Below are 144,179 nucleotides of genomic sequence, written 5' to 3'. Positions count from 1 at the left end.
ACATTAATTTTTGTATATTGTATATTTTCATAATTGTAAGTGACATTGAGATCTAGATGGTAGAAAGTGGGATATATATATAAACCATGGTCAGAGATAATGGGAGCTGTAGTCCACCAACATCTGAAAGGCAACAGATTCCACACCACTGCATTAGACTCTCCTGGCCACTGGGCAGGAAGGAATATAAGAGGACATTCAAGCCCAGTTAAGCCAGTTAAGCTATGCCTAAGTAATATGGTCTTCCTGAACTTTGGAATGTTCTTGCATTCTTTGGTTGTTCTTTGTTGGCTTGTTCTTCAGCCCTTGCAGTGCCTCTCTGACTTATGGCTTTCTCAATGCTGATCCCTTGGTACAACTTCTGGCTCCTGGGTCATCTCAGGCTGATTCCTATGATCAACCTGACACTGGGCTGATCTCACTAATGCTGGCATTACAACCAATTTCATTGCCAAATGTGGTAGGCTGAATAGTTACCTTTCCAATCCACAAAACATTTTTAACTACATCAGAAGAGAATTCTGAAATAACTAGCTAGTGATTCCAGTTAAAAGAGAACAATATGAAGTCCAGCATTTCAGGCATTAATGTACACAGAGAGCAAAGCAAATGGAATCTTAGTGAAATCTAATAATAAGTCCTAAGGGATAGTTGTTCATTATATGTAAAACAGTGTTCTTCAGTAAGTGAATTTCTCAGTCCCAAGAGAAAAGGCAAGCATGGAAATACAATTAGTAGATCTGAGACAACTTTCAAAAAGAGCCATTAAAAATGCCAGAGTGCATGATTCAGGATGCAATCATTAAGAAATTGGTTATGTTACTTCCATTAGTCTTGGATTGCGGAAAGCTTTCAGAAAAAGCTAGTAGGCGCAATCAGAGAAAGTTAAGTTCATTTTATTAGACTTACATTCTCTCATATATAGCTTGATCCCTGCAAAGAGACCAGCAGACCAAATCAAATACAATTTGAAAAAGTTGTCATAAGGATGAAAAGTCATCAGAGGATTGGATTGCTGGGTCATCAGTATACGTTCGCCCAGGCACTTTCCCACCCCAACTCATTCCCCCAGGCAGGTTCCCAAACCCCTCCCTACTCATTATCATGGGCCCCAAAGAGAACCCTGGTGAGGTTGGGAGACTGGAAAAAGGGGTACAGACATTGGGGAGTTCATTGCCAGCACTGATGATGGAAATGAGGGGGTTACAGGGGGGTGTCTCCAGAAGCCTTAAACCGGCTGTTAAAGTTGATGAGGAAGGTTCAGACAGCCTTTCCTCATTGGATTTGGCTGCTGGGAACTTTCTGCTGGCATCAAGGCCAGGAACAACGGTTGAACAGATAAGCCCTAACAAACACTTTGGAATGTCTCTGGCAGTGGAAAATGAAAGTAATTCAGCAGAGGCACAGGTTGACATGTGTCCCCCTCCCCACATCATAGCCACTGACTTGCAGCTCATGCTAGAAATAAACTGAATGAAGTCATAGTGTCAAGCGACTGTCCTTTTTCCTGAATATATAGAAATAGCATTGTTTGTATCTGCTGTTGTAACAACTCATCTGCTGTTGTTTCCAATATCTAGTATCCCTGTACCTGCTTGAATCCTGGTTTAGGCCTAGCATGAGATGCTTGATCCCTGTTCTGATTTCTGGAATAAAGCTTTATGCAGAAAAAAACCCAGTCTCTGAGTCCTGAGTCTGCTTCTGTGGTTGGAAGCAAGGTCACTCATTTCCCTAAGCATTTCCCCAACCCCTCCCTCTTTCCTCCGCCCCCCCACTAATTCCCCCAGGCACTTTCCCAACATCCCCTGCTCATTTCCCCAGGAACTTTCCCAACCCCCCACTCACTTCCCAGGCACTTTCCCAACCCCCCAGTTACTTTCCAACCCCCACTCACTCTCCAGGGACTTTCCAGCCCCCCCCACTGTATTTTTATATTTATTTTTGTTGAGATGTGAAAACTGCTTAGAGATTTCTGCTGAAATACTCATACAAGTTAAGTGAATACAAAATTAAATTAAAAACTTCTATTTTCCTTGACTAGTGAAAAATAACACTTCTCAGTATTATATTTGCAGCAGCCCGTTGTTGCTAATTGCCCTCGCTATTTCAGAGCTCACTAATAAATACACAAGTTTGACGTTTGCTTACTTTGGGCCCAGAGTCAGTCCATCTGTACATGGATGCTAGCAGTGCATGCCAACATTGCAATTCAGATGAAGTAGCTAGGTCAAGAAAATGTCTTTGTGTAAAGCCAATTCTGTACAGGATTCCCATACGTTCATAAAAAGTCAACTGGGGAAAGCCTGGAATTTGTTTTAGCGAATCAATGACGCTAAATGCAAACTAAACTTTCATACACTCTCTTGTAAGAAGTGAGGGGTTTTGTTTTTTAAAAAAATGCTCAGATAGCTAAAACATTAGATCATTCAGTAGGAAAAAGAAACCACGGTTTCCATCAAGATTCTGTCTCACCCACCACCAAAGATAATAAGCAGAGAGGCTGGAAGGGGGAGACAGCATCTTATTAATTTGGAAATTGAGTTCCCAGAATGGCACTGAGTAGTTATGCTACACAGAATGTCATAGGCAGATCTTAGCAGTCATGAGGAGATGATGAATTGCACCCCTGTGAATACAGTAAGGCACAAACTAGATCTTACGAAGTGCTGTGTCAGCCCAAGGGCTCACTCTCTTTTTTTTCTTTTAGTTTAACCACCCTGACATAACCTAGTGATTAGAAACCAAGATTTGGAGCAAGTAGTACATCTACCTTGGGCATGTCATCAAACTAGCATCCTCATGATGAATCCTCCCCCTTCCCTCATAACATCCTGAAGCACATCTCCACATTGCAAGCTTTACCTTCCCCACCAGCATCAGCCAATGATGTAATGTCTCCTCTGCTTCTGCCCAAAACTAGTTTCAACACATCACTCAACAGGAGCAGATCTTTGGATAGCAGCACCTAAATTTCAGCTAATAAATCTTTGCCTCCAAAAGTGTTGGAATGTGGGATCTCTTTCGTTTGGTCTCTATAGTGAGTTCAGCTTAAAAGCCACTGTAAAATGAACCAAGGTCTTTGTGGTTAGAAATCAAAGTAATATATTTGGGGACAAACAAAACAGGAGTCAGTGGGCAGGGGGGATGCATTCAAATAAAACTGTATGCGGGTAAGAGGGGATGATAAAGAACATATTTGCTCTACTATGGGCAGCTGATTCTCTGATCTTTTCCTTTGATCTTAACTTTGAAAAATAGTACACTGTATTCTGCCTTATGCTTTTTCTGCTAACAAGTATTTTAAGGAAAACAATGACCCTTACTCATATACCAAAAAACCTTCCAAGTTTTGAAGAAACTTCTGTTGTTGAGTTGTATAGTTCCAGTTAATAGTAGTGATTGGTGCTGGAACTGGAACAGCTTTACTCTTTACATTTTTAGGTATGCACAGAAGTTGTTTTAAGTGTCCACATAAAAAGCAAAGTGTGAATATGAAAAATTGTGTGTCATATGGGAACACTTGGCTCGTTGTTGCCGTTTGACTGTAGTAGCGGATTCAAGTTTGCCATAAAAATTATTGTTAGTTACATTAATGCAGCATATTTCTGTCATTTTCTCCCTCCAATTTTTAATATTTTATTTATTTATGTTTATATTTATATTTGATTGGACAAGTTGAATGTGAACTAGGTCCTTTTTGAAATGAACTTTCCAAGCTTTAACGGCCAACCAAACCTTGATTGACAGAGACCGTGGCGCATATGAGGTGAGGCCTATTTTAGCCTGGAAAGGGGATGCACTAGGTCTCACCTCAAATCATAGCAGAAAGAGATATAGCCACCTCACTGCTTCTGAGGCTTTTTTCTTTTCTTTTCTTACAATCCTAATCCAATATATGACTCAGATCTCACTGTATGGTAATTAGCACAAGTAGAACTCTAGGATCTACTATAATTACAGAATAGTCCAGATGTTTGGGTATAGGGTGTTGCAAAGGAGTAGTGAAATAAAAATGTGTGGTGTTGTTTTTACTCAGACCTTGTATAGGTGGTGCTTTCAGGGACTAGATAAGGATACTTTCTGTTCACTGGTCTATTTGCCTTTCCAGTATACAAATTCCATGTACAAAAGCCAACTGAACTGGTAGTTGAATCTTAGTTCAATGCTGTCAATAGGACAGTGACTTTCACCACAACTGTAGGGAGCAGGCTAGATACAGGGGCCTGGGGCAGGTCATATAACATTAGAAGCTCGGTTAACATCTTGGCACTACTAACTGCCCCTCACGGTGGTAGGGCCAACCTTGAAAATGATTGATTGAAACAGACAAACAACCAGGGCTACAGTGTGAACAGTGAAGCAGCCAAAATGAAATGTATTTAAAATGAATTTAAGTCTGTCTGCAAAGGGAAATGCTTTGTCATGGCTACATCAAGTGACTTATAAATGGGCAGCCTCCCCCACCTGTGGTATTGGAGTTCTCCACCCTTGCCATAATGTAAGGTTCAGTAAACTGTACTGGATGCAAGCTATATACAAGTGAACATGACATGAACATGTCCCCTTTGCACAAGTCAGTAAATAAGCCATGAAAGGTTTTGCATAGTGTGACATCTGGACTTGAGATTGTGGCTTGTTTTGCCCAAACAAACCATGACTGCTAAGCCAAAAACAAATGTGGATTCATTTTGAAATGGTTTTTTTTTCAGGTTGCAAAAAAAATGTAAATAAAAAGTTATATTCTTGAATGCCTAGAAAATTTAGCTTCAAGCCCTTAGAATCTTTATAGTCTGAAAATATAGCATGTCTCAATTCATCTTAAAAACCATTATGTTGCTCTTTTTAAAATTTGACTTTAGAATCTATCGAAGGTTCCTGAATGACCGTTCTGGAGATTGGCGTTGTCTAATTAGCCACCATGCTGCGCTGCAAGCATCTCCCAATTGCTGTGACAAATTGTCTCAGTTCCTCCCTGCAGAAGGCCCCCCTCTGGGGACAAGTGGGTGTTTCGATTGTCAGCTTAGTTCTTGGTCTCCCACTGCAGCTTCCAGCTAGACTGCCAATTAGTTCCAGTTGTGAGAAGGGCTTGTGTTTTATGGACCAGCTAGCACTAGCCTCCAGAAGAGCAGCTGTCTTCCTTTTACTGAAAAATTGTATTTCTGTCATGAAGTGAATTTGGGGGGGGGCAGGGAGGAAGAACAGCTTCTAGGCTTTTCCCAGCTATGCCCCACCTGCTGTGCTAGATGAATTTAAAGTTATATTGACACAGGAAAGCATAATATAAAACTTTTTAATGAGAGCAGCATCAATTTTCCTGTGTAAATGAGATATGTGGGATTGCATTGTGCAGAGCACAAAAAAATGGCTGCATTCACATGTAATGCTAAGCCATAAGGCAGCAGTGGGAATCTCCAGCAGAGGTCCTAATTTGGCTATCAAAGATGTTTTTCTCAAGCCACGCCCACCTGTCATATATTATGCCATATCGGGTATGGAGCAAGTAAAGATTCAGCTGCCTTAAAATGCACTCCGATTGTTTCTTGGCAAACGGGGCTTGTATCTGGCACTTTGGAAATCTGGTGCTAAATGCAAGCTCCACTGAGATTGGTTCCACTCAGGAGCTCACATCAGGAACTCCCATATAGAGCCAATTACTGCTGAAAGTGGGGCTGCTGCAATCCCTGGTTCCTTTGCCTGCATTGGGTGTAGTTGTCCAGGGTCTCAGGGGGTCTTAGACCCTTGCTTTTTGGGGAACAGGGTTCCAATGCCTTCAGTGTCCTTTCCTGCTGATTGGAGCCACTCAGAGTGAAAGGAGGCGAATCAGCCACTGAGAAGACTCTTATCAGTAGTGAACACACTCCCATTAGTATGGCAACCAAGAAAGAAAACTCAGCTCAGCAAATGATGTACCTTACCTTACAGCACCTTAGTACATTTGCCCATGTATGTGCACAGAATATAGTACATCTAACTGAAGAGCAACACATGGAGGTCTGCATTGATTGTTGCAATGCATCACTAAGTGCTCCAACAAAGAAAGAGACGGAAGCTCATTTTATTGTATAAAATAAGGGGAGAGGCTGTGAGGGGGCATGGTATGACTTTCATGAAGGGACCTTGCACTTCTGAATTTGCACTACAGTACTGGTAAAGGGAAATGCTTCCTTTGTGCAGCTTAAAATCAGTCTGCAGAGAAAAGGAATGCTTCTCCTTTGCAGTCCAGCTTGAATTTAACTTAAATGGGCAGCCTCACCCCTGTTGTATTGGAGTTCCCCACCCTTGCCATAGTGTAAGCTTCAGTAAACTATACTGGATGCAAGCTATATACAAGTGAACATGACATGAACATGTCCCCTTTGTCAGTAAATAAACCATGTCAGTAAATAAACCATGAAAGGTTTTGCATAATGTGACTTCTGAACTTGGGATTGTGACTTGTTTTGCCCAAACAAACCATGACTGCTAAGCCAAAAACAGACCATGTTTAAGACTGGCTACTGATCATGGCTTGTTAAAGCAAAACAAACCACAATCCCAGGTTTAGACATCCAGCTGAGGTAAACCCTTTGTGGTTTGTCTATTCATAAACATGAAAGAATCAATGGAACAGGAACACTCAAGCTGCATGCATCAGCATGCAGCTCATACACAGTACTGCATACTAAACCATAGTTCATGGCTCAATATTATGTACAAACAGAGCTAAAGAAATATTACCGTTGGCCTGTAACTGATGGCTGATGGTTTTGGGGAAATAATAAAATGCTCTCTTTAGTGTATCAGGAACATTGAAAGCTGCCTTCTACCAAGTCACACCATTGATTTGTCTCGCTCAATGTTGTCTACACTAACTAGCAGCAGCTGTTCATTGTTTTAAACAGGATTCTTTCCCAGTCATACCATAATGCCAGGGATTGAATTTGGAACCTTTTGCATGCAAAACATGTGCTCTACCACTGAGCTAAGGACCTTCCCCATCAGAAATAATTTGTATCTTCATACACACCACACATTTAAAGCACATGACTTCCCTCAAAGAATAATGGAAACTGTAGTTTACCCCTCAGAGAGCTACAGTTCCCAACATCCTGAACAATCTACAGTTCCCAGGATTTCTTGTGGGAAGTCATGTGCTTTAGATGTGCTTTAAATGTATGGTATGTACGTAACCCTGACTTTCCATGTGCATTATGCTCTCCTTCTTTCTTTTTAAATGACATTTGAACAGTATTTCCATCTCAAGAGGCTCCTTCCACGTGTATTGCTGCAGCTGATATTGGTGAATTCAGGAGGGAAAAAAGTAAACATTTCTACTGAAAACGAGTGACATTAGATCAATGGAACTTTTTTTATTCCTTCAATAGGGAATGATAAAAAAAGCAGGACAGTTTAAAGACATTTCACTCAGAGTCATTAGCAATTCAGCACTGTGAAATTGCATTGAAATCAGACAGAGCAACCAATTCATCCATTATTCATGTGCACAAGGTGAAGTGGTGGTTGGCTTGACAGATGACTGTGCACCAGCACCACTCAATCCTATACGTTATTCTCTTGACTTATGTGGACATAAGCATATGCTAGAGATATTTAGCATATATATTTAGCCTTCTAGTTTAAAATCAGAGATCCTCTAGTCTGGGGGAATCACATCAGCAATTCAAAATAGGGGATTAACATCCACTGGTCAGATATAGGAGCAATGAGGAGGGCAATTAGGAACCAGAGTGTTATGAACATAAGAATTGCTTTGCCTTCTATTAACTTGAAAGCATAACAGCCAATTGTAAACATGTTTACTCAGTAGTAAAGCCCTCAGATTTCAATGGGACATTTACTCAAGTAAGTGTACAAGTATCCCAAGTAAGTATGAGGTCCATTCAGTCTTCATTGGGGCCGAATTTCTAGTAAATTATGAGGTAGTAGGAGAATGAAACAGCCCAAAACATTTGGCCACCTGAGGTGAAGGACAAAATGGCACCAAAATTCCATATTGTGAAACTGACTGGACTGGCAGTTGAATCTTACTTCAACTCTGGTAAAGGGCAGCATCCTCCACCATACCTATATTTCTTTGTATACTGTATTCAGCATCTGAGGTCCTGCTTCAGATGTCCTTACCAACCTAAATACAATGGGAGTCTACCAGGAATCAGACCATTTTTGATGGTGGCACTAATGCTATAGAATGCCTTCACCAGGAAGGTTCTTCTAGCTTCAACACCATATACTTTGAGGTCACGTGCCAGGTAAAAATGGCTTTTCTGAAAGGCTTTTGGTTCTGGCTGAGGCTCATTTCAGCTGCAGCATTGCTTGTTATTATTTGTTTATCTTTGTCTCTGTAATGCTATTTTTTGTGAAATATTTTATTTTGCATGATTTTGTAATAATTATATGTTTCAGTTCCATAATTCATCTATTATGATTCAACAAACTGAGCAGCACACCCTACTCATCATTTTTACTATACACTTTGAATATTTTTAGTTATGGTGCACTTCTGCTATTATTCCTTTGATAGTTGATATTATATTTTAAAAAAATATCTAATTGTATCTGCATTTATATCTTTATATTTCTGTCTAGCGAGAGAGAGTTTATATTGGGCAAATATCATTAAATGATATTTTAACAATGTTATCTCCTTAAAAAAATTGGTGGGAAGAATTTTATATTAAATGGAAAGATTATACAATAGTAATACCACTAGTGTATAATATGCCTGTTTGACCTTTGAGCTTGGATAGAGATGTGGCTAGAACCAAAGTCTTTCTTTTCCTTTTCCATTTTTGGTCTGAATAAAAAGTTTCTTCATTTCTTATTTTATTTTAAACATTTGTATCCCAACTTTCTTTATTAAATACATTGCAAGCAATTTACAACTACAATTTAAACCAAAATAAACCTATAGTGGAAGATGGGAGGAAAAAAGGATATGGCTGGCTAGCTGGCAACCTGAACAGAAATACTGCACACCGCAAAATTTTGTTGCAGGTTCCACTTGTCCATTCTATTTCATAAGCTTCTTCCAGCAAAAAAAAAAAAAAAAAAGTATGACAGTTTTGGAATTATGGAAAACTCTTTTCTGGCAAAGATTCACCACGGTCTTTTTGGCATTTAAGACCAGATTGATAAACTGGATTCACAAACTGACCCTGGTGATTTTACATTAGGATTTTATAATGAATCAGTCATTCATCACGATTTGTTGTGGTCTTATTTATAGCTTGTCATTCTGTAATATTCACATCACCTTGGGGAATTAATTTCACCTCTAATCCACAGCCCAGCAGTACTCTGCATGATATATTGTATGCTTTCAATCTATAACAGGTTTCAAATTTGATACGAGACCAACCACACAGAAGCCTTTAGGGAGTGTTGGAACATTATCTTGTGCAGCAGGCTATGGAGCAAAAATAAGCAACAAAGTATATGGTCTGAAAATTCAGTAAAGACAGCAATCTGCAGGAATCTGTGTAACATCTGGTGTCCCTGGGTGGGAGCTGAAAGAAACAGTTATGAATTGGATAGAAGAAGAAAAACAAACGCAATTTTGGGGACTGATCTTCAGGACTTGCAATCTTGTGTGTTTGTGTGTATTTTCTTTCCTTTGCTGTGTATGTAGATGTTAACAGGTATTATAGAAACAACACAATACTCAACACTCAAAAGTTTCCTCAATACTCTAAAATCCAAAGGGAAGTAACCATACAAAGGCCATTTTGAGGTGCCCTATTGCTTAGGGTATAGCACAGTGGGGAGGAGAGCCTGGCTGGGAGTCCAGTCAGTGAGTTCAAATCCCCGCTCGTGTCTCCTGGATGTAAAGGGCCAGCTGAAGATCACCCCTACAGTGAGTGGCTAAGGGGTTAGGTGCCCTGCAAGCTGCATAGTCCCAAGGAGCCCAGTTGACCCCCAGCTGGCAGTTGCAGACTGGCTTGTGCAGCTGCACAAGGGGCTGGCTTGTGCAGCTGTGGCAAGCTGAGCAGGCCCAAGCCAGCTGGGGAGGACTATCCTCAGAGGGAGGCAATGGTAAACCCCCTCTGAATACCGCTTACCATGAAAACCCTATTGATAGCGTAGCCGTAAGTCGGGATCGACTTGAAGGCAGTTCATTTCCATTTCCATTGCTTAGGAAAGTTGGGAGTGCAAATCAGTAATTAGCATACTACTTGTACTTTGTTAAGTAGTACCGGTGAAATGTATAAGGGGGGGGGAATCACTGATTACACCTGCTTCCCACAGTGGCCAACCTCACAGTTCAGAGCTACTAACAGCTGTCTTGTCAGGATTTGTCTCCAATATGTTAACTATCATCAAACCCATGATGACATTTGGGCCCTCAGTGAAGAAAATGCCTGCTTCTCATGGGTGTGATGTTAATGAAAAATAAAGATTGGAGCTTTTCCCACAGCTGCTAGGTGTGCTTGTCAGCAGTAACCTGAAACTGTATCTGCAAACCCTGACCCTCCAAAGAACAAAACAAAAACAAATAAAAGAGATGCAAAGTTGACATCATAAACACCCTTGCTGGTTTAGTAAAGATCAATCTAGTCCAGCGTCCTGTTTCCCACAGGTGCCATAGTGCCAGAATATATGGAAAATAATTATTGCAGGATGCAAAAAGCCCTGTGTATTTTGACCAATGCTTTCTTCAGGGGCCCTGGAAAGATAACAAAGCATCATCCTTCACTGTCACGTGGGTGGAAACAAAACTAAAAAATATTGAATTACAATTAGGACTATACTACTTTAGAAAAGAAGAAAAAGAAACAGCTAAATAAAATTAACCTGCCTTTGGTGCCACCCTCTCTCTTTCTCCCGCAGTGGCCAACCAACCAGATGCAGTGCTGAAACAGTTCCCTGGCATGTGCTATATAAATGCAAAGTATTATTTTGTTTTTATATATGAAATTGCTTTGTATCATTTTTGTTGCTGATGTTTTTATTAAGTCGCTTTGAGATGTTTCATGGTAAGTGATTCAGAAATGAAAGGAAATAAAGAAATAAAGTAAAACAAATTATTAAAGAATAAAATAAGTGGGTCTGTAAGCACCCTGAGAGCTCCAGTTATGCACAAGAAGGCTTCACATTCATTGCACCTGAGTCCTGATTCAGAAGGTATATTTGCATCATGAGAAGTGCAGCAACAGACAACATGGTGCCCTCCAGATATTCTTGGACTACAACTCCCATCAACCCTAGTCAGCATAGCCAGTGCCCAGGGATTATGAGAGATGTAGTCCAACAACTTCTGGATGGCACCATTGGCTGCCACTGATCTATGGAGTTCAGTTCATGCGGATTAGCTCAGTGTGTGCAAAGAAGAATCCACATAGGTGTGATTATATGGCTCCTAATTCCTACACCATTGTCACTCTATCCTAAGGATGGGGAATCTCAAGTCCAGGGGCCAAATGTGGGCCTCTCTATCTGGCCCTCAGAACTTTCTCCATGACACACCCTCACTGGTCCCACTTTGCCCCTGACTGTTTTGCGTGGCTGAGATGGAACTCTGATAATACCTGTTGCTTGTCCGGGTGGAGGCTAGAGGGGTGTGCAAGTGTGTATGGAAACTACCTTACTGTCCAAAGGTAAAATTTACATTCATTTCTCCACCCAGTTTTACCTCTAGCCCTGCCCAGCACTGCCATGTAGCCATGTACGCAGAAGGGAATATGGCCCTCAGGCTGAAAATATGCCTTGAGGGCTGGTAGCACAGGTGTGGGAAGTAGGCATCTCATGCTGTCAAATTGTTTAGTTCTTCTTTAGGTAAATTACCAAAGGAATGTGGGCCATGCAGGAGTGTCTCCCATGCCAGAAGAGTAATGTTTAATCCAGTTCTGAAAATGTGCAAGCTCTGATATGATATGGACCTCTCATTTTGGAGTCTCTCACATCAGCGTGATCATAAACTGGCAGAATGCATCCCCAAGTTAAGACTGTCAACCCTTTGACAATTATTTGGCTATTAGAGAGATACAAGCAATCCCTCATGTGCATTCAGAAGTGGTGTAGCTATGTTTGAATGAGGGCTCTACCACAGAAATATCTGTTCACTTGAATTAGCATGGAGTCAGAATTCCAAGGGAGTTTGTGATGTATACGGGTTATCCCTGGATATAAACGATATCGGAAGGACAGGGAAGGACGTATTGGTGGTGGAGTCGCTCCATACGTGAAAGAAGGCATTGAATCCAGCAAGCTGGAAACCCCCAAAGAGGTGGACTCCTCCACAGAATCATTGTGGGTGGTGATACCATGCCCCAGGAGGGATTTAATACTGGGAACGATCTATCGTCCCCCTGATCAAAATGCTCAGGGAGACCTGGAGATGAGATATGAAATTGAGGAAGCATCCAAACTAGGAAATGTGGTAGTAATGGGTGACTTCAACTACCCGGACATAGACTGGCTGCATATGTGTTCCAGTCATGACAAAGAAGCAAAATTTCTAGATATTCTAAATAACTGTTCCCTAGACCAGTTGGTCATGGAACCGACCAGAGGGATGGCAACCCTGGACTTAATCCTCAGTGGGGACCGGGACCTGGTGCGAGATGTAAGTGTTGTTGAACCAATTGGGAGCAGTGACCATAGTGCTATTAAATTAAACATACATGTAACTTGCCAATTGCCTAGAAAATCCAACACGGTCACATTTGACCTCAAAAGAGGAAACTTCACAAAAATGAGGGGATTGGTAAAAAGAAAGCTGAAAAACAAAGTCCAGAGGGTCACATCATTCAAAAATGCTTGGAAGTTGTTTAAAAACACTATATTAGAAGTGCAACTGGAGTGCATACCGCAGATCAGAAAAGGTACCACCAGGGCCAAGAAGATCCCAGCATGGTTAACGAGCAAAGTCAAGGAAGCTCTTAGAGGCAAAAAGTCTTCCTTCAGAAAATGGAAGTCTTGTCCGAATGAAGAAAATAAAAAAGAACACAAACTCTGGCAAAAGAAATGCAAGACAATAAGGGATGCTAAAAAAGAATTTGAGGAGCACATTGCTAAGAACATAAAAACCAACAACAAAATATTCTATAAATACATTCAAAGCAGGAGACCATCTAGGGAGGCGATTGGACCCTTGGATGATAGTCAAAGGTGTACTAAAGAACAATAAGGAGATTGCAGAGAAGCTAAATGAATTCTTTGCGTCTGTCTTCACAGTGGAAGATATAGGGCAGATCCCTGAACCTGAACTAACATTTGCAGGAAGGGATTCTGAGGAACTGAGACAAATAGTGGTAACGAGAGAGGAAGTTCTAAGCTTAATGGACAATATAAAAACTGACAAATCACCGGGCCCAGATGGCATCCACCCGAGAGTTCTCAAAGAACTCAAATGTGAAATTGCTGATCTGCTAACTAAAATACGTTGTCATGAACCTGTATATGTTCATGAGTTATTAAAAACCATAAAGGAAACATCTTGGTTCAAGTAAAGAACTCTGGGAGTAAGGTTAAAAAAAGACAGGCCTCTGTTAGAATAACCTTTAGGTTTCAGTTTCCAGCTGAAGACGGTTAAGACAAAGCCTAAACACGAAACACCTGGCTATCTGTGCTGATTAACAAGTGCCTGGTACTCAAGGTCATTCTTGGCCCGTGAAGTTTGAAACATCGGTTGGGAGGGGGGCCTGGAAGGCGCAAAAGAGTGAGAAACATCTAGAAGGGGTTACATCTAGGGTTGCCATATTGCCCGGTTAGCCGGGTTTTACCCAGATTCTTTGCATGCCACCCGGCACCTGGCTAGCCCCTTAGGTGGCCCGGATTCTCACCTTTAATTTAAAAAAAGAATTAAGTTTCTAGGTGGTCCGGTTCTCGAGATATACATAAAAACCTCAGCTGCCCCCCCGACTGTTAAATCTTTCTTTAAACAGTACTGTATACAGTACTATAGCACTTCATAGCTTTAACCCCGCCCATTCAGCATTGCAGCCAATCAGTGAAGCCAGAATTGTTTCAGTTTCATTGACCTGAGGCAGTGACTAGAAAACAAAATGGTGGTCCCCCCCCTCGTTTATCTGAAAATCTCATAAATTGGGTAAGTATATACATTTCAGTTTCTTTTCCTCTTGTGTGCAGGAGTCAGATCTTGGGCAGTGTTTTGAAAACCTTCCCAATACTTGCTTTTTGTAAAAGCAATGCTAATCCCATATGTTGCTTATCACTTGAGGTTGCATTTCTGTCTCTGTTTGAGTAGGCCCCACTGAATACACGGGGACTTGCTTCTGAATAAATAAACCTAGGATTGCACTATAAATACCTTTACAGTTTGTGTAAATAATAAATATATTTGATAGTCATGCTTATATAAATATTTCTTCATTTATCATATTTTTGGTTTTTGGTTAGGAATCTTGACTGGTTGTGAGATGCTTAGTTTTCTGCCTTACTCATAGGAATCTTGTGGTTGGTATGGTATTACATTTAGGAAAGTGATACTGCCTTTTGTGTTGTTTTTTTCCTATTTGCATTTCACTTATCTTTAACCTAACTCCGTTACAGCCATAGAAGCAACAGCAGCATATGCAAGATCATTAACTCCCGTTAGTGATAAGAGCAAGAATTTATAATTATTATTTTAATTAAAACAAGAGGCTTATCAATACTTTGAAGAGGACCAGATATTTATTTTCTTTCTGAACCCAGGACTGGGTCTTTCATGATGCCTGGTTGGGGGGGGGAGCAGGAGAGTAGTCGATAAGACAGACATCCTGGCATTGGTAATCTAATTAGCAAGGTATGTGTGGGGTCGTTGCACACTTCCAGGTCCAGTTTCATTTTGAGTATGGAGGTAGAACCTGCGTAGATGTGGTTGATCAAAGGGAGAAGAAATTTTGAGTTAAGCAAACCTCTGCTTTTATAAAACCTAAGGAACATACAGATACTTTGAATGTCTGAGTGCCTGCACCAGTGGAATACTGGAGGAACTTGTAAAACTTGCTGCAACAGTATTTAGAACTGAGCATGTGGTGTGAAAGACTCCTTTTCCTGACATTTTGGCTTCTTGTTTTTCTCCACCCACCACATCTCTGAAATATATCGTATATGTAATGGTTAACCATACTAAAAATGTAAATAAATTTATTTAGGTCAATGACCAACAAAGGTTAACCATACTGCTGCCCTGACTTACTTTATGTTTGTTGTTATTTTGTGTTTTTATTATGTTTTTATATTGATTGTGTATTTTTATTGTTTTTATTATATTTGTAAGCTGTGCTGAGCTCTGTTTTTAACAGCAGAAGGGCAGGATATAAATCCTCTTAATCAATCAATAAATACTCCATAGTGTTGGAAACTAGAGTCTAGGCATTTAAGGCTGAAAATGTTGTTTTTTAAAAAAAGATTTCTCACATCTTTCCCCAGTTTTTGGCGGTAATTCCTAGGCACAAAAACAAAACAACTGGACAATTCAAATATTAATATGCAAATAATATGCATAATATGCAAATAATATGCAAATAATTTACATAATATGCAAATTAGCCTGCCCGGATTTGTGGAACTGGAATATGGCAACCCTAGTTACATCAGACATTTTCTGATTGGTTCCTAAATCTTGGACCATTAGAATTCTTTCCCTTAAGTATAGGGCTGGAGACCCATAGCTTTTGTTCTCTGCTGCCTTGGTTCCAGAGTTCCATTCTTTTCTGTTTTATGGTCCCAGGGTTGCCTATGGGAGGTAACCTATGCCTGGTTCCATTGCTTTGTGGTTAACATCATTCCCTCTTAGGAGAGAGGCCACTTCAACCATCTACCTCATGTGTAAGTATTAGGTTAGAAAAGGTTGTTATTTTCCTGTTGTGTGTATGAACTCTCTTGTATGTACCTAAACCCCTGTTTGGGTGTATGGACTTAAAGGATTACTTGCTGCTACATATATTGATGTGCACTTATCTATTTTAATAAAGCTACTTCTATTTAACCTGGTGTGTTCATTGAGAGAAAGGGTGGTTTTGAATTCAGCACCTTGACCATTCTCAGTCACGCAACTACCAAAGAGGGAAAAAGAAGTTAAAAGCTTAAATTCTATTTTGTGGGTTTTACCAGAGGTTTCCTGACAAGGAGTGTAAGTTTGGCTCTTGTCTTTTTGGACCTTGGTTTACCTAGTGTCTGGGCTCAGAGATCCCCTGACTCTGAGTGGTACCAGTAAAAGGGGTGGTGGCAGCCTACTATTCTACCTTGCAGGGTTGGCGTTGGACACACAGCCTTGGCAAGGGTGAATTGGTATATTTTGGTTCCAGATCAATTGCCCTAAGGGTGGGAATTGGGTCTGATGCATGATCCTTGAGCCTTGACGGCGGGGATTCATGACATATGTAACTTGTCCCTCAGGTCCTCCTCCATGCCTGAGGACTGGAAAGTGGCAAATGTAACGCCAATCTTCAAAAAGGGATCCAGAGGGGATCCTGGAAATTACAGGCCAGTTAGCTTAACTTCTGTCCCTGGAAAACTGGTAGAAAGTATTATTAAAGCTAGATTAACTAAGCACATAGAAGAACAAGCCTTGCTGAAGGAGAGCCAGCATGGCTTCTGCAAGGGAAAGTCCTGTCTCAGTAACCTATTAGAATTCTTTGAGAGTGTCAACAAGCATATAGATAGAGGTGATCCAGTGGACATAGTGTACTTAGGCTTTCAAAAAGCGTTTGACAAGGTACCTCACCAAAGACTTCTGAGGAAGCTTAGCAGTCATGGAATAAGAGGAGAGGTCCTCTTGTGGATAAGGAATTGGTTAAGAAGCAGAAAGTAGAGAGTAGGAATAATAATAATAATAATAATAAATTTTATTTCTAAGTCGTCTATCTGGCCATATGAACGGCCACTCTAGGCGACGTACAAAAGAATAAAATAACATATAAATACAAATGAACAACAGCTCTACATAATCAAAACCCACCCACATCTTTACAGAATAAAATGAGATTACCCAAAAGTCTCATAGGCCCGCCAAAACAGCCAGGTCTTCAATTCTCGGCGGAAACCTGCCAGGGAGGAGGCATGGCGGATGTCATAGGGCAGAGAATTCCAGAGGGTGGGGGCCACAATCGAAAATGCCCTCTCTGTGGTCCACACCAGCCTAGCTGTTTTAACTGGCGGGACCGAGAGAAGGTCTTGTGAGGCTGATCTCATCAGGCGGCATATTTGATGATGCTGGAAGAGCTCCTTTAGATAAACTGGACCGAAACCGTGTAGGGCTTTAAAGGTTAATACCAACACCTTGAACTGGGCCCGGTAAACAACTGGTAGCCAGTGCAGATCTTCTAGCACTGGAGTAATATGATCACAGTGGCGGCTGTTCTTAATCAAGCGTGCCGCCGCATTCTGAACCAGCTGTAGTTTCCGAACCGTCTTCAAGGGTAACCCAACGTAGAGTGCATTACAGTAGTCTAAGCGAGAGGAGACCAGGGCATGTACCACCCGTGGGAGCAGATGGACAGGAAGGTAGGGTCGCAGCCTCTGTATCAGATGTAATTGATACCAAGCTGCCCGGCTCACTGCCAAAACCTGAGCCTCCATGGACAGCTGGGAGTCAAGAATGACCCCGAGGCTGCGAACCTGGTCCTTCAGGGGCAATCTTACCCCATTCAACACCAGGTCAATATCTCCCAACCTTCTCTTATCTCCCACAAGCAGTACCTCGGTCTTGTCAGGGTTCAGTTTCAGCCTATTGCCTCCCATCCATTCACTTACGGACTCCAGGCACTTGGAAATGGTATCCACAGCCAACTCTGGTGAGGACTTAAATGAGAGATAGAGCTGAGTGTCATCCGCATATTGGTGGCACTGCAACCCAAATCTCCTGATGATGGCCCCCAGCGGCTTTACATAGATGTTAAATAGCATGGGAGAGAGGATAGAACCCTGTGGCACACCACAATTGAGAGGCCAAGGGTCTGAAACCTCATCTCCCAATGCCACCCGTTGGTGCCTGTCCGAGAGATAGGAACGGAACCACCGTAAAACAGTGCCCCCTATTCCCATTCCCTCCAGGCGATCCAGGAGGATACCATGGTCAACGGTATCGAAAGCCGCTGAGAGATCCAGGAGGATGAGGAATGCATGTTCTCCTCTATCCAACGCCCTCCTCAAATCATCCACCAGAGCGACCAAGGCTGTTTCAGTTCCATGTCCAGTCCTGAAGCCCGATTGGAATGGATCTAAATAATCTGCTTCCTCCAAGTGTGTCTGTAGCTGTTTGGCCACCACTCGCTCGATCACCTTGCCCAAGAATGGTAAATTGGAAACTGGTGAAAGTTGTTCAACTCTTGGGGATCCAAGGAGGGCTTTTTCAGGATGGGTTTTATTACCGCCTCCTTGAGGGCTGATGGCATTGCTCCCTCTTCCAAGGAAGCATTCACCACTGCCATGATCCCTTCACTCAGTTTCTCTTTACAGCTCATAATGAGCCATGTGGGGCAAGGATCCATCAAACAAGTGGTCGGCCTCACAGTAGAGAGCACCTTGTCCACTTCCTCAGAGGGAAGAGGCTGAAACCAATCCCACCGGACTGGAAAGCAACTGGTCGACTCTGGCCCACTTCCTGTATCCACGGCATATGGAATCGTGCTCTTCAGGCGCTCTATTTTATCAGCAAAGTGCTTAGCAAACACTTAGCAAACAGACAGTTCTCCCAATGGAGCTGTAGAAAGTGGAGTCCCTCAAGGATCGGTATTGGGACCTATACTTTTCAACTTGTTCATTAATGACCTAGAATTAGGAGTGAGCAGTGAAGTGGCCAAGTTTGCTGAAGACACTAAATTGTTCAGGGTTGTTAAAACAAAAAGGGATTGCAAAGAGCTCCAAAAAGACCAAACTGAGTGAACGGGCAGAAAAATGGCAAATGCAATTCAATATAAACAAGTGTAAAATTATGCATATTGGAGCAAAAAATCTGAAGTTCACATATACGCTCATGGGGTCTGAACTGGCGGTGACCGACCAGGAGAGAGACCTCGGGGTTGTAGTGGACAGCACGATGAAAATGTCGACCCAGTGTGCAGCAGCTGTGAAAAAGGCAAATTCCATGCTAGGGATAATTGAAAATAAAACAGTCAATATCATAATGCTGTTGTATAAATCTATGGTGTGGCCGCATTTGGAATACTGTGTACAGTTCTGGTCGCCTCATCTCAAAAATGATATTATAGAGTTGGAAAAGGTTCAGAAGAGGGCAACCAGAATGATCAAGGGGATGGAGCGACTCCCTTATGAGGAAAGGTTGCTTTTTAGTTTAGAGAAAAGGCGGGTCAGAGGAGACATGATAGAAGTGTATAAAATTATGCATGGCATTGAGAAAGTGGATAGAGAAAAGTTCTTCTCCCTCTCTCATAATACTAGAACTCGTGGACATTCAAAGAAGCTGAATGTTCAAGATTCAGGACAAACAAAAGGAAGTACTTCTTTACTCAGCGCATAGTTAAACTATGGAATTTGCTCCCACAAGATGCAGTAATGGCCACCAGCTTGGATGGCTTTAAAAGAAGATTAGACAAATTCATGGAGGACAGGGCTATCAATGGCTACTAGCCATGATGGCTGTGCTGTGCCACCCTAGTCAGAGGCAGCATGCTTCTGAAAACCAGTTGCCGGAAGCCTCAGGAGGGGAGAGTGTTCTTGCACTCGGGTCCTGCTTGCGGGCTTCCCCCAGGCACTGTGTTGGCCACTGTGAGAACAGGATGCTGGACTAGATGGGCCACTGGCCTGATCCAGCAGGCTCTTCTTATGTTCTTATGTATACGAATAAAATGTAGGTTAATATGTGATTACTATGTGAATTCTTATTCAGATGAAGGTATAATCAGTGTTTTCCCAGATTTCCAAAACTGCAAAATAATATTAAATGGTCCAATAATTAAGAAAAGGGTTTATATTATTGTACAGTAACCCTTGCTGGAGGATATGATCAATAAGTAAAATATCTTTTCTAACTGAAAAAATTATAACTGAAACATATGCTCCTGCCTTGAGAAATTAGAGCTGTTCAGTTTAGCATTAAATTATATCCAAGAACTTACTGAGTCTCACTTATATTAATTATTCACCTGAGTGATACCTATGCAAACTTCTAGATTCATGTCCCCAGTGTGACCATTAACATTCTGAAACAGGCCAGTCTGCCTGAAGAACTGGAAGCCTTTTTTATTCCAAGGTGTGACAAAGCCCTCTTTAGGAATTCAAAAGAAATATGGAAGCTTAAAGTGGTCTTGGAGTATACACACAAGCCATGCCCCCAAAGTTCCTATGCGCATCGGCTCCACTTCAAATCTTCACAGATTTTGCACAAAGGTCTGAAATGGGATTCTAACTGCAATCCGTTGGATACAGTTAGAATGCTCTCCATGATCTGGATCTCTGTACAATTGGAGTTCCCATCAGAAGGGAGGATTCATCTGCATTCATCTGAACACTTGCAGAATCTCCCTGCAGACCTTCAAGCTAAATATGCAAAGGTTGAGAGAAGAGGGGTCAGAGCTGACATACATCTCCTGTGTGCCCCCTACACAGTTTGAGCTATCACATATTACTATAGCCAGCGTGGATTTTTCACATTCCACAATGTTAAATGTTAAATTGAAAACACCCCCCATGCCATTCTGATGCTTCCCATAAGCTCATTTCAAAATAAAACCTTACAAAACTTATAGTCCTGAACTCAGAAACGCTTGCTTAACAACCCTGTCCATTTTCATGGCAATAAACAAAACAGAAATCAAAGTCTAATAACCGAGAAAAAACACCCAGACCCCTTTTGGACTTTTTTCTCTGAGAGTTCTCATAATCTGTTGAAATTCATTAAAAATCAGCCATGTTCACAGAGTACCTGCAATCCTGTTACTGACCTTGCCCCATATGCTGACTTTCATCTTCTGCAGTTTAAAGTTTTTAAAAAATGCCTGGCTGATTTTTAATTAATTTAAGAAATTTTGCATTGAACTGAATGATAGTGTTGGGCATGCTCAGTAAGAACCAACTGTCAGTGTTCTAAAAGCCAGACTCACAGCTGCTGGGCTTGCCTAATCAGGGGGCCACATCCACACCAGACTTTGATTTCACATGAGACAGTCATGGCTTCCCTCAGAGAATCCTGGGAAGTGTAGTCTGTGAAAGGTGCTGAGAGGAGACTGTTATTCTCCTGACAGAGGTCCAGTGGCCAGACTTATTTAACAGTCAGCCGCTCTGATTGAAGGTCTGTGAGGGTAACAGGGCATCTCCTAGCAACTCTCAGCACCTTTCACTAACTACACTTCCCAGGATTCTTTGAGAGAAGCCATGACTGTCCAAAGTGAAATACAGTAAAGGCCTGGTGTGGATGTGGCCAGGGACAGCTTTGGTTTAAATTTGGCTGGAAGGCTACATGTGCCTGCTGTAGAATAAAAAGGTGGGGAAACTGCTGAAAAGCAATGATACTGTTCACAATGTTTTCCTTTTGGAAAGGTAAGGGGCTTCTCCTCTGCCCAGTGCCCACCCACCCAATCCCCTCCCCCTCCTCCTACCTTCCCTACCCCTCCCCTGGGTCAGTGTTGGACTACAACCTGGGAGACCAGGATTCGCATCCCCATACAGCCATGAAGCTCACTGGGTGGCCTTGGGCCAGTCACTGCCTCTCAGCCTTAGAGGAAGGCAATGGTAAAACCACCTCTGAATACCGTTTATCATGAAAACCCTATTCATAGGGGCGCCATAAGTCAGGATTTACTTGAAGGCACTCCATTCCCATTTTCAAACATGATTGCACAGAAATAAATCCCATTGAACTCAAAAAGTATGCAACTGATCAAACCCACCCTCCCTTCTCCTCCCTCCTATCCCCTCCCTCTTGCCCCTGTCATCCCCTCCCCTCCAGTCCCCTTTTTCCCCGTTCCCATGGTCATTTACCTATCTTAAGCATGATTGCACAGGAGTAAATACCAGTGAACTCAATAAGCATGCAAATGTTCAAACCTGCCCTACCCCACTCCTTCCTTTGCTCCTCCCCCTCCTTCCCCCTCCCACTCCTTCTGCTCCCTTCTCTCCTCCCTTTCTCCTTCCCTCTCTTCTCCCCTCCCCCTGCTCCTCCCCCATGGTCAGTTTTACTTATCCTAATCATGATTACATAGGAATTCCATTGAAATCAGTAAACATGCAAATGATTAGATTCCTCCTCCCCTCCCCTTTTCTTTCTTCCTTCTTCCCTGTCCACTCCAGCCATCCCTCCCTCCCCCCTGGTCAGTTTTACCTTTCCTAAGCATGATTGCATGGGAGTAAATCCCACTGAACTCAATAAACATGCAAATGAGTTTCAGGCATGGTTTTGGCACGGAAACAGCCTTGGTCGCCCTGTATGATGACCTTTGTTGGGAGAGAGACAGGGGGAGTGTGACTCTGTTGATTCTCCTTGATCTCTCAGTGACTTTCAATACCATCGACCGTGGTATCCTTCTGGGGAGACTAGCTGAGTTGGTAGTGGGAGGTACTGCATTACGGTGGTCCCACTCCTACTTGGCAGGTTGCCTCCAGAAGGTGGTGCTTGGGGAACATTACTCGGCACCCTGGAGTCTCCAGTATGGGGTTCCACAGGGGTCAGTTCTGTCCCCCATGCTGTTCAACATCTACATGAAACCGTTGGGTGTGGTCATCTGGAGCTTTGGAGTGCGTTGCCATCAGTATGCTGATGACACGCAGCTCTATTTCTCCTTTTCATCTTCTTCAGGTGAGGCTGTCAATGTGCTGAACTGGTGCCTGGCTGCAACAATGGACTGGATGAGGGCTAATAAACTGAGGCTCAATCCAGACAAGACTGAGATGCTGCTAGTGGGTGGTTCTTCTGACCGGATGGTGGATGTCCAACCTGTCCTGGATGGGGTTGCACTCCCCCTGAAGGAGCAGGTTTGTAGCTTGGGGGTTCTCCTAGAACCATCTCTGTCACTTGAGGCTCAGGTAGCCTCAGTGGCATGGAATGCCTTCTACCAGTTTCGGTTGGTGGCTCAACTACATCCCTATCTGGACAGGGATAACCTGGCTTCAGTTGTCCATGCTCTAGTAACCTCCAAATTAGATTACTGCAATGCACTTTACATGGGGCTGCCTTTGAAGATGGTTCAGAAACTTCAGCTTGTGCAAAATGCAGCGGCCAGATTGGTAACAGGGACCAGACGGTCCGAACATTTTTATTTGTAAGACTTACATTTAAATTTTAGCCTCTCTCATTATTATTATTATTATTATTATTATTATTATTATTATTATTATTATTATTATTATTATTATTATTATTATTATTATTATTATTATTAATAATAATAATAATAATAATAATAATAATAATAATAATAACAACAATAATATAAGTTACTTTCCTGTCAAAAGTGACCCAAAGCAACTTAGAATAACAATAACGTACTAAAATCAATTGTAACCAACAAACCAATAAAATATGCTGTTTATGTTAATGTTCCATCATGATTAATGCAGTACAGAAATCAGAAATGAAGGATTTGTAATATAAACAACCATCCTGGCCAATGTTATGTTTCACATTCTCATTCATTGCTGACAGAAAGCATGAACTGCTTTAAGCCTTATGTCTGAAAATCCCCTTTGTTTAATTGTTCTTACAACAACCATACCTCCCTTCTTCTATTAAATTAAATGCTACTGGATTAGGGAATAAGTCCTAGGTCAGAAATGTAACAACAGAACTTTGCAGAGTGTAGTAGGAGATGCTAACATAATGATGATTTGCTTAAACAGTTGCTTAAATAGCAAAAACTTGATGTCCAGACTTCCCTATAAAAGCAATGTATATGCTGTATAATATTTCCTATATTTTTGTAACAAGCTTGCTGGGTGAGTAGCATTTGTTTTGTTGAATGCACAGCACCAAGGACTAAATTATATTTCAGAAATCTCATTAGACTCTCACTGCCGTGTGTTTTGCTGTGCTTTTTATTCCCTTTGTCAAAATATCAAAGACAACTACATCTATCAATTTTAATGAGCAGGAAACCTAAAAAGATTCCATACTTATAAATTAGGTTTGGTGTAATTTAAGAACGTAAAAAAAAAGAACTGAAAAATAATTTAGTTTGTACTAGGCGGCTTAAAATGTAATAAACACTTTTCAGTGCAGACTTACATATGAAAAGCAGTGCCAAGATTCACATAGGATGAAATTGTGGGCTGTGGGGATTCTTGTCATTGGCAACATAGCTATGCATACTATACATTTCCTAGTGGAGATATTTTTTTAAATGTACTGTTTTATAGACAAGATAAACTATATACAGAATTTTGTTGATTGTCATATACATGTAATTATTATTAATAATAGCAACAACTGTTGTGTTGTGAGTCACTTGGGCATATTCATGTGGAACGGCAGCATGCAAACTGTAATAATAGTAATAATAATAAAGATGATATCAGTAGGTTTTTAAATTTAAAAAATATATAGATTACTGCCAGTCCTGAGTACTTCTGGATAGGGCTGTTTGTAAGTCTGCCACCCCAAACCCCTCCCAATTCATATAATTGGATCTTGCCCTCTTCATTGCTTACAGTGCTTACAGATGATGATCTTATATCATAAATAATCTTCAGATCAAATGTTTCTGTATGTGCAATTGGCACATTAGTTTCCATACATTCTCATTTTTTTCCAGTCATGAACATTCATTGCTATTCCACTGCTTGCTGTCGATACCAGTGGGCAGAGCTTGACTGAATGTTTCCAGAAGGTAGGGGCGCCAGAAGATTCTGACAAAAACAGAAAGGGAAACAGAAATTGCTGCAGCTGACGTGTTTATCTGTTATTAGGAACAGAAATCAGTCAAGTGAATACTATTGGTATTCGTTCACATTTTTGTTGTTGTTTTGACATCTTGTTTACATTGAAATGATGGTAAGTTATGTACATTAAGTAAATCATTATGTAACTTATGAATAATGTAGCATTTGGTGGGAACCAAACTATAGTGGAACAGAAACAGTGATGAATATGAATCAGAATGCAAAGCTCTGCTTTGTTACATCCCAACCAGAAGATTTTTTTTTTAATCTTCTCTCTCAGTCACTCTTCTCCCCACTTTCTAATGCCTTTTCCTGTTATGGACAAGTATGAGGGTATTTCTGCACCTGTGCATGTGCACTTTTTAATTGAAAAAAATTCCAGGAAGTGCATTAGAGTGCATGATTAAATGATAACAGCTGGGGTTACCATGTTTCAAAATGTGCAAAATGGAGGCCTGTTCTTTCTGTGGAGAGAGCAATATTCATTTCCATTTTTCAAAAAATGTAATACTGTGGTTCTGTACAAGAGTGATATTTACCTGACTAAAGCTTGCACAAGAAAGATGAAGAGGTTTTATGCAACACTTGTGTATTTTTAAAAAAATGTCCAACTGTGGTTACAGTTTCTAAGTTCACCCCACATATACTGTGTAGAGATCTTGAGAGAACAGCTCCTCCTAACTGGGTTGCTGAAATGTGAATGTGCTGCAATAGGTAGCAGGGTATAGTCCTCCAGGGTTGCAGGGGAGTCATAGACCCTTTACTTTTTTGGGAACAAGGTCCCAGCCAGGTTCCTGTGTATGAACCAATCAATGTAAAAGATGGCTGTGTTAGCCACTGAGAAGAGTCCTTATCCTTTTGTGCTGGCTGTAGCCAATCAAAGTTGAAAGGAGGTAAGTCAGACCCTGAGAAGGCTCTTCTCAGTAGCTAACACACAGCCTCCCCTTTCATACTGATTGGCTTCTAGGGATATCTGTTGTAATGGAGTGTGGACTCGTAGATGACATGGAGAGCAAGAGAGACGAGGGAAAGTAGGAAATGGGTGTGGCTGTGAGAGGGCATGGTGTGATTATTATCATTAAGGGACTCTGCATGTCTGAATTTGCCACTACACTACTGATAGATAGAAATAGGAACACCTGTACAGTTTGGGTCACCAAAAACAATACAGGTTGTGCTTAAGTGAATAGCACACAAACAGAGGTTTGGCATTTAGACCACCCACTGAAACATCACTGCACATGTGACAACCCCCCTCAAGTGTGCCAACAAGGTTCCACATCAGCAGTAATTGCAGATGTATATTGGGTTATTTTTACCTATCAGATTTTCTGTAGCAAGAGGAAATCTAGATTCAATAAAGAAGTACGGCCTGGCATTTTGATGACAACAGTGACATGTGGATGCTGGAAAAAACGTGTGTGTACAAGTAGTGCTGATTCCACAATAAACAACCATGTGGAAGCATTCTAAGTATGCCGCTGATGCAATCTGGTACAATTAATTGATCCAGTTAACAAATAGCTGTTTGTCTGAAGTATAATAGGCCTATACCTGAATTCAGTGAGGCTTAATTCTGAGTTAGAGCCAGTGTGGTCCAATGGTTAAGGCAGCCTTTCCCAACCAGTGTGCCTCCAGATGTTGTTGGACCACAATTCCCATCTTTCCTGACCATTGGCAATGCTGGCTGAGGCTGATGGGAGCTGTGGTCCAACAACATCTGGAGGCACACTGGTTGGGAAAGGCTGGGTTAAGATGTCGGACTATGACCTGGGAAACCAGGGTTCGAATCCCCATTCAGCCATGAAGCTCACTGGGTGACCTTGGGCCAGTCACTGCCTCTCAGCCTCAGAGAAAGGCAATGGTAAACCCCCTCCATAGCAATCTTGATGCCCCATCCACATCTACTGTAATCCCCAGTGAGGTGTCCAGTGCAATGTCTGCTGCAACTTCTTGGGATCGGTTTCAGGTGATGCGGCCTGATGACGTGGACAAGGTGCTTGCAATGAGGTGGCAAGCAGTGTGTCCTCTCAACCCTTGCCCTTCTTGGCTTATTAAAACCTGCCGAGGGGCTTTGACCAAGTGGATCCAAGGTATGGTCAATGCATCAATGTGGGAGAGAGTGGTTCCAGCCACCCTGAAAGAGGCAGTGATCCGACTGCTCCTGAAAAAGCCCACCTTGGATCCATTGGTTTGTGACAACTACTGCCCTGTTGCAAATACCCCCTTTTTTAGGGAAAGTGATTGAGAGGGTTGTGGCGCAGCAATTGCAAGTACTCTAGGATGAAACAGATTATCTTGACCCATTCCAGTCTGGCCTCAGGCCTGGTTATGGGACTGAATCAGCCTTGGTCGCCCTGATGGATGACCTTTATTGGGAGAAGAACAGGCGGAGTGCGACCCTGTTATTCTTACTTGATCTCTCGGTGGCTTTTGATAGCATTGACCATGGGCCAACTTGGTGTGATGGGTATCGGAGGCACTGTTTTAGAGTTGTTCTGATCCTTTCTCCAGGGTCATTTTCAGAGAATAGCATTGGGTGATTGTCTTTCAGCCCCCTGGCAGTTGTGCTGTGGGGTGCTACAGGGTACAACCTTGTCCCCCATGCTGTTTAACATCCATATGAAGCCCTTGGAAGCAGTCATCAGGAGATTTGGGGCAAGGTGTCAGCAGTACGTTGAAGATACCCAGCTCTATTTCTCTGTAATATCTGAATTGGGAGAGGCCATGCAAGTCCTGGACTGCTGCCTGGATTCGGTGGTGGGCTGGATGGGGGCCAATAAACTGAGTCTGGATCTAAGCAAGACGGTGGCGTTGTGGGTTGGTAGTTTCCAAATTCAGATAATTTGACAGTTGCCTGCTTTGAATGGGGTCGTATTCCCTCTGAAACAGCAGGTCTGTAGGTTTGGGGGTGCTCCCAAATCCATCTTTGCTGCTAGAGGCCCAGGTGACCTCCGTGGCTAGGAGTGCCTTTTACCAGCTTCGTCTGGTAAGACAGCTGCAGCCATTTCTGGACTGGCATAGCCTGACCACTGTTGTCCATGCAGTGGTAACCTCCAGGCTGGATTACTGTAATGTGCTCTATGTGGGTCCAGAAGCTACAGCTGGTTCAAAATGCAGTGGGAAGATTGCTCCCTGGGGAAGGATATCACCAACATGTTACCCCACTGCTGAAAGAATTGCACTGACTACTTATTACCTACTGGGCTATGTTCAAGGTCTTGGTGTACAAAGCCCTATACAGCTTGGGACCAGGATACCTGAAAAACCATCTTACCCTTGCCCAGTCGATCACTACACTTTCCAAGTGAGGGCGTCCTGAAGATACCATCTTAGTAGGAGGTCCGTTCCACATAACATAGGAAGCGACCTTTAGTTTAGTGGCACCTACTCTGTGGAATTCCCTTCCCTTAAATATTGGATGGGTGCCATCTCTGTTATCTTTTCAGCACCTACTGAAGACCTTCCTCTTTTCTCAATGTGCAAATGCACACTGAAAGCTAGTTGCTGTGTACACCCCCTCCTACTGGGAGAAAGGGCAGAATATAAATTTAATAAATAAACAAATAAATAAAGCACCTACTGTGTAAATGGATATTTTTTCTTCCTTAGTTTCTTCAATATCATTTCACAAGTCTTTTGATCTTTGATTAATTTACCAAGGATATCAGTTCTAAAGCAGTTTAATACGAATCATGATAATTGTTCGTTTATCCAGTTTGCCAAAAGTCTGAGTTCTAAAGCAGGTTAAGGAGTTTAAACTTCATAATAATTGTTTGTCAAGCAATTGAAACTCTGGTATTTTTTTTAAAAAAATTATGTGTTTCCCATTTATCCTATAATATGAATTACTGTCAGTATCATGCTGCCTCGTTATCCTGCAATAACTGCCAGAAACCTACAAATGGTTCTTTTCTATTTCAGATACCTTAACATAATTAATATATAACACAGAACACCCCACTGCAGGAGACACGTCAGCCTTTCTGTCAATAGTAGAAACCCCAATACTTCAATTTTGCATGACAAGTTTATGAAAAATGAAAGCTTTTCAGAATTTTTGCTGTTACTATACGTGGGTTTTATTTGGAATGATTCTTTCTTTTAAAAAAACAACTCAGAGACTAATTCGTTCCCTTCCTTCCCTTCCTCCAGGGAGCTCAAGATGGTGTAAATGGTTCTCCCCGCACCATTTTATCCTCACAATAATCCTGTGAGGTAGATTAAGTAAGAGATAGTGACTGATCCAAAGTCATCTAGTGCCTTTGATGGCAGAGTGGGGATTTAAATCCAGGTCTCTGTCTAATCTGAGTCTCAAACTGGCCACACTACCACACTAATTCTCAAAGATCAGAGCCATGCTATGTTACTTTTAACTGAAATTAGTTGCATTTTTCCCTATCAGTTATTTTAAGTATTGTTCTAGTCTTGCCATTGGTCCAGCTAAAGTTACAATAGTCCTGAAGTAGCTAAAATTAGTTGTGATGGGGAAAAAATCTGCACCCTCTTACACTGGTCCTGGGGGAGGGGGGTTTGGATTAAGCGGTAGTGTCCCTCCGCCCAGCTGTGCCAGATGAGCCGGCTTCCCATCACTGACAGATTGATGTGAGTGTCACTCCACTCGTGCCACATTCTCCCTTCTACCCACTGAATGTGGGTGTGGGTTGGTATTACCTTCTGATCTGGAGGTGGGGAGGGGCTAAGTTAGCCCAGGATCTGGTGGATCCCGAACTGGTCTCACTGCCATCGCACAATGGAATCAGGCCTGATTGCTCTATCCCAGCCCTGCTTCTCTGACTGCCATGAGCAGTGGCTTCACTGCTCCCACCAAGGTGGGGAACTTTGGACTACCCCCTAAACCCTGTAGAACTCCCCAGGGAACTATTCACCACTTGGGAACTTGGAACCACTTAACAATACAATCAGTCACAATGACACTATGGGAAATGATGCATGCATCTTAATTCAGTCGATCATAATTCTGGAGAGGAGGTAACATGAAGACTACAGAACACACCTCTCCCCCCTTGACTTGTTTGTTTCTATTCTAGTTTCAGCATTCACAAGCTCGCACGCACACACACACACACCATGTAGAAATCCTGCTAAACAGTTTACGGATGCTCTTAGAGGTACATGTGAGATGTACTCCCACATGCGCAAGGACTTTTTTCTGCACTGTAATGTGAGATTATTGTGTACATGGAACTGCTTCTAATATTTAGTGAATGGGAATGCATGTGCTTACTAGAAGTCCCATGCTCACTTACGTTCACACTTGATGCTAACCCCGGAGCAAGTACATACCACTCACCATTAGCCAAAATGTAGGTAGCTCTACATACAGGCAAAATTGTATATTGAAGAAAGCATGAACAATCCACTATTTAATTTCAATTCAAAGTGGGAGGAAAATACACAATGGGTATACCTCTCCATTTTGGATAAATGCCAAAACTGATAGTTCTTATTTGGGTATTAAAAATCATACTTGTTTGAAGGAAATAAACAGCTTGTTCTATTAATATTTTACAAAACATGGGGCTTAACCTCTGCTGGCATTGCTCACCAAACCCCGACTACAACCCCACCCCCATCAAACCCCCATCCCTCACCAATCCTTCTTCCCTTAGACATCACCAAGCCCCCCCCCCCGCAAACCAGTAGATCAGGGGTGGGGAACCTTTTTGGCTCCCACCCTGTGGGCCACGTTTGACAGGTGGGCAGGACAACCCACATGTCAATCACATGATATAATTGTGATGTCACATGATTAACAGAAGGGTTGCCCCACACACCAGTCAAAGTTGGCCCAAAGGGTGGGAGCAAAAAGATTTCCCCACTCCTGATCTAATTAGTTAGTGTGGGGGTTTAGACCTGGCTAAGCTTCTCTCCCTTTAGACCTGGCTCCCTCCTGCCACCCAGAATTTTGCTAAGCAGGATTGCCCTCCGACCCCTTATCCACTTAGCACTGGGTTCAGATGCATGAGAGAGATCCCTTCAGAGACCTCCCTCATGCACCTAGACTATGCAGGATCACCCTGCCTTTGCATCAGCCAATGCAGGGTGGAAGGGCAATCCTGCTTAGTGCTGGATTCAGGCACCTCTCTAGCACATGTAAAGCCAGTCCTAAGCAGGGTTAGACCTTCCTCCGGCAAAGAGGAGGGAAGCGGGAAAGGGAGATGGAGGTGGAAGTCACAGGGGAAATGTCAGGAGCAGCTTCTCAGCAGCCATCTTGCTGCCTGTTGCCCCCCTCCTCCTTATCCTCCACAGCAGAGCCTGAAATGGCATCATTGGTGAGGTAGGCAGTGGTGGCACAGCAGAGCAGGACAGTTGCTGAGGAGCTGCCCCAGCCCATCATGATTACTCCTCTGTAGCTTTCCTGTGTCAGCTGCCATCACCTCTCTCCTCCACGCCTCCTTTGGCAAACCTCCCTCACCAAATCTTCCAGTGCCTCCAGGCATTGGTGTGCCCTTCGGCTTACTCACGCTTCTCATTCTGCCACCACCGTGTCTCCGTTTCTCTCAACTAAACCTTCCCATTTTATTCCTGCCTCCACTAAACCTTCTCACCACCCCCACTTTACTCCTGCCTGTCTCCATTTCTCTCTTCCACTAAATCTTTTCCCCTTCACTCCTGCATGTGTTCATTTCCCCCCCAATCCTTGGGCGCATTCCTCATATGCTCACTCTTCTGCCATGCCTGTTCTGGCTAACATCAAGGAATGCTGTAGGGTATCATCGTGCTGTTGTTCACAGCACCACCTGTCTGTGGCCAAGTAAATTACAGGGTGACACTTACAAAAATGTTATATAGTTAGCCTTGATGTACTGCAAGTAATTATTACTTCTTACTTTCTTTCTTTTAATTGAATACCAATACAAAAAATAATAAAATAAACAGATATATAGTGATCTGTGTCATAAGAGTTTGTACACTGTTTCAACTGGGCTTACAATATCACATTGTTTGTATGTATTCTTGCTTTTCTAAGAAAAAAACAATGATGACTTCTATGGATTGGTTTATACTCAATGTCTTGTCAAGATGGAGCAGAATTGACTAGAGTGTTCTCTCAAACAAATCCTTCTGAAATAAATGAGAGCTGCATACGCACTCAGTCAAAGCTTCCAATTAATTTCAGTGAGTCTTGCCTTGTATTGTGCTTACAGATATCACCTCTAATAATAATTTTAAAAAGCTTGTAACTTGTGAAGTGTGACACAAGTGTTTGTTTTGCCATGAATATATGGAGTGGGAAGCTGATGCAACTTTAAGAATAAATTTTGGGATACACTTCAGAAGTGATTGTGTACCCAAATTTTATGTTTTGTGTTCATTAATCTGCATTTGTTTACATTTTTTGGATTATGGCAAATCTAAACAGACTTTTAGTGTGGCGGCACCTACCCTGTGGAATTCCCTCCCCTTAAATATTAGATAGACTGCTTCTCTGTTATATTTTCGGCGCCTGTTGAAGACCTCAACAAGCCTTTTAAGTTGAGACCTAGTCCCAGTCTGCTTCTGTGTTAGAATTGCTTTTTAATATGATTTTATATGATTTTAAACTTTAAAAAAATGTTTTTAACCTTTTTTTAAGATGTCTTCAAAGCTTTTTAAAAGAATGTTTTTAAAGTTGTTTTGTTTTAATGTATTTTAAAGTCTGTTTTTATGATGTTTTAAAGTATTTTTAGTGCTTTTGTTTGCTGCTCTGGGCTCCTGCTGGGAGGAAGGGTGGGATATAAATAAAATAAAATTATAAATAAATCTATAACCTACTATTTATTTCCCACTCATGAAAGCTACAATTAAATCAGAGAGTGTACCCTTCCCCTGGAATCTCTTCTAATATGTCCTTAAACCCAGATGCTAAGTAATATTGAATTGCCTCCTAATAAAATGAAAATTATTCAGAGGCCCCCCACCCCCCAACCATACACAGAATGTAAGTCATACTCGTATTAATAATCTCCAAGGTGATTTGTGTTACCATGGTAATAGTGATGTTTGTATTCTGTATTCTAGCTGGTCTTCAAAGTTTGGAATCTTTCAGAAAGTAATCCACCTGATTAAAAATTTCAAGTTTCTATCATGACTCTTTCATCACAGCTGTCAGGTTGGGTCTATCATTGATAAGAATAGTAACTAAGTAATATGTCATATTCTTTACTAAGATGGAGAAAAGTCTATTCTGAATTTGTTCTCTGGTAAGTGAGAGTGCTCATGTAAAACACATAATGTGGAATAGTTGCCTCTTCAAACAGTGTGGGTACTCTGCCACCCTTATTATCTGGTCAGAGGATCTATGACTCACCAAAGGGCCTTCTCAATGATAACACCCCAGTTGTGGAATACCTTCTTCCTCTGAGGTTCAGCTGTTGCCAGTAGTGTCCATCTTTTGGCACCAGCTGAAGCCTTTTCTTTTCTGCCAGGCATTCTAAGTATGATATCTGTATGGCCTGTACTATAACAGATGAGAGTTATGTGATATTTTCACTGTTTTAAGGATTTTCTTATTGTACTTTAAGTGGTTGTTACCACCCCTGAGATCATTCGTGGTGAAGGGTGGGATAAAAAACCTATAAGTAAATAAATAAATCCTGGTATCCCACATGACCTTTAGTAGAACAAGCCTATGGGTCAGGACAAATGTGGCTTCATGCTCCTCCCTTTTCTACTGTTGGAAATTCAGACTAGCCTTTTACAAGATAGTAACTGTGCTGAAAGACTCAAAAGACCTTTCATGGCTCACGGTGTGTCTGTAATAATCTGTTTATTCACAGGTTGAGCAGGCAGTGCTAAACTGTAAGCCCAGGCACAGACAGAGTGCTACATCCATAGCAACACCAAAGAGAGGCTCATGCGTTTTCCTTTGTGAATTTAAACCTTCCCTCCCCACCCCCATTTGCAATTACTTCCACACTTTTCCATCTTTCCTTTCTACTCACTACTAAACAGCAAGCCTAATGTGATTTGGTGTTTCAGTTTAGTTTAGGTTGGTTACAAAAATTAGTGATGATTCCTCTTCATTGTCATCTAGTTCCTCAACCACAGGATTCATGAACATGTATGATGCCCCCTTTCCCAAACAAATAATCCCTCTGCATTAGGGTTGCCAGGTCCATGGCCTGAGACTGATCCTGTATCTTTAGGAGAAGAGAAGGTCAGCCAAGTGCAGGTGTTCTTGCAACTCTGTAATGGGAAAAAACACAAGGTGGAATTCTCCCTCCCCCCTCCACAACTTTTAAAGATACAGAAGACCTGTTGGAGGCCGGGACTGACAACCAAGAGGTCTTCTGTGTCTTTAAAAGTTGTGGAGGGGGGAGGGAGAATTCCACCTTGTGGTTTTTCTCATTACAGAGTTGCAAGAACACCTGCACTTGGCTGACTTTCTCTTCTCCTAAAGATACAGGATCAGTCTCAGGCCAAGAACCTGGCAACCCTACTCTGCATATATTGTTTGTGAAATTCCTTTGGTTGCTTTGAACACATATGTGAATTTATTGGACAAAACTACTCAATCATCCTTGCCAGCATGTAACTCTAATGTTACTTTCTCCTCTAGTCCTCTGTTCCTGTGTGGGAAATCTTACTTCTGTTATTTAAAGTGACACACAAATTTTCAAGAACACATTTTTAGGACATTATATTGTAACTGAGCTTTCTCAGCACCCCATATAGACAACAATTGAAATATACAACCTGATTCCCTATTCTTCTGCTCAGATTTAAGAATAAGCATTCCTGTTTTGATGCAAGAGTAAATAAGTGCTGTGTATCCAGCTCAATAGCTAAGGCCATAGGTTGCAGGCCATCAAACAAAGTTACTAAGAATCAGTCAGTTCTGAATTTCTCACAGCCTCTTCAATGGTATGTTCCACTTGGGGCAATGAAGCGTCTGACATAGATTGGATTGTCTGGAATGGCATTTACGGACATTCCAAGTGCTCTAGAAGCAAAGTTCTTGGCTTCTGCAAGGGAAAGCAGAATTGTCACTTTGGCTGGGATCAAAGCCATACACAGGTCTAGACAGGCTTTTTAGCTTTGTAGAATAGACTGAGGCCTGGGAACTGTGAGAAGAGATCCTAAGGCATAAAGGAGAGCAAACCTCAGACGGGAAGGGGGGGTGAGGAGAAGGGACTGAATTTAAATATTTATTTGAATAACCAAGGCCAAAAGCTTCTGGTTTCCTTTTATTCTGAGCTGGTGGTGACGGACCAGGAACCCTGGGGTCGTAGTGGATAGCTGCATGAAGATGTTGACTCCAAGTGCTGCAACTGTGAAAAAGGCAAATTTCACACTCATTAGGAAAGAAATTGAACATAAAACTACCGATATCATAATGCCGTTATACAAATCTATGGTGCAACCGCATTTAGAATACTATGTACAATTCTGGCCACCTCACCACAGAAAGGATATTATAGAGTTGGAAAAGATTTAAAAAGGACAACCAAAATGCTCAAGGGGATGGATTAACTCTTATATGAGGAAATGTTGCAGCATTTGAGACTTTTTAGTTTAGAGAAAAGGCAAGTAAGAGGTAACATGATTTTGCATGGCATAATCATGCATAGCATTGTAGAATTATGCATGGCATTGTAGAAGTGTTTTTTCTCCCTCTCTCATAACATTACAACTCATGGACTTCCAATGAAGCTGAATATTGGAAGATTCAGGACAGACAAAAGAAAGTACTTCTTCACGCAGCACATAGGTAAACTATGGCTTCCACAGGAGGCAGTGATGGACACTAACTTGGGTGGCTTTAAAAGAATATTAGAAAATTCAAGAGCAGCAAGAGCTGCGCAAGAGTTCCGCAGCCTCATGGACCTCAGTGTTGTAAGCTGTTTCTTAACAGCTAAGTTTGCATTGCCCCACCTCCGCAAAACCAAAGGGAACATTATCGACATCGCCAGTCTTGTCAATGTTATTGGACAAAAGTATGCTGTGCCGTATGTGGCAACCAAGGGTGCTGTTACTGCAATGATAAAAGCTATGGCCATTGATGAGAGCAAATACAGTGTCCGAGTCAACAGCATATCACCTGGCAATATCTGGACTCCTATGTGGGAAAAGCTTGCAAGCCATACAGCCAATCCAGAGGCAACGATCCAAGAAGGCAAAGATGCTCAGCTTCTGGGACGGATGGGGACCCCAGCAGAGTGTGCAGCAGCTGTTCTGTACCTCGCCTCTGATGCCACCTTCTGCACTGGTATCAACCTTGTGCTTAGTGGTGGAGCTGAACTTGGATACGCACAGAAGAGCCACAGAAATTCCAGTTCTGACTTTGAAGGCTAGTTGGAATCAGCCAGGATGGGCTGACTTCAGTGGTTAGTTAACAAGATGGGGAGACTGAAGCTCAACAGTGCCTTGCCAGTGGCCTGTCAGTGAGTTCACAGCTGTGCTGAGAAGACTGAAATTGAGGCCTCCCATTCAGTGGCATCACTAGGGTTGGTGTCACCTGGTGCGGTAACTCATGGTGTCACCCCCATGGACCTCCTCCCGTATCAGACCATACAGAATCCTTAGTAATGTTTTTTGTACTAATGTTACTCATAAATCGTAATTCGCATATATCACTGAATGTAATGGCAATAGTAGTGACATAAACAACTAGCAAAATTAAAATTACACCTTTAAATTACAATATCATACGCACAGCTCAAATTCTTGCTCTTGTTACTAATGGGAGTTAATTATCTTGCATATGCCCATAGTAAATTTTCAGATACTTTCAGACCCTCAGCAATTTTCAAGTGGTCTATGTAGAAGAAAGGTTTGGGAACCCCTGGAATAAGACACCTGCTTATGTCCCTATGCTGCTCTCTCCCCTCATTTAGGTGCCTGGGATGGATGCGTGTGGACACACCTCCTTACAATTATGGAAAGTGATTCTTAATCATAAGTCTCCAGACACAAAGTTACATAGGTATTTATCAGTTGTTTAGCAGAAAATTCAGAGCTGCAGGGTCCCTTCATGATAGTTACAGCCACGTACACCGTTTTTTGCTCCTGGATTAAGAATGAGATCTTTGTTAATGCATTCTCTCACAACAACAAACATCTCTAGGAGCCAATCAGCATGAAAGTGGAGAGCGTTAGCAACTGAGAAGACTCTTCTCTGTGGCTGACTCACCTCCTTTCACTCTGATTGGCTCCAATCTGCAGAAAAGGCAAGGAAGCATATTAGAAGACTCTTCTCAGTGACTAACACACTCCCTTTTCATGCTGACTGTAGGATGCTTGGAGACATAGCGACCCTGCTCCCAAAAAAGCAGAGGGACTAAGATCCCCTGGGCAACTACCCTCCTGGTGCTTATGGACATGACCGTAATATATTTTGTGACGTGCAAGTTCAATATTATTTATTAAGTGTGTTTAGGATTACACTGATGGCATTCCCAAATATGTACTTTCACACAGACTTTGGTTTTCCATAACACAATGTTTGTCCAAGCCTCCACACTTGGGGGGCACTACTTGCACACCCCTTCCATAAGCACATCAAAGTTGGATACACACCTGAACCAAGACCCAGACAAAAGGGTACTCAAAACAAAAAGGTAATTACAGTGGCTGAGCAGATCTTGTACAGTGGTTATACTCACTGGGCAGCCACTGTCCTTCATATTTTACAAAATACTTTTTCCTATACAAAGATTAAATTTCTGTGTATGAAAAAGTAATATATGAAGTGGTCTCAATAGTGAGAAGAGTAAACAAGTGAATGGTGATCCAAATGTTTTTCATTTTCACGTTATGAAGCTAGCTGCCAGATGATGTATCACCTTCGCTACGCATGCAGCGTAGACTGAAAAAACAGCACCCAAGCCACCATTCAATACGTGCCCGTGCTCTTTCCGACATGAATCTACAGTTCTCAAAAAGTAATGTGTGACAAAGTCCTCAAACACCTTATAACATGCCTCAAACATGGTCTCTTGTTCTACCAGCATGCCTTCACACCATCACTTTGCCAAAACATAAGGATAGGTAAATTGCTTTTAGGGAGGTTCACAATTATGATTTCCTATTTATTTAATCTAAAAATATTTAAAATACATAAAAACAGCCAGGGGAAGATATTGGAGAAATATAAAATAAATACAAATAAAAAAAGAGGGGAGGTGAAGAGACCTTAAAGGTGCTACTCACCATCTGTGAAAACAATGGAGAACCATGACCACCCCCAGAAAGAAGGGCACACTTAAAATGTAGAGGAAAAAATCATCTACAACCATAGTGTGAAATCAAATACTTATTGGGACACAGTATGAAGAAATATTTATATAAACATGACTCTCAAATATGTTTATGAATTACACAATCTGTAAATATATTTATAGTGCAATCCGATGTTTGTTTACTCAGAAGCAAGTCCCAATGTATTCAATGGGGTTTACTCAAACTGGGAAGTGTGCAGAGAACTACAGCCTCAAGTGATAAAGAACTTGTTCTTTCAACTTGTTCTTTTAAGTTGAGACCTTATCCAAGTCTGAGTCTCTGTTGGAATTGCTTTTTAATATGTTTTTAAGCCTTTTCTTTTTTTTAAAAAAATGTTTTTTTAAAGCTTTAAAAAATATTTTCAAAGATGTTTTAATATATTTTAAAGTCTGTTTTTATGATGTTTTAAAGTGCTTTTAGTGCTTTTGTTTGCCGCCCTGGGCTCCTATCGGGTGGAAAGGCGGGATATAAATCAAATAATAAATAAATAAACTTCACTCACCCAACCCAAAATTCAGAATCATGCCTCTTTAGGCTGTTTTCCAACTGTTTATTCTTGCTTTATGGTTATTGGATTTTAAATGGCTTTATTTCTTGTTGTGAGCTGCCTTGGTTTCCAACCCTACCTCACAGGGTCATTGGAAAGACTACACACACACACTGCAGATGTATAAATACATACAGCCCATATAATAGTTTATTGTCAAACCAGTTGGTCATTGCAGAAAAATCAGTATTAGTTTTTAAAAAATCAGTATTTGTTTCCTACAGAATAAAAACTGTAATACCTAAGTAAGCCCTGCCTACTTGCTTTAAAATAGGACTGGAGGAGGGGGGGACAGAAAGACAACACAAACACAATTCTTTTTTACATTCACTCCAAAGTCCCATTGATTTTCAGCACATTCATAACTATGTCTACTCAAAAGTAAATCCTATTGAATTCAATGGGATTTACTCTGGAGATATGGGATTAGCAATGCTTTTACCCCCACAAAAGCAAGTATTGGGAAGGTTTTGAAAACACTGCCCAGGATCTGACTCCTACACACAAGAGGGGGAAAAACTGAAATGTATATACTTACCCAATTTCTGAGATTTTCAGATAAATGGGGGGGGGAAACCACCAATCAATATTGTAGATTCTCCTTCATACTGCCCCCAGAGCTTGGAAGATTACTTTTAAAAAGTAATAAATTACAGTTACAATTACTTGGCCCAAAAAAGTAGTAATTACCGTTACAATTACAATTGCTCTGAAAGTAACTGATTACTTTACTTTTTCTCAAAAGTAATCACTACAATTACATTTCAGTTACTTTTTTTAAAAAAACTCCTACAAGGTGCTGGCCTTGGCTGCTGCACATCTAAGAAGCCTAAAACAATATTAAAAATAAACACACACACACAGGGGGTAGTAGAATAAAAAATTTTATCCATAAGATTAACATAATGGCATAACAGAATCTCACATCCCCCCAAGCAATGAAGATACCCCAACTCTTGAAATCAAATTTTACACTTGAAATGCCTTTATAATATGTTTCTGTTATGTCTCAAAAGAACAAGATGCTCAAAGAGCATGTCAGACAAGGAATGTCTTTTTACAGTCATTACGTTGCCACCAGTACTGAACAGGCGTTCTACTGCGGCGCTTGAAGGCATCCCTGTGTTGTGCTGCAAAAAACACTGCAGCACACGTGGAAAACCATGGAGTGATGACACTTCCCTGCTGGGAGACCTCAGGTACCTCACCAGTTCCTCCTCAGCAGTGTCCACTGCTGACTTCTTGCCCTGGGGCAGAAAGTTAAAGAAGTCATCTTCTAAGTCATCTCCTTCCTGGTCTTTATCTGAAGACTGATCACTGTCCTCATTAAGTACACCCATCTTTATTTCAGCTTTCAGCAAGGCTTCCATTGTGTATCTAAGAAAGAGAGAGGATATGTTAACACATATATGTTAGGAAACCATCATCTGCTCTTCATTTCCTGATGCTTGTCATGTCCCCTGGTTCAGGGTCCAGCCTGAGCCTGTGGATGATGACATGGAAGGTAGGAAGGTGACCAAGTCACCGCACTCATGGGGCAGCACAGCAGACCCTTAAGGATTACCTGCAGCAACCCAAGGTTGTGATGAGGAGCCCCAGGAAGAAAAGGCCCAGCTCCTGCCTACCACCTTAAGCCCTCTGATGCCTCCCTTGAGACAACATTTCCCTTGGAGTAATCCACCCAAAGGGCTTCCCTAATGTTCTTACTTGTTGGTATGGGTGGTGGCCTGACACGATTCCAGCCAATCTAGTTTGAAGCGAGGGTGTAGGCAGGCTGCCAGAAGAAGCCTCTTGTCCTCCCAGATAGCTGCAAACCGCTTTCTTAGGGCTTCGCGCACACCTCTCAGCAGCTGAAAACAGTATGTGTACCTCTCAGGTTTGTTTTCCAGTCCTTCTAACTTGCGGTCCAGATTGCAGAGCGTTGGTAGCAAATACCCCATGAACATGCCGTTCTCCCGTTGCAGGATATCTAGGGACTGGGCTAGTGGCTCCATAATCTCTGTGTATTCCTGTACCACTTCAATCTCAGCAGCTGTGATCCTGGACAAGGAGCAGTGGTCCATTATGGCATGCATTTTTAGTGGCACAGTTGACAGGAGCTCATGTAGTTGCTTCAACGCATCAAAGGTGGAATTCCACCTGGTCTTATTCGGTACCTTCAGATACACACCACATTGCGCACGGATATACTCAGCAATCTGGGCTGACTGGTTCTGCTTGGACCACAACTTGCTGCACTTTCCCATCAAGGAACAAAACTGTTTCTTGAAAGGACCAAGAAGACTACTTTTGGAGGAGTCGGAAAGCATGGGCTGTATGTCTTGTGTTGCCACAAGGTTGAGGGTGTGGCTAGCACATCTCTGGTGTGGTGGTAAAACAAAATCCTCTCCTGAGTCTGCAGCTTCTTCCTCTGCCTCAGGTCCTGTGTCCAGGATCTCACAGATAGGCACAAACTCCACCTCAGACTCCTCCTCCTCCTGGTTATCACCATCATCGTCACTGGTGCCTGCAGCTTCCACTGGTTCTTTGGCCATGAAAACTCTGAACGCTTTCACAAAGTTGGAGCCATTGTCTGTAGTAGTGCACATAACTTTGTTGTGGATCCTGTACTGCACATGTACATCATGCAGTGCTTTTGAAAGGACATCGTATGTATGGCACCCCTTCAGATGCTTACAAGCCAAGGCCCCGACCTCACGTTTCAGGGTAGTTGGGTTGATCCAGTGGGCTGTTACCCCAAAGTAACTCTTCTTGCCATTGGTCCAACAATCTGCAGTGGTTGCAATATATGCCACAGCACCCATTCGGTTTGCAAGAGTTTCTCTCATGTGGCATGCTCTCTTCTCAATTCTGTCTCTCAGAGTCTTGGCACATATGATGGTGAGATCTTTGGGGAGTCCAATGCGAACCAGATTAATGAATGATGGTTTGTCCACAGTCTGAAGTGGTAATGTCTCCTCTACAATGAAATCAATGATTCTCCTGTCGAGATTGCTCTGGGTGACAGGCTCCCTGCCAGATCCCCACCTCTCAAGGGTTGTCTGCTGCTGCTTCAGCATTTTGGGAGGAGGGGTGTCATGCATTGGTTCAGGAAGGCCACGTCTCCTTGCCTTTATTGCTTCTTCAATTGCTCTCAGCTTCTCAGGGTGTGCCCTCTGAGGAAGAAGAACAAAGCATGAATCCAAGAAAAAATGGAAGAGGAACTTCACAATTTAAACATAAATAGACAATGGACACTCTTTGAGGACCAGCATGACAAAGGCTTACCTCAAAATGTTTCTTCACATTGGATGAGGAGGAAACAGCTGATCTCAGATTTTTGATCCTTGGAAGGCAGTAATTGCATCGTACAACAACATTTTCCCCACTCTGGCTCACAAATGTACAAGCTTTCTCAAAGCCAAACCATGGTACTTGCTGTTCTGCAGATGTGGCTGTGGGCAACTGGCACTGCTTCATGCCCTCCTCCTCCTCGTGCACAGGGCCTCCTTTCTGAACCTCACTTTCTAGTTTTGCCTCGTCAGGATCAACAAGCTGTGACTCAAGTGGCCGCACTAACTGACTGCTGCTCTCAGCAGCAAAACCTGCAACAGGCGTCTCTGTAATAAACAAGAGATAATGCTCCTATATGGGTGAACTTCAGCTGTGATGTGCCCCCATCTCTTCCCCATGCTGCAAGATGCCCCAGTCAGAGTGGAAGTAAGCAGGTCGATAGCAAAATTAAAAGAGATCCTATTTGCATCATTTTTGCTCACTGAATAACCCTGCCTGGGCCAGTCTAACCTACTATCTCACAGGGTTGTTGTGAGAACAAAATGAGACTAGGGTTCAAATCCCCACATAGCCATGAAGCTCACTGGGTGACCTTGGGCCAGTCACTGCCTCTCAGCCTCATGAAAACCCTATTCATAGGGTCACCATAAGTTGGAATCAACTTGAAAGCGGTACATATATTTTTTATTTTGAATATGATGATTATGATAATAAATATGCAGCATTTCAAATTAATTCTGTATGAGAAGCATTCCACGCCAAGCTTGGAAAACCAAGGATGAGGTATAAAATGTAGACAAAAATACTTTTGACAAAATGCCGTTTATCTTTTATATCTATATCTATAATTAGCAATACAGCTGAATGATGTATGTAAAGTATTTTTTCTTTCCCTTTTCTTTTTTATTAATATTTTAGTACTACTGCTAAAGTTCTGATGAAAGAATAAAGCATTCATTAGCCAAATTCAAATGATTAGAACACATCACATAAATTCCACTGAAGTTGGAGTTTTTGCCATAGAAAATGAAAAAAACATATAACCTATGATAGCCCAATAGACAATCAGAACTAATATAAAACCCTATTGCTTCTCATTTGCAAATCTTGCAAGATCTAAGGTAACTCTAGATCATGTGAGTTCAGGCGATGCATGTTATGTACATTTGTATAGATATTAGCAGAGTTTGTCAACAGTCTACGATGCTTGTGTGTGCCAATGTGTGTGTTTGTGGCAGGCTTTTACCCTGCACTGAGATCATTGAGACTTAAGACTTAGTAAAATAAGAAAAGCTATTTCATTTATAGAAATACATCATAGATAGGAAAGGCATACCTAGTTCTAAGTAACTAACTTGGAGGCACAACACCCAGGTTTGGGAGTTGCCCTCATTGCCCCTTCTTCATGTGTACTGGAGAGTGACAGAATAGGGCTAGAAGCAAATAGAAAGCAAAAATGGAAAGTAGGGTAACATCTAAAGAAATACTCCCCTTTACATCTCTCCTTTCTTTCTTTCTTTCTGTATATATATATATATTGCAGCCTGTGCAGCTTTGGCACTGTTCATCTTATTGAAGCTTACTTGAGCTTCTGCTTTTTGCACCTGCACATTCTTTTCTAGGCAGCAATTGTGTTGCAGCGACTGCACCACACAGCCTGAGACTTCTCTCCTCCTTGCTTTGGTCACCACATGGCAATGTCATCAAGAAAGGGCTTGCACATAAATACACAAGCCTGGGCTGTGATGAGAACAGATTAATCTCAACTCTGAAATTCACTGTATGTGAACTGAACGGTACTTGTCTTCCTGGTCAAATGATTTTTTTTAAAAAAAAAAAAACCAACTCTAGGGCTACAAGCTTTAATTTTCAGCAGATTAATTAACTAAAAGGAGAGTTGATTAATCAGTGGGGCCTATTTTTATTGGTAAGAATGAGTTTTAATATGAGACACTTGTTTATTGTTTTTAGAGTAATTTTGTGTGTTGCTGTACTGGGGAATGCATGAAACAATAACAAAGATCAGCCTTGATTTTTTTTAACTGTGTGCCCTAGAGCTTTTGTATTGAATTCTTCATTGTCTTGCACTCCTTTTAATTATTATATTCTGGAAATTCTCATAGATTTGAAGTCTTGGTGATAAGCAAATCAATTGAAATGTAATTGATCAGTTTATTGAAAGGGAGAGGATTAATCAGTTAAACATTTTAATTTTACATTGCCCAGATATTCAGCTGCAATAAATGGATTTTTGTCCACAAGAGGTGATCTTCACAGGTACCCCGCCTGGGGATGCTGTTGGAGAGAATGAGGTTTACAGGAGTTGTCTCTCTCTCTGGGACTGGGAATCTCTCTCTTTCTCACAGAACATGAGTTTGAGAACTGGGGGATTGAGAGGAGGAGCTGCAAGGACCCTACTTCTCACCTCATCTCTGCCAAGAACAAAAAAATCAGCCTTAAGCCATTTATTATACGCCTAATGATTTTTTATTTTTATTATTATTATTACTGAGACAGTTTTTGTCCCACATACAATTCAGTCTTGTGATTAAACAGGACAAAAATACAAATAAAAAGAAAGATGGAGTTCAAATAAATATACAATAAAAAGCTAGCCGGCATTTTAAAAGGCAGGAGTGCTCTGTCTGGATAAATACAGCACACAGGTATGCATGGGAACAAGGGGGAGAGTTCAAAAAGGGGGGGAAGGAAGAGAAGTAGGCCAGAGCTTGGAAAAGTTACTTTTTTGAACTACAGCTCCCATCAGCCTAATCCAGTGGCCATGTTGCCTAGGGCTGATGGGAGTTGTAGTTCAAAAAAGTAACTTTTCCAAGCTCTGATGTAGGCCAAAGTTTCAGAAGTGCCTTGTGATTGATGGAGGGGGCGGCAGCGAGGCAAGGAGAGGCAGTGGGGGGGCAGAAGGTGCCACGGGGGGGCGGGGGGCAGAAGGTGCCATGGGGGGGCACACACACACAAATCATCGTCACTCACCTCCACAGCTCTTCGCCATTCTGCTGCTGCCTTCTCCGTTGTCCTTGCCCTGGCTTTTTCCTCCAGCGTCCATTTTTTCCTCTCAGAAGCTAGCAGGCCCTGCCTATTCACCTCTTCCCTCGTGCCTCCTAACACAGATCATGAGGGAAGAGAGAGTCTGCGCAGAGGTCCAATCAGTGTGAGGCACATGTCTTGTGTTAACCAATCACAGCCAGGAGCTGACTTCCCCTTGTTCCAGCCCCCAAGTAACATCCAACCTAACATGGAAACGTTAAAGTTGCAGCTGAAAAGTAGGGAAATTACTAGTCGTTCCGTTACTTGCCAAATGTAATGGAATTACCCACTCGTTATTTAAAATTGTAACGAATTACAAGTAATTCGTTAAAAATAACGAGTTACTTCCAAGCTCTGGCCACACCACTCCTTTTTATTACAAATAGAAGTACCAGCTTACTACAAGTTTCATTCATTCATTGGCGATCACTCGTGGCCGAGTAAGATTGTTTTCCAGGATAAGGTCTTTAACAGTGGGTCTGTAAGTGACTGTGGAGGCCAATTCTGGATCCACACAGCCTCCCACAATGAGGACACAGGTTTCCAGCTAGAAGATGGTTGTGATGAGGATTCATTTGATGTGCCTTCCTCTTAGCTCGTTTGTCCCGTTCGCCCTGTATTCGTGCTTCTTCAAAGTCCACAGCACCTTTGATAATAGCCGACCTCCATTTGGGACGTTCATGGGCCAAGACTTCCCAGTTGTTGATGTTCATGTTACATTTTTTAGATTCACTTTAAGAACATCTTTAAACCTCTTTTGCTGTCCACTGATGTTCCATTTTCCATCCTTAAGTTGGGAGTAAAGTAGCTGCTTTGGAAGACGGTGATTAGGCATTCAAACAACATGGCCAGTCCAGCGAAGTTGATGTTGAAGGATCATTGTTTCAACACTGGTAGTCTTTGCTGCTTCCAAAACGCTAACATTAGTCCGTCTGTCTTCCCAAGTAATTTGCAGAATTTTCCAGAGGCAGCGTTGGTGGAATCTTTCAAGAAGTTGGGAGTGGCATTTATAAATGGTCCATGTTCCACAGGCATACAGTAAGGTCGGTAATACAATGGCTTTGTAAATAAGCATTTTGGTCTCCCTGCGAATATCCCAATCCTCAAACACTCTACGCTTAATTCGGGAGAATGCAGCACTCAAAGAGCTCAGACGATGTTAAATTTCAGCATCGATGTCAACTTTTACAGAGAGATGGCTGCCAAGATAGGGGAAGTGATCAACGTTCTCCAGCATCACACCATTATGCTGGATTGATGGTGCTACAGAGGGACTAGTTCGCACCTGTTGATGAAGCACTTTGGGTTTTTTAATATTAAGTGAGAGCCCAAGCTTTTCATATGCTTCTGCAAAGACATTTAGGATAGTTTGAAGAACTTTCTCTGAATGTGCAGAGACTACATTATCATCGGCATATTGAAGTTCTACAACAGAGGTTGACATTACCTTACTTTTTGCTTTCAGCCTACTGAGATTAAAAACCTTTCCATCTGTTCAATATATGATTTCCACATCAGTAGGAAGTTTCCCCTCAATAAGGTGTAGAATCATAGCAATGAAGATAGCAAATAAGGTAGGAGCAATGACGCATCCCTGTTTTACGCCAGATCCAACTCTGAATGGATTGCTCTGAAAGCCATTGTTGTCCAAAATTGTTGCTGTCAAGTTGTCATGAAAGAGTCACAAAATATTCACAAATTTATCAGGGCACCCAGTTTTCAGAAGGATAGTCCAGAGAGCGGTTTGATTCAGTGTCAAAGGCCTTAGTCAGATCAATAAACACCATACATATAGGTCAATTCTGCTCCCTGCATTTTTCTTGAAGCTGTCATGCAGTGAAGATCATGTCCATTGTCTCCCTGGAAGGGTGGAAACCATTTTGAGATTAGAGGAGGACATCCTCTGAGATCAGCAGGAGGCGATTTGCAAGGATCCTTGCAAGGATTTTACCTGAGGTAGCAAGAAGAAATATCTCTCGATAGTTCCTGCAATCTGTTCTATCACCCCTCTTAAAAAGGGTGATAATTATGGCGTCCCTAAAGTCTTTCGGGATCTCCTCCCTCATCCATATTTTTTCGATGAGCTTATGAAGTTGTTGTGTAAATTCAGGCCCATCTTCTTTAAAGACTTCAGCAGGAATCCCATCAGGTCCACTAGCTTTGTTGTTCTTCATTTGATTGATGGCTTTACTGACTTCATCCAAATTAGGGGATACTGCAAGCTCGTCTCTAGTTTGTTGTTGTGGAATTTGCAAGAAGACCTCATCAGCCATGATAGAGTTACGATTAAGGATGTTGTGGTAATGCTCTTTCCAGCACAGTGCAATAGACTCTTTTTCCTTAAGAAGTTTGCTACCATCCACTGAACATAAGGGATTCATACCGTAATTTGTTGGTCCATAGATGGCCTTTGTGGCATTAAAAAAGCCCCGTGCATCGTGAGCATCTGCAAAGTGCTGGATTTCTTGAGCTTTCTTTATCCACCAGGCGTTCTTAAGTTCTCTAGTTGGGCTTTTGCTACCTTAATATGCATTTTGCCACCATGCAGATTAACAAGATTTTCAAACAGTATTACAATATGGACACAGGCGGATTTTTTTTTGTTCCTTTAAATCAGTTTTAATTTCCTGAGTGCAATATGTGTCAACATGTGTATTTTGAGTTGCTTAATTTAGTTCCATATGGTATGTTCAGAAATATCAAATGAACTTTTCAGTTCTGGTTCAGTTAACCTGTGATTGCATGCATCAAAGAAATGGCAAAGATTTGCAGCAGCGTGTCCCCAACATCACTCTTGAAATAGGCTTGGAGCAGCTTTAAACATAAGTGCTTTGTGTGTGTGAGTCACTCATGTAGATGTGATCAAGTCAGCTTAATTACCATTCTTTGTCACACTGAACATGCTATAAATCAAAGTAAAAAATTCAAAAGGGCAGAACTCATTATAAGAATGTTGTACAAAAATGTCACACATTAAGGAGGGAAAATTTGGGTTACTCTAATCACCTAGCCACGTTTTATATATAGCCAGTATTCAGGAAGATTGTCAGATGTTCAGGACTCATTTAAGCGGATATCCTTCCTCATCAATAATGAAGAGGAAGTGCATGTAACGATGGAAGTTGAATCAACTCCTGTTCCCTAGAGAAGTAAACAAATCTGTATAGTTTAGGGATAAATTACTTTAAAGGTTAGTTCTCACACTGAAGCTTTTATAGAAGCTCAGTGTGGTCTGCTTCTGCAGGAGTTTGAGGGATGAGACAAGCCACCCCAACAACCCCGACCACTTTCCACTGTGGATGACAGCAAGGATGGGGAAACAGCAGGGATGGCCCTTGGCCCTGGCCCTGGCCCCTCCATCGCAACAGCTTCATGGCCGTCCACATGTTGGGAAGGAAACGTTTGCAATGGGGACCCTGCTGCGCTCATGTTAGGATCCATGTGTGGTTTAAACCCTGACCTTCTCTGGTTCTAAATTGGGTTGGGAGCCTACACAAGTGAAGAAGGCTTCTCACTGCAGAGGTTCCCTTCCAACAGAAGCAAGGCAATGAAACCAGGGATAAGGACATGTGACCAACAGACTTCTTCCCCTCATTGTGTGATATTTGAACAACTGAAGAGGGAAGTGACACCATGTAGATATTCTGAGAGGAAAGTCCAAGCAACAGTGCGTGGAAGGAACTATTGAAGAGAACAGGAGGCCTCTAGGCAACTGCAGCCAATGGTCATGCGCACACCTTCTATGTCTGTAGAATATGGCATAAACGGAAGAACTTAGATAAACTTTACTGCACTCATTTTTAGTGTGCATTGATATTAACAGCTTTGTGCCATTTTTATACTAGGATGTTCTAATGAGGACTTGAACTTGAATGTTGTACACTGGATAGACAGTTACTTTGTGGTAATAGGGAGCCTAGGAAGCAGCAACATCAAGTCATACAATATATCTATAGATGAATCAATAATATTTTAAGCTAGAACATATGAAAAATTTCTCTAGCCTTAGAAATATCATGAAAGAAGGGAGGAAAAAAGAGAAAGGGGGTACAAGTAATGTGCTACGATCTTTCTTTTCAGTTATATATTTTTATGGAACGCAAAACGGTCCGATTGTAAGCTGGCATTTCTAATGTGGAAATAATTGTTACAGCACCAAATTTTAGACTAGAAAAAGGTCTGGAAATAATACTTCAAACAGCTAGATTTTTGGAGCCAGCTAACCTCTGACTTGTGACCCATGTTTGAAAAGCAATGGGATAAGTGAAGGATATTGAGCCTTGTTACTGGAGATTTTATTTATTTATAGAACTATTTTCATACTGTCTCAGAAAAGACCTTAAAGCAGTTCACAACAATAAAAATACAATTCTGATACAATAAACATTTAGGACTGTCAAAAACTACTATAAAAAAACTCAAACAAAATAAAACAGTGAAGCTAATGTAGCTGAAACCCATTAAAAGCCTGGGGAAATAAGAACATCTTTTGCCTACCTAAAAAAGCTATCAGTGAGGGAATACTCTGACTTTGGAGAGAGTTTCAGAACTGGAATACTGTTGTTGAAAAGGCTCTGTCGCATGCTACCAAATCTGAATCTCAATTGGTGGCAGAACACAGATCAGGGTTTCTGATTATGACTATAACTGATGAACAGGTTCTTGCAGGAGAAGGTGGCCTGTCAAGTCAATTAGGGTCATCACCCAGGAGCAAAGGCAGGCTGACCAGTGGCACCGAGCCAGTCTCCTGGCAGTGATGTCACTGCCTCTTATTGGGATGGTGTGGGGATGGGACAGGGCAGTTGCAAGGTTGGGGAGGTATGGGCGATTTAGTGGATGCACTAGATTGGCATTGCTAGAGTGCCTGTGCTGGCCTCTACCCCTCTACTGTTCCAGTAAGCAGCAGTAACATCACTACCAGGAGGCTACCTTGCTGCCACCAGTCAGCCTGCCAGCTACTCCACTATTAATAACCAGCCCCTTGAATCGGGCCTGGAAACAAATAGGAAGCCAGTGCAGATGGAACAGGTTCAGTGTTATTAATGTCATTCGAAGCGCAGATACCCAGAAACATTCTGGTTGTTGCATTTTGCACCAACTGTAGTTTCTGAACATTCTTTCAAGGAAAACCCCACATAAACTGCATTTTCAGTATGTAAGAAGTTAAAATAGGAAGCCTGGCCAAATGCCACAATCATGGAAGATGGAACAGAGGGCCGAACATGGCATATAATTTATCACTTCATTTTTGCAAGAAAATTGTATCAATGATAAAACAGCTAGTATGAAATGTTTGAAGTGTGAAAAGAAGATGCAAATGACATCCATAACTGATGGAATCTGAAAAAGCAAGAGCAGTGGTGGCTGATGCCCACTGAGACTGATGGGGCAGATGGTAGGGAGCCCAACAGTGGGTGGAACCAGAGCCAACTCATGCTAACTCTGCCCCTATCCTCCTCCCTGCTGAGTTATATACTGGCAACAATGAAACTAAGGAGGAGGAAGCTGATATGCAGTGCCACCCCTTGAATTGGTTGTATGTAAGAAGGCAGGCAGTGGGGAAAATTGGCTGAGGGCAGAGTGAGGTTGGTGGGGCAGTGCCCCACTTGCTCTAATGAACCAGCCTCCACTGAGCAAGAGAATATCGGTTACAGATAAGAAGGTAGAATTAATAACACATATTAGGTTGGAAATTGATCCTTTATTGTTTCTACTAAGCTATTAAAGGAATTTGACTGTATATTACCAGGAGATGATTACACATCAATGCTGGTTACAAGAAGAATATGTTAACACTAAAAAAGTGAAGAACAACAAAAATTCCTGCTATGGAGGAACGGGAGAGTAAAGTGTGTGATTGTACGGTAATATTTATATCGGGGGTCACCAACCATTTTGGGTCTGGGGACACATGTCAGCATCTGGGGCATTCTTAAGGGCACCACAAAATGCCCATTTCACAGAAGAAAACTGGTGATGCTCAGAACCCTACCCTACCCCAAATCAGGCAACCTCCTCCCAAACCATGGGGGAGGGCTTTTTAAAGAGAAACTGTGAGAGGCAGCAATGTCTTAGCAAGCACCAAGGGGGAATGTCTGAAGGCAGTTGAAACCAACTATATGACAGACAGCATTTCACTAAGTTAGTTGACACAGACATATCCTTCCAGCACCAAAAGCACCTCACAAAATACAGAAATAATTGTTTTCTGAGTAGCCTGAGGTTTTTTAAAATCTTGTTTTCCTATGTGCTAGAGGAGAGCTAGGCCTAATATTCTGTCTGACCCTCTTTATTTGTAATTAAAGGGGAGATACAAGGGTCACAAGTGACACCCCCGCAGTGCTCTCAAAACAAAAGAAGGATTGCAGGTAATTAGGGTTGGCACATATTTAATTACAGCTGTAATTACAGAAACTCTTTTAGCCCAAAACAGCATGAAATAATCCCTGCTGCTTAATGGAAGCTATTCTTCCTACCAGTCTGTATGTTGGTGAAACATCCATTCATTTATGTAAAGGTCATCATAGCAGCATCTCACCCCACTGTAAAGCATGTGGATAAGGGTGATCTTGTCGACATTGTGTACTGTGTTTATTATATTCTCTATGTGAGTTGTCCACTTTGTTCTTCGGGATCTTTTGTTTTATTCCCTACTTCATTCATTCACACCAACCTGTGGTCCTGGGAGCCACATGCAGCCCTCTGGACACTGCAGGTCTACTCTTGCTCTCCAGACAACCCTTCTGGAAACAATTTCTTCTTCTATGTCATGTGTGCGTGCATGTGAGACAGAGAGAAACAAGCAGTTCTCTGGGTGGATTACAAAATAAAACTAAAAGAAATTAAAAAGACAACAACCATCACAATAAAACAATATAGCAGAGAATAAAAGGCAAGCAAGACAAATTTACCATGGATTTACAATGTGGAGACAGCTTTTAAAGGGCCCATTCCCTTTATTAAAACTTATGCTTCCCTCCCCACATAAAACTTCTGAAAGAAACATTTTCTTTTCAGCAAGTTACCATGTAAAAAATTATAAAATTCGGCTACATCTATTTAGAAGTTGGCATATAGAGTTGCTGACAAAATTAGCCATATGAAAAAGAAGAAAAAAATCAAGATGAATTTGGAGGTTCCTCCTTCACAAAATACATAAGATTTTCAAGCGAAGTCATAACTATTTTGGAAAGATCAGTGACATTTCTCAGGTACTTTTCTCTGTCTCAGTTCTAACCAAAATTTACCTATAGCTAAGGCTGAATTTGGTGGTTCATGTTCAGACAAAATGTCTGAAAGACATTAAAAGAATTTCAATATGATTAGCAACATTGCTCACTTTTCATTTTCACTAATGAAGTTCCTACCCAACTCTGTTAGATCCTAGCTGTACAGTTTAGTACACCAGAGTTCGTCTACCCAGTTTTTAAATTCCTATTGAAATTGGGGGAAAGAGAAGAGAAATTCCCATTCTTTCTTATTTTTTCCATTCAGTTCCTTCTGCACACATCAAAGTCTGGCTGAATAATAACAGTCATAAATGTAGGCAAGTTCATGATGACATGAACTTTCAGTACCTATTTGCTGTTTCTCCAGGGTGATCAGGGTTAGCGTCATGTCAAACTGCAGCAGTTTTGCTGGCAAAAGCACCGTTAGAATTGCAAACACTTGTTTTTTATGTTGTCTCTTAGTAGAGAGGCTTTGCTTTTTGTGTAGAGGAAAAGAAGTATTGTCAATAGGGTCTTTGGACATGGGTGATGTGCCTGTTACAGCTGCTGTAGCACACATAAATATATAGGTGAAGTTCTATATGGCATATAGCGAGGAAAAGTTAACCAGCTGAATTTTGCGTATTAATGCAAGTTTTAAAAGCATAGCAATCACCCTTGGGCTGCTGGCAGAAGCACAGAACTGCCCATCTCTGATGCCTGGCCTGAGTCCTTCCCCTTTAAACCCAGCACTCCAATCAACAGAGGTAGCTGCGATTTTAATTTTCCATAATGCCCCAACAAAACATTGCCCTAGGGCATTCTTTGAGTTTAAAATGGCAGCTGTCTAGTGCTGATCAGAGCATTGATTCTGCCAGCCACATTCACCAAGCAAGGCTGTAAAGAGCCCTCTAACTAACATAGGAACGGCCTTTCACCAGACAACCCTGATTGAAGGCCCACTTTGAGCTTGGAGCAAGCCCTGGTTAAAAGCACACAAATTCTATAATGGAGGGGGTAATCCTGTTTGCTGTTATAAATGAAGGAAAGTGATCACAAATCGAAGCTATTGCTCACTCTGAACACTGATCTGTGAAACCTGTATCCAGAAAATAAAATCTTGTATAAGCCTGGGCATTGCCTTGAGGAAGAGAAGGCATCTTTTATACTCTTTTGCCATACATCATCATCATCATTTGAACTTATATCCTGCCCTTCCTTCCAAAAGAACCCATAAGGCAATGAAAGTAGACTCTCATACCAAAAATCTGGTTTTTTCCATGTTTCTCTTTTTCTGGAAGAAAAGAAAAGATCAATTCCCTTCTCCCGCGGCAATTGCAATATTCTCTTCTCAGCAGTTCTATGACCTTCCTTTGCAAAGCAATGTGCATCCAGCCACTAAGGTGAGGTACTGCTCTGTACTCCAGGAGCTTCCTTGGGAATATGTTTTATGTGTAAATGATCAAAAAGAAAAATTTCTCTGAGTAACAGTGTTCTGTTTATACATATGATCGGTTCTGGCCATAATTCAGAAACAGGTCCCTTAGCATTATTTTTGGTGCATTTTCACAGCCCCACAGTTTTGTGCATCAATCATGCAAACTCTTGTGCCCCACTTTTTCTGCATAATTATCTCTAAAGCTGCACAAAATCTACATGCACATTGAAAACTCCTGATGTAAACATTTCAGTACAATTCCTTAACTGAAGTAAAGAATTCTCTCTTACCTTGGTCCAGACATGCCTCTGCAAAAGGCAGCTGTGTACCTCTGAGTCTTTGTAAGTAGGCCATGGCTGAGACCCACTTCACACATAACACTAAGCCAAACTGTGGCTTAGCCTTAGCTCAAACAAGCAAGGGTGCACTGCACGATTGCTTTGCTCCTCCTCAAGTCCTACTATTGCTATATTACCATGAGCCAAGCTGAATCCAGGCTCATAATTTATATCTCCCAGACAAACCATGAACAATAAGCCATAGAACAAACCTTGGTTGCAACCTGTGGTTTGTCCAAAGTAGTGAAGAGGGAAAAATTGGTTCAGTTTGCATTTAAAGGTGAACCTACTTAATTTGCACTTCCCGAAACAATATGTGAACCAAAACACAGCCATCTTTTAAAATGTGCACTTCTCTGAACTTTGCAGTGCAGTACTCCAACCAAGTAATATATGCATATAGTAGGGTAAAATGGGCCTAACGATGCATCTAATGTTATGTTTTAACATACCAAAATGGAGAAATAGAGAAATTGCTTGTAAAAATGTGTATATTGGAAGAAATGCAAACTTTGGGACCCATCTTATTTTCTTGATGTCAATTTGTTTTAACTGATTTTAATGTTGTATTTCAAATTGAAAACCATCTTGGGACCTCATGGTGAAGGGTGGGTAAAAAATCTGATAAATAAATAATAAAACGGAGAGCAAGTAAGTGAGTGAGGGGACATGGCTCTGAGGGGGCCGTGGCATGACTCTCATGAAAGAACCCTGCACTTCTGAATTTGCCACTACACTACTGTTCACTCTACCAGTGGCATCACTAGGGGGGTGCGGGGGGTGCAGACCGCACCAGGTGACACCATCAGAGGGGGGTGACTCTCAGCTTTAATTTTTTAAAAAATTAAGTTTCTAGGTGGTCCGGTTCTCGAGATATACATAAAAATGTCAGCTGCCCCCCAGTGGCGTCACTAGGGGGGTGCGGGGGGTGCGAACCACACCAGGTGACACCATCAGAGGGGGGTGATTCTCAGCTTTAATTTAAAAAAAAATAAGTTTCTAGGTGGTCCGGTTCTCAAGATATACATAAAAACATCAGCCGCCTCGTTAAACCTTTTTTTAAACTACTGTATAGCACTTTGTAGCTTTAACCCCGCCCATTCAGGATTGCAGCCAATCAGTGAAGTGTTTGTTTGACCTGTGGCAGTGTCTAGTAAACCTCATTGCAAGGCCAGAAAATGGTGGTTTCCCCCCCCCCCCGTTTATCTGAAAATCTCAGAAATTGGGTAAGTATATACATTTCAGTTTTCCCCCCTCTTGTGTGTAGGAGTCAGATCCTGGGCAGTGTTTTCAAAACCTTCCCAATACTTGCTTTTGTGGGGGTAAAAGCATTGTTAATCCCATATCTCCAGAGTAAATCCCATTGAATTCAATAGGATTTACTTTTGAGTAGACATAGTTATGAATGTGCTGAAAATCAATGGGACTTTGGAGTGAATGTAAAAAAGAATTGTGTTTGTGTTGTGTTTCTGTCCCCCCCTCCTCCAGTCCTATTTTAAAGCAAGTAGGCAGGGCTTACTTAGGTATTACAGTTTTTATTCTGTAGGAAATGAATACTGATTTTTTTAAAACTAATACTGATTTTTCTGCAATGACCAACTGGTTTGACAATAAACTATTATATGGGCTGTATGTATTTATACATCTGCAGTGTGTGTGTGTAGTCTTTCCAATGACCCTATGAGGTAGGGTTGGAAACCAAGGCAGCTCACAACAAGAAATAAAGCCATTTAAAATCCAATAACCATAAAGCAAGAATAAACAGTTGGAAAACAGCCTAAAGAGGCATGATTCTGAATTTTGGGTTGGGTGAATGAAGTTTATTTATTTATTATTTCATTTATATCCCGCCCTTCCTCCCAGTAGGAGCCCAGGGCGGCAAACAAAAGCACTAAAAGCACTTTAAAACATCATAAAAACAGACTTTAAAATATATTAAAACATCTTTGAAAATATTTTTTAAAAGCTTTAAAAAACAATTTTTTTAAAAAAAGAAAAGGCTTAAAAACATATTAAAAAGCAATTCCAACAGAGACTCAGACTTGGATAAGGTCTCAACTTAAAAGAACAAGTTGAAAGAACAAGTTATTTATCACTTGAGGCTGTAGTTCTCTGCACACTTCCCAGTTTGAGTAAACCCCATTGAATACATTGGGACTTGCTTCTGAGTAAACAAACATCGGATTGCACTATAAATATATTTACAGATTGTGTAATTCATAAACATATCTGAGAGTCATGTTTATATAAATATTTCTTCATACTGTGTCCCAATAAGTGTTTGATTTCACACTATGGTTGTAGATGATTTTTTCCTTTACATTTTAAGTGTGCCCTTCTTTCTGGGGGTGGTCATGGTTCTCCATTGTTTTCACAGATGGTGAGTAGCACCTTTAAGGTCTCTTCACCTCCCCTCTTTTTTTATTTGTATTTATTTTATATTTCTCCAATATCTTCCCCTGGCTGTTTTTATGTATTTTAAATATTTTTAGATTAAATAAATAGGAAATCATAATTGTGAACCTCCCTAAAAGCAATTTACCTATCCTTATGTTTTGGCAAAGTGATGGTGTGAAGGCATGCTGGTAGAACAAGAGACCATGTTTGAGGCATGTTATAAGGTGTTTGAGGACTTTGTCACACATTACTTTTTGAGAACTGTAGATTCATGTCGGAAAGAGCACGGGCACGTATTGAATGGTGGCTTGGGTGCTGTTTTTTCAGTCTACACTGCATGCGTAGCGAAGGTGATACATCATCTGGCAGCTAGCTTCATAACGTGAGAATGAAAAACATTTGGATCACCATTCACTTGTTTACTTTTCTCACTATTGAGACCACTTCATATATTACTTTTTCATACACAGAAATTTAATCTTTGTATAGGAAAAAGTATTTTGTAAAATATGAAGGACAGTGGCTGCCCAGTGAGTATAACCACTGTACAAGATCTACTCAGCCACTGTAATTACCTTTTTGTTTTGAGTGCCCTTTTGTCTGGGTCTTGGTTCAGGTGTGTATCCAACTTTGATGTGCTTATGGAAGGGGTGTGCAAGTAGTGCCCCCCCCAAGTGTGGAGGCTTGGACAAACATTGTGTTATGGAAAACCAAAGTCTGTGTGAAAGTACATATTTGGGAATGCCATCAGTGTAATCCTAAACACACTTAATAAATAATATTGAACTTGCACGTCACAAAATATATTACGGTCATGTCCATAAGCACCAGGAGGGTAGTTGCCCAGGGGATCTTAGTCCCTCTGCTTTTTTGGGAGCAGGGTCGCTATGTCTCCAAGCATCCTACAGTCAGCATGAAAAAGGAGTGTGTTAGTCACTGAGAAGAGTCTTCTCAGTTGCTAACGCTCTCCACTTTCATGCTGATTGGCTCCTAGAGATGTTTGTTGTTGTGAGAGAATGCATTAACAAAGATCTCATTCTTAATCCAGGAGCAAAAAACGGTGTACGTGGCTGTAACTATCATGAAGGGACCCTGCAGCTCTGAATTTTCTGCTAAACAACTGATAAATACCTATGTAACTTTGTGTCTGGAGACTTATGATTAAGAATCACTTTCCATAATTGTAAGGAGGTGTGTCCACATGCATCCATCCCAGGCACCTAAATGGGGGAGAGAGCAGCATAGGGACATAAGCAGGTGTCTTATTCCAGGGGTTCCCAAACCTTTCTTCTACGTAGACCACTTGAAAATTGCTGAGGGTCTGAAAGTATCTGAAAATTTACTATGGGCATATGCAAGATAATTAACTCCCATTAGTAATAAGAGCAAGAATTTGAGCTGTGCGTATGATATTGTAATTTAAAGGTGTAATTTTAATTTTGCTAGTTGTTTATGTCACTACTATTGCCATTACATTCAGTGATATATGCGAATTACGATTTATGAGTAACATTAGTACGAAAAACATTACTAAGGATTCTGTATGGTCTGATACGGGAGGAGGTCCATGGGGGTGACACCATGAGTTACCACACCAGGTGACACCAACCCTAGTGATGCCACTGACTCTACAGTATGGTTTGGCTTGTGGACTGGGTGTCAGACTGACTAAGGAGGAGGCTGATTATCAGTGCCATTCCCTGGACCGGTGGAAAGTATGATGCAGGACAGGACCGGTTGGGAGCAACTGATTCTGCTGGGGGCAGTGTTCCATTCATCCTAATGGACCAGGCTCCCAGATTCGTGGGGAAATGTACAACTTGAGTTGAGTTTTTTTCCCCCTAGATGATATGGCAAGGACATGGGAAAGTCTCCACAGAATTCCAATTCTCTTGCATAATGTAACCTCTATACTAGTTCAGAAGTGTCCAGACCTATTTTGTGATGTGTAGTATGTTGGGGAAGAAATGTCAAACATCATCCCTCTCACTATCTGATCAGTGTTTTGCTTTATTATTTCTGCCTTCACATATCATATATTCTGCTTTAGAGACTCTAGAGACAGAGTGGCAATTCCTTTTATTGTCTTTGCATCTAGTCGGGGTCTGCATATAGTGTATCAACACAATTTCAACTGTCAAAAGTGATCACCCAGAATATCTTCTCATTTGCTAATTAATAAAGAGCTTACAGAGAAATGAATATCCCTCATGAAAATTTATATTCTCAAGGAAGGAACTTGATTTTTATCTTGGTGAAGCGAGAAAAGGTTATTCAGCAACAGATGGGCTGAGCACTCAGGAGGAAAATACAGCAAAAGGATGCCAATAAATCTGGATCCTGTGAAAGAGGTTTTCTGATTTTTTTCTACCTTCATTGAGGAATTATTATTCATTTATTTGAACTACACAGCTAATTATCTGGTGTGTGTCCAGAGTCATTAGGACTGGAAATGCTGAGGGTGAATAATTCTGTATCTCATTACCATGTTCTCAGCACAGGATGGAGAGAATAACAAAACAGCCTTTGATGGAGGAGGTTTTTATTTTATTTATTTATTATTTGATTTATATCCCACCCTTCCTCCCAGCAGGAGCCCAGGGCGGCAAACAGAAGCACTAAAAACACTTTAAAACATCATAACGAATTTAAAATACATTAAAACAAGACATCTTTAAAAGCATTTTTTAAAAACCTTTAAAAACATCTTTTTTTAAAAAAAGAGAAGGTTTAAAAACATGTTAAAAAGCAATTCCAGCACAGACGCAGACTGGAATAAGGTCTCTACTTAAAAGGCTTGTTGAAAGTGGAAGGTCTTCAGTAGGCGCCAAAAAGATAACAGAGCTTATTACAGATCCTGTTACAGATCATCTATAAAATAATCTATAACAATCTATAATCTACAACAAGAGGCAGTGATGGCCACCAATTTAGATGGCTTTAAAATACGATTGGACAAATTCATGGGGGGTAAGGCTATAAATGTTGGCGTGTGTGTGTTGTTGCGTGAAACAGCATACATTACGTTGGAGTTAAGTTGAGCAAGAAACTTCTTCAGAGCATTAGAGCATGTTAAGAGTCTTTATTAAGACATTAAGGCTTTTCAGCAGTTTCCCCCCCTCTAGCTCTACAGCACATTTCTCTCCGAAAGCAAAAGTAAGACAGCCTCTCAGGTCAGAGGCATGATGCAGAAGGACACAACTCACAGACTCTGTTAGAACTTTCCCAGTCTATATCTTGATGGTTACCATAACAACGGCCTTCACTGTCCGTTCCCAGACTGGGCAAAGACATAACTCCTCTTAACTTTCAAAACTTTCAGACTTAATGGAAAAGTACTAGGCCTCATGCCAACAATAAATGGCTACTAGCAATGATGGCTGTGCTCTTATGCTTCTGAATACCAGTTGCTGGAAACTGCGTGAAGGGACTAGATGGGCACTGTCCTGATCCAGCAGGCTCTTCTTATGAGATATTGACAGAAAAGGCCTGTTTAAAACCTGCCCCCTTGTCAAATTTGTTAGGACTTATCTGAATGAGGTGTAAACTATCTTTCATAATATCCCAAGCACACTTTTTAAAGACTTACATTTATAATTTCCATGAAAGCAATCTCTCTCTCTCTCTCTCTTTCTCTCTCTCTCTCTCTTAAAGACAAAACACAGAATGTTAATTGAAAATGTGTAAGAAGAAACATTTTGGCATTATGACTCAGCAATCTTTCATTTTTAGCCAGTTGTGTGGCATCTTCTTCCCATGATGAATTCATGTAGGCTTTCCAGAACAAAAGACAGGAATTGTGATCTTTCTGTTATGTTGACATTTGGGGCAGACAATAACTAAGGCAGAGTTATTGCCTTGGTTGTTGTGGTGATGAACCTCCGGCTCTCTGGATGTTGTTGAACTACAACTCCCATCAACCCCAGCAAGCATGGCCAATGGCCAGGGAGGATGGGAGTTGTAGTTCAGCAACATCTGGAAGGCAAAAGGTTCCCCACACCTGGTGCAGCACTGATGTATGCAAGCATCTGAAAGCATGTTTACTTAACATGCGAGAGGGGGCTGTCTGCAAGAACAAGACCATTCACTCCATCCTGTTATTGCTTGGGTCACCTTCCAGCTTGTGGAAGGCAACCTTCTGAAATAGGAAGCCTTCTGTACTCATGAAGGCTCCCTGTGTATTTTAGAAACCTAATTTTCCAGGGATCTAAAATTCAGGGGGAGCCTTTACGAGAGCAGAAGGCTTCCCACTTCAGAAGAGTTCCTTCCACAAGCTGGAAGGTGACCCAAATGATGGGGGGGCAGAGTTAATGTGTCCACCCTGTAGCCCCCCTTTGCATGTTAAGAAAAATGCTTTCGAATGTCTGCATAGGTCTACAGACAACATAAAATGAGAGCACTTATATAAAAATGGAAGTGTTTTAAACAAAAGTAACAACATAAATGGGCTTAGATGCCCGTAACTCTGCTTTGAGTTGTGATTAATATATTTTATTATACTGTGTATCATCTTCCTGACTGGCTTTCATAAATAACCTATAACTTTAATGTAAAGTTATCCTTCTAACGTGCCACTGAGTAAGATTAAAAGTGTAGCGATATCTATTTATAACAGGGATGGGGAATATGTGGCACCCTTCAGATGTTGTCAGACTCCATCAGTCCCAGCCAGCTTGGGCAACCGCAAGTGGTGACTGGATTTGTTATTGAATGACCTTCTGGAGAACCAGACATCCCCCACCCCTGCTTACATGTGGCTGCTTCAGATTACCACTCAGCTTCCAAATCTTTTATTTTCTGAACCAAGGGACTGTGTACTTCTTGAACAATTCACCAGTTTCTGCTCCCAGACAAGCCCCCTTCCTTTTTTATAGAGGCTGAATAGGAGCAGTTTCATTTGTACCCTTTGATCCATGGTAATTTCCCTTGGAACAATATGCTTCTGTAACTTTTTTTCTCATTTTATAGCAACATCTACACATTCATCACTGGAGCTCTTTATCTAAGACCCTATTCTGATGGAGAAGCTACATGACTGGCAAGAATATAATTCTCTTGCAGAGTATCAGTTCTCTATTAAAATGATAATGAAGGGGCAGGTATTGTTTCATTATATCCCACTGTCAGGGTCAACCTGTATCCAAAAGGCACTCTGCATTCTTTTCCACATACATATTGACTCAGTGATTAAAATCCTTAAAAAAAAAAGCATGTGGCATGGGTAATAGCATTCATCAAAAGGCATCACTGAACTAGGATAGAATACATGATGAGCATGTCTTATTTCTAAGACATGCTTGAAATTCCTTGTGTTTGAGTAGTAGATTTTAATCCAACTGTAATTCAGAAAAGTGATGTCCATGTTTTCAGTTGCTGTGCAAGCATACCAGCTGCTCACTGTGCAGCAAGTGGTCAAAAAGCAAAACAAAACATTATCATATTGACAGACAAGTGCAGTAGCAAAAAATAAAAAGTATGAGAAGTAATTAGCCTTATTCTATTAGAGAGCTGGCTAAATGCCTGTTCACAGGTGCCCTCCATACATTCACTGAATACATAGACAGGGGAAGTGGGGCTGTGCCCATTGCCCTTATTGTCTACATTGTCATGCTCACTGCACGCTCAGCAAAATGTCTGAGAATACACATGTGCATTGCTATACATGTATGCTTCTCCACATGAACAGGAGTCCTCTGTGAATTGAATGCCCAGTTGTGTGGAGAAGCCTATGCATGTACAGGTGTATGCATGCAGGCTTCCCACTAGACTGAATGCATTCAGGTCAAAGGGTGGAGCTAGCAAGTGCATGGGAGGGGGGACTTAGAGGGAGAATCCCACTTTTCCTCCATGTGTTCAGTGCATGTGAGGTGGGCATTTGTGAAGAGGTGGTCTTCATCCAAGCCATAAAGGGGGAAAGAGCTGTTCTAAAGAGCAAGCCTGCTTCCCCTCAAAGTACTGGTCCCTCTGGTCCTAACATACAAGGGTGATCTAAGCCCTACATTTTGCGGAAGAGCAATACAGGATTATATCCCACCATCTTAGAACTTTCTCATACACTAGAATAGTAACAAATTGGATAGGGGGGAGAAACTATGTCTAAGAAATGTAGTTCAACAGGAATCTAGGTAGTGCTAGAAGATAGCCCCTCACCCCTGCTCTTTCTGACATCTTTCTGGGGACTGCCTTTTACCAGGAAGGTGAATGTATTTGGTTTTTAGTTGCTGTTGCTTTTTTAAAATGTTGTTTTTGTTGTCTTAAATTTTTGAAAATTGTATTTTTTTCCTTACTTGTATTTTGTATTTGTGTGTATTTTTTGTGAGCCAGCTTGGGGACCTTTTTGGCCAAAAGGTGGTCTAGAAATAAACCACAACATTGGAGAACCAGTGTGGTGTCAGAGACCCAGTGTGGTGTAGTGGTTTGAGTGTTGGACTACAACCTGGGAGACCAGGGTTCCAATCCCCACAAAGCCATGAAGCTCACTGGGTGACCTTGGGCCAGTCACTGCCTCTCAGTCTCAGAGGAAGGCAATGGTAAACCCCCTCTGAATACCGCTTACCATGAAACCCTATTCATAGGGTCGCCATAAATCCAAACTGACCTGAAGGCAGTCCATTTCATTTTTTTCCTGATCAGGTTGGCCACGGTGAGAAGAGGATGCTGGGCTAGATGGCCCTTTGGCCTGATCCAGCAGGGCTCTATGTCCCTTATGATATAATTACCTGGGAACCACTGCTACCATTGAATGGGTGGTTATATGTCAACATAAAAGAACATAAAAGAACAGAAGAAATGACAGTGGGCACATGCTGTATATCTAAGGCTGAAACCTACCTATCTTCTTAGCTGTTGGAAGGGAAGCTTTGTGTAATCTACCCATTACTTTTTTTTTAAGGGGAACACTTCTCTCTTTCTTTCTCTACCTCCGTTTATTCCCTTCTCTTTCAACCCTGCTTGCCTTTGCAAACATGAGCATCGGGAACTGGGAGGTTTTGGCCCATGAGTGTCCCAATTGGAGGCCAGCTATTATCAAAAGTGCTATGGACTTTGAAGAAGCACGAGCACAGGGAGAAAGGGACAAACGAGCTAAGCAGAAGGCACATCAAGCAAGTCCTTATCGCAACTGTCTTCCATCTGGAAACCTATGTCCTCACTGTGGGAGGCTGTGTGGATCTCGGATTGGCCTCCACAGTCACTTACAGACCCACCATTAAAGACCTTATCTTGGAAGACAATCTTACTTGGTCATGAGTGATTGCCAGTGAATGAATGCCTTGACCTGTTGCTTTATGAGGCACCCATGGAGGGAAGGGGGAAGGGCATTATTAGGGTAGCCATCTATCCTACCTTACAGAGGGCAGTCTCTATTTGAAGCCCTTTCTGGGTCAAGTCCAGTTTAAAGATAAAGAACCACAAGAAAGGGGAGCAGGGGTTGGGGGCTTAGGGTTGCCCATCAACAACTGGAAGTTAGGACAGCTGACAGTGTCACCTAGTCACAGCCTTCCCTGTTATGGGGAGATGTTTTCTATTTCTCTTTAAATTATAGTAATTATTTCTAAATTTGCATCTATTCATATAAATGATATGCACACTTTATACCCATCTGTGTCCTCATTTATGGTGATGTGTAAGCAGCCACCCTAGGCCTTTTGCAGAAACAAGGAAAAGGAAACTCAAAAAGGTATACTAAAGAATAATAATTTTATTGAGCCCAACACATCTTGAATCAGTGCTGCTGCTTCAGAACCACTAATGAAACAAATATAAGTATTTGATAAACACTAATGAAAAAATACAAGCCTTTGATACTATCTCAAGGTTACCAGTGACAGAGATGGCACAGAAAATTACCCACACAGGCCTTTTACCTGATCTGTGATCCCAACTCTTCATGTTAGGCCTTCCACACACCCTATTCCCCTGTATTTATTTATTTATTTTATTTATTAAATTTATATCCCGCCTTATGGCCAAAAGGCCCTCAAGGCAGCTTACAAAAACATGAATATAACACATCATAAAGCATAAATACAATAATGCAATTCTCAAAATTAAATAACAAATAACATTATTAAAAGAAAAGAAAAAACATTTAAATGTGTCACAATAAGAGAACCAAGCACTTTATAAAAAGGCCTAGATAAAAATCTTCAATTTCCCAGCAAATAAGTAGCATTTTTATTTTTAACATATAAATATACACAGTATATAAGTAGCCAAACAATAATAATAAACAACAAACTAATGAGAACATCTCAATATACAATTAAACAATCCCCACACACTTCACAACAGTGTTTAACAAAAATATGCTATAGTCCAAATAACAGCAAAAATGAATCTCCAGAATTAAATCTTGACCCCCAAAACAACTAAAAAACAACTAACCCCAGTAGTCTATAGACATCCAGAGCAGCAGATTCACGCACACATACATACACATGGTCTCTGGCCCCTTCAGCAGTTGCTGCTTTTGCAGCTGGAGAGAGACAGGGCCCCGCCCTTCCAGGCCAGGTGGAAATCAGCCAAAATGCAGGGAGCAGGTCTTGCAGAAACTCACACAGGTAGATGGTCTCTGGCCCCTTCAGCAGTTGCTGCTTTTGTAGCTGGAGAGAGACAGGGCCCCGCCCTTCCAGGCCAGGTGGAAATCAGCCAAAATGCAGGGAGCAGGTCTTGCAGAAACTCACACAGGTAGATGGTCTCTGGCCCCTTCAGCAGTTGCTGCTTTTGCAGCTGGAGAGAGACAGGGCCCCACCCTTCCAGGCCAGGTGGAAATCAGACAGAAATGCAGGGAGCAGGTCTTGCAGAAACTCACACAGGTAGATGGTCTCTGGCCCCTTCAGCAGTTGCTGCTTTTGTAGCTGGAGAGAGACAGGGCCCCGCCCTTCCAGGCCAGGTGGAAATCAGCCAGAAATGCAGGAAGCAGGTCTTGCAGAAACCAGTGTAGTAACCAGTGATACCTCTACCTGCTCTACCCTTTTCTGATAACAAGGAAGGTAAACCAACCGCTACAAGAGTCTTTACCACCATTAAATCCCTTATTGCAGCACATTATATAAGAATTTTATACATATATATTGCACACATAGCCTAGTTCTCACTGAGGTGGCAAACCTGTGCCTGTGCTGTACAACCTGAGACTTGCAGGGGTGTGGGTCACATAGGAAGATGCCTTATATTGAGTCAGACTATTGGTCCATCTTGCTCAGTGCTGTCTATGCTGACTGGGGCAGGTTCTCTCCCAGCCCTTTGGAGATGCCAGGGATTGAACCTGGGACCTTCTGCATACAAGACAGATGCTCTTCCACTGAGCTACAGCCCTTCCCCAATAATGGAATGTTTCATCCCAGGTAAAAAAATAAATAAGGTGTGTTATTTTTTTTAAAAATGGAGGAACATTCTGTCATTTCAGCCTCCACCAGTAGTCTGAAGGGGTGTAGCCCAGATACAGCTTTACCTTCTCAGTAAGAACTAGACCAAGAGTATTACATTATTTTCGAATCCATTGTTCTAGTTGTGTTTTCTAGTAGACACACACGTGCACACACTGTAAAAATGTCAAATGTCCTGGAAGAAAGAAAACAACTAGAAATTTAGAAAGGCTATATATTGGAGAGGGAGTTTAAAGATTAGAACTTTTAAAAAGGAAATTAATGAGGAAGGTTCTGTCAAAGATATAGCATAATTAATACTACATAAATCAGTTCCTTCTATCTTCATTTCTTGTATTAGAAGAATTAATAGGATGTGCAATGAAATTTAAAAGGCAACTCATTTAAAACTGATTAAAGTGCATACATTTAACAGGTAATCTGTAGAACCGTAGGCAATGACACAATTAATTAAAGGACAATATTAATTATAAAGTGTTAAATGTTGAGAATGCAAGAATTTATCTGAAGTTGGTTGAGCTAGAACAAAAACAGAAAGTAGCCTTTGTGGTTTGTGTTTGTGATTATGGTTTGGAGCTAAACTGATAAGTTTTAAGTTTCTGCAAAGCATGATGGGTCTTAAAACAACATTTTTTAAAATGACCGCAGCACAGAGAGCTGCTACAGATCTGGCTTTTTATGATGGGCTTGGATCCTGAAATCTGTGAGTGAAACTCCACTCACAGAATGCTCTCAGGAGACAGAAGGAAGACCCAAAAGTGTTGGTTCATATTATTGTTTCATCTCATTAAATTAACAGTCTTATTAAGAACCCAGTTACATCTGAAAGACTAACTTATCAAATCCCTTTCCCCACTGAAGACCTGGAGGATTGGGGGAACTCTCCAGAACATGATAGCATGTGGTATGGGAAGGCTACAGGGGAGAAGGAGGATTCAACAAACATTTGCTCCACCTCCATTTCTGCTAGCGGAAATCTCTACTACATCAAAAACCCACAAATGCAAGGAGTTCGGGATCCAAGACATAGGTCTGTAGCATTGTTATGTTGAATGGTTAGATGTTCATTTAATTCCTGAAACAGCATTCTGTTAAAAAATAATGGGAATCATTGTTTGGCCTGCCAAAAGCTAAAACCTTCAAAAAGTTGCAAGTGTAAAATTTCAAGTGCTGCACCTGTACTTTTCTTCAATCACAGGCAATTGAAACAATATAGAAAACATTGATAAAGACTGACATGGGTAGCCATGTTAGTCTTTATTTTTTAAAATGTGTTGATAGAATCAAGCTACACCTTTAAGATAAATTGAAATGATTGTATCAAAACTAGTGAATGAGCTTGGATGCATTGTTGATTGTGTTAAAGGACTATTATAAAGACTGAGCGTAACATAAACGGATTTCTCTGACTTGCAGGTTCCAGGTCTGTTCTAGCAACCAATAAAGTAGGTATTAATTGCCTATAAAAGTTCATGGTTCATTAGTTTATTATTTTATGATCACAATTGGCTACAAAAGCTCATGGCTTCTAAAATCTTTTTAGTTAGTTAAACGTACAAGTGGATTCTTTTAATAAAATTGTTAATTTAATTATATAGGGGATCATAAGCCTTGAAGGGCTTAGGAGCAGTTTGTCTCCCCATTGCTGCAGCCCTATTAAAAATGATGTTACGCAGCAGACCATGTAAACCTGGAAAAGTTTGATGTTCTTTAAACAAACAAAGGGACAGGAGTTCTATTATTATTATTATTATCATTATTATTATCATTATTATTATTATTATTATTATTATTTGCCCTTCACCCAAAGGTCCCAGGGTTGGTTACAACAGTTTTAAAATACATAATTAAAAAGTTAAAAACCACCTAGAATCACAACATCACAAAAAATAGGATGGATCCTAAAAACACATGTCCAAGGCCAGGGCAAAGGGGTGCATTTTCAGCATTTGCCAAAAACTGTACAAAGTTGCCAGGAGCTCCTCTGTGGGGATGGAGTTCCACAACTTTGGGGCTGCCACAGAGAATGCCCTCTCTTGGGCTCCACCCCATAAGCTTCTGAGCGTGGCAGATAACGGGCCCCCTCTGCTGTTCTCAACACCCAAAAAGGGTCTGTAGGGGTGGTCTTTCAGATATTTGGGACCTAAGTCATTTAAGGCATTAAACACTAGTGTGAGCACCTTAGATTGAGCCCAGAAACAAACTGGCAACCAATGCAGCTGTTTTAAAACAGATGTCGTATGAGATCAAAAGGGAACCCCAGCCAGTAATCTGGGTGCTACATTTTGGACCACTTGAAGTTTCTGAGTCGCCTTCAAGGGCAGCCCCACACACAGCACATTGCAACAATCCAATCTGGAAGTTATCAAGAGCATGGAGTACTGTGGCTATCTCTGTCCAAATGTGGCCTAAGCTGGCAAACCAGCCAGAGCTGGAAAAAGACACTGTTAGCCACTGAGCCCCCAGTGACAATGTTGGATCCAGGAGTACCCTCAAGTTACAGACCTGCTCTTTCCAGGGGAGTGCAACCCCATCCAGAACAGGGTGTGTCGCACATCCCGTATATGAGAACTCTGGACATATAACACCTCTATCTTTTAAGGATTCAGTCTCAGTTTTTTGGCCCACATCCAGCCCACCACAATGTCTGCTGGAGGGATCAGATCTTATTCCCCCTAGACAAGCAAAATTGTTGTTAGAAAAATGCAGGAAAGTGTTCAACAAACAAAATGCAAAGCTTGCCCAGCTTCATTCCATACCCACTACCATCAGACCAACATAATTCTTGATTGGTAGAGGGTATATAATGCAAAACAGACAATGTATTACAACAGCAGAACTGGAGCTAGATACTGTCCACAGTACTTGGCTTTCATTCCTGGATTGTTTAGCAAATATATGGATCTTTAAAGCTGTAAATAACTACTTTGTCTAGCTGGTTTTATTCCCACTTCCTAGGCTCCTCTGCTGTTTGAATCTTTTTGTGCTTCTTTGATGGTTACTAAAGGTAAATGTAAGCCTTGACTTGTATTCATTTAGTTGTGCATCTGGGAATGGGGAGGGCTTTTTAATAGGAATCTTGGTGTAAGCTGTGGATTTTCTTAAGGATTCCTATTATGGAAATGCTGTTTCTTTTTCTGATTTTAATATGCTGACATTTCCCCCAGGGATTACCATTTTTGTGTGTGCCTATGACAGTCTTGCTAGTTTTTTTTTTTTTTAAACCAATAAAGAGTTAATTTTTAAAACCATCAGCAGAGCTGGAGTGAAAAGTAGTCTGGATAAAATTTCCATTTTGGATATGCTCAACAGCATTATCTAGAATGGAGTTTTGATGGTATGTTACCAGAGATACAAAATCCCATGTCTCTGAGTTGCCATTCCTAGATGTTACCCATATCAGACCTTCCTCCCTTAAACTGTCTGAAACACAAAGGATGCTTCCAGAGCCAGACAGATTTTGCTAGTGTGAGGTGCATTAAATAACTGAATGAACAGCTGCCTAAGACACACATGGTTCACACTACAGTCAGTGGGGGAAGCTGCTATCCATGGTCTAAATGTAATATTGTCCAAAATCTTGATTAAGTGCTCAAGGTCCATACAAGCCACAATACTGGTTGACTGAGCCTGGCATGTACTCAGTAATTTTAAAGCGATGCTCTCAATATCCATGCTAATGTTTTTTTTAAAAAAATAAAGCTACATTAAAGGCTTAGTGGAACACAGTATTATTATTATGCATGTTTAAATTATATTTGATATTGCTTTATTGCATGTAAACCACTTTGGAATCAATATGATAAAAAGCAGTATAAAAAGCTTCTAATATCTAAATGATAAAGTAACAGAGCAATCCTAAGAATGGGAAGCCACCAGAACTTACTTCTATTCTAAACTCTGTTCAGGAGCAGAGCTTCTTCTGGCTGAGCTGACCCAAGCCTGGTAGAGGGAAATCAAGCCTTTAAAATAGAGTTTGATGCACACCAGCCTTTTTGTAGGCGTTAGTTTTGCCAGGTAACCAAGTCACGTGGCTGAGCTGAAAGAGGTTTGGAATAGGTGTCTTTCCTTCTCCTTACCCTGTCCCAACATACCCCTAGAATGTCCCCCCCTTTTTTTTACTTACCCCAGTGTAAGTTCTTCTAGTTTAAGTTCCACTAGCTAGATGAGTTACACAGCCCAAGTATTGCCTATTCCAAACTTGCTCATCCTGGCAGATCTTGGGTTTGGACTGTGTTGTACGATTGCTTTTATAAAACTCCCCATTAGTATCAGACATCTCAGGGCAGAACTAGATGTTGCAAAGGACAGGGGTCTTTTGCTTAAAATTCCACCCCTAGTTGAGCTCCCTGCTTCTCCCTGTGTTCTAGTTCAACATTTTCCATGGGCTGATGTCCCCATGATGTCCATTTTCCTTTCCTTATCACCAACAGTCAGCAATAAGGAGCAGGAGCAGGAAAATGGACATCCTTTTGACATCAGGACATAAACTGAGTGAGATGCTATGGAAAGGTGTGTGAGGGGGAGGAGGAATGGTAGCACAGGGCTGCCATTTTGGGCAGAGTCCCTGTTTTCTTTTAAATTTATAGTTCTGCTCTTTGCGTTAATTAGTATCTTTAGGAATAAATGTTGCTATTTTATAAACATTAAGAAGTAGTAATACTACTAATTTTTATCTAGCAAAAAAGAAGATTCTAAGAAAAACTAGCTTGTCCTTCCCTTCTTTCATTGTAATAGCTGAACTATTAAATACCAAACACACATTTATATACACACATATTTATACGTTTGGTTTTTATTTAAAAAAAATAGCAAATGTGTTAAGAACACTGACCAGAAAGTTATTAAAAGCTTCATAGCAAAATATTTAGCCAACTCTGTTACAATATATAGGCTTGAGATTCTAACAAGTTAACACTATGCCTCAATTCACTTGGCAAGTAATGCCTTTGACACATAAACATCACATTTTTAGAATATGGAGCTGGAAATTAATAGAAAAATTCTGTCGTTTGTCTTTCACAGTCAACTAAAGTACAACATTTTGACATTCCTGATTGTTTTGGGAGAAGCTATTCAAATAATTCCTGAGTTATTTAGGTTAAGTGAAATTATGAAACATCTGTTAAAATAACCAATTAACACTGTGATCCTATTGGCCAAACCACAAGGGTGGAGTGGACTACAATACACTAGTTAGCAAGACCAGGGTCTAATTACCTTAGTGCAACATACGGACGTTTTCTGGTAGACCTATTCTCCTTGCTAATTTCTTTAGCAGAGACTTTCAACTTCAACCATGACCCAATTGGAGGAGGCAAAATGTTTGCCATCATTGTTGCCATCTTTGTGGCAGTTTACAATACAGTGTATCTCTGCAGTAAGTGATGTTATAGTTCTTGCAAATGCGGCCAACAGTTGTTTCATATTTAATGTCAGCATCATTAATGAACTTCATTATTTCTTATTTCAATTCACACCATAATTAGAATTTTTTTTGTTGCACAGCAGAATAGCCATTCTCCCCACATCAGTTATTTAAATGTCATGATTATTTGAATTCACTGTCACCCCACTTTTTGAAAGGTAGGGTTAGTATATGTGTTATATAAATACCAGCAGTGCCTAGTATAGTTATACCATACCATATTTCTTAATAACCCCCTAAAAATGCTAAACAGTGATAAAGTCAATTTTTAACAAGGTGGATTTTGGTTGGCTAGCACTGGGCCTTATTCACCTCCTTCCCCTGTAGCCTCATATTTATAGCAGCCAGCCATCTTATCTTCCTAAAGGGTACCTAGCTTATTCCATTCCCTTGCCATCATGCTATTATAACAGAACTAATAGACAACACTGATATTGAGTTGATTATAACAAGTTCACAAAAATGGTTTTCAATCTGCATAGTCTTTCCTCAAATCCTACTCAATATGGTTAACAGTTTTTACTAATATTATCCAGTTTATTATTATTATATGTAAAAGACAATGGGTACTACCTACTAGGAATTTATTTGTGCAAGTTCTGCTAGGAGGAAAAGGAGCTGTTACTACATGAACACTATGTTGCATATTTATGTCAGTTACTCTTGCACAGCAGGAATGCCCTTGTGAATCATACACATTATCTGATTTATAGTCTAAATTCCAACAAAAGCCATGAACTAGTTCCATGTGCTCAAGGGTGACTGAAGTTGCTCAAAAATATAGTACCCAAGCCACATGGCACACACTGTTTGAAAGCTTTGAAAGCAGTTTTTGATACAGGATAGAAACATATAAAATAGAATCCTATTCTGCCCTAGAACAGAATCCTATCGATATAGAATCCTTTCTTTTAAAAGTAATACAGTCAAAATTTCCACTGGATGCACTGAGAGGCTAAATTTGGCTCTACTACTGCAAGCCTTCCATTCATTTCATCTTTAGCTAAAAGCACCATTGTTAACATGTGACCATCATTGATGGATCTGAACATTGAAGCTTATTCAGCCAGTTCTTATAGTTGACTCATAGCAATGAAATGTAGCATGCTTACATAGAAACAAAAAGAAAAATGACTGGGAGGACAGGATATAGAAACACCCAAATATGTTGAGCAGTGATAATATACAGTATTGCAATTGTAAATTAAGAAGACATCAATTCTTAAACCACCATCCAATTACCATCCCGCACAAACACAATCCAACAGGCATTATGCCAGTGCAGTGTTTTGATGAACAAGCTGCTTGACATTAAACACTTGGCACTGCAGAGGTGAAAAATAACCTTTGCTAACACAAGGCCATTTTAATCTGCTAGAAACATTTGGTAAAAACAGGCTTGCGGCAGTTTCACTGAAAAACAAAACATACAGATCATGTGTGAAAATATTTTGTTTTGTCATTTTTAAAAAAAAAGAAAATACTGGCAAATACATTAATTGTAGTCACCAAACTATCAAAACCTTGTTTCAGAACTTCCACGCTTTAGATTATTACTCAAAAACTCATCATGTTCAAAACTTAAATTATTATGAGATCTGGAAATCATAAGAAGTTTTTCTTTATTAGTAAAGTCCTTCTTGACTGTTGCTGATGGTACCAGGAGCCTGTCCATTGGGTCTTCTTTGTTTTCTAGTTTCATATAACCTTTACTGTTGCTCCGGTCCAATCTTGGCCAACTTGGATGTTTTCTTTGTTCAACCTGAACAGTGAGAGTAGAAGGGCCCCTATCTAAGTCTAGAGATTTTGAATGTACAGACAAAAGATGCAAAGAGGTGTTGGACCCAAACTGTTTTCTGGCTGCACCAGGTGATAGAAGCTTTGCTGTGTTTGGCCCAAGATTCATAGAAGATTTGAACTGACTAGATGAGCAGTCTCCATATAAATTGTTTCTGGGTATCAATGCACTTGCAGATTTGTAGATATCATTGGTATCAGTTAATGGGATGGGTAAAGAGTCCATGGACAAATTTCTAGGCCTGCCTCTAGTGCTAGCAGAATCCTCACTGATGTTGTCTATACTGGGCTCATCAATAACACAGTTATTTAGTTTAATTACAGGTAATGTGAAAGCATTAATGGAGGATGACACAATTGACTTTGTTTCACATTTTAAAGAGCTGCTACTCCTATCATCCTTTGACTTCCCAGAGTGAGGATAAAGGCCAAAGACTGAACCAGAGTGCTCAGTTAGCAAAGGTGGCAGAAAATTAATAGTATTTGTGCTGTCACTCACAGCAATTTCAGTCTCCTCAGCACTGCTGTCCACTCGAAAGTTTCTTGCAAAGCCCGAGAAAGGTGCAATTGTATTTGCAGCCAGTCGTGATGCACAAGAGCTTCCATTGTGCTTGACTTCATTCTCTCCCAATAAGCCTGTATAGGTCCCTGTCAGCTGCTTCTGTTCATTGATCCTCAGAGTATGTACGTCTATGACAGTGGAATAGATGTCTCTCATGTGTATGATTTTTGTCTCCTTGTCACGGTTTTCATGGAGCATTGCATTTGCACAAATAAAAATAAAGATTCCAATCCCCATAGTGAAAGGCCCCAGCATTTTCATCTTATCAGAATGTAAGTGCTGTTCAAAGAAACGAATTATAATTCCATATTCTTTTTCTATGACATGGGTCTCATTTAGTGGGAAGCTGTCTTCAGACTCTAGAAAGGGGTCTTTTTGGGGCCAGTAACCAAGGATTGCCATAGCAATCCCCAGGAATGAGATAACAACTCCCAGGACGAGGAAGAATCCAGATGGGGAATAAAGTCGAATCTTTCCTCGGACCACAACTACATCTGCCCTGGGTCGACGCTTTACTGGTTTTTGTTCTTCAGTAGCTGGTGATGTTGCAAGATTTAGATGATGCTGGGATCTGGCAGAGTCTTGCCTCTTTAAGGCAGCCAGTCCTGTTATGACTCCTCCTGTTGCTATCATAATTTTTGATTTTGATCTAGATTTGAAGACAAAAATAGTTTTAATAAGCACTCATTGAGAAGCATTTGGTATTTCTTAATTTTTTTATTCATATATTTTGTAACCTGTCTCTTAGCCCACCAGGGTTCCCAAGCCCCTTAACCAGAAATAAGCAAAGTTCAGCAATTAGCACTCAATATTCATAATAATATCTATAAAACAGTTTTTAAAAATTCTATCATGCCATTATGAAATGCAATTCCACTTGGAAATTTCAGTTGTAAAATGATAAATGGAGTTTCAAAATAGTAAAGACGCAACAGGAGCTATAGAAATACTTGGTCAGATACTTTAGATAAATCAAATAATTGAAAAGAATTCGGATCTTTTAATATCACTTTCTAAAGAACTGTGACGGTAACACTCTAGCAATTGCTTAGTAGAGATACTCATATGCAGAAACACACTTCTCACACACTACTTCACGTAAGGATCTCTTGTACCTTACAGATGGTTGGAACTGTCAGTTCACCAAACATGTGAGGGGGAAAGAAGGGATACCTAGATTCAGTACTTGCATTCCCAAATATATGACTGATGCAGTCAGAGAGCCAAGAGCACCATCTGTCCACCATGAATATATACTGGGTGCTTGATGTAGGTCATCTTTCTTCCTAAAACAGTGCTACTCTACAACATATATTTCTGAATGAAGATTGCCTTTGCTGGATCACAACAAACTTATTTTTGCTATTAAAGTATTTATAACTTTCAGTTACAACTTCTGCTATATAATAACACATGCTTATTAGGTTCTTTGAACCTAGCCATCATGCCACTGACCGGTTTGGGGTTAGTAATTTGCTGAAAAGCATCTACAGCTATCGGCGCTATCACATATTATATTATGTATTTGTTTATTTTTAGGAAATTAGAAAACTCTTCTGTAAAGTGCCCCCTTCCTCCATCTCCACCGACATAATCAGTAACTGTTTAGAATGTTGTTGCAGTTTAAAAACTGATTCATGATGGAAGTATGTCTATTTTATACAGCTAGCAGCCCTACCAGATATTGCATTATGCATTTTTTGTCATTAATGTGCTTTTATCCTCTGAAGAATATGAGGTGAGAGAATTATGAATATACCACATTTTCCATACAGTATATAAGAAGTGGATACTTGTAGCTTATGCCTGTTCACAAGATCTAAAATCTGAAGCACGTTAAAGAAATAGAAATGAAGAACTAATTTTTTTCACTCTTCAACTCCGTAAGGCCCAGATAAACATGATGATTCAGAGGTCAATGCAGATCAAGACACCTACTTGAATCTGCATTGACTATGCACAAAACAGAGTTCTTGGCACATGATATCCTGTTTTGCACATTTGTTATGTACTACTATGTGGAATCCTGCTGGATTAGAGTATTCAGATGCTGTACATTCAAGTGTTAAGCTGTATCAGGCAAATATCCTGGGTCTGGGTTAAGTGACATCAATTGTAATATAACAGATTCTTCATATTACAATGATGTTAGGCTTCCTTCACGTATACAGCCAGCATTTTGGGGGGGCACACTTCTGATGAAAGAGGTTCATGTGTAGAAAGAGTCAGTGATGTCCTATCCCCACTGTTCATGCATAAGACCTCTATACGGACAATTTAGATGTCCATGTCTAACATGTGGGCATAGGTGTGATGATGGGGGATCAGTGGGGACAGGATCAGTGGGAAGAATGGGATCCGCATTTTGGTGCCAGTTTGATTTCCACTCCATCGAACTTCCTTCCGGTGCTGCTTCATCAGGTATCAGTTTTCACTATTTACTATAAATACTGATTAGTTTTCCCCCCACAAAAATATTGATATTTTAAATGAAATATCAATATTGTTATTTTGTGGGAAATATCAATATTAATATCAATATTTTGTGGGAAATATCAATTTTAATATTGATATTTTTGAGGCAATTTTTTAAAAAAATATCTGCTTCAGCCATGGAAAACCACTAGAAAAAACCCAATCCGCAAGGACAAAAAAAGCACGAATAAATTGGAAATCTGGTGTCAAATTTGAATTTTGTGAAATTTGAATGCATCCCTAATCTGTGATATGGCCCTTCTGCCTCTTTCTGCATGTAAATGAAGAAAGGGATTCTCCCACAGTTTGTTGATTGTGGTGGGGTAGTGTACACAGACATACTTCAGGGATGTTTTGAAGAATTTGATCTCTGTAAATTGCTATACAAAATAACTTCATGGAACTTTTCAGATTAGTGTGCAGATTGAAACTGGATTATACAACAGATTTCCTATTTCTCTGAACGCTGTGATGCATTTCTCAGTGATTTAAATGTATGAGGATATGCATTTAAATATGTATTTTGGGAAAAATTAAAACAGATCACACATTAATGTGGAAATGGAATGAAACAAAACTATAGATAAAAACATGCAAAAATGACATGGACCAGAAGTAGACAGTATAGCTCTGTCAAAAAAACAACAGCCTATAATCCTGCTAAACATGCAATAAACAAATTAGACAGCAGTGTAACTGATGTAATGATGCTCTTTTTCCCTGTTTCTTAAAGCAAAATTATGTTTGTAGCACTGTCAAAAACCCACAGAAAACATCAGTAGAAAATAAAAATCACAGATTATAAGTAGCAGAATAGTAATAGAATTTGATTTCAATTTACAGTAAAAATTTTACTTTTGTAATAGATATAGTAACAAGGAACAATTTGACATTAGCAAATGAAGTAAATGGGCTATTGTAGTACTGTTTTAACCATCTTTTCATTCTGTACTAATGCCTAACTTGAAGAAGTAATCTTCTTCTAATTAACATAAGGAATGAGTTAAATGTCCACTGATGAGCTACTCCCACCCACAAAACCAAAACATTTAGTTTGCTCACAAGTAATCAAAGTAGTAAGAATTACTGAACGTACATAATGTTTCAAATTTATAGATCACATTGTGGGAAAATTGGCATGGGCCTTTGGGAAGGATGACTTAAACAGAGGGATAACCTGGCTTCAGTTGTCCATGCTCTGGTAACCTCCAAGTTAGATTACTGCAATGCGCTCTACGTGGGGCTGCCTTTGAAGACGGTTCATTCGGAAACTTCAGCTTGTGCAAAATGCAGCGGCCAGATTGGTAACAGGGACCAGACGGTTTGAACATATAAAACCGATTCTGGCCCACTTGCATTGGCTGCCTGTATGTTTCCAAACTTGATTCAAGGTGCTGGTTTTAACCTATAAAGCCTTACACGGCTTAGGACCACAATACCTGATGGACCGCCTCTCCCGACATGAACCCACCCGTACACTACGCTCCACATCAAAGGCCCTCCTCCGGGTGCCTACTCGGAGGGAGGCTGGGAGTCTGGCAACAAGGGAGAGGGCCTTCTCAGTAGTGGCCCCCAAATTATGGAATGATCTCCCCGACTTATGTTTTCAGTGACAGGTCAAGACTTTCCTCTTTTCCCAGGCATTTTAGCATGTGTTTTTAAATTATCTTTTAAAAATGTGTTTTTAAATTTGTATATTTGTTTTTAATGTTTTTAATTGTTGTAAACCACCCAGACAGCTTCGGCTATGGGGCAGTATACAAATGCAATCAATCAATCAATCAATCAATCAATCAATCGCATTTGTTTCTAATAAGCCAATGCAGTCTTACCATACAGTCCAATTAAGAAACCACTAGCATAATGTTTGTCACAATAGAAGATAATCATGTACATATGGGCCATATGATCTGAACTAATGAATCTGAAGGATTTGGCTATATTGCTATACAGGGTACAAGTCTCATGCATACATATTCCATTGAAAACAATGGAATGCAGTTGGGCACATAGCTGCCCAAGGATTTTGGAGTCTGAGAAGGAAAATCCAAATGCTCATTGCCTTTGAGTAAGCATGAACACTGGATTATTCTCCTGTGCAAGTCTTTGCCAGGCTAATGCAAGCAATTAAGAAGATTTCTTTTTACAATAGCTGACCTTTGGTTTTACTGTATTTTTAATGGTTTTTACTGAATGGGTTTTTAAAAATTTGTTGTAAACCACTTTGATGTTTGTTAAAAATGATATAGCAGTGTACAAATATATTTATAAATATAAATAAATAAATAATTTAAATTTATTCTTGCTTAGCCCCTATCCATCTCAATGTGCGGTTTACACAGCAAAATTTACTGATGGGTGGTGCCCCAGATTTTATCATCAAATCTGACAAATAGGTCAGATTTAGCTATCTCCCAGTCTGCTGCTCTTCAGTGGCATGCATTATCTGCTGTTTGAACAGGTGTCTCACTTCACTTCAGAGTAGATGTTTCCCCCTGCACATAATTGCACATGCAAATTGTCGTTCTGATTATAGTGATGACATGATGCATACATGATATGTGCAAAAAAGGATATGAGGTAAGTAGGGGGCAGTCAGAGCTTGGAAGTAACTCGTTATTTTTAACGAGTTACTTGTAATTAGTTACAATTTTAAATAACGAGTGGGTAATTCCATTACATTTGGCAAGTAAAGGAACGACTAGTAATTTCCCTACTTTTCAGCTGCAACTTTAACGTTTCCATGTTAGGTTTGACGTTACTTGGGGGTGGGAACAAGGGGAAGTCAGCTCCTGGCTGTGATTGGTTAACACAAGACATGTGCCTCACACTGATTGGACCTCTGTGCAGACTCTCTCTTCCCTCGTGATCTGTGTTAGGAGACACGAGGGAAGAGGTGAATAGGCAGGGCCTGCTACCGTCTGACTCTGAGAGGAAAAAATGGACGCCGAAGGAAAAAGCCAGGGCAATGAAGGCAGCAGCAGCAGAATGGCGAAGAGCTGTGGAGGTGAGTGACGATGATTTGTGTGTGTGTGCCCTGGTGTGTGTGTTTTCGGCTGGAGTCTCTGGTTTTGGGGGGGGCCTCTGGCTCTCTGGCTACCACCCCTTACTCTCCGGACTCTCAGCTTCAATTTTAAAAAAAAAGTAAGTTTCTAGGTGGTCTAATTCCCGAGATATACACCAAAACGTCACCCCCCCGCACACCTTTTTTAAAACAGATCCATGCTCTAGCTACAACTCCCATCAGCCAAATCCAGTGGCCATGCTGGCTGGGGCTGATGGGAGTTGTAGTTTAAAAAAGTAACTTTTCAAAGCTCTGGCTGTAACCCCGCCCTTTCATGATTGTAGCCAATGATGCCAGAGTTGTGACTTGTTGATCCAGGCATGCCTAGGCTGAACGTCAGAATATGGTGGCTTTGAGTTTTTTGCAGTTTGCGTAAGTAATATGGCTTAATGTTTTTTTTCTCTTCTGTCCAAGAGTCAGACCCTGGGCTATGAAATATGAAAGTATTTAATCCAATATCTGCTTTTCTGGGAGTAAAGCCATTTCTGGGAGTAAAGCATGTACCTGGAGTAAACCCCATTGAACTCCATTAGGACTTGCTTTTGAGTAGACATGGTTAGGATTGTGCTGTAAATTAATGGGACTTGTGAGTAAACATAGTGCAGACTTGTGTTTGTGTTGTAAATCTCTCTCCCTCCAACCCTATTTTTAAAGAAATTAGGCAGGGTTTATCACAGTTTTTATTATGTAGGAAACTAATACTCATTTTTTAAAAAAATGAATGAAGTTTATTTATTTATTTATTTTTATTATTTGATTTATATCCCACCCTTCCTCCCAGTAGGAGCCCAGGGCAGCAAACAAAAGCACTAAAAACACTTTAAAAATCATAAAAACAGACTTTAAAATATATTAAAACAAAACATCTTTAAAAACATTTTTAAAAGCTTTAAAAACATTTTTTTTAAGAAAAAGTTTAAAAACATTAAAAAGCAATTTCAACACAGATGCAGACTGGGATAAGGTCTCAACTTAAAGGACTTGTTAAAAGAACAAGTTCCTTATCACTTCAGGGTACAGTTTTCCCTGGTTGAGTAAGCCCCATTGAATACATTGGGACTTGCTTCTGAGTAAACAAACATAGGATTGCACTATAAATATCTTCACAGGTTATATAAATAAACATATTTGATAGTCATGCTTATATAAATATTTTCATAGAATCATAGAATAGTAGAGTTGGAAGGGGCCTATAAGGCCATCAAGTCCAACCCTCTGCTCAATGCAGGAATCCAAATCAAAGCATTCCTGACAGACGGCTGTCCAGCTGCCTCTTGAATGCCTCCAGTGTCGGAGATCCCACTACCTCTCTAGTAATTAGTTCCATTGTTGTATGGCTCTAACAGTTAGGAAGCTTTTCCTGATGTCCAGTTGAAATCTGGGATCATCGAGAAGAGATCCCGGCCCTCCTCTGTGTGGCAACCTTTCAAGTACTTGAAGAGTGCTATCATATCTCCCCTTAGTCTTCTCTTCTCCAGGTTAAATATGCCCAGTTCCTTCAGTCTCTCCTCATAGGGCGTTGTTTCCAGTCCCCTGATCATCCTTGTTGCCCTCTTTTGAACCTGTTCCAGTTTGTCTGCATCCTTCTTGAAGTGCAGAGACCAGAACTGGACACAGCACTCAAGATGAGGCCTAACCAGTGCTGAATAGAGGGGAACTAATACTTCACATGATTTGGAAACTATACTTCTGTTAATGCAGCCTGATATAGCATTTGCCTTTTTTGCAGCCACATCACACTGTTGGCTCATATTCAGCTTGTGATCAACAACAATTCCAAGATCCTTCTTGCATGTCGTACTGCTGAGCCAAGTATCCCCCATCTTATAACTGTGCATTTGGTTTCTTTTTCCTAAGTGTAGAACTTTGCATTTATCCCTGTTGAATTTCATTCTGTTGTTTTCAGCCCAATGCTCCAGCCTACCAAGGTCCCTTTGAATTTTCTTTCTGTCTTCCACGGTATTAGCTATGCCCCCCAATTTTGTATCATCTGCAAATTTGATAAGCATGCTCTGTACCTCCTCATCCAAGTAGTTAATAAAAATGTTGAAGAGCACTGGGCCCAGGACCGAGCCCTGTGGTACCCCACTCATTACTTCCACCCAGTTTTGTCATGCTGTGTCCCTATAAGTATCCAATTGCATACTATGGTTGTACAATACTTCCTTTACATTTTAAGTATGCCTTGGGGTAGTCATGGTTCTCCATTGTTTTCATCCTGAGGGGCAGATAGGCTGAGAAATGTTGAGTAGCCCATGGTCACCCACTACACTTTATAGCTTATTTCCATTTTGAAAAATTAATTAAAACAATTTACATGCAGGCAAAATTTATTAAGCGGATTCACACAATATGTGTAAAGCACATCCAACTCGCATTTAAAGCGCATGACTTCCCCTAAAGAATTCTGGGAAGTGTTATTTCCCCCTCACAGTTATAGTTCTCACCACTCTTAACAAACTGCAGTTCCCATGATTCTGTGGTGGGATTCATGTGCTTCAAATGGGTGTTGAATGTGCTTTAAAGGAATGGTGTGGATCTACCCTAGGTATGATGTTCATTCAAGAGTGAATTGAAAAGAACAATTTTAAAAGATACTTCTTACTCTTACTCATTTTTCAGACCTCTTTCTGAAGTAAAGGGTCAAATCTGTAAAAACATTTGGAGCAGCCACATTAAAAGATAAGGGCAGGGTATTCCAGGCAGGGGGTTGCCAACCCTGTTTGGATATGGATGTATTTGCAGAAGAACCCTAGTCAAGGTTTACCAACAGCACAGTCCAAACTATATCTACTTAGAAGTCAGTCCTGTTGAGTTCTATGGGGCTTAATCCCTTAGTGTGTTTAGAATTGCAGCCTTCAGGAGCCTCCATCTTTACTCCCCAAAGCTCCCATCTAACATCTCCACAACACTAGGCTCCTTTGTCTCCGCTGTGGCCTTCTGGTGACTGCCCTAGCCTGAAGGCACTTAACCCTTCTTGCTGAAAGCAAGTAGGCTAGATTAAATGTTCCCTACCCAGGCTCATATATATAAAAGATAAAAGATAAACGGCATTTTGTCAAAAGTATTTTTGTCTACATTTTATACCTCATCCTTGGTTTTCCAAGCTTGGCATGGAATGCTTCTCATACAGAATTAATTTGAAATGCTGCATATTTATTATCATAATCATCATATTCAAAATAAAAAATATATGTACCGCCTTCAAGTTGATTCCAACTTATGGTGACCCTATGAATAGGGTTTTCATGAGGCTGAGAGGCAGTGACTGGCCCAAGGTCACCCAGTGAGCTTCATGGCTATGTGGGGATTTGAACCCTAGTCTCATTTTGTTCTCACAACAACCCTGTGAGATAGTAGGTTAGACTGGCCCAGGCAGGGTTATTCAGTGAGCAAAAATGATGCAAATAGGATCTCTTTTAATTTTGCTATCGACCTGCTTACTTCCACTCTGACTGGGGGATCTTGCAGCATGGGGAAGAGATGGGGGCACATCACAGCTGAAGTTCACCCATATAGGAGCATTATCTCTTGTTTATTACAGAGACGCCTGTTGCAGGTTTTGCTGCTGAGAGCAGCAGTCAGTTAGTGCGGCCACTTGAGTCACAGCTTGTTGATCCTGACGAGGCAAAACTAGAAAGTGAGGTTCAGAAAGGAGGCCCTGTGCATGAGGAGGAGGAGGGCATGAAGCAGTGCCAGTTGCCCACAGCCACATCTGCAGAACAGCAAGTACCATGGTTTGGCTTTGAGAAAGCTTGTACATTTGTGAGCCAGAGTGGGGAAAATGTTGTTGTACGATGCAATTACTGCCTTCCAAGGATCAAAAATCTGAGATCAGCTGTTTCCTCCTCATCCAATGTGAAGAAACATTTTGAGGCAAGCCTTTGTCATGCTGGTCCTCAAAGAGTGTCCATTGTCTATTTATCTTTAAATTGTGAAGTTCCTCTTCCATTTTTTCTTGGATTCATGCTTTGTTCTTCTTCCTCAGAGGGCACACCCTGAGAAGCTGAGAGCAATTGAAGAAGCAATAAAGGCAAGGAGACGTGGCCTTCCTGAACCAATGCATGACACCCCTCCTCCCAAAATGCTGAAGCAGCAGCAGACAACCCTTGAGAGGTGGGGATCTGGCAGGGAGTCTGTCACCCAGAGCAATCTCGACAGGAGAATCATTGATTTCATTGTAGAGGAGACATTACCACTTCAGACTGTGGACAAACCATCATTCATTAATCTGGTTCGCATTGGACTCCCCAAAGATCTCACCATCATATGTGCCAAGACTCTGAGAGACAGAATTGAGAAGAGAGCATGCCACATGAGAGAAACTCTTGCAAATCGAATGGGTGCTGTGGCATATATAGCAACCACTGCAGATTGTTGGACCAATGGCAAGAAGAGTTACTTTGGGGTAACAGCCCACTGGATCAACCCAACTACCCTGAAACGTGAGGTTGGGGCCTTGGCTTGTAAGCGTCTGAAGGGGCGCCATACATACAATGTCCTTTCAAAAGCACTGCATGATGTACATGTGCAGTACAGGATCCACAACAAAGTTATGTGCACTACTACAGACAATGGCTCCAACTTTGTGAAAGCGTTCAGAGTTTTCATGGCCAAAGAACCAGTGGAAGCTGCAGGCACCAGTGACGATGATGGTGATAACCAGGAGGAGGAGGAGGCTGAGGTGGAGTTTGTGCCTATCTGTGAGATCCTGGACACAGGACCTGAGGCAGAGGAAGAAGCTGCAGACTCAGGAGAGGATTTTGTTTTACCACCACACCAGAGATGTGCTAGCCACACCCTCAACCTTGTGGCAACACAAGACATAGAGGCCATGCTTTCTGACTCCTCCAAAAGTAGTCTTCTTGGTCCTTTCAAGAAACAGTTTCGTTCCTTGATGGGAAAGTGCAGCAAGTTGTGGTCCAAGCAGAACCAGTCAGCCCAGATTGCTGAGTATATCCATGCGTAATGTGGTGTGTATCTGAAGGTACCGAATAAGACCAGGTGCAATTCCACCTTGGATGCATTGAAGCAACTACGTGAGCTCCTGTCAACTGTGCCACTAAAAATGCACGCCATAATGGACCGCTGCTCCTTGTCCAGGATCACAGCTGCTGAGATTGAAGTGGTACAGGAATACACAGAGATTATGGAGCCACTAGCCCAGTCCCTAGATATCCTGCAATGGGAGAACGGCATGTTCATGGGGTATTTGCTACCAATGCTCTGCAATCTGGACCGCAAGTTAGAAGGACTGGAAAACAAATCTGAGAGGTACACATACTGTTTTCAGCTGCTGAGAGGTGTGCGCGAAGCCCTAAGAAAGCGGTTTGCAGCTATCTGGGAGGACAAGAGGCTTCTTCTGGCAGCCTGCCTACACCCTTGCTTCAAACTAGATTGGCTGGAATTGTGTCAGGCCACCACCCATACCAACAAGTAAGAACATTAGGGAAGCCCTTTGGGTGGATTACTCCAAGGGAAATGTTGTCTCAAGGGAGGCATCAGAGGGCTTAAGGTGGTAGGCAGGGGCTGGGCCTTTTCTTCCTGGGGCTCCTCATCACAACCTTGGGTTGCTGCAGGTAATCCTTAAGGGTCTGCTGTGCTGCCCCATGAGTGTGGTGACTTGGTCACCTTCCTACCTTCCATGTCATCATCCACAGGCTCAGGCTGGACCCTGAACCAGGGGACATGACAAGCATCAGGAAATGAAGAGCAGATGATGGTTTCCTAACATATATGTGTTAACATATCCTCTCTCTTTCTTAGATACACAATGGAAGCCTTGCTGAAAGCTGAAATAAAGATGGGTGTACTTAATGAGGACAGTGATCAGTCTTCAGATAAAGACCAGGAAGGAGATGACTTAGAAGATGACTTCTTTAACTTTCTGCCCCAGGGCAAGAAGTCAGCAGTGGACACTGCTGAGGAGGAACTGGTGAGGTACCTGAGGTCTCCCAGCAGGGAAGTGTCATCACTCCATGGCTTTCCACATGTGCTGCGGTGTTTTTTGCAGCACAACACAGGGATGCCTTCAAGCGCCGCAGTAGAACGCCTGTTCAGTACTGGTGGCAACGTAATGACTGTAAAAAGACATTCCTTGTCTGACATGCTCTTTGAGCATCTTGTTCTTTTGAGACATAACAGAAACATATTATAAAGGCATTTCAAGTGTAAAATTTGATTTCAAGAGTTGGGGTATCTTCATTGCTTGGGGGGATGTGAGATTCTGTTATGCCATTATGTTAATCTTATGGATAAAATTTTTTATTCTACTACCCCCTGTGTGTGTGTGTTTATTTTTAATATTGTTTTAGGCTTCTTAGATGTGCAGCAGCCAAGGCCAGCACCTTGTAGGAGTTTTTTTAAAAAAAGTAACTGAAATGTAATTGTAGTGATTACTTTTGAGAAAAAGTAAAGTAATCAGTTACTTTCAGAGCAATTGTAATTGTAACGGTAATTACTACTTTTTTGGGGCCAAGTAATTGTAACTGTAATTTATTACTTTTTAAAAGTAATCTTCCAAGCTCTGGGGGCAGTATGAAGGAGAATCTACAATATTATTATTTTCTTCTTGTTTGCTTGCTTCCATAAATTGGCCTTAATTAATCAATTGTTGTTCCCTGCAAAAGGCAGCAGCATGGGGGGGGTACTTTAATTACTGCTTTTCTCTTTGCTTCCAGAGCAATCACTCATTATTTTATTTTTTTACTGATGCAATTGTTGCAAAGAGAAAATCAGTAATTAAAGCCACCCCCTACAGGAGCCTACTAACTAAGGGCCAATTCAGAAATGCTGAACCATTCAAGTAAACAGTTGCTAATTAAATGAATTAAAGGGGCAAAAGTTGGTTTAAAAGAAAGGGCCAAGAAGGAAACCACTAATTAAAGGATCAATTAGAGGAAGGAGCTTTAAAAGTACTTGGAAATCCTTGCTAGACACACACTATCATTGAAATTGCATTTTAAATAAACAAATAAATAATGGCCATAATCAAGTCTGAAAAAGTCAGGAAATATTGGAAAGCAATGAGTTGGTAGCAACGTCTCCTGGAATTCCTGTAAAAAGCCAAATCAGGCATTTATTTTGAACATGTAAAGGGTTAAGTGGGAACAAGTCATGTGAGCATCAACTCTTCAGTTCTGCTGCATGTGCCAGGCACACACCCTGGGCAAAGACTGATTAGTATTAATCTGAAGAGTGCTGTCTTACTCATGTGTAATGGTTCCAACACAGGGATGGGAACTTTGGTCAATCAGAATTCCCATTCCTCTGCTGGAAATACTGTGCATTTCAGTGTGGAAGCTACCATTTTGTCCTACTATAGCCAAAATCCATACAAAGAGCAGCGGAGTTTTAGCCATAAAACCCTATCATAGATAGTGTGGTTTGACAAGATAGACCCAGGAAAAATTATGCTCCCACAATCTATACTGAAGGCACTGAAAAATGAAAATAGAAACAACAGAATTTGCAAGGGAGGGAAAGGGGAAAAAGATCTTCAGTCTTCTTGTTTGGTTTCTCAATCCAAAGAGCATTTCTTTGTTGAAACAACTTTTTTATAACTCCCAAGTCTTATTGGCAATCGTAAGCAGGGAACACATTCCAGTCTCACTTTCTCCCTCATGCACACATATATAGGTAAAGAGCAGCAGTATATTTGCATGTTCATAATATGGACTGGTCTCTGTGAGGGTGAATAACATGTGGCTGCTGAAGTGCTCTTACGAAGCAGCGAATCCTGCCTGGATCAAGCACTGCAAATGCTTAGCAACAAGAAAGCACCAATGCTGAGCCTACAGACCTCTCAGCAGGAGTGGTAGTAGAGCATATTGCCATGACAGCAATAGCACAAGAACAAATACACTGCTGCTGGCCAGGCTCACAGCAGGGGCACAGAATCAAAAATGTGGTATATCTGTTGCATATTTTATATTTGGTATATCTGTTTAATATTTTATATTTGCCACCCTGGGTTCCTACTGGGAGGAAGGGTGGGATACAATTCAAATAATAAATAAATAAATAAATAAATAAATAAAATCTGTTGCATATTTACTACGAGGCTAAAAACAGGGCTAAAATACACCTAGCACTTTATTCACACCTACTGTGGCCCCATGGTACATGAAATGCTTAACTACAATAAACATGCACACAATGTGCGTGAAGGGGAGAGGTATGTCCCTAAACAGTCAGGAGGATTTATTTATTTATTAAAAAGGATATACTCCCCTCTCACAAAGCATCAGGGCTGTGTACAGCATCTTTAAAAAAACCCCAACCTTTTAAAAGCAATATAGAACATTCATTAACATGACTAGCTATGCAAGAAAATTTTAAAGAACTGAATAGGCCTGTTGGCATACAAAAGCAATCAAGTGACACCCAAAAGTGCATCTGCACAGTTAAAACTAGTACGCCAGCTGTGCCCATTCCTGGCGATGTCTGATCTGGCTATGGTGACACATGCCTCAGTTACATCCTATTTGGACTACTATAACACATTCTGTGTGGGACTATCTTTGAAGACTGTTCGGAAACTTCAGCTGGTCCAAAGAGATGAAGCCAATTACTAACTGGGGCTGGTTACATGGAGCATACAAATCCCTTGTTACAATAGTTCCACTGGTTACCAGTCTGTTTGCAAGCACGATTCAATGTGCTGGTTATGACCTATAAAGCACTATATGGCTCAGGTCCAGACTGTCTGAAGGACTTCCATGTGAGCCTTTCCAAACTCTGAGTTCGTTGGGGAAGGCCCGTCTTTTGGTCCTGCCACTCTCACAGGCATGTCTGATGGGAACATGGGAGAGGGCCTTCTTGGTGGCTGCCCCCAGGCTCTGGAACTTCCTAGGGACATTAGACTGGCTCCCCTCCATGCTCTCCTTCCGTGGATAAGTGAAAACTTTGCTACTCTTATAGGTTTTTTGTAAATGACTGACAGGCTTTTAATAGTGTCCTGTTCTACTTATCTTTATCTTTGGCTTTTTAAATGGATATGTTTTAAATGGTTTTAATTCTATAGATAGTTTAATTACATTTTAATTATACTTTTCTGTATGTTTTACATATATGTTTTTAACTGTATTTGTCTTAATTTTTGTAAGCCACCTTGAGTCCTAGTTCTGGGAAAAAGGCAGGATATAAATGAATTAAATAAACAAATAAATAGGTCAAAAGCGAGGATGTCTGCCAAATCTCTGTTGGGTGTTCCAAAGCATGGGATGGGCGACACTAAATGACCGACTTCTGCTTGAGGCCAAGTTGGGCCTCTGTAACATGGGGAGAAACTAGCGGCGCTCCCAAAATCAGATGATCTCGGTGATCAGGCTGGGATATAAGGATAGGTAGTGTGTGGAGGATATGTGCTTCAGAGCCACAATGGGCTGCAACTCTCTGGTACATTGACTAAAATCTTTAGGTCAAAACAAGATGTTGCAGGATATGCATAGCTGCTCACTGAAAACAGAAGCCTTCCCTCCCACAGTAAGATATAGTATTCACAAAACATATAATGTGATATCACCACGCTGAGACTTTCCACGCCCCTTACAAGTAGCAGCCAATGAAGTGGAACAGGGGTATGAAACTTAGAATATAAGGTTGGCACACCACAGTGTGGTTGCTTTTTTGGCTACATTATCAAGGGAGAGAGGAGGAGAAGATAAGGGTCTGCTGTTTTCTGCTGGAGGTCCACATCTTTTGTATGGTCTAGTTTTGGCATTAATCCTCATGCCTATCTGTAAAAAAGATCAAGCACATGTAACTGCATTTGCTGAAATTCTTCCCTTGTTATTCTTGCCTCCCTCCTTTCCCACCATTGTTTTCCTCCACAACCCCTTTCCCCAGCTAAATATCCATTTCTACTTAGCAGTGTATGCATTTACTGTGGGAAACACTCATCATATCACTCTTTTTTAAAAAGATGTTTTTAAATATGTTTTTATGATGTTTTAAAGTGTTTTTAGTGCTTTTGTTTGCCATCCTGGGTTCCTACTGGGAGGAAGGGTGGGATATGATAATAAATAAATAAATAAAAATAAAGGATGAGTCAGTCTAGCTGGTTTGCGGGGATCTCCACACATGATCTGGTCCTTGATGGATCTTGCAAATTGAACACATCATGGATCCAATGGTCCAAATCTGTGATGCTATTTAATCAAGCTGTTTTAGATGTACTGAGAAAACTATACTGGGCATTATTAGGCTTTGCCAGAGTGTGCGAATGATATACAACATAAAACCATGGACACAACCTTTCTCCATACTTAAAGCTCCTCAAGTGACCATAATTCTTTAAGGACCCTTGAGGGGAATTGCAAGCATTGGTTCTGGGGTAAGTTCCAGCATGAGGTCACAAGCCCTGTCAACATTTGTGGTGGTGGCAAAAGCCATACAAATATTTGGGGGGCATAACATGACCATCAGTGGCTAACCTTCTTGTGAGGGTTGTATTTTCAGCTTCAAAAATTTGTGAGATTGCATCACCCTCGTTTCAACCCATTGTGATCACAGAAATCACAATATCTGTACAGTTCCCACATGGAGTTGCTGGTTCTCATAAACTTATGTCCTTGCATAAGTGAAGCTAGAGTGGCCACATACATCACCAAAAAGAGAGAACACATCACCATAAAAAGGAGGGGAGACACAGATTTGCACAAAATGTGCATATGTATAGGTACAAATTAAGAAAAAAGCATTACAACTGAAACAGAAGCACAATCTATCTCACCATAGCAAGGTAGAGACTGTGACCAGGCGCCGTATGGGCCTGCTCAGCCTGCTGTCCAGATGGGAACTGCTGATAGGCAACGTCAAGGCCCTGATCATCTTTCTTATGGTCCTTTATCTTCAAACTGGACTTGGACCACACAGCCATTCAAATAGAGAACTATCCTCTGTAAAGTAGGGCACACAGCAAGCCTAAAAGGAGCCTGGCTTTAGTCCAAAGGTGTCACCATCCTAAGGCACTTGTGTGAAGTGAACTACCCTACAATGCTAGACATTTTATTAGGGAAATGCTAAGCAACAGGATTAGACCCTTTAGACAGCAATTCTAAACACTTTAAAGAGCCTTCAGATACCACTTTTGCTCAAGTGGCTTTCTACAATCAACCATGAGAATGGCACATAAGGACAAGCAAAGGTGGAAAGTAAATAATGGCCTGGAATTGAAGGAAATCTGGGGGAAGGAAATCACAGAAAGGGAATTTCCTGTCTCTTCCTCCCTTCTGCCCCTCCCCAAGCCTCTTTTGTTTCTTTATGGATCTCAGGGTCCAAACCTGTATTTTTATTTTTATGTGGGGAAAAAGAGTCCTGAACTGGAAAGTCTTCTTTAGTACCAGTTTCCCTTTTAGCATTATTCTATTTCTTTCTTCTGTCACAAAGTGAATTGAATATAAAGCAACCTCTAGGATCATATGTTGGACTGCCTAATGTTTTTGAATTTATATGCATATGAATTAAATATTCTTCCCTGGCTTTGTTGTTGTTGTTATGTGCCTTCAAGTCAACTATGACTTATGGCGACCCTATGAATCAGCGACCTCCAAGACCATCTGTCGTGAACGACCCTGTTCAGAGCTTGTAAATTCATTCCCTGGCTTTACATTCATTTATATTAATATTTTAGGGTGCTTTTCCACCAGAGGACTGCAAAGTGGTGTACAACATCACAATAATTGGAGTGTGTGTGTGTTGGGGGGGACACTTCAAAAATCAATGTTGATATTTAAAAAAAAAGAGATTTTTTAAACTATTTAGATTTTTTGCTTTGTACCATTTTACATTTTCTTTTTCCTTCTTAATCCTTTTAACCTTCCCAAGTAATGTGTCTTTGTGTTTAATGGGGCGTACCTCCAAGTAAGTGGGTACAGGATGGCAGGATAGGCTTTGCTTTAGGGTTGGCTTTGGGGAAAAACAGGGTTCCTGTGAAAGGCTGTATGGCAGGCAGAAATTCAACAGGTTAAGCCTTTCTGGAAAAAGCTTCACCATGACTATTTTTTTTTGTTATGCCACACACCGATGGCAGCCATTTGTGACTGGTGCCCCCAGCACACCCTCAAAATTGGAAATGTGCCCTCTGGTCCAAAAAGGTTGGTGACTCCCAGAGTAAATTATCTCAGACTATAATGTTAATCCTACTTACTTGAAAGCAAGTTGAATTGGTGCAACTCCTGGGTCACCTCAGGTGGGCAGGACTTCTTCACTTTACCACCTCCTCTGTCCCCCTTTCTTGGACCATACATTAGCAGCACTGCAAACAAGTGGGGCAGGTTTTAGTGGTGGTGGCAGCTCCGTCCTCCACCTTCTTTCTTTCATTGTTATGCCACCGCATTAGCAACTAGAACACTTGGACAGAGCGAGGTAGCCCCACAGAGTGCCTGCACCACTATTGCTTGGCTGCAACAGTGGCAAATATTGTTTAAAGTGACTTTAAACTTTGAAGTGACTTTAAGCCAGGGATGGGCTTAAAGAGACAACTCCTGTCATCCCTGACCATTGGCCATGCTGGCTAGGACTGGTGGCAGCTGGAGTCCATCAACATCAGGAGAGCTGCAAGTTCCCCATCCCTGCTTTGAGCAGCATTTGTCACTATTACTTCCTAATGCGGCAGTGGCAAAGGCATTCCTGGGGCATCCTTATCCACAATGCCTTGCTCCAAGGAAAGACTCAATGGAAGAACCATAGATCAGTGATAGAGCATCTGTTCAATTTCAAGCATATCCAGGCACGGCTAGGAAAGACTCCTTTTCTAAAGCCCTATGTTTCTTTCCTTGGAGAGTGAGTACTCTGGACAGTGTCTGCACCCCCACTTTTCTGGCAGCAGATTAGGTGGACAAGTAATGGCAGCAGGAGGAAGTTGGGTGGGTGGGTGGATGTGAGGAGCAGCCATTAGTCTATGTGCTAATAACTTATAAAGTTATAATTCCCAATTATTAGTCGAATGCTTTGTGGTTGATGTATATGAGCAGGGAACAAGGAGTTTGTGTTGAGATTTGCTCTTGATTCTGTAATTGTTTTTCAGGTTTTTTTCTTAACTGGTAAAGAAATATAAAAGTATTTATTTCTATATAAAAAAAAATCCTTTACTTTTACTTTATTTTAAAGAACAGATGTGCACAGCTCCAATTCAGTATATAGAAATAGCTACAACTCCAATAATATTAGTCTCATTTGGGACTGGTTTTATGTAAAGCAGTCAGATTGGACATATTAAGATGTAGGAAGCTGAGCTCTTCCAAGTGGTAACAGTTTCAACTATGAACCTTATGACATAATTAATGGTCCCCATTACCTCTTTTCAGAGGGGTCAGGTAGGAGGTAAACTCCAACAAAGTCAGACTGGACAGTAAGGAATTATGTATACTAATCTCCAACAGACAATGGGTAAGGAACTTATCTGCTTTACCCCTTGTAGGCCAAATTTGACAGGTGGGCAGGGCCACACACCTGTCAATCAGGTGACATCACAGAGACACCAGGTGATAGGGTGCTTTGAAGTCTCCATGATCATTGGGAGTTCAAAGAACCACAGATGGCTTGCAAAGAGTTTAAGCACCATTGATGAGCCGATTGTCGGTGCTTCAAAGCACTGACTAGAGTTCTTTGCTAGGGGCAAGGGACTTGTAGAAAGCCCTGCTTGACTCCTTGCAAGCCCCTTCAAGCAGCGCAGCTGACCCCATGGGAGCATGTAGTTGGGTGCATATACAGGCTCCATTTTCTGCTTTGATAAGCTGTGCTACTTGTCATGAACCTGTATATGTTCATGAGTTATTAAAAATCTCATAAGTAATATCTTGGCTCAAGCAAGGGACTCTGGGAATTTCAACTGTTAGAAAAGACAGGCCTCTGACAAAATAACACATTAAGTTTCGCTTTCCAGCTGAAGACGGTTAGGGAGAAGCCTCAACAAGCAGCACCTGGCTATCTGTGCTGATTAGCAAGTGCCTAGCACCCAAGGTCGTTTCGGCCTGTGAAGTTTGAACCACTGTTGGGAGGGGGGCCTGGAAGGCGCGTAAAAGTGAGAAACATCTAGAAAGGGATTACATCAGACAATTCCTGATTGGTCAATTAATCTTGGACTGTTAGGATTCTTTTCCTTAAGTATAGGGCTGGAAACCCATAGCTTTTGTTCCCTGAAGAAGATCTCAAAGGGTTCCATCGATAGTGTTGCCTATGGGAGGTAACCTATGCAGGGTTCCATTGCTTTGTTTCTTTGATGCCAATCTCTCTTAGGAGAGACGCCACTTCAACCATCTACCTCATGTTGTAAGTATTAGGATAGAAAGGTTGTTATTTTCATGTTGTGTATCTGAACTCTTTTATGTAACCTAAGCCCCTGTTTGGGTATAGGTCTTAAAGGATTACTTGCTGCTATATATATATATGTGAAGTGCACTTATATATTTTAATAAAGCTACTTCTATTTAACCTGGTGTGTTCATTGAGAGAAGGAGTGGTTCTGAATTCAGTACCTTGTCCATCTCAGTCACGTAACTACCAAAGAGGGAAAAAGAAGTTCAAAGCTTAATTCTCATTTGTAGTATTTAACCAGAGGTTTCCTGACAAGGAGTGTAACTTGGCTCTTGTCTCATAGGACCTTGGTTTTACCTATTGTCTGGGCTCAGAGTTCCCCTAGCTCTGAGTGGACCAGTAACAGGGGTGGTGGCAGCCTACCTTCTACCTTGCAGGGTTGGTGTTGGATTACACAGCCTTGGCAAGGGTGAATTGGTACTTTTGATTCCAGATCCATTTCCCTAAGGGTGGAGATTGGGTCTGACGCATGGTCCTTGCGCCTTGACGGCTGGGATCCATGACACTACTGACTTCCCCATGGGGAACTCTGTAGTGCAGCCGATCGCAGCTGGCTTGCTCTCAACACCAATCAGCTGACTGGTGGCGACATCAAGTTTCCCTTGCCAATGCACATTTGGGTGTGTACTTTAAGGATCTCGATTGTGCACTGGTGTCTCCACCTGCCCCTCACCTGATGTCACATATGGCCTCATAAACCAAATTGGAACCCATGCCAAGCCAAATTAGGATTTGGAAAGGGCTGGCATCCCCAGAAATGTCTTAGGAGCTGCTCATGCAACTAGCAGTTCTGAGGATGCCACAACTTTTGTAAGATGTCTAGATAGCCAAACCTTCTGTAAGTGTGATGTCAGTATTCCGACTGAGCTCTTGGGACTATCATCTCTGCAAGCAGGTCAGGGAACCTAGGGATGCATGAACATTCCTATCTTCAGCTCAAATAAAGCCTTTCCTCACCCCGCTCGAGTAAAACTGATTTTACAAGTACTTGCTGGGGGGGGGGGAATTCTCCCTCTCTGTGCAATTGAAGGCTCAGCAAATAAAAAGTTATTAGCGTGGCATCTAACTCTAATCAGACTAGGCACTGGGTAAGCAATTGTCAAGAAGACATTCTACAATCAATATTCCACCACTGAAAAGGCCCTTTCCCTGATCACCATTAACTTGATAGCAGCACACAGAAAAGGATCTCTGATGCATATAAAATACACAGCAAGATTCATATGGGACAGCACTGCAGGTCCCTAGGACTTAAGCAAATTAAGTTCTGTAGCATGTTATCTCTTTAAAAAATTAAGAGAGAGAGAGAGAGAGAGGGAGAGAGAGAGAGTTGCCGTTCCTCTTCTACCTTCTAACACTTTTGTCCCTCCAGTGGAGACTGGTGGTTCCAATGTCAGTGATGCACTGAATCTGTTTTGGGTTTTAATCTAAACGTTCTCCTTGAAATAGTCTCTGCTGCTTCCTCTTCCCCCACACAGCAACTATTAAAAAACTGTCCTTCCATCTGTAGCTTCAATTACATCTCGTTGTCTGTAGAATGGCACTTTTTACTATCTAGCAGTTATCTGTAACTGGAACTTAGACAAAAACAAAAGAAAATCCATTTCATAAGAGGTCCAAGCTCTGCTGTGGACTGTCCTAAGGTCTTTAAACCATGACACTTCTTTCTCTTTTGGGAAATAATCTTTGTTTTTTTCAACCCTGATTTTCACATCTCAATCTGTTTTGCGTGTGCTTTTGTCTCCAAAAAATCCCAACAAAATTTGTTTAGAAATTAGGATACAAATCTTCTGTCATCAGCAATATAGTCAAAGGACAATTAGATTCGTAAGAAAATAACATTTCACTACTTATATAAGAAGTGTTTGAAAAAAAAAAAGGTTAGGAAAAACAGTTACTGAAGATGCATCTCCTTTTTTGCTATGAGCACTATTACTATTAGAGAAATTCTTTGATCTTACTCTAACAATGGGAATGCACTTCAAATCTCAAAACTATATTCACAGCAAATGAGTGGAAGAGGAGCAGAGAGTCAAAGAAAATGATGGCACAATACAATGACATTAAGGGCAATAATAATAGCTCTTTCTAAGCAGGAGCAGCAATGCGAGAAGAAAAAATTATATTATTATCTGTCTTAGTAATGCTGATACCAATATTATTGTGACAGAATAAACAGAACTGGGTCAACCAATGAACATTCCTTGAGAACTGCCCACAGACTCTCTGTGTGTCTGCTATTAACCTTTCCCCCTAGATTTCCCCTTGCCATTTATTTAAGCAGCACATTTGCAAAGGTAAGTAAAGCAGTAATTCCACAGGCACACAGTTACAAAAATCCCCAATTGTGTGTTGCCTGAATTTCAATTCACATTCAGTGAGGCCAAGGAGACAGATGTATCAAAGGCTACTAAAGAAGGCTTTGATGCAGGGGCAGGGAACCTTTTCTGGCTCGTGGACCAAATCCTTATTCCCCACTCCTGGAGGTCCAAATTTGACAGGTGGGCAGGACCACCCACATGCCAATCACTTGACCTCAAAGTGGCATCAGATCCCCTGACTGTTGGGACATCAAAGTGCAGCACAGGACTGTTTGAAAGCCTATTTGTAAACAGTGCAAAGCTGCTCATTAAACCTATGAAAAATGGAGGTTTAAAGAGCAGCATGGGGCTTTCCAACAGTCCTTCACTATGCTTTGGCTGCAGGGGAACAGGGGCGCACAGCCAAATTGAGGAGGATTGAATCTTCTGCTCACCACTGATGAGGAGAGGGTTCAATCTTGCTGGCTGTAGGGATCTGCTTTACCAGCGTGCTTCCCACAGAGAATGTCCTGATGAAGCAGACACCAGCAGGATTGAGCCCTGCCTTCCTGCTTATCAGCTGATGTCTCCCACTGATGTCAGCTGATGGACAAATGGGTGGAGTTTGGGAAAACTGGCCAACTTGGATCCCCTGTCAGGCCAAGACTGGCCTGTAGTCAGAGATTATTCACCCCTGCTTTCATGGCTATTGCACAGGCTCTGACATACAGATAGAAATGTAGGACACTGCCTAACTCTACAGACATTCAGGATGGGGTCTCTCCCAGTCCTACTCGGAGATATCAAAGACTGAACCAGGAATCTTCTGCATGCAATACAGATGTTTTTACCATTCAGACAGTCTTTTCACAGAAGGAAGAGGAGGCAAAAGAAGAGAAAGAGCCAAAATACAGATGTATCTAATCTGCTGGAGTACTTTTCATCTATACACTCATGGGATCTGAACTGACGGTGACTGACCAGGAATGAGACCTTGGGGTCACAGTGGATGGCTTGATGAAGATGTCGACCCAGTGTACAGCAGCTGTGAAAAAGGCAAATTCCATACTAGGGATCCTAAGGAAAGGTATTGAAAATATAGCTGCTGCTTTCATAATGCCATTGTACAAACTGATGGTGTGGCCTCATTTAGAATACTGTGTACAGTTCTGGTTGCCTCACCTCAAAAAGGATATTGTAGAATTAGAAAAAGTTTAAAAAAGGACAGACAAGTTGATCGGGGGATGGAGTGACTCCCCTATGAGGAAAGGCTGCAACATTTGAGGCTTTTTCGTTTAGAGAAAAGACAAGCGAAAAAATGGAAATGGCCTGCCTTCAAGTCAATTCTGACTTATGACAACCCTACGCATAGGGTTTTCATGGTAAGCGGTATTCAGAGGGGGTTTACCATTGCCTTCCTCTGAGGCTGAGAGGCAGTGACTGGCCCAAGGTCACCCAGTGAGCTTCATGACTGTGCGGGGATTTGAACCCTGGTCTCCCAGGTCGTAGTCGAAAACCACAGTAAGAGGTGACATATAGAAGTGTATAAAATTATGCATGGCATAGAGAGAGTGGATAGAGGGAAGTTTTTCTCCCTCTCTTATAACACTAGAACTCGTGGACATTCAATGAAGCTGAATGTTGGAAAATTTAGGACAGGTAAAAGAAAGTATTTCTTCACACAGCGCATAAGCAGTGAAAGTCACCAACTTGGACAGCTTTAAAAGAGGATTAGACAAATTTATGGAGGATAACAGTATCAAAGGTTACTGACTCTGATGGCTGTGCTCTGCCTCCACAGTCAGAGGCAATATGCTTCTGAATACCAATTGCTGGAAATTGCAGGGAGGGGGGAGATTGCTCTTGTGCTCAGGATCTGCTTGTGGGTTTCCCATAGGCACTGGTTGGCCACAGTGTGAACAGGATGTTGGACTACATGGACAACTGCCCTGATTCAGCAGTCTCTTCTTATGTTTTACATGGTCTTCTTGCAGTCTTGTTGCTTTTTAAAACTTTCTTCCTCAAATGATATTAATTGTTCCAATAATTTCACCATTTAATGCCATACCATTTTTGTTGTTATCAACATACCACATATGTGAGAGAACCTTTTATATAATTTCAAAACTACAAAATCACAGATGGTGTTGTGGTTGCAGATGAAATATACAGCTTTCTAAAGTGGGGATCAGAGAATGTTTGGCGACTTGATGCACATCTGGACCTACTGAAATCTGAATTGACAGCTACATTTTTCTGCAGAAGCCTGCCGCTCAAGATAAGGGAAACAGAACTATAGAATGGACTCCCTCCAGCAGCTTTAGCACATAACTTGGATTCTCTTATCTATTGCCCAGGATAACCTTCTTTTTGGACATGCAAGCAAGTTGCATAAAAATCTGTCCACTCATACTTCCCTGGCATTAGTGCTATTATTAGTTTACAAGGAAAGATGGAAAACAGCATTTCAGTGTCCTTGACACAAACCATTAATGCCCATTCGTCTTCTACTTGGGTGTGATCTGAAAGCATCCCATAGATAGGATGTCTACCTCTTAGGATCCAAAGAAGGGTTCTATATTCTGTATTCTGTCTGTATTCCATCTGCAAGCCCTGTCTGTGAGCATTATTTACGAATTGCCTTGTCATTGCACAGAACTGTCATCTTTATTATTGCTACCACTGCCAAGACTAGGACTACTTGTGTTGATTTTGGGCTGATTTTGACTGTGGGGATGTATGGATGTGTGGATGTGTGGTTGTGGGGGAATTGTAATGACTTTTAATTTTAATTTTAATTTAATTTAGTAGTATCAGAGTGTTAGAGGCGGGTCTCCGGCTCATTATTGTTTTAGGGTGGGTGGCCTGTCTGATTGGCGAACAGGGACAGGGGCATGTGCAAGTCAGGGGGGGATGTGACAGGGAGGGTGAGGGGCCAAACTATAGAAAGAGTGGGCGGCAGACACTGGAATGGTACTGTTGGCAGACCATGCCAGATGAGGGGAACACGGGATAGATGTGTAATACCCATCCCATGTTCCGGGTCTGTTCAGAACCAGACGACAACTGGGGGATGCAGGATTCCTACCGACCTTCGATTGTTGTTGTGTAATGCCAGGTCTGTAGTACAAAAAACATCACATATCCATGATATAATCTTGGATGGGCAAGCAGACCTGGCATGTATTATGGAGACCTGGCTGGATGAGGCCTCAGCTCCCATTCTTGAGGCCATGTGTCCGCCGGATTTCCGTTATGCACAACAACCGAGGGTGGGAAGGCGGGGAGGGGGTGTGGCAGTCATCTATTGGGAGTCTCTAGTTTTTACCAGACCTCCTCTTCATAGGACTAAGTTTGTTGACTGCATGTACTGGAGGTTGGGCCCGAAGGGCAGTTTGGGGATCCTGCTTGTGTACCGCCCACCCCGCTGCACAGCAGACTCCCTGGCCGAGGTGCTAGAGGTGGTCTCGGCTGTACGTGCGTTGTCCCCAGAGCTGTTAATTCTCGGGGACTTCAACGTACATGCTGAGGCCACTCTCGTAGGAGCCCCTCGGGATTTCCTGGAAACCATGGCTTCCTGGGAACTGCACCTTAGTAATATTGGGCCCACCCATGTCATGCTCTCGACCTTATATTTGTCCTGGGAGGGGAGGGAAGTGTTCTGAAGTTGGGGGTGGCTTCTTCCACCCCTGTGTCATGGTCAGACCACTATCTGGTAAATATAGACTTCCCGATACCACACACCCTCTGTAGGGGAAAAGGACCTATTAGAATGGTCCGCCCCAGACGCCTAATGGATCCAGAAGGATTCCTGACTGCGCTTGGGGAATTGGAACCTGCTGAAGGCCGCATGGTTGATACCCTGGTGATGGAGTGGAATGAGGGGATCACCAGGGCTCTGGACCGCGTGGCGCCGAAACGTCCTCTCCCCCTGAATAGAACTCAGTTAGCACCATGGTATACTCCACGGTTGCGAAATCTGAGACAGGAGGTGAGACGACTAGAACGCCGGTGGCGGAAATCCCATGCCGAAGATGTCCAGACATAGGTTAGAGCAGCAGTAACTGCCTACCAAGTGGCAATAAAGGCAGAAAAGAAGAGGTTCTTTGCTGCCTCTATTGCGTCCGCAGAGTGCTGTCCCAGGAGGTTGTTCCAAGTGGTCCGAAGCCTGGTCGGTCCAGTTGCTCAGGAACCCCTGGAACAGTCTAAGGCCTCCTGTGACAAATTAGCAAAGCACTTTGCCGACAAAATCGAACATTTACGGAGCTCGATTCCGTACGCCGTGGATACAGTAAATGAAACAAAGTTGGCCAGTTGCAACCCGGTCAAATGGGATTGGTTTCGACCTCTTCCTTCTGAGGATGTGGACAAGGTGCTCTCGACTGTGAAGCCTACCACCTGTCTAACTGATCCTTGCCCATCGTGGCTCCTTGTGAGCTGCAAAGAGAAACTGGGCGAGGGGATTAAGGCGGTGGTCAATGCATCCTTGGAGGAGGGTGTAATGCCATTAGCACTCAAGGAAGCAATTGTAAAGCCCATCTTAAAGAAGTCCTCCTTGGATCCCCAAGTTTTGAATAACTTTTGCCCAATTTCGAATCTACCATTCCTGGGCAAGATCATTGAGCGAGTGGTGGCTAATCAGTTGTCGACACACTTGGATGAAACGGATTATTTGGATCCATACCAATCAGGTTTCAGGACTGGACATGGAACTGAAACAGCATTGGTCGCTCTGGTTGATGATATGAGGAGGGCATTAGATAGGGGAGAATTCACCTTTCTTGTCCTCCTCGATCTCTCAGCGGCTTTTGATACTGTCGACCACAGTATCCTTTTACATCGCCTGGAGGAATCGGGAATAGGAGGCACTGTACTACGGTGGTTCCATTCCTTTTTTTCCGACAGGCATCAACAGGTAGCATTGGGGGAGGAGGTTTCAGACCCTTGGCCTCTCAATTGTGTTGTGCCACGGGGCTCTATCCTCTCTCCCATGCTATTTAATATCTATATGAAGCCGCTGGGGACAATCATCAGGAGATTTGGGCTGCAGTGTCACCAATATGCGGATGACACTCAGCTCTATCTCTCGTTTAAATCTTCACCAGAGTCAGCTGTGGAGACCATGTCCAAGTGCCTGGAATCCGTGAGTGGATGGATGGGAAGGAACAGGCTGAAGTTGAATCCTGATAAGACTGAGGTGCTACTCGTGGGAGACAAGGGAAGGTTGGGAGATGTTGACCTGGTGTTTGACGGGGTGAAATTGCCCCTGAAGGACCAGGTCCGCAGCCTTGGGGTTGTTCTTGATTCCAAGCTGTCCATGGAGGCTCAGATTTCGGCAGTGAGCCGGGCAGCTTGGTATCAATTACACCTCATTCGTAGACTGCAGCCCTACCTTCCTGCTCATCAGCTCCCACTGGTGGTACATGCCCTGGTCACCTCTCGGTTGGATTACTGTAATGCGCTCTACGTGGGGTTACCCTTGAAAACGGTCCGGAAATTACAACTTATACAAAATGCTGCGGCTCGACTACTTACAAACTGTCGCCGCCGGGAACACATCACTCCAGTGTTGTTCGACCTACACTGGCTTCCAGTTATTTTCCGGGCCCAATTCAAGGTGTTGGTATTAACCTTTAAATCCCTATACGGTCTCGGCCCAGTTTACCTGATGGAGCGCCTCCAGCGCCACCAACCATGCCGCCCAACAAGATCAGCCACACAGGACCTTCTCCCAATCCCGCCAACTAAAACAGCTAGGTTGGTGGGGACAAGAGAGAGGGCATTTTCAGTGGCGGCCCCCACTCTCTGGAACTCCCTCCCATATGACCTTCGGCATGCCCCTTCCCTGAATGTATTCCGCCAAGCTTTGAAGACCTGGCTCTTCAGACAGGCCTTTGGGACTTCCGGGAAGGGTTAAATTTTTACGACGAATAGCCTACTACTCTGTACTGGAATTGTTTTATTGTTATATTGTATTTTATGATGTATTTTATTATGATGTAATGTATTGTTGTTAAATTGTACATCGCCTAGAGTGGCCATTGGCCAGATAGGCGACCCACAAATTAAATTATTATTATTATTATTATTATTATTATTATTATTATTATTATTATTATTATTATTATTATTATTATTATTATTATTATTATTATTATTATTATTATTATTATATTCCAATAGATTTTGAAAAGTATGCCATCCCCTTCCAAGATTGTGCCCAGGATGTCTGAGATTCTTTCCCCTCTCCAAGCAGTCTCTCATGGAGATAGTTGTTTTTGGACCCAGTGATTAATTTCCACAAAAGAAAGGTTAATTCTGCTAGGAAGCTGTGCCATCTGCTCTGGTACCCTGCCTCTCAATTAAAAGTATGCAGGTACAAGCTATAAGTATTTGGTGGGACAAGAAAGACACATTCTGCACATGCTCAGAGGTACTTTAAAACTTCATACAGAGAGAGGGGAGGGTCAATGATATACTGCCCTGACTTCTTTGGAGGAAGGATGGGATAAAAATATAACCAATAACAAATAATACTAATATTTGTTCCAGGATTCAGTGCCCAAATTGAAAACTGGGAAATATTGGAAGAAGCAAAAAAGCCCCCAACTTTTGGCTATAATACCCATAACACTTCTGCGCCAATCCCCAAATGTATCTGCTATATATCATAGAAGTCAAGAATACACTCATTACATGCACTCAAATCACCACAACACTGTAAAACCTCAGCCCCAGCAAGGCCTTTCACAGACAGCCAACAATTTCTCACTGCCTTCTTTCAACTCTCCTGCCTATGAAGTAGCATTGCATTCTACAAGTGTTTTAAGTGCTGAGAGCATTATCTGCAAGGTCCCACAATAAGATCAGCAAGTAAATTCTGGTGAAAAACAACATTCTGTAAAAGATTCATGAAATGACAGGCACTGTTTTGAGAAATTACAATCTAATCCATTTTTTTTTAAAAAAACAGGATTTTAATGTTTACTGAGTTTCACTGTTAGGAAGGTGAGGTTTTCTTGCAGCTGAGTGACAACCTTGTTGAGTTTCCCGTATATATATATTTGATAAAGCAAATGGTCCTTCTCTGCATTTCTTGAAAGTGCACATAGAACAATGAATAGACAAACAGTGCTGACATTTTCCCCACCCTTTCTCTTCCCAGATTCTTTGTTGGGTTTGTTTTCCTTTCATATTTTCTCACCCATTTCTGAATTGATTTTTAAAGCTTTCTAAATTCAAGATGTTTGACAATGGGAGAAAAAGCCCAAAGGAAAACTTGCTAAATGTTCTTCCTTAATCCAGACAGCTACACACAACAGTAGCGGTCATTAGGGCAATGCAGGCAGGGTGGGTGTTGCTCCTCTGCCTTCCCAATGCCAAGCGGCACTGCTGGGAGAGGGGCATGGCAATCCAATGCTCCTGATGCCGTGCCCATACCGCACTGAGCTCCCCATGCTTTGCCTCTCCCCCTTTCAGGAACTGACAGCGACGCTTGATGTTGGGAAGGCAAGTGAGCCATGGCATTGCCCTGCCCTGCCCTGCCCTGCCCACTGCTGCTGGCACACAGACTCCAGATAGAGTTATGCAAAGGGCTAAATTCAGATCTAGGCTGCAATCCTATACACACTTACCTACGTGGGCCACCAACTGAACTGACTCTAGAAGGAACGTGCCAAGGAGCTGACATGTCATTCCTCAGAAATCACCACTGCTGGATGCACATGTGGAAGGGCCACCATTGCCTCAGCGCACAGCACTGCCACCCACCACTGAGCGACACTTCCTGCTCAGTATTATGCCAATTCTTCTTAACGCTTTGCCCACTGGTCTTGTTCTGCAGCCCAGACAAGTCTTTTCTGTAATTTTCACACACAAATGCTTTCTTTCCCCATTTACCCTATATACATTAACAGTACAATCCTGTGAATGCTTACACAAGCCCCCCTAAATCATCTTATAAAGAGATTGAAATGTGACATTGCTCTTTTTTTAAAAAAGGTGCTGGTACAGTACTGTTTCACTGAGTACTGCCAGAAAAACAAAACAAAATTAAGACAATTAAGAATAGTTATGTATCTTTGCTTAAATATAAATATTCTCAATATTCCTTTGAAGAATCCTTCAGAGTTATTCAGAGACAGGGAGTTTGGTCTCTGTTATTCACATTTTACAGCTCATGACCCAAGGCTGAGAGATAACAACTTGCCCAAGGCCGCTCAGCAAGTCCATGACTGAGATGGGATTTTGCCAATGGCTACAAAACAAGCAGCCAGAATTCAGATTCCTAACTTTTAGATCAGACTTTAAAATGGAGATACCCTATTGTATTAAGAGTGCAATCCTGTGCATGCTGACTTGAGAGGAAGCCTCATTTATTCAGTGAGATTTTCTTCTAGGTAAACATCCACAGGACAAGGCTACACATCTCTCTCTCTCTCTCTCTCTCTCTCTCTCTCTCTCTCTTAGCTTACATCACATAACTATTTCCATTGGCCCTAGCATCCTGTCATAAAAGGGATAATGAATCAAGTTAAATGTGTTCCTGTTCTTGGAACAGAGATTAAGACAACATTCTGGAATAGTAACAATCTCTTGCCCTGCAGACTATCAGATCAGAGGTTAAGCTTTAAACTTTCAAAAGCAGAAGATGCTACAAGAAATTGTTTTCAGCCCAGATAAGTATTGTGTCAGACTAGGGTTGCAATGGGAGTAAGTCCCATTGAACTCAACAGGTCTCACTTCTGAGTAGATATGCAGTTGATTGCACTATAAAACTCATATATTACTTCTCCATTTTTCAAGGCACTCTTCTGAGGCAATATTTTCATTAACATAAATGTCATGTTTACAATCGTGAGTTTGATTGACTTCACAGTTGTGAACAGATATTGCCAAGAGCTGCTCGGAATAAATGCTATAGGCCAAATTAGACAATATGCATAATGGATGAATGTTAACAGTATCCCAATGGCCCTGGGATATATATGCTCCTGGAGAGGTGACTGGGATTGGACAAATAGCAGCATGAGGAGGAGGTTTGCTTAACCCTGACCTTGTCTTCTTTCGAATCATGCTTTCCCCAAAGCACCTTTTGCACTTGTGAGGTTCCAAATATTGCATTTGGAAAAACACACATGCACACACTATTGCTTCTTTAATCCCAGTGCTGCCTCCCAGTGGCTTTCCTATTTAAATAGGGCTGTCAGGAGATTTGACACATGCCAATATGCAACATCTAGTAATGGACAACCTCCTGTCTTGTGCAAAGTTGATTCGGAACTAAGCAAAGCACTTCACCAAAATTTGGGAAGGTCAGCCCATTTCTGAGCCAACCCAAACCTGTCTCCTATGATCCCCATCTCTAAGAGATCCAAAGTATGGGCACAATGGGAGGGGCACTGGGGGGGCTTAACAGCATGTAGATCATGCTCCCATTTATTGTGCTTCAACTCCTCTATGCTGGTGTTTATTGTCACAGTCTCCACATACATTATATATTATTTTTCTTTCAGTGATCTGCAGGATTTTATTTATTTATTTATTTATATTTGATTTATATTCTGCCCTTCCTCCCAGCAGGAGCCCAGGATTTTACTGCTTCAGCATTAATTAACATATTATCCAATGTTTTCGGGAGGAAAATGAGTACCTGGGGAAAGGGTGGGGATAGATAAGAGATCACTGTTGGGAATAATATTCATCTGCAGTCACTACAGGCACCTTTTCTCTCCTGCCTCATTTCCCTCTCATCTGCCCATTCCAGGTGGTGGGTAGATGGGAGCAGCCCTATAGCCAGCCTTCCTTGTTAAGTGGGACATTTTTTGGGGGGGGGAGGCACATAGTGCCAGCCAATCCTCTCCCTCCCACTGGTGGAGAGGATGTGAGGGCCAGGACAGGGAAAGGGAAAGGCTGTGACCTTCCCCTTCACTCCTCCTCCATCCAAATAGTGTGTTGATTTACACAAATGAATTTAATCTGTTGAATTGTCTCACCCTTTTTTGAGAGATCTCCAGGAGTATCAGACTGAAAAGCTTGACTTTGCCTATAGCTAGAGGCCTCTTTCACCTATGGTTTTTCACTGTGTTCTGATTCCTCATGAACTGAACTACTTTGGTAATGACAGTGAGCTCTTGAGTTTGGCTTCAGTGCTGCATTAGGGATCTCACTTTTAGATTTCACCAGAAAAAAAAACTTGTCCATACTACAAGTTCAGGGAAGGAAAAATCGAAAATAAACACTTTAGGGTATATTTGTTAACTTCTCCTTGAGAGTCCCTGCATCCAGTCTTGTTCCTGACCTTTAAATTTTCCTTCCTGTTGGGCAATCAAGGGAAAACCTTTTAACTGGCAGCTATATAAAGGCCTAACTAAGCAATTGGAAACTAATTGTGGAAAGCAATCGGAATTTTTTTTTTTTTTACCGGTTGGTGGGTTAGTTTTTATTGTCCAGAAATCTTGAAAAGGCTCCATGCTGAGCTATATGTATTGGAAAAATCAGAAATTAGGCCTGAGTTACAGTCTAGTAGTGTATTGTAGTGTACACAGCAATATTTCTAATCCTCTAGGGCTGTTTTCATCTTTTGCCATCAAGTACTCAAGAAAACAAAATAGGCACTATGATTGTGAGTGTAGTGAGTGCTTTAAAAGAGTAAAGGATAGGGACTTCCCAGGAGGATCCCTCCGCCTGTGCAGCCTCTGAGACGGGCTCCTGTCTTGGATGAAACTTTTTCAGCCTTAAATCCAGTCAGAAGGGTCTTTTTTGACTGGGGATAATTTCTTCCGAAGAAACGTGAGATTTCCCACATAGCTTTGTTGTGATTGTTGGAGACTGGAATTCGTCAGAATTGTCTGTGAAAGAAGGTCTCCCAGCAGCTCGGACAGAGCGAGGATTTTTAGCTAGCTCAGCTGAAAAAGTGATCCATTTTTTTTTCTTTAAAGAAACACGGACTAACAGGCAAGGATTCTCCTGTCTATGCTTATCACTTTCTTATCTATACAGTTAAAGAGATTTGTCAAAGGAACAGCAATTAAGAAAACCTGGGTAAGCCAAAACTTTCCTTTTTTTTTACTCACAGAACTAAGGGGGAAGAATATAGCCTATCTTTTTTCTTATTGCAAAAAGCTGACATGGAAAATAGCATTATAAAGATTACAACGGATGGGGGTTTTCTGATTGGAAGAGAAAAGAGAAATCGTTTTGATTTATAAGACTTTTGTGTAATATAAGTCTGGGACTATTTTTTCTGATCTACTTTTTTTTTTACGAATCTGCTCATTCTCTCTGCTACTAGTTATTTGGACGCTGTGAACTAAAGCTGTTTTTGCACTTCTGGGCATATAAGAGATAAGGGCTGTCTAGAGGTGACGCTAGTTGGTTTGAAAGATTAACTCCTTTGTAACTGGATAAATAAATAAAATGCTCTTTGCTTGGGACATTGAAAATTGAAGGAGTTTTGTTCCTTTGGCTTTAAGAATGACAATTAAGAAGATCATGGATGTACAAGAAGGGACTTTATCTTTAGACATGTTTCAGAAAATAATGAATGGGATTAAGTCAATAAAACAAGAACTGAGAAATGATTGTCAAGCGTGGAGAATTGAATTTGACGAAATGAGACAGGAGCTGAAAGAAATTCAGGATTCTATGAGAAAGGAGAATAAAGATAGATCAGGAAAACCAAAAAAGAATGAAAGAGAAATTAAAGCCAAGGTTCAAACTATGGAGATTGGATTAAATATGGACATGGAAAAAGATTTGGATTTCCTGGCTGTGATGGATCCTGGAGACAAATATTACGGTTTGGAACTCAGCGCTGTCCCTGAAGGAATTGAAGAGATTGGAGATAAAGATATTATCGGTTCAAAAAAATTCCTGGACTGGAAGGACTTGATGGAACTTGAAATAGAGAAAGTTAACAGAATAAATCCCTGTTTTGTGTCAATGGAAAAATCTTCAAGAGATGTGCTAGTGTATCATGTAAAAAAGAGGAACAGAGATGCGGCTTTGCAACAATACTTCAGTGATACGTTCGGAATTGATGGCAAGAAAATATCTGTGATAAAGGAAATTCCTATCAGACTCTTATTATATGACTATGACAACAAGATTATTAGGTGCGTAAAGACGGAAGATGGAAGATGGAACCAATATGGATAATGGAAGAAGAGCGATTTGAAATTACTGGACTTAGTAGACTTGATGAGTTGGATTAATTGACATGTTTATCTAGAAAAAAAAATGATGGACGTATATCTCAAGGATTGGAAACTTCTCTTTGACTTTTTGTGGAAGAATAAAATGATATGATGCTAATGAGATTTGAAACCAACTAAGATAACCGCTGGAGGAAGGTGATTTTATAATCTATTTAGAGACAGGCTTGTTATATATTATAGATTTATAGCTGAACTACGACAAATCGGAAGTCAATATTTTTTTTCTTTTTTCTTTTTTATTGTATTAGTTATTGATTTGTGTTTTTTCTTGTATTGTTTTGGTTTTGAAAATTTGAATAAAAATTAATTAAAAAAAATAAAAGAGTAAAGGATAGGGTAGCCATTTTCTCAGATTACTTTATGTTATCTCTTTATTTCACCCTTTAGCAATAAGCATCCAGTCCTGCTCTACTCATCATAATAACTGCAGATTAAACAAATGCTTATGTCTTACTGCAGGCAAACAAACATGCTTCTTTATTGCTGGCTGAGTTGAGGACACAACTGAGACAGAAAAGCAGAGCAAAGAAAAGTCCAAAGAGTGGAGTCTAACTCTAGTCCATAACACAAAATTCTTATAGTTAACTCTTCAAGGGTCATGTTACTATACAGGCTGGCTTTTTCAGGATCACTTAAATAATTATAGGATGATTGTGATAATGAAAAATCCACTCTCCGTGCAGGAAAGTCTTGAGTAAGCGCCTTTTGGGGACTCTTCCACATGAGGCTTTTGCTGTGCACTCACCCTGCCTTATTCACTGAATTTTTCAGAGCTTTTTATTCCTAAATTGCTCCTGTTCTTAAAACAAGATGTCATTCCTTAAATGGAGGTTGTCATTGTCTGTCATGTCTCAAATAAAAAAGAAGACATATTCCCAAAAAAGTCATAGGGAGGGGGGTGAAGCACGGTTCTGGGGGGGTCAGTGCCCCATCCCCCCATCTGGCTATAGGGCTGGATGGGAGACCAAGGAAAAAGGAAGTCATATCTGCTTTGTCTTGTGCTGCATCAAGGCATTTAAAGTTACTGCAGATCTCTGTGTTACAACTCTACTTACATTTAAAGTTATGGGACTGAACTAAATCAAACCAGTTCACAATTTAAAAGCTAGGAAAGTAGTGGCATAAACTATGTGCACATTTTCTTTCTCTGTTTCTATGGTAATGCCTGGAATGGGCCTCATGAAACTTACCTACAATTAAATTCATGAACTCCAGAAGACATTTGGGGTTCACAGTGACTTAAGATCTGAAAGCCTTTCCTAAACTATCTTAGTCAAGGCAAGGAAGTCTGGATTGAAACAAATTAATTCAGAGCATTTTATGTGTCTGACTATAGCTACTTTGATGATTATTCTTGAAAAGACATTAAGAGCATTGTTAATAAATCATGAAGGACCCAATCGAATTTGTGTATTATCGCTGGTTATCTGCCTCTGACCAATTTCAGCTGGTGAACATGTTTAGACATTCTCTGAAGCATTTGGGCTGGCTTGCTTCCTTGCTTGAGTCAAATGAACCTAGTTCATCTTCAGGCATCTGTTACAATACACTTGCTTTCTACTTATGGTATTATACACCCACGAGAGTGGCTTTATACGATAGCCAGTGTGGATTTTTCACATTCTGCAATGTCAAATTGAAAATACCCCCCATGCCATTCTGATGCTTCCCATAAGCTCATTTCAAAACAAAACCTTACAAAACTTATAGTCCTGAACTCAGAAACGCTTGATTAACAACACTTTCAATCTTCATGGCGATACACAAAACAGTCAGAGAGAATCAAGAGTTCAAAGTCTAAAAAGAGAGAGAAAAAACCCAGAGCCCTTTTGGACTTTTTTCTCTGAGTTCTCATAATCTGTTGAAATTCATTAAACATCAGCCATGTTCACAGAGTACCTGTAATCCTAATACTGACCTTACCCCATACTTCATCTTCTGCAGTTTAAAAGTTAAAAAAATGCCTAGCTGATTTCTAATTAATTTAAGAAACTTTGGCTGGCACCCTATGGTAATGCCGGGCATGCTCAGTAAGAACCAACTGTTCTAAAAAGTTCTAAAAACCAGACTCACAGCTGCTGGGCTTGCCTAATCAGGGGGCCACACCCACACCAGACTTTAATTTCACTTGAGACATTCATGGCTTCCCTCAGAGAATCCGGGGAAGTGGAGTTTGTGAAAGGTGCTGAGAGGAGACTCCTATTCCACTGACAGAGCTCCAGTGGCCAGCCTGGTTTAACAGTCAGCCACTCTCATTGAAGGTCTGTGAGGGGAACAAGGTGTCTCCTAGCAACTCTCAGCACCCTTCACTAACTACACTTCCCAGGATTCTTTGAGAGAAGGTATGACTCTCCAAAATGAAATAAAGGCCTGATGTGGATGTGGCCAGGGACAGCTTTGTTTTAAATTTGGGTGTGACGCTACATGTGCCTGCTGTAGAATAGAAAGGTGAGGGAAACGCTGAAAAGCAATGATACTGTTCATAATGTTCTCCTTTTGGAAAGGAATGGGGCTTCCCTTCTGCCCAGTGCCCACCCACCCAATTTCCTCCCCCCCTCCCCCAGGTAAGTCTTGAACTAGGACCAGGGAGACCAGGGTTCGAATCCCCACACAGCCATGAAGCTCACTGGGTGACCTTGGGCCAGTCACTGCCTCTCAGCCTCAGAGGAAGGCAATGGTAAAACCACCTCTGAATACCATTTACTATGAAAACCCTATTCATAGGGTCAACATAAGCCGGGATCAACTTGAAGGCAGTCCATTTCCATTTTGAAACATGATTGCACAGAAATAAATCCCATTGAATGATCAAACCCACCCTCCCTTCTCCTCCCTCCTATCCCCTCCCTCTTGCCCCTTCCCTCCCCCTTATTTTGTCCCTTCCCTCCCCCTCCCTATCCCCTTCCAATCCCCTCCTCCCCCTTCCCCTTCCTCCTGTCCCCTTCCTCCTCCTCATGGTCAGTTTTACGTATCTTAAGCATGATTACACGGAAGTAAATACCATTGAACTCTATAAACATGCAAATGATCAAACCTGCCTTCCCCTCCCCCTTCCTTTGTCCCCTCCAATAAACTCCTCTCCCTTCCCCCTCCCCTTCCTCCTCCCCCATGGTTAGCTTTTCCTATCCTAAGCATGATTGCATAGGAGTAAATCTCATTGAACTCAATAAGCATGCAAATGATCAGACCTGCTTTTCCCCTCCTTCCTCTCTCCTCTCCCTTCCTCTTCCCCTCCCCTCTTCCTTCTTCCTCCTCTCCTGCCCACTCCAGCCCTCCCTCCCTCCCCCCCGGTCAGTTTTACCTATCCTAAGCATGATTGCACAGGAGTAAATCGCACTGAACTCAATAAACATGCAAATGATCAAGCCTGTCCTTCTCCTCCCGTCCCCATCCTGCCTGCTCCCATCCCAGTCCTACCCTCTGCATTTCCTCCTCCTCCTTCTCCTCCTCCTCTCCCCATCTTCTGTGGTCAGTTTCACCTATCCTAAGCACAATTGCAGGGGAGTAAATCCTACTGAACTCAATAAGCATGCAAATGATCAATACATTCTCAGCCAACTTGGACAGGATCCCATTTCTTACCTCCTGGATTAAAAATCAGGGAAATTCACTAATAGGCAAAAAACCTTGTGGTTTAAGAAAGTACCTATAGCCCACAGATATTTGTATCAAACTTTTAAAAGCAGGGAAATAGGGCAGCTATAGTGAATGCACCAGGGGAGCAGGAGACCTGACCTCCTCTCTGAGATATTGGACTGCCCTACAAACTGGTCAAAATGCAAACACGATTTGGGTTGGTCTTTCACAGTCCAATCCACTTCCTGTGTAGCTTGGAAGAATTTGGTAACGTGCCTCTGAGCATATGGTGAGTGGTGGCAACACCTGCAATCAGCCCAAAGAATAAAAAGAAGATATGTGCTGTGCTGATCTTGTTTTAGCAGGGAGAAAGCAACATTATTAAGACAGTTGAGATAGTTCAGATGGTCACTTTAAATATGTCTGATTTCCTTTGCAATTTTAGTGAAGTTTCCTATAGGAAAATCATTTTTTTGTTTCTATTTCTGTGAATATGTGAAGTACAGCAACACTTTGCAAACTTTACACTAAAAAAGCTCCAAAAATAATTGTGGAATAATGGCACTGGCTATTCTGAAGAACAGTCTCCATTCCCACCTTGCCTTAAATAAAGTGGTTTAAACATAGCCGGCTGACAACATGCATCCTCTTTTTTTCCAACAGCTAAGAGTCATTGTCTAACTGGCAATGTATTGTAATTAGTCTGATTTTATATCAAACTGCAGTTTCACATTCAACTGTTAATGCACCCAAAATAGAAATAGAACATAACCTCCACTTTGAAACACAAAAGGCTGTCTTCACCATCATATGACATTGACCAATAAAAAGGCTTTGAAATTAATAAAAATACATTTGACACAGATTTCTAGGATGAATAATGAGGGAATTAAAATTTTCTAGTTTAGATTCTCTGTAGAAAGATTTGTAACACAGGAAAGAAGCAAAGTAAGAAGAACACCAACAAACATACAAAAATATAATTATCTATCTTTGGAGATGGCAGGTGTTGCCACCACTCACCACGTGCTCAGAGGCACGTTACCAAATTCTTCCAAGCTACACAGCAAGTGGATTGGACTGTGAAAGAGCAACCCAAATTGTGTTTGCATTTTGACCAATTTGTAGGGCTGTCCAATATCTCAGAGAGGAAGCCAGGTCTCCTGCTCCCCTGGTGCATTCATTATAACTGCCCAATTTCCCTGCTTTTTAAAGTTTGATAGAAATATCTGTGGGCTATAGATATGTTCTTAAACTGCAAGGTTTTTTTGCCTATTAGTGAATAAAATTTTGCCTGTGGTCCACGCTGAAGTGATTATATGTGTAAACATCCGTTTGAATAGCAAAGTCCCATAGATAAGAGTGAACGTATCTGCTGTACAAGGAAAAACATGTTAAAGCAACTCCTAAAAGCTCAGTTTATAATGTTATATAAGAGAGTCTAACTTTCTACTATAGTCTTAGCAGACAAACTACTGAAATAACATGACATAAAATCTTTTAATAGCCACTGCAATTAGAGGCCCTTATTCAACCGTTATGGAACATTTTATGCTTTCAAACTGTCAGCTGATTGATATAGTTTTCCATTGGGTAGAGGTTAATGTTTGCCATGTATTAAACAGAACTATTTGAGCTGGTGATTAAGATATCATAACTCATATATTAGTTTCAATAAGTTCTAAATTTTCAAGACAGGTTATCAGCAAAATATGGAATGGGGGAAAGCAACACAAATACAGCAGCTTCTATTCCCCCTCGTGCAATCTCTGAAAGTTATTTATCATTATGAAAGCGATAGCATTCAAGAGTGAATTCAAATTGAATACATCTGCAAACCATTTGGCATGATATCCGCTGCCTCGTTATGGGTCATATCCATTCTGTTTGAACATCTGCTCTAATGGGGAAAAGAACAGCAAACCAAATAACGAACCAAACATTCTCTTATAAAGTGCTTGCCATAATAAAGATTTTAATAAGAGATAAGACATTAATAGTCGCACAGCTGCAGAGCTTTTTTGCAACAATTGTCAAAGAACAATTTGCAGGAAATGTTAACATTGGCTTATGCTGAGAATCAAGTCTGTCCTTCCTCTGCATGAAAAACAAAAAAGACACATTATGATTGCTGTTTGGGATAAGAGGCCCTAGTCTGTTTATGGTCTAGCTCTTCAAGCACTGATCCACATAAAACTATCTTTGTTTATTTTTTCATGCAGTTGGAACTGTACCCTGCTTCTATCTTAAGGGCAAATAACAATATGATAAATCTATCACTTCCTGCCTATGGCCACCAAACTGGTTTGAATAAAAGCTTCACAGTAAACTACTTCTAGAAGATGCAAAGCCACAGATCTTCATGCATATTCACTAATTAGCAAAAAACCTTGCAGTTTAAGAAGATACCTATAGCCAACAGATATTTCTATCAAATTTTTAAAAGCAGGGAAATTGGGCAGCTGTAGTGAATGCACCAGGGGAGCAGGAGACCTGACCTCCTCTCTGAGATATTGGACTGCCCTACACATTTGTCAAAATGCAAACACCATTTGGATTGGTCTTTCACAGTCCAATCCACTTGCTGTGTAGCTTGGAAGAATTTGGTAACATGTGCCCCGGACCATATGGTGAGTGGTGGCAACACCTGCCATCTCCAAAGATAGAGAATTATATTTTTGTATGTTTGTTGGTGTTCTTCTTACTTTGCTTCTTTTCTCTGTTACTATTGTTCTTACAGAGAATCTAACCTAGAAGATTATATTTCTCTCATTATTCACCCTAGAAATCTGTGTCAAATTTATTTTTATTAATTTCAAAGCCTTTTATTGGTCAATGTCATATGATGGTGAAGACAGACTTTTGTGTTTCAAACTGGTGTTATGCTCTATTTCTATACAGTTTGTGTTATGCTTTATTTCTATTTTGGGCACATTAACAATTGAATCTGAAACTGCAATTTGATGTAAAATCAGACTGATTACAAGAGGTTGCTACTTAAGCAATGACTCTAGCTGTTGGAAAAAACAAACTTGGCCTGCCCAAGATGCATGTTTTCAGCCTGCTATGCTTAAACTACTCCACTTAAGGAAAGGTGGACATGGTCAATTAAAAACAGAGAGCACACCTAGAGTTTTGCTAGAATATATTTCACCTCCCACTGTTTTATCTTGTGCAAACTGAGATACTCCTCATGTCTACTGGAAACTATTCTGCACAACAATCAGTGCCATTATTCCACAATTGGTTTGGGAGCTTTTTTTAGTTTTGCAAAGTGTTGTTGTAGTTCACATATTCACAGAAACAGAAGCAAAAGAGAATGATTTACTAGAGGAAACTTCACTAAAACTGCAAAGTAAATCAAAAATATTTAAAGTGACTATCTGAACTGTCAACTGTTTTAATATTGTTGCTTCCTCCCTGCTAAAACAAGATCAGCACAGCACATGTCTTGTTTCTGTTATTCGGGCTGATTGCAGGTGTTGTCACCACTTACCATATGCTCAGAGGCACTTGTTAACAAATTCTTCCAAGATACACAGAAAGTAGATTGGACTGTGAAAGACCTACCCAAATTGTGTTTGCATTTTGACAAATTTGTAGGGCAGTCCAATATCTCAGAGAGGAGGTCAGGTCTCCTGCTTCCCTGGTACATTCACTATAGCTGCCTAATTTCCCTGCTATTTGAAGTTTGATAGAAATATCTGTTGGCTATAGATACATTCTTAGCCTGTAAGGGTTCTTTTTGCTTATTACTGGATTTCTCTGCTTTTTAATCCAGAAGGTAAGAAATGGGATCCTGTGCAAGTTTGCTGAGAATAGACTGATGCATGCTTACTGAGTTCAGTGGTGTTTACTCCCCTGCAATCATGCTTAGGATAGGTGAAACTGACCACAGGGGATGGGGAGGGGAGCAGGCAGGAAGGAGAGGAGGAGGGGAAGTTTGATCATTTGCATGTTTATTGAGTTCAGTGGGATTTTCTCCCATGCAATCGTGGTTAGCATAGGTAAAACTGACCATGGGGAGGGAGACCTGGAGTGGGCAGGGGAGGAGGAAGAAGGACGAGGGGAGGGGAGGAAGGAGAGGAGAGGGGAAGCAGAGGAAAGGCAGGTCTGATCATTTACATACTTGTTGAGTTCAATGGGATTTACTCCCATGCAATCATGGCTAGGATAGGTAAAACTGACCATGGGGGAGGAGGAGGGGGAGAATAGAGGGAAAGAGAAAGGGGGAGAGGAGAACAGGAGGAGGAGGAGGGGAAGGAGGGGATTGGAAGGGGGAGAGAAGGGGCAAAAGGGAGGTGATGGGAGTGAGGAGGAGGGGAGGGCAGGTTTGATCATTTGCATGCTTATTGAGTTCAATGGGATTTACTCCTGTGCAATCATGCTTGAAAATGAAATACACTGCCTTCAAGTCAATTCCGACTTATGGCGACCCTGTGAATAGGATTTTCATGGTAAGTGGTATTCAGAGGTGGTTTACCATTGACTTCCTCTCAGAGCTTGGGAAAGTTACTTTTTTGAACTACAGCTCCCATCAGCACCAGCCAGCATGGCCATTGGATTGGGCTGATGGGAGTTGTAGTTCAAAAAAGTAACTTTTCCAAGCTCTGCTTCCTCTGAGGCTGAGAGGCAGTGACTGGCCCAAGGTCACCCAGTGAGCTTCATGGCTGTGTGGGGATTCAAACCCTGGGCTCCCAGGTCTTTGTCCTAGGATAGGTAAAACTGACCATGGGGGAGGCAGAGGGTGGAGTGGATGAAAAGGAGGAGTAGGGAGGAGGAGGGGATTAGAAGGGGAAGGGAGGGGTGAAGGAAGGGAAAGGGAAGGGGCAAGAGGGAGGGGATAGGAGGGAGGAGAGGTTTTATAATTTGCATGCTTTTTTAGTTCAGTGGGATCTACTCCTGTATAATGATGTTTAGGATAGGTGAAGCTGACCTGGGGGAGGGGTGGGAGGGCAGGAAGGAGGGCAGGAAGGAGGGGGATGGGGAAGGGGAGGGGAAAGGGGAGGAGATTGGGTGGGCAGGCACTGGGCAGGGGGAAAGCCCCTTTTCTTTCCAAAAGGAAAACACTGTGAACAGCAACATTCTTTTTCAGGGTTTCCTCCACCTTTTTATTCTACAGCAGGCACATGTAGCGTCACACCCAAATTTAAACCACAGCTGTTCCTGGCCACATCCACACCAGACCTTTATTTCACTTTAGACAGTCATGGCTTCTCCAAAAGAATCCTGAGAAGTGTAGTTAGTGAAGGGTGCTGAGTGTTGCTAAGAGATACCCTGTTCCCCTCACAGAGCTTCAATGAGAGCGGCTGTCTGTTAAATCACTCTGGCCACTGGAGCTCTGTCAGGGGAATAAGAGTCTTGTCTCAGCACCCTTCACAAACTACACTTCCCAGGATTCCTTGGGGGAAGCCATGACGGTCTAAGTGAAATAAAGGTCTGGTGTGGGTGTGGCCACCTGATTAGGCAAGCCCAGCAGCTGTGAGTCTGGCTTAGAACACTGACAGTTGGTTCTTACTGAGCATGCCTGACATTATCATTGAGTTCAATGCTAAATTTCTTAAATTAATTAAAATCAGCCAGGCATTTTTTTTAACTTTTAAACTGCAGAATATGATCAGAGTATGGGGAAGGTCAGTGATAGGATTACAGGTACTCTATGAACATGGCTGATTTTTTAATTAATTTCAACAGATTACGAGAACTCTGACAGAAAAAAGTCCAAAAGTGGTCTGGTTTCTCTCTCTCTCTTTTTAGACTTGGAACTCTTGATTCTCTGACTGTTTTGTGTATCACCATGAAAATTTAGAGGGTTGTTAAGCAAGCGTTTCTGAGTTCAGGACTATAAGTTTTGTAAGGTTTTGTTTTGAAATGAGCTTATGGGAAGCATCAGAATGGCATGGGGGTATTTTTGATTAAACATTGTGGAATGCAAAAACTCCATGCTGACTATAGTATACAGCCACTCTCATGGCTGTATAATCAAAAAGAGAAGAGAATTCCAAAGCCAAAGATGAAAGTATAAGAAAGCCTCTTTGGGTGCCTTTGTGGTCCTGAATTGCTGCATAAATAACGTACTAACACAACAGATCTAGATTGAGCTTGGAATTCATAGAGGAACAGAGGAGTGTAGCTTCTCTGTAAGGCATTGTATAGAATGTTACAGATCATCACTAGCATGCTTGGAAGGCAAGAGCCCAGCATAGATCTCTGCTGTTGAAGTATGCTTTCACAATCCACTCCATCAGAAGGCAGGACACAGTACTGTGTTGACAGAAACTACCAGTGTCATTGGAGATAGCCCCATATAAAGGGCATAATAGTAATGCAGTGGGGCTGTCAGCAAAGTTGTTACTACTGCCATGCACCACATGCTATATTCTGTAAGATTAATCCCATACTACTGCACAATAGCCTACCCCTTCCAGTGTATTTTGGCATTTCAAAAGCATGTGACAAATTCCATTAACTTCAGTGCTTTATCAAAAGACACTCTTGCAATGAGCAAGGATCATTAAACCACCTCCTTTTTAGGAAACAGTGTACTTTACATTCATGCAAAAGTACACGGGAAAAGAAAGTATACCTTCTTTGTCAGGGCCTTTGACTTTTGCTTCTCTGGTATGCCAATCTTGCACAATCATTCATTAAAATAGACAGCATCTATTTTGCTGTAGGCAGTCTTATAGACATGGATAGGCAATTTTTTGCTTGGAAGGATATGCACAACAAGCCACCAAATCTAGTAATTAATCTATTTATTGGGCTTTCCATTCCACCCAGAACATATTCTGTCCACCATCATGCTACTGTTGTCCATACCCATTAATTGCTCTCTCATAAACAAGATGGTAAACAACCACTAACACTGGGTCTTTAGAATGCAGTGAATCAGATTTTTTTCCTGTAAAGCACTAGCACTTTCTCTCAAATTGCTGAACAGTAAAAATAAAAAAAACCCCAGCATTTAATTAAATCAGATTTGAACTGCACATGCATGGAGCACTTTTTTTTTAGGTGTTGGGCGTCAACTTGTTGGCACTAGGCGAGTTCAAAAATTAATTCACTCTCTGCCTTCATCTATCCATCATGTCTCAATGATAAACCACCAACAGTGTGGCTATGGCATGGATTGTGGAGGGGGAATTAGTGGATGAAGGCTGGCTCAACATGGTGGACAGGTGCCGAGTCAACAATACCAACCCATATTAAAATGAAATTTATTTGATCTTCTGCCCCTTTAATCTGCAGTTAGAGCTGGGAGGCCATAGAGATGTGAAACATGCAACATCAGCTTGCACTCTGCAATTCTAGTCCAATCCCTGCTAGATACTGGAAATCCAGAGTTAGAGCATCCTAACAGATGGCTGTCTAGTCTCTGCTTGAAGACGTCTAGTGAGCAGCACAAGATATTTTCTGGCTCAAATCAAAGGTTCATCTAATCCAGCATTTTGTATTTTAACAGCCAGATGCTTTTCAAAATCCACAAGCAGAATTAGAAGGTGTGTTCCTTTTTGCCCTCAGCACAGGCTTGTCAGTAAGATGCTACCTGGCTACCACTGGTGAGTAGAAACTGCCTTCAGGCTACTAGGTGGAGTCCCTGATTTGAAGCTAATTCCCCAGCATTCTAGCCTTTAAAATTGAGTTTGATGATGATGCTCAGTTCAGTACTGATTCAATCACTGGGCCAAACATTTAACATTAGAAGCCTCTACTTGTTTTGCAAAGAGTTCTGCTAGTTGCCATTTTCAAAGATCAAGAAGATCATTAAATTAAGATAATGGCTTAAGTATGCAACTTTTCTTTGTTCTATAGGTGTAATTTCTGTCTTTAGGAGGACTGACCACTATATCCTTCAGGTTACCTTTTCCTTATCCTGAGGTTCTCAGGAGAAACTAATTAGAGTGAAGTGAACACTAATTAGCAGTTTGCTTTACTGCACCTGCCTTAAGAGAAAATAGCCTGGAAACTGCTTGTGTATTTAGTTTAACCGAGGGCTAGAAAAGACTGCCTATGGTTATGACTTGAATAAAAAGGCACTTAACTAATACTCAGAGACCATTATTTCTCAACAAGTTTTTGGGCTTAGAGGGAGTTCTAGCAAATTATGAGTCAAATTAAAGGGTTAGGGGATGAGAGAGGAGAAATAGCTGTTAACCTGCAAAGCCCAACACAGTTCTGTTATGAATAGAGGCTAGTTTCAGCAACAAGAATTTTTGTTTTGTCTGTAGTCAAGAGTCTGTGAAAGGGAAACAGCAATTGAAAGCTTTAATGCAACTGAGGCCATAATTTTTCTATGTTCTTTTATGCTTCTGTCAGGCTCTATCAAAATATTCTTTTAATCCCTGGATATGTTTTGCTTTGGCTTTTTTAAAAATTCTGTAATACCAAAATAACTAAACTTCTTAACCTCTATTTTCTAAGGCCTGAGAGACTGAACATCCCCCTCCCAAAGGGGAAGCCACTAAAAAGAAATTAAATCTGTAGGTGATAAACTTTCGCAAAGCTATTTTCAAGTTTGTTCTAACTGATATACTGACTCTGAACATGGGGGTTTTATAGAGCAATAATGAGCAATAGATATGGAAAACCCTATACTTCGTACATTTTTTAAAAAGCTATTAAGCTAGGGATCATCTAACTTTGTACAGTGAATTCAGCAAGTTGATTATCTATTCATTGAGCACTGAGTTTGAAGCATTGCATTGTGAGGCTGCCTGAATTTACTTTTTATTTTGCTTTGCTTTTGCAAATATAGTGAGTGAGGGAGAACAGCAGCAGTTCAGAGCATGGTACAACAGGAGTCAGCATCCCCCATCCTGAAGTTCTATGAAGTTATCATGGCTGACAGATGTGAGTTAAGTGGGACAAAGAAGCTAGGAAAAACTATACAGTAATGGGTGAAGCCAAGGGGAGGTCTGGTAGGGGTGGTTTGGCAAGGTGAGTGGGAAATGTAGCACTACCACTTTTTGGAGGCATCAGCTCCAAAAAGTAACCATATATATGTAACCATATATATAAATAACCATATATATAATGATTTTATATCCCAGCCTTCCTCCATCCTGGAGCACAGGGCAGCTTTACATAATAAAACAGTGAAAGAATCATACAAACAAGTAAAGTATCATTAAAATCTGGGAGTTACAATAAAAATGCAATGGAACAGCAATGGTAAATATCTGTGAGACCAATCTGCAAAGCGATGTACTTTAATTTTCAAACACCTGGTCAAATAAACATATCTTCAGTCTTCATTTAAATATGTCAACTGGAGGGGAGGAGAGGGAAGACCAAATTTCTCCTATGAGTGAGTTCCACAGACAGGGTGCTACCATCAAGAATGCCTCATCTTATTCTTTTTTCATATTAGGATTATCTCAACTATATATCCATAACTAATTTATCTACTCACAGTTCATTGTGTATCACTGAAATATTTTGGAATCAGATTTTAAGGGTTTTAAAAAAATATTTACCCCATATTTGCTTTTTTTAAAAGCTACAACGTAATGCAAAAGAAGAAACCATAGCATCATGCCTGAAAAACTGACATCTCTGCTTGGATACTTTGCAGACACCTTCTGACATGAACCTGCTCTCTGCTCGTGGCACACTCTGGTCTGTATTAGAGAGAAACACAACAGGAACTTTTAGTCACTCTGGAAAAACAGCCAAACTTAACGGTAGTATTTTTCCAGAATCTCTGCCAGGGCTGAACAAACAAGTAGTCCAGGGTTAACAAGCAAGCGCTTCCAGAGAACACAAAAATCACCCTGTAGCAATTTTGTAGGTGCTTATCATGCAAAAACTCTTTATGTTCATCCTTGAGGAGACCAAAGCACCCCTCCCCCAAGCTGGCTAAACTACATGTGCTCAATATGACTTTTATACTGTGTTTATGTATATGTTTATGGATATGGATATTGTTTATGCATTTTGCTTTGTAAATTAATTTGATATGTTTTTTATTGTACCTTGTGTATTCTATTGTAAACTGCTTTGAGATCTTTTAGATAGTAAGCGGTCTATAAATGGAAATAATAATAATGTGTCAATTGTGTGAATGGCCAATTCAGAGGCTGCCTTCTGCATGAAAACTCCAAAATCCAGTGTTAAAGAGCATAAGAAAAGTCCTGCTGAATTAGACCAAGGATCTGTTTAGTTCAGGGATGGGGGAATCAGTTTCAGCCTGAAGTCCACATTCCCCTCTTGGGGTAACAAGCCAGTGGTGGATGGGGCCAAGGGAAACAGTGGGCAGAACAACCAATGTCATTTTTTTCTTTATTTGGCTTCCGGGCCTGAAGGTCCCTTTCTCTGATTTAGCCTAACATCCTATTTCCAAAAATAGCTAGCTTAAGTTGTTCTCTTCTGAAATTCATAGCATTCATTTTAAACATCCATTTTAAACAGCCTCTGCTGCCTGCACTTTCTGTATTGCAGGAATAGCTCATGAACTCCCACTGGCATGAGATTTGGGACCATACAGATATGCACATATGCAGGTGCAGGCAGTACCTGCTATCATTAACTTGCCATAACCCCACAGGGAAGATGAGAAAATGATTGTACGAGGAGTAAGGAGCATAATTACATGCCAGGCATCACCTTGAGCTAAATGGATATAGAACATACAATACTAGTGTCCACAGAACATTCCATCCACGCATGTACATGGAAGGTACATTAACCTTTATTACAGCTTTGACTTGCTTAAAACACAAGTCACTACTATAATATAAGAGTGCCGCCCTTATCTTTTGTGCTGCGCAGGCAAAGAGCGCTACCCTATATGAAATTGTCGGATCTTTATCCTCCAAAAGAGAAATGACCAGCTCCTGCCGAGACCTTCCGGACCTCCCCGAGCCCATCAGTTCGCTCAGAAATTTGGCGCGTGGATGAGTGTATAGAGGACAGTCCAGTAGATAGTGGGTGAGATCCTCCACTGCCTCTGTCCCGCAAATACATAAACGCTGGCTCCACGGGGTCTGGTTGTACCGGCCCGCCAAGACCGCATTTGGCATTGACTGGAACTGGAGTGCAGTGAGTGCTTGCCACCATGGGGTGGGCCAGATAGTTTGCCCTTTGATGGTCCTGTTTTATAGCTCCAAACCATCTAAAAGGTTGATGATCGTCAGTCTGTCTAACCATTGACAGTGGAGGAAAATTGAATCTTATAAAGAATGTAGAATGGTAGAGAGACTGGAGCCCTGGATAACATCACATTGTAAACCTGTGCAGATAAGAAGAAAGAGAGGGGCGGGATGTTTCATTGGAGTCTGATAATCTCTAAAAGGTGTATCTGTATTTTAACAATGAAATAGTGAGCATATCCAACTTGTCCTGAAAAACCTAATCTTTTAACTAATCCCAATTCCCATTTTTTAGACTTTTAAAAAAAGGATGTTGATTTGGCCACACTGGATTTTCTAGGCAGCTTTCCTCCTATTCTGTCTAATAGCACTGTGGTCAATGTTCCCAGGCAGTTAAACAACACTTACACATTAGGCTTAAGTCAAAGATCACCTCCTCTCTCTGGTTGGCTCCATGTCTAGCTAGTCCAGGGATGGCCAGCATGGTGCCCTCCAGATGTAGTAGACTACAACTCTCATCATCCGCAGCCAGCATAGCCAATAGCTAGGGATGATGGCACCACGTTGGCTACCCCTCTAATCTAATCTAAGGCAGAGTACTTTATCATAACTAGAATTACCAATTCCTTTCTCTTTCTTGGGTAACTCCTTGGGGAAAGTTCTGGCCTCCAGCCTTAGGTTATAGATTTTCCCAGCCAAAAGGCTGGATTACATCTGTGCACAACTCTAATACATAGATATAGACAAACCAAATAACACTATGAGAAAACAACTTGAGAAACAGAGCTATAAAACACTTATTTTTAAGAACTTGTTGGAACTTTTGGAAAAGGTAAGAACAGGACTACCTACTATCCTGCCTCATAAAAACTGAAGCTATTCTGCCTTAAGCATTTAAAGATATTACCATTGTTAACATTCTGCCAGAAAGAGAGATATGCTCCATTTATGGACCTTCTGCACAATTTGAACAAGACAGAGCAGAAAGAAATGAAATCCCCAGCAGTTCCTTAAAGAAAGTCAGATAGCATGCACCTTGCACTTTCATGTATGGTATTATAAAGTCAATGGTTATCATAATACGTCATTCTCTTCCTAAGGTTAAATGCTTCCTACTGAGACTTTTTGAATGTATCTTCCTGAGATATTTCCCATTTTTAATTCATTGTCTTACTTCCATTTTTCTTTCTGTCTCTCATATCTGGCAAGTTTTTCCACAGTGGGGTGGAAGGGTTATATATCTATTGCTTAAGAAGGATAGGAGTTTAAGGGCTGACACCACTAAAGAGTCCTTCTGTGTTTCTCCATTATCTGCTTGAGTGTGTGGCTTGCAGTCCCGCAGTCCCTTGCATCACATTTTCAATAGCATACAACTGAATATCTCTCATCCTGTGTGTTCTGCTGGAGATACACCATCCACCTTCCCCCACCCAAATGAAAGTGACAGTGCTGTCCATACATAACTGAGACAAGAGTAACAAGCCACAACTCATTTTACTTCCATCCTTCTGCCAGCAACCCCAACCACTTCTCTCCCATGTTATTAGGCACCATCCCAGCAACCTACACTACTGTCTTTTTTCTCCCTTCCCACACGTCTTTTGCTTAAAAGTGCTGTCAGAGCTAGATAAAATGTTATAGGTACACTAAACTCAGCCTGCTTTAAATCTTTCCATTGGTGGGTGTTGACATGATGCAAGTAGGGCAGCTTGTTTTCAGCAGTTCACCTTGTGGTTCAGGAAATGTCCACTGCATCAAATGGTCTTTGAGGAAATTTTCAGTTGATGTGAAGAACTGCCCAATCCACAAAGTGAGCTGCTCCACCCAAACAGCACAAATGGTGGAGCAGCTCACTAAATGGCTTGGACAAATTTGCATTGGGCAATCCATGTGGCAGGATTAAGTTAATGTGTGGAAATACCCCGATATTCTCTCCTCTGTTACAATACTGAGGTGAGGGCAGGTGGGTAAGGTACTCCTAGCACACAAGGCCTGGGACCTTTTGATAAACGTCTGCTTTCTTTACTGAACTCCTTGGATGCCTTGCTTGAACTGGTTAGGCAGAATGAGGATATATATATATATGCAGGTGGATTTGTTTTTTATGAATTAACATAGCAGATATTTTCAAACTTTGAAACAATGTATTTTTGCAAGATCAGGGACCAAAGAATTTGAGTCTTCCCCATTCTATAAAGGCCACTTTCCACCCAATTTTTCTATATAGGGCATATTCCTGGAAGAAAACAGATAGGGAATATTGATGTGTGCATTAAAATTACATGTGAAATTTGCAGAGGAAATCTGTGATCAGGAATCTTGATTTCTACTCGCTTATCTCCAACGATCTTTCCTACCTGTTCCATATGGGCTTTTCATTCTCATGATTTCAACTTGATCTATCTACAGCAGTGGTGGGAAGTAGATCTGGCCTTCTGTACCTTCTGCAGGCCACTTTGGCAGGTGGATTGGACTGCCCACCTGTCAGTCATCTGACATCATTATTGTGTCAGGTGAAAACTTAAAAGGGGCTTGCTGTTAGTGCCAATCAGCTGATTTGTCTGTTTGCAGGCATGGTTTGAATTCAAACCACCCCTGCAAGTGGAACTTTTTCCTCTGCAAGCCAGCGAAACTGCTTGCATATCCGATGTGAAGGGGGAAACTGTCCATTTCCAGGAACAGTTTGAATCCAAATCATGCCTGCAAATGGGCAACTTCAAAGGGTCTCACTGATGTTGTCAGTGAGGCACACTTGCCAAGAAACAATTGGAAGTGCACTTTAAGCGCCCCATTGCTCTTATGCAACTGTGTCTTCAGCTGCCCCATACATGACATCACAGGTGTGGGGTACGTGGGTGTGGTTTGGGGAAAACAGCCTTGTGGGCCAAATTAAGACTTGTGCTGGATCATATTAGGCCCATGGTATGGAGGTTCCCCACCATTGTTCTATGGGGAAAACCATATACCTCTGAACAGTGGTTTCTTTGATTAAAAAAAATGAGGTGCGGGTACTCATAACTTGATGAAAGTACCATGGGTGCCAGCATAAAATGGCTGGCATTGTCAACAAAAACAGAAGTGCCAGTACTCCGAACCAGTGAGTACTGTCACACACAAAAAACCTGCCTTTGCATCAGAAAAGCAAAGAATGGCTAGTTATTCATCCATCACACTAGTTAATACAGTAAACTGGCAGACAGCTTTCTCTGCTACAATATCATGAATTACTTTGAAATTTGTTAGCTGGTGATTGACTTTTTGGAAGCTGTGATCAGAAGCATCTTAAAAAAGAATAGTTTATCAAGGACTTGGAAAGAAGTTGTCAAAACTTAGTCTGAAAAGTAGTAGTTCTTTTGTTTGATATTGTTAACTCCTTAATGAACAAAAATAAATATTAATACATGATTATCAATGAAGACAGCAGTATATCTTGACATGTGCAAAATATTTACTGCTTGGAAAATTTTGAATGCATCACCGGGGCATACAAACAAGTTATTTAATCAATTTCACCATCAATGACAGCCCTTTTTAGAGCTTTAATTCAAACCGAATTAAATATCCACTTTGGTGATCTGACCAATTAATGCCTTCTTCCCTAAAAATTACTCATTGTTATTTACTCCCGGCTGTTTGTTTGAAAATCATTCTATACACATTAATGGTTTTGAAGCACATTGTCAATATAATATGAAAGGGGGTAATCAGCTTTGCAGAGAAAACACACACATACACACACACACACAATGTTTTGTTTTTTTAAGTACCATCACCTATTTTTTTTGCCACCCATGGCAGCCATTTTGTGCTGGTACCACACTTTTATCAAGATATGAGTACCAGCACCTTTGGGGTTTTTTACCAAAAAAGTGTGTGCATGCACACACACACACACACACAATCTATTTACACAATAATATGAGAGAAGAAAGGAAAGCTATATTCATTGTGCAAGTAGAATAGACAAGCACCTATCCTACTACTACTTGAGAAGTGCCAATGAACAGACACTTGAGCACAAAACATTTATTTTATGCTATGCAGTCTTTCTAGACTAATGTAGTAGTTTTTCATTAACCACTTGCACAAGAAGAGTGGAGAGACTTTGGGAAGGTTTACAGGATGTTGATTAAACCTGTATCATCCTAAAGACTGTCCTATTTAAAAAAAGACAATATGGAAGAGTTTCCTTCAGATAGATCAAGTGTAATGAGTTAGTGCATCACAGATAAGCAGTCAGGAGATTGTACCTTTGGCACAAACCTGTCAAAGTTAAGCACACTGAAGTTCCAGTAGTTTTAGTGAGAAGTATTTAAGCATTACAAACTCCCTTGTTCCAGTGATTTTGATAGGCCATTTGAACAACACGTCTGTCCCACAAAATGTTCTCTCCAACTAAAACCACTGGGACTTAAATGTACTCAAGTCTAGTTGAACCTTGCCTCTTTTCTGCAGCTGAACTTTCTTCACCTTCAGTGCCTCACTATACAATGTCAACCTAGAGCTCTGATGTGTGGTTGTCTAATGAACACTGTTAACATAGCTACCATCTAGGGTTGCCAGGTCTCCAGTTTTCGCCTGGAGACTCCAGTTTTTGGGGATCTTCTCCAGGTCTCTGGGTGAGTCAACTTAATATCTGGACTCTTAGCTTTCATTTTTTATATATTAAGTTTCTACCAAAATACTAAGTTTTTGGTTCAAAAGATATAAACCAAAATGTCAGACACCCCCACACAATTTCTGTTAGTACCTGCTCCTCTAATCCCTGCCCTTTCAGGTTTTTAGCCAGTAAGTGAAGTCAGGGTTGTGATTGACAAGATTTGTTAACCCCCAGGAAACAGCTAAACCCACAGTTTCCTTTTCCTGTTTGTCTCACATCAAGAATTCAGTAAATATATAGCTTTCAGCAGCATAAAGAGTACTTTCTCTGTACAGAATTGGGACTTGCTTCTGAGTAAACATGCACAGGATTGCACTACAACAGAAGATCACAGCAGGATCTTGGGAGGCATAAAAGTGTACATGCAGGGTTTTTTTAATTACTTGCAAAATGGCATTATACATTTATCTTTCAAAATTTTTGAACAGAGGTTTTAAAAACTGTACATGCTGCAGTGTTATACTTTTCTAATTAAGGAGTCAATTAAGGAGTTTATTCGTCTTATTCATAAACTGTTTTGAAAATCTTCCCAATATGAGTTTTTCTGGGAGTAACGCTGCAATGCTAATTCCAGTACCTGGGAGCTAACCCCATTGAATTCAATAGGACTTACTTTTGAGTAGACATGGTTAGGATTGTGCTGAAAATCAATGAGACTTTTGAGTGAACATACAAAAGGATTGTGTTGTAAATCTTTCTCTCCCCTCCGATCCTTTTTTTTAAGCAGTTAGGCAGGGCTTACTTAGGTGTCACTGCTTTTATTTGGCAAGAAACTAATACTTTTTAAAAAAAAAAATGTTCTGCAATGGCTAACTGGTTTTGACAATAAACTATTATATGGTGTGTATGTATTTTTACATCTCCAGTGTGTGTGTATATGGAATATTTCCAACAACCCTGTTAGGTAGGGTTGGAAACCAAAGCTGCTCACAAGAAATAAAGCCATTTAAAATCCAATAACCATAAAACAAGTGTAAAACAGTTGCAAAACAGCTTAATGCGGCATGAATCTGAATTTTGGATTGGGTGAGTGAAGTTCCTTATCACTGAATTGCAGACCTGTGCATGCTTCCCTGTCTGAGTAAGCCCCATTGAATACATTGGGACTTGCTTCTGAGTAAACATGCATAGGATTGCACTATAAATATCTTTACAGGTTGTGTAAATAACATCTTTGACATTCATCTTATATACATATTTCTTCACGCTATGTCTTGATACGTATCTGATTTCACACTATGGTTGTAAATTATTATTTACAAATGATTACTTCCTCTACATTTTAAGTGTGCCCTTCTTCATTGGGGTGGTCGTGGTACCCCTCTGTTGTTTTCACCCGGGGGACAGATTAGGCTGAGAGATGCTGCGTAGCCCATGGTCACCCAGTAATCTTTGTAGCTGATTTCCATTTTAAAAATTAATTAAAATGATTTATATGCAAGCAAAGTTTATGAAGTAATGCAGATCCACATAATATATTTAAAGCACATCCAACTCACATTTAAAATGCATGACATTCCTCAAAGAATCCTGGGAAATGTAGTTTCCCCCTCACAGTTATAGTGGCAGGCAGGCTTTTGGGGTGGGTTAGGTTTTATTATTATTGTTGAGTTTTTTAATGTTTTAATGTATTTGTATGTTTTTATTTTGTACGTCGCCCAGAGTGGCTGGACAGCCAGACAGATGGGCAACTAATAAATTTAATAAATAAATAAATATAGTTCCCACCAACCTTAACAAACTACAGTTCTCAGGATTCTGTGGGAGGATTCATGTGCTTCAAATGTATGTTGAATGTGCTTTAAATGCATGGTGTGGATCTGCCCTAGTATGCTGTGCATTCATTAGTGAATTGAAAAGAACTATTTTAAAAGATATGTTTTTAAACAGGGCTGTAGCTCAGTGGTAGGACACATGCTGTGCATGCAAAGGTCCAAAATTCAATCTCTAGAAGAGACTGTTGCCTGGAATCCTGGACAGCCAATGCTAGTCCATGTTATCAGTACTGAGCTAGATGGTACAAAATGGCCTGACTCAGTGTAAAAGAGTAAAAAGACCCAAGCCACAGTGACTCCAAAATTTATTTATGTATTTTATTTATTCTTATCCTGTGTCACCACCCAATGTGTCACCACCCAATGTATCCTGCTCCAGGCAAGGCCCAGGCGCCAGAGCCTGAGCTCCCGCAGCCGCCCCCGACATAAACCATCACCACCACCACCAGCAGAAGCCCGGGGAGCAGCAGCTGAGTGAGCCCGAGGACATGGAGAGGAAGACAACATTGAAACAGCAAACAGCTTCACTGTAACAAATGCCTGTTGCTCTTCTGCCTCTCGGGAGCTGCCGCCCCCGCTAACACCACCTCCTCTTTCTTGACGGTGCCAATAATGATCATGTTATTTGTTATTTAATTTAATTTTTGTAAATTGTATTGCTTTTATTGTATTTTTATATTGTATTTTTATACCTGTGTTTATTTTTCTTTGTAAGCCGCCTTGAGGGCCTTTGGCCGAAAGGTGGGGTATAAATAAAATTTTATAATAATAATAATAATTTACAACATTTATATATGGCTTTATTGTAAAAAACAAACAAACCACATAGCAGTTTATAGAAGGAATTAAAACAATAAAATTATTGGCAAAGACAGGTATTTTAAAACATTCAAAATAAAAAACCAACAATGAATTAAAAACAGAGAAAAACATAATAGCTTCCACATGCCTGCGTAGGCTTGCCTAAACAAAAATGTTTTTAGCAGGTGCCAAAATGTGTACAATGAAGGTGCCTGTAAATGTAAATAGACAGGGAGTTCCACAGTGTAGGTACTGCCACACTAAAGGATCGCTTTCTTACAAGAGCAGAACAAGTACTCTGTGGAACCCATAACATGAAAAGCACACCTTGAACTTGGCCTGGTAGCAAATTGGCAACCAGTGCAGATTTCAGAGCAGAGGTATTATGTGCTGATAGGGTCTCTCTTGTGTCAGCAATCATGCTGCAGCATTCTGCACTAACTGCAGCCCTGCGGTCTGGTTGTGCTTCATGGGGATTTCTGTGACCTTGGCTGACTGGCTGCCAGGATTTTTTTAGTTTTGTTTAGGAACCCTGACTGGTTATGGGATGCTGAGTTTTCTGTCTTACTCATAGAAATATTGTTGGGGTTGGTATGGTATTGCATTTAGGAAATCATCGCTGTCTTTTGTTTTTCTTTTTCTATTTGAATTTCATTTACCTCTGTCTTTACTCCCTTACATTCATAGAAGCTGCAACAGTGGTTCCATGTGGTCAGCTCAACTCCCTTAAACCCACTGATGATGCACCTTGTTATTTGCATGATGCTTTGTTTCTTGCCCAATAATGAAAAGAGAATTCACATACTGGGAAGTGTCGCTTCAATTGCTGTTGTTCCCAATCTACTGCCTGTGAAGGTAGACCAAGCCATGTGTGTTTTCTCTCTGTCAATTATTACTCACTGGAATTGGGTTGGCTGTCAAAGTGAGTTTATAGGAGCCCACAGAGTAGGGAGGAAAGAGCAGAGAATCTTCTTAACTCTTACTCATTTCTCAAACCTCTCTCTGCAATGAAGGATTACATCTGTAAAGAGGTTTGGAGCAGCCACGTTAAAAAGTAGGCAGGGCATTCCAGGCAGGGGGTTGCTAATCCTGCTTTGTTATGGATATCTTTGTAGAGGATCCCTAGTCAAGCTTTACCAACAGCACAATCCTAACAATATCTACTCAGAACTAAGTCATGTTGAGTTTTATGGGGATTAGTCCCTTAGTTATTGTGTTTAGAATTGCAGCCTTCAGGGGCATCTGTCATTACTCCTGAGTGCTCCCATCTAACATCTCCACAACATTAGGCTTTCTTCCTACAATGGCCTTCTGGTGACAGGCCTAGCCTGAGGACACTTAATCCCTTATTGCCAGAAGCAAGTAGGCTAGATTATATGTTCCTTACTCAGGGTCTCTAAGCAGATGAGAAGGAATGATCCTGTCCTTTCAGCTGGACCTGGAAATACTCTCATTTAGCTAAGATTTCTATCTTAATTTCCAATCTTAGAATTTTTTTTGTTTGAGTGGTATGCTCCAAGCAACTGTGGTTGATGCTTAATGTATCATGCTTAACGATATCAATAGGGCCCGGCCCCTATGACATCACTAGGGCCTTTTCCCATGGCATCAGTACGGCTTGCCCCCCATGACATCACTAGAGCCCACCCCTGAAATCTCAGGGTTTGGGATGCTTCTGACCTGGCAACCCTAAACATTACCTCTGTGCAGGGCAGATGTCATCTCCAAGTTTGGCACACCATCTAACACACTAACCGCTACTAACAACTGTGGTAGAGAGCAATGACTTCTGCACTACTGAAGCATCATTGTAATATATCCTTAGGAATGGGTACTCTTAAAAAAAACTAGTTTTTGTTGATGACATTTTTTGATCTGCTTACAAACCATGAATCAAATTTAGATACAATCAAGTAATACATGAAATCATTTGTTTCATATAATTCTTTCTGTTCTGCTGGCATTTTATCCCCTTTTACATGATCTGCATTATGTCAGCTACATATAAAAAAATCCATTTACTTGTTCATTTTGGTCCTGAATTTACAAGATCTGAACAGGATGGTTTATAACAGATGCTATTGGAGTTGCTGATTCATAGGGTCGCCATAAGTCGTAATTGACTTGAAGGCATATAACAACAACAATCCACTGGAAAATCAATAGATTGACTAGTTACTCTTAAGAACTGCGCAAGTGCTCAAATATTAAAGGATGGACTCTGTCTCACGCACACACACACTAGAGGCTGCTGGCCCTGCTTGCTTTGTTCCCCAACCCTGCCTTCTGTTGCCAAATCTCACCCCCTTCCCCCCGGGTTTGCCAGAGACCCCCTGCCCCCCAAAGGGTTGCCAGAGCTCCCCTTCCCCCCCACAGAGGTCACTGGAGCTTCCCCCTTCCCCCCACAGGTAACCAAAGTTCCCCCTTTTGTAAGCATGACACTTACATACATATTTATGTGTGTGTATATGTGCACGAGTAATTGTGATTAACAAAACAGAGGTTTTTATTGTAATACCAAAACGTTTCAGCTTCTGCCTCCATCAGCTGCTAACATACAAATGCTGTTACCAAGGTGGCAGTTATAGAACTCTGAGGATGGAATGGTCGGAGGGGCTTCATTCACAGAAGCTAAGTAGTGGTGGTACTGTCCTCCAGGTTCAGGCCATGTGGTGCCAATGTGTCCAGAGAGTATATCCAAAAGTTCTCCCTTTTAGTCAATGCTGCTGGATCTGTTGGCATCTCTACAGCTGTTATAGAAAAGTCCAACAGGCTGTGACCCTCAGTGTTGAAATGTTTTGCAACTGGTTGCTCCACTTTTTTTGTTAAGATTGCAGATTTGTGGTTTCTGAAGCGTGTGCATAGGTCAGTTGTGGTTTTTCCTACGTATTGGTTATAACATCCTGGTCTTTTGCATTCGATGACATAAATTATATTGCAGGACCTGCAGGTGATGTTCTGTTTGATGTAATATATCCTGCCTGTCCTAGTGCTTGTAAAAGCAGCTGTCTCCCTCATCCTTGTCACTCCAAATATATATATGGGAAGAAAGATGCACACCCAAATTCTGCTAAAGCAAAAATGCAACCCAGAGTTTTTATGTTATATACAAAATGGCTACAGCAATTATAAAGAGATGCAATACAGCAGAGATTGCCAACCAAGCACCCACAGATGTCATGAGGCCCACCTAAGGTCTTCACTGTTACCCCCAGACAGGAGCTCCAGACTCTGAGCTTTCATTTTTTATATATATCTACCTCTCCTAGAAATAAATGAGTTTACTCTGAGTAGGAGTTAGTTGAATACAGCCTATTTATTTATTAGTTATAATTCTGTACTGTGTAACCAACTGTGTCCTCAAAAATACAGCAATACAAAACATTTAAAACACTATGAAAGAGCAGCTAAAAAGTTTGCACCAGCCCATATCCCTGAGGACAACTTTAATATCAGATGATAAAAATACAATTAAAGGGCTATTAAAAAACCTGGCAGAACAGAAATGTTTCCACCTCACACCTAAAAGAAAAAGTTATGAAGGAAAATGTGCAGGTACTTTTCTAAGTGATTTCTGTGAAATGAGCTCACTTGGCTCACTCACTTGGCAGCTCCTGCCTGTTAGTGTTTTTAGCCAATGAGTGAAGTCACAGCTGTGATTGATAAGTGAGTTATTTGGGCATCAGGCAATAGGAATCCCTGGGGTCCTAAAGATATGCTGTTTTCCTCACCCTTTTCCCTGCTCCTGTCTTATTTTCTAATCCGTGAATTCTCCATAGTTTGCCCTATTGACAAGGATGTAGCTTTCCTGCGGTGGATTCATCTGAGATCTGGTAGCAGTTATTTTTTGGAAATACTACCACACAGTAAGTGTGGGTAAAGATTAAAGAATCCCCCTTCCCCCCTAAAAGCAAATGTTAAAACTTTGCAAAGAGGCTTAGGTAACTTTGCAAACAGGCTTAGGTACTTATTAGGAATTCACTATATAGTTAACTTACAGTACAATGGTATACATATCTACTCAAAAGTCTTTTTGGCACTGAAGAATAAACAGGGTTCTTGTGCCTTTAACATGTATGGCAGGCAAAAATCCATCAGGTTAAGCCTTTTCTAGTATGGAAATACAATTATGGAAAAAGCTTCACCATGACAGTACTCTTTCTAATTTGAGTTTTGCCACTCCTCCCATAGTAGCTATTTTGTGACTGGAGCACACAGCACTCTCTCAAGATTAAAAATATGTCCATGGTCCAAAAAGGTTGGTGACTCCTGCATTAGACTAAGTCAACCCAGTGACACATCTATAGCTTAATACTAGGGTTTCCAGGTTCTTGGCCTGAGACTGATCCTGTATCTTTAGGAGAAGAGAAAGTCAGCCAAGTGCAGGTGTTCTTGCAACTCTGTAATGGGAAATACCACAAGGTGCAATTCTCCCTTCTCCCTGGACAACTTTTAAAGATACAGAAGACTTTTGGTTGCCAGGCCTGGCCTCCAAGAGGTCTTCTGTATCTTTAAAAGTTGTGGAAGGGGAAGGAAGAATATATTGATTATTTGGGGACATCTGTAGGGTTATGCATTGAGTGGGGCTTAATCAGCCTGCACAGCAGCACCCTGTGATGACAATTGTTCAAGTAAAAACTATGCATGGACCCTTTAAGGCTAAACATTTCCCCACTCCTAGATGTTGCTGGACTACAACTTCCATCATTGCTGACTGTTGGCCATGCTTGCTGGGGCTGATGGGAACTGGAGTATAACAACATCTGAAGGGCCATAGGTTCCCCATCTCTGCTCTAAACTCCAAATGATTCTTACTGTAGTCCTTGGAAGTTTCAGCTTTTCTTCATTCAGGATGCATCAGTCCTGTAATATGGACCTTATATATATCAATAAAGCCCATTACAAAGACATCAGTATGTACCAATTAGCTGAACAGTACAAACTGTCCAGAGAAAGCATATAACAGTCTTGATGTTGTCTCATAAACAACTGCTTGTTCTGAACATCTGTGTCATATGTTATGATAAGTCTGATGATTCAAAACCGCAGTAACTTCATCTGCTAGAACAAGTCCTATCGATGTCAAATTAAGGTTACAGCAACTTGTGCTTGGAATGATGTCACCAGATGTTTGTACACAGAATAATTCCAAGTTTTATTTATTTATTATTTGATTTATATCCCACCCTTCTTCCCAGCAGGAGCCCAGGGTGGCAACTTAATGTGTTAAGGTGGCTTTCCATACTAAAATATAAAGGCAGCCACTTTTTTGAAGTAATAATTGTACTAATCAAGGCCAGTATGAAAGAACATTGTTTAGGAAAGTATACTGGAGCCATATTATCTCAGGCCTGCACACCGTGTGTCTTATCACTCCAAATATAAGAACGTAAGAAGATCTAATGATAGGTTAGATCAAAGGCCCATCCAGCCCAGCATCCTGTTTTCACAGTGGCCAACCTGAGGCCTATGGGTAGCCCATAAACAGGACATGAGTGCAACAGCAGTCTCCGAGTTGTGTTACCACTGCGTCTAATACTTGTGCATACTGCCTCTAATACTTGGAGGTAATACACAGCCATCATGATTGTTAACTACTGATAGCCTTAGCCTCCATGAACATATCTTATGCTCTTTCAAAGTTTTCCAAGTTGGTAACCATCTTGTGGCATCTTGTGGCACTGAATTCCACAGTTTTAACTATGCACTGTGTGAAGTACTTCCTTTCATCTATCCTGAATCTTCCAATATTCAGCTTCATAGGGTGATCCCAGGTTCTAGTTGTGTGTGTGTGTGTGTGTGTGTGTGTGTGTGTGAGTGTGTGTGTGTGTGAGAGAGAGAGAGAGAGAGAGAGAGAGGGGTAAGTGTCCATTTTCTCCGCACTATGTATAATTATACACCTCTCTCATGCCCCCCTCTTTTTCCTAAACAAAAAAGCCCCAAATATTATAACCTTTCCTTACAGGGGAGTTTTGGTTATGCTTTTTTGAACCTTTTCCAGCTCTACAATTTCTCTGAGGTGAGAAGAATTGTACACAGTATTCCAACTGCAGTTGCACCAAAGATTTTATAACAGCATTATGATATTGGGAGTTTTATTTTCAATCCATTTTCTAATAATCCCAACATGGAATTAACTTTTTTCATGATTGCCACACTGGCTTGACATTTTCATTGAGTGATCCATTATGGCCCCAAGGTCTTGTTCCTAGTCAGTCACTACCACTTCAGACCCCATGTGTGTATATGTGAATTAAATTTTTTGCCCCAATGTGCATCACTTTACACTTGTTTATACTGAATTGCATTTGCTATTTTACATCCATTCACCCAACTTGAGAGATCCTTTTCTATTTCTTTACCACGGTCACCTAAAATGGACAGATCCTTTTGGAGCTTCACATAATCTTTTTGTTTGTTTGTTTAACTATCCTAAACAACTGGTATAATCAGCAAACATGGCTACCTAATTACTCACCCTAACTCTAGATCATTTATGAACAACTTTAAAAACATAGTTCCCAATACTGATCCTTGGGGACTCAACTTTTTACATACCCCCATTAAGACAACTATCCATTTATTCCTATTCTCCGCTTCCCATTTCTTAACCAGTTACTGATCCATAAGAGGAACCTAAACTAGTTAAAAAAATATCTGAACTACATATGAAAGTAGTTCCCTTCATTGCCAGGTGCACTAAAGGTGAATTAAGTTCCTTTTGGGGTAGAGCTTTGAACATTTGTATGATCCAGATCTTCACCAAAAGCTCAAGCTGTTCCTGTAGTAAAGCAGTGGAAAAGATCAGTGTGTAGGATTTCAGATATGTTAGTTAAAAAAAGGAAAAGGATGCTATGCTATGGCTTTGTTTAACCTTTGAGTGAGGGTGTGATTGCTTTTCATTGGCTTATCATGTTGCCAAAGGGCATTCTGGCTATGCCATTTGCTCTGGGACCTTTAAGATTTACTTCTCTAAAGAAATCCCTGAGTATGTTTTACTCACAGGATCCTGGCTGCAGAAAATTACCACAAATCCCATTCCCCAACTCATTACTCATCACAATGTACAAAATTCTGTGCTTCCTACATTTCTTTTCAATAAGATCAAACATAAGAAAGGTTCGACTGCTCCCTAAAGAGTGACATTTATTGCTTTCGCATAGTTGCCAAGAAATAATTGCTACTTTTATAAAGTGAAGTGCTGAGTGGGAGAGAAAGGGAAACCCTTCTTCAGCTTAAGACACAATAATCATGGCTGCAAGATAAAATGACTGCATGCCAGTAAATGGGAAAATACAAACATCTTCTTCACATCATGGAGAACTTCCCTCTCTCCACTTCCTGAAGACCCTGCAGAGGAAAATCATCGGATCTTTAGCAACTCAGTGCACACATGCATGTGCGTGTGTGTGTGCACACACACACACACAGAGGACAATCCTTGTAGAGAAAGCCACAACAGGGAATTTAAATTATATCACCTTAAGCATATTGAACTGAACACAAGAATGAGTACAAGTGGTTTGAATCAGGCTAAAAGTGGCTGCTATGTGGCAGTTACATTCATAGCTGAGAGCCAGTGTGGCAAAGTGCTTAGAGAGTTAGACTAAAACTTGGGAGCCCAGGATTCAAATCCCCACTTGGCCATGAACCTCACTGGGTGACCTTGGGCCAGTCACTATGTCTTAGTCTAACCTACCTCACAGGGGTGTTGCAAGATAAAATTGGTAAGGCGAGAACTAAGGGGAGCTTTTGGGAGGAAAGGCAGGATATGAATGTAATAAATAAGACATTTTGCTGTCTGAGGTGAAGGATAAGATCCCCGACTCCTTTCCATGTACAGAAGCCAACCAAACTGGCAATTGATTCTTACTTCAAAACTGGCAACAGGACAGCAACATCTACCACACCTGAAGGCAGTAGGCTAGCACAGGGGGTGCAAGACCCAAACTTTATCCACCAACACCTCACTGCTGCTCTGCAGCTCATCTGCCACTTAAGCTAGCCATTTCACTCTACATAATGACAGGGCTAGGCCTGGCTACATCAAGTGCACCAACCTTAAACCCTAGTTAAATTTAATTCTCAGGAGAGGGAACTGCTAAATCAGCTGATGAATGTATCTTGAATGGACAAGGCAATGGCTGTCTTCCAATGAACATAACATAATATGGGTTCTTATGACTGGTGGACCTGGGGCACATTTGATTAACCATCTTTTCTCACTATTTTCCTTTGACTAAAAGTAATAATTATAATGCACTTCATGAGATCTGTTCAGTAATCCTTACAAGAGCCGTATCTGTCCACATTTTGCATGTTTGCTGCTTGATCTAAATGTGCTGGGGGTTGGGGTGTTAGTCCTGGCCATGCTTATACTATCATTGGTTTAAACTTAAAAGACACTTTTCATTTTTCACACACCATTGTTTGTTTTTCAACTTGTGTTGAATGGTTGAAAAAGCCTGATTGTAGTGGATTCACAATTTCTAGCGGCTACTTTCCAATTTAGCTTTAAAAAGAAACAAAAATTACTCCTAGCTTGATCCCAGACTTATTATCTAATTGATCCTAGATTTCTTGTTTTATAATGCTTAGGATGGGAGCTAATGCCAGAAAACATCATTTTTACATATCTACCCCATTAACCACAGGCCCCATACATTAGAGTAGAAATGCCATCTTTTCTGCTCATCCTGCTGTGTGCTTTTAACAGTCATTTGACATGCAGAAATAAAGCAGGTTAAGCCTTTCATTTTGGCATGTCAAGAAGTTGACAAAGGCACAGGAGCACAGCCAGTAAAAAAGTTGGAAACTGTAGATTATGCTAATACTGAAAGGGTTTAATGCTAGTATAAATATATTAGAACACAGCTGGTGCTTATGATGGGGTTCCATGTAGGTGTTGAATGATACACATATTTGGCATTGATTACAGTGAGAATTGATCCATTACAACTGTGTAAAGGGTTTTGTCTCAGATCCAGAGATTCAACTATGTTGTCAACAGCAAAATATTGGCTTTAAGTTAAATATTTTCAAGGAAATTTGCAGCTTTTTACATGGATGTTCTTCACCAAGAACTATGGGGCAGCAATCCTTCCCACAAACTCATCAATTCATGCCAGATTTAATTCATCTATGGCATGGTTGCTATTTTCCTGCTCAGATCATTTTTAATTAATTCCTTTAAAGCAGCCACAAAGTTTAATTGAAAAAAATCTGGACCACACGGAACATATTGAAAAATTATCACACTTCTTATCATGTAATACTATCTTTTCTAAATTAATTATACTGTAAAACAGAACATCATTGAAGGGCACTGTTAATGTTTAACCTATCCTATTACTTTGCAGACATCTAATGCATGTGAGAAAAGCATTTGTTCAAAAGTATACTTTCAAAACTTTGACTGTCAGAAAAAGACAAGTGTCCTCAGAACAATAACTGAGCACTGACCCTGAATTCTTTCTTGGATAATGTATCAGAACATACGGCAGCATTTTATGATATTTTTTAGGAGGGACTGACAGTGTAGTAAATTATGGCTTTTGCTCACATTTGCAGTTGTGTGTGGGGGTGGACTTTCATCATGAACTGTGAAGGGTTCAAGCCAGTCTGGACTACACCTTCATGATAAGATAACCAAGAAATCCTTTTTGATTATAGTATCCATATTTCAAGTTCATGCACATAATGAGAGGTTGTTGCAGACTCTCCTACAACTGATGAATCATGTCTGAATTATATGACTTGCTCATATAACGTGTGTTAAAAATGAAGAACAACTATCCCTTCATCAAGAGCATATTATATAAACCATGATGTTGTGGCAATGCTACAAATCATGACAACTGTGCAAATTTCAGAGGAAATCACACCAGCGCCCATGGTTTAGGATTAGTTATATAAACTTAGTTTCAACTTCATTCTTTGAGTGCTGGACTCACCTCTCCTTCAAAACATCATGATGGGAGATGTAGTCCTACAACTGGAGGCTATCAGGTTGGTTACCACTTCTCTAAACAAAGGATGACCTGCACTGTTCCCTGAATTTTTCCACCCAAATAGTATGACTTTCACTAAATTACATCATAAGTAAGTTGCAATGGTAGTAAGTTGCCATCTGAATATAGCCAGATTTTTAAGGTTATCGTAACAAAGATTCCCACATTGAGCTTGTATGTATGTGTGCCCAGAATATTAGATTAGAAAATAGAACGAGGCACCTGTGCCACAACAGGAATGGCTTTCAGGCACTAGCAAAAACCAGTCAGGATATAGTACTGCTTCCCACACTGGCATCATGGAAGAGCATATATTCTGCATGTAGAAGGTTCCAAGGTTCAATCCGCAGCAACTCCAGCTGGAGCTGTCTGAAATCCCAGAGAGCTCCTGCCAGTCAGTGCAGACAATGCTGAACCAGAATCATCAATGGTATGATTCAGTATAGGCAAGTTTTCTTCCTATATTTTTCTGACATGGAATTCAATCTCCATACTGGGAAAAAGTTTCTTAATAGTGGTACACTGTTCCCCTTTCATGGCACACAGATCAAGAATCTTCTGCATGTGTTGGCATGTACTGCAGTGTGAGACACTATTCACAAAATAAAAGGTGCAAGGCTTTTCCAACAGTGATTTGCATTCACGTCAGAAAACATTTGTAAAGCCTTCTTTCAGACCTTCCTTCTCCATTAGCAGCAATCCGATGAGCTTGGATGAAATCGAAAGAGAAGAGAGGCAAATGTAAAGTGCATTTGAGCAGCAGTTAGTAAGGAAAGCCAGTGTGGGTTTGAATCAAACCAGGGTTTGAATCCCCACACAGCCATGAAGCTCACTGCCTTGGGCCAGTCACTGCCTCTCAGCCTCAGAGGAAGGCAATGGTAAACCACCTCTGAATACTGCTTACCATGAAAACCCTATTCATAGGGTCACAATAAGTCCGAATCGACTTGAAAGCAGTTCATTTTCCAGTGAGGATATATGCAAGTACTGAGGAGGAATCTACAGACAGAGGAGGAAGATATCAGTATGTATATATGAGATGGGGAACCTGTGGCCTTGCAGATATTTTTGGACTATAACTCCTACCATCTCTGACCGCTAACAATACACATTGGCTGGGGCTGATGGGATCTGGAGTCCAACATCTGGAGATCCACAGGCTCCCTATCCCCAGTGTACATGAAAGAAAAGACTCACATAGATTAACTGCTGGTGTGAGTAGGTTTATTTATGTGAAGCATTGTGCACATTCATGTGCCCTCAAGACCTGAAGCTGCATGAGCATTTCAGGCCCACTCCATAAATCCAAGATCTGCTTATGGAGTCTTAATTTGACCCAAACTCTACACCAGTGAGGGGAGGACTGGCCACATTTGCATGTCACAATAAGTCAGGGTTGCTATTGTGGTCTGTTGCAAATGAATATGCTGGTGCCCACTGCCCAATGGCTTCTACTTCCCTCCTTCCCTGGTGCAAGTGAAAGAAACAAACCAGGAAGCAGCAATTAAGTGTCCAAACCAGGGATTTTGGTTTGTTTCTCTCTAACAACCCACTATTTGTAACCCAACAATAAACCATGTTTTAAGGCTGGCTAGCAATCCTGGCATATTAGTAGCAACAAAGTAGGATCCTGGGTTTGGATATTACACAAAGTCAAGTTTAATTGTGGTTTCTTGGTTTGTTTCTCTTGTTGATGCCAGGGCAGGGAGGGAACTAGGTGGGAACAATTGGGCAGTCTGTACTAGCACACCACATATTCCCAATAAATCTTGATAAGCCAGCAGCTCTAGCTTACTATGATATGTGAGCATGGGCAGTGAGTTCAGGTCAGTATTTTCTTCTTCTCACAGTGCACTTCCATCTGAATCACACTGGTGCCAACAAAAGAGCAACAAGTAAAATGTTTCTATGCCAACACAATACAAATTACATACGATTTCTTCTCCAAATTACTATATATCTGCAGTTGAGCTTTCCTCCACATGAACACTGCTTTCTGCTCAGGACAAAAGACTAATTGTTACCCATGCACTAAATTACTCAAATTGCCTCTTAATTATACTCTAACAAGTATTTTGCTAAAAAAGAAATGTTACTGGCAACATGATGTAGACATTAAAATGTTCCAGTTTAGAAACAAGATGAAGCACTATTGCCACATCATTCAAATACTTATACTTCAGTTTAATAAGAATATAATATCTTCTTTTTAGTAGACCCTTCTTAAAACACAAAAGGGGGAAAATGTTTCTCTTATTCAGTCTATATATATAACCAGAGAACTGGAGTGTGCTTCACTTACATAATATCAGACAACATCAAGTTACTGAAGTAAGTCCCAAAATACATAACTTCTCTTGGGAAAGAGTTTTATTGAACAGGATAATTTCAGTTTTAAACACCTGGTTGCAATCCTGCACACAACCCGTGGTCATCAACTGTGAATGAGCTTTAAGTAGCCTCACTGTGTGCAAGATTGCAACTCATATGATTAAAACACATGTCTTGAATGCTATATTTGGTTGTGGTATTTCAAAGGAAAGCTAATACTACAGAAAGAAGCACATTGACAAGCATGGTGATGCTGATTCTCTTCTGATGCACAGCTTCTGAGAACTTCAGTTTAGCCAGAATTCCCTGTTTGGGGTTTCATTTTTAGTTTTACTTGGGGTTCCACTTTACAAAATGTAGTTTATCTGGTGTAGTTTAAATTAATACAAACTAAAAAGTATTCTATATGAATATAAGGGCTAAACCATGAAAGTTAGTAAACAAAGAAAATAATTCTGAAAATTTTGGCTAGGAAAGTCTCTACACTTTTACTCATTCCTGTAGAGCAGCATATGTACTGAATTCTGTGTAAGGTGACCAAGACCTTGTAAATTTTAACCACAGACTATTTAAATTCTTCATTAACAGGTTATCTGAGCATGACACACTTCTTACAACCATCTGTCTGATCAACTAACAATTCAGGCGGCAACCCTAACCCTGATTAAAGCACAGAGTGACTTGCATTCCTCCTCATTTCTGTCATGGGAAGGAAAAGTACACCCCCCCTTTGATAGTTTCCATCTGTCCGTCTCATCCTTGCAAATATTCAGCAAAGCAACAGCGTGTGTGTTTGTGTTTGTAAACCAGCACAAAGCCTAAATTAAAAAGCCCCTTTAAAAGAGACAGAAAACTACCCATGGGAGAGTAGCAACAGTTTCCCCCATTTCCAGTTCTTATCCCACGAAGCTAGTAACGAATTGTTGCTAAAGAATTTCAGAATTCTCAGAGGCAAACAAAAGAGGGTGTAGCAGCTGCAAAGGGAGGCAGGCAGACTCTTAACATACCCTGACCCTATTTTAGGCAGGAGTGCCCTATTTTTGGAAACGCAACCTTTCCCGTTTGCTCGCTCTGCCCCCCATCGAACTGAAATCTGTCGCGAAGAGACCCCTGCCTCTCCCCCCGCCACGACAAGTGCGTGTTAAAATATACATGGGGAGGCAGACACAAAGAACAAAGCGTTGTTCCTTCCGTCCTCTAGGAATCCTAACGATCTTCTGTTCATCCTCCTCTGAAGACATTGTGCATGTCCTTAAGGAACGGAGCATAAAGAAATACATCTAAAGGGGTTTAAGGCTGGGCGGAAGGGGGAGGGTGTCCTTCCCCCGCCGCCGCCGCCGCCGCCGCCGCGAATTACCTGTAGCAAGCGTGTGAGGTCTGAGAGTCCAGCTGCTATTGTGTTTTCCTCAGAAGGGCTTCTCCGCCTCTTGGGTGCCTTCGCGGAGGGGGAGGCTCAGCGGCAGCCAGACCAGGAGCGCATCTCTTCATCTTTCCCCCTCCTCATTCTCAGATGGGCTCAGGCAGACAAAGCCATGAAGGGGGCGCGTGTGTGGAAAGGGGGGGCGGGGCAGAAACGCGGTGGGCGGGTCGGTGAGCAGAGCAGGGGGCATTTATTTCTGGCTTCCGCAAAAGTCCGGCGATGCACAGACTACTGTTGCTCCTATTCCTCTCACCTCCACCGGTATATAGCCAGCCAGATGTTGCAGCCCCTGGCTCGTCCGTGGGAAAAGCAGAGGTGCCATCGGTGGGTGTTTCTCTTCTGGGGGCGGGGACAATGGGCCCCTCCTCGGCAGCTGCGAAGGGGAGGTCTCTCTCTCTCTCCCCAAAGCAAGAGAGGAGGAGACAGACAAGATCCAAAAGTTTTCCGCTCTTCGTTGATTCAAGAGCTCGCGTGACCTGGCTTCTCTCCCCCATCCCTTCTAGAAATGCACTCTCCCAAACCGTGTCAAAGGCCAATTTACGAAGAGCACAACCATTGGCGCCTGGCTTCCAGGGGTGACGTGCAAAACCTCGTACCTCCCGCTGCGTCTCCCAACTCCTCTGGTTCCTTCTTTTCTGAGTGGAAGCAAGGGAGCGGCCAAGTCTCTGTTGCCCGCCAACCCCCAACCGGCTGCTATATTTGGGAAATAGA

General features: G+C 41.2%; 2 protein-coding genes, 2 long non-coding RNA genes and 1 other non-coding gene across 7 annotated transcripts; 3 read left to right on the top strand and 2 right to left on the bottom strand.

The window, feature by feature from the left end:
• Positions 1-34,699: 34,699 nt before the first annotated feature.
• LOC133384168 (17-beta-hydroxysteroid dehydrogenase 14-like) lies at positions 34,700-36,134 on the top strand. The gene is made up of 2 exons (XM_061626090.1): positions 34,700-34,800; positions 35,553-36,134. The coding sequence occupies exons 1-2, from the start codon at positions 34,700-34,702 to the stop codon at positions 36,076-36,078; spliced, it is 627 nt and encodes a 208-aa protein (XP_061482074.1). The 3' UTR covers positions 36,079-36,134.
• Positions 36,135-65,497: 29,363 nt separating this feature from the next.
• Positions 65,498-65,566, bottom strand: TRNAT-UGU (transfer RNA threonine (anticodon UGU)). Its single transcript has one exon. It is a non-coding gene; the product is annotated as a tRNA-Thr (tRNA).
• A 4,852-nt stretch (positions 65,567-70,418) lies between these two features.
• Positions 70,419-143,977, bottom strand: TMEM200A (transmembrane protein 200A). Of its 3 annotated transcripts, none has more exons than XM_061623821.1 (3): positions 143,406-143,967; positions 91,117-91,224; positions 70,419-74,075 (listed from the first exon to the last, which is right to left on the bottom strand). In XM_061623821.1, the coding sequence occupies exon 3, from the start codon at positions 74,057-74,059 to the stop codon at positions 72,584-72,586; it is 1,476 nt and encodes a 491-aa protein (XP_061479805.1). In that variant the 5' UTR covers positions 74,060-74,075; positions 91,117-91,224; positions 143,406-143,967; the 3' UTR covers positions 70,419-72,583. The 3 variants fall into 3 exon arrangements, 2 of the variants coding, with proteins under 2 accessions (XP_061479805.1, XP_061479806.1); XR_009762262.1 differs by lacking the exon at positions 70,419-74,075 and adding an exon at positions 87,042-88,705 and having other exon boundaries at positions 143,406-143,977; XM_061623822.1 differs by lacking the exon at positions 91,117-91,224.
• LOC133384401 (uncharacterized) lies at positions 93,131-97,999 on the top strand. Its single transcript, XR_009762547.1, has 3 exons — positions 93,131-93,239; positions 96,458-96,671; positions 97,744-97,999. It is a non-coding gene; the product is annotated as an uncharacterized LOC133384401 (long non-coding RNA).
• LOC133383330 (uncharacterized) lies at positions 119,381-121,494 on the top strand. Its single transcript, XR_009762263.1, has 3 exons — positions 119,381-119,861; positions 120,137-120,231; positions 120,881-121,494. It is a non-coding gene; the product is annotated as an uncharacterized LOC133383330 (long non-coding RNA).
• Positions 143,978-144,179: the final 202 nt, after the last annotated feature.

The sequence above is a fragment of the Rhineura floridana genome, chromosome 4, assembly GCF_030035675.1.
Source record: "Rhineura floridana isolate rRhiFlo1 chromosome 4, rRhiFlo1.hap2, whole genome shotgun sequence".
In the NCBI taxonomy this organism is placed as follows: Eukaryota; Metazoa; Chordata; class Lepidosauria; order Squamata; family Rhineuridae; genus Rhineura; species Rhineura floridana.
The sequence above is the reverse complement of the archived record's forward strand: the minus strand, read 5'-3'. Positions and strand labels throughout refer to the sequence as shown.

Excerpts from the sequence above, each read along its gene's own strand:
- TMEM200A (XM_061623821.1), bottom strand. The coding sequence starts at position 74,059 with ATGATAGCAACAGGAGGAGTCATAACAGGACTGGCTGCCTTAAAGAGG.
- LOC133384168 (XM_061626090.1), top strand. The coding sequence starts at position 34,700 with ATGGCATTTACGGACATTCCAAGTGCTCTAGAAGCAAAGTTCTTGGCT. Across the intron at positions 34,801-35,552 it reads GGGATCAAAGCCATACACAG|AATATTAGAAAATTCAAGAG; the intron begins GTCTAGACAGGC and ends TGGCTTTAAAAG.